Below are 110,915 nucleotides of genomic sequence, written 5' to 3' on the forward strand. Positions count from 1 at the left end.
ACAATACTGAGCTAGATAGACCAATGGTCTGACTCAGTATATGGCAGCTTCCTATGTTCCTATGTTTGAGCTATGTACGTGTAGGCTATTCATGTGTGAAAATACAGTATTCACAACTGTACCTTCATTTCAGAGCAAAGCAGAGATATTCAATTCTGCTTCTGAAGATTTACAGTGAAGAATAAAATGTAGTTCTACTGTCACTATTTCATAGCAGATGTCTAGTATGTTTGACACAATCTCTGTGAGAGTCAAAAGTCAAAAGATTCTTCCTTAATTTCAAAAACAAGACAAGTACAATTTTATTCATGTGGTGGCATATTCATCCCTATCGTACCCATCCCTACGGTAAATATTCCTTCTGGCCTCTGTAAGTGCGCATGGTGGTCATTTTGGCCACCACTGCACATGCGTAAATGGCCTCTGTGGGGCCTGGCATTAAAAAACAACAACAAATGGCCACCACACATGTGCAAATGACCTCTGCGAGGCCCTGGCCATTTACATATGAACAGTGGTGGCCAAAATGGCTGCTGCCCGCACTTACAGAGGCTTGAATGGGCCAGAAAGCAGTGTTATATGGGCCCGCGGTGGTGATTTAAGAGGCCAGAGGGGTAGGAGGAACCCTCACGGACCCCCCCCCCATGGCCTACAAGAAGCCCACCGAAGGGACTAGAGGTATTGGAAAAAAAAATTTTTTAAAGAAAAATGTTTGCGAAACCCCCAGACCAGACTGGACCGGACTGTGGTGTGTGGGGGGTGTTTGATGGGGGCTGGACTGAACTGGTCCGGTCAGGTTCGAGTCCCATCCAGACTCGAACCAAACCGGGCCAGCTGGTTCCATGCACACCTCTATTCAAGGCTGGCCAGAGAAATGGGCCGTTAGAAGACAGCTTTAGACTAGAGAGAACAAAGAGGAAGGGGAGCAAAAGAGTTCGGAGCCGAGGTTGGTTAGTATACCTGTATCCTTCTGATGGTGTGTCAGACACTTGTTGTTCAGCAGGTGCTGAGGGACCTCTGTCTAGGGACAAGCAGGAAAATGGGATGCAAAAGTGGAAACTCATGTGCCACTTGTGAGTCAGGAAGAATCTAAAGGTGGTCTGATCCCAGGAGACCAGTTCTCTGATGTAGCCAAACGTGCTGCACAGATTGGGCCTGGAGACAGGGCCAAACTGGAGGCTGAAAGTGGGACGGGCACGAAGACCAAGGTACAGCCAGATGGGATAGCTGATGTCCCAGACACATATACCCACAGCAGGTGAATCCGGAGAAAAGACACACTGTTTGATGGGGTTTGAGGTTGGTACAAATAGGCAGACTCCTGCCCTGGGGCCAAATGCTGACCATACCTTTCTGCTGAAAAGGGTGGTATCCATGGTGGACAAAAGAATACATTTTGTCCTGTTCAATCCTAGGTGAGTGTGCTCTAAAGCACAATGACGCAAAAAGGTTTAAACAAAGTGTATGTAAAAACATTGAATAGGTGGACTCAGCGCTTATCTCATGTCAGGAAGGCCTTCCGGGTAGAAGTTAGATATTTCTTTAGCATAATGAGCACTTTCCCCGTGCTTCATGCCAACCATTAACACATATGTTAGAGGGATGAGCATGGTGCAATCTTCTCTGTTCTTCCTGTGAAGGTGATTAGCTTAGAAGGCTAATCCTTTGTGCCAACGTTGAGAAGAGTTTTGACTACTCCTTTAGAGAAATAGCTTCTCCTTAACTCAGGTCTACCCAGCATCCTCCTCTGTGCATGAACAGAGTAAATTCAGGGTAAATTCTGATAATATTATCAAATAAGCAAAGTTTTTTTTTAATCCACAAAATAATAATCTTCCACCCATTTCTGGTGAGAACACAGTAACTAATGACACTGCAGAGATGTATATCCCACTTTTCAACAAAAGGTTCTGAAAGCTAGAAATAGAAATCACCACCACCACATTCCTCCTTTGTCCTACCAGGCCCAGGTCTACTTACTGGTTGCCTGTGCTTGGCTTTAAAGAAGAGATTAAATGGGTGGCTGGCAAACTGCTATGTTGCTCTTTCTCTCAGCTCTGTTTGGGAATAGAGGAAGGGAAGGCCCAGAGGCAGAACAGCCACGGGGAGGACCTTTGGCTGGGCTGAAGTCAAAGATGGAAGAGGAAGAATGGAAAGCCTTGGCCCAGGAGCCTAGGGGAGCCAGAAACTGGGCTGTTGTGCCATGATGGAGAAACAAACACTTAACTGTAGAAGAGCATGCTCAAGGAGAGTTATGCAAACTTATTTCTCTCCGTGGGTGTCCAGATCTTGTGGGATTTACTGGAGTCAAATGGAAGCAGTGTTAAAGCACATGGAACAGCATTCTAAAACAGCTGCTGATAGTCCAGGCCCGATCATAGATTTTAGGCCTGGAAACTTGATTTTCAGACTGGAAACCGGCTACAATTCTCTTTGTTAGGATAGTCTTGGAGACTTCTTTCTGGGTTTTTAGTGGGGAGCAAGAACTAAAATGTTCCACTAAATTCAGAGTTGCTGCAATGTCAAGTGTTCTGCCTCACCCTTACTGACATCCATGTACTCAACCCTTGGGCCTATAGAGCATGTGGGATTACCTCTCCCAACAGACTATCCCTGCTAACTAATACCCCTGCTAACTTGGCAAAGAGGGACCTTTTAATGTGGTGATTCTCTTTATTTAGCAGGGGGAGAGTATTATCATCATCATCATCATCATCATCATCATCATCATCTTTACATTTATATCCCGCTCTCCCTCTAAGGAGCCCAGAGCAGTGTACTACATACTTGAGTTTCTCTTTCACAACAACCCTGTGAAGTAGGTTAGGCTGAGAGAGAAGTGACTGGCCCAGAGTCACCCAGCAAGTATCATGGCTGAATGGGGATTTGAACTCAGGTCTCCCCAGTCCTAGACCAGCACTCTAACCACTATACCACGCTGGCTCTCTAGTAACTGGCCCTATCCACCCCCAGCACAGTACTCCCAGTGACTGTTGCTGGTTTCTATCTTATGTTTCTTTGTGAGCCCTTTGGGGACCGGGATCCATTTTGTTTATCTTATTCATTTGTTATTTCTCTTTGTGAACCACCCTGAGCCATTTTTGGAAGGGCAGTATAGAAATCGAATAAATAAATAAATAAATAAATAAATAAATAAATAAATAAATAAATAAATAAATAAATAATCGAAAGAGACTTTTCTTGAAGAAATTTAGTCAGTCTGGGCTTTGCTATTAGTGAGCAAAACTTTCCATTGTTCATATGGGGTGGGTGGGTCTGGGAGGAGAACTGACCATGGTGTTGTGATTTCATGTGGGCTTTTCAACTTCTGCTCTTCATAACTTAGCTATAGTTCCATGGTTTCATTAAAAACGATACACTTGTTTTGCAGACACTAAAGGTAAAGGTAAAGTGTGCTGTTGAGTCAGTGTCAACTCCTGGCGACCACAGAACCCTGTGTCATTGGTAGAATATAGAAGGGGTTTACCATTGCCATCTCCCGTGCAGTATAAGATGATGCCTTTCAGCATCTTCCTATATTATAGGAGTATTATATATTATAGGATATAGGAGTTTCCCATACATTTCCCCATAGTCTGGGAAACATACCAGCAGGGATTTGAACCAGCAACCTCTGGCTTGCTAGTCATCACTTTCCCCACTGCACCATTAAGTGGCATTACTGAGCTTAAAAGTGACTGTTCTAGCACAAATATTGCAAAGGGAAAGCTTTGAGAAACTACAGGAGGACAGAGGGTCAGGTGAAATAACATGGTAGAATGAAATAGAATGATCAGGTGAAATTATATGATAGTCAAGGTAGCTGGTCTTGTGGTAGCAAGCATGACTTGTCCTCTTAGCTAAGCAGGGACTGCCCTGGATGCATATGAAAGGGAAACTATAAGTGTGAGCACTGAAAGATATTCCTTTTAGGGGATGGAGCTGCTCTGGGAAGAGCATCTAGGTTCCAAGTTCTTTACCTGGCATCTCCAAGACAGGGCTGAGAGAGATTCCTGCCTGCAACCTTGGAGAAGCCACTGCCAGTCTGTGTAGACAATAGAGTGAGATGGACCTATGGTCTGACTCAGTATATGGCAGCTTCCTATGTTCCTATGAATGCTATTTTACCTCTTCATCCATAATACACAGGCACTCTTGTGCTTATGTGATAGGCTAGTTAGTCATGATTAAGCACCACTAAAATAAATAAGAACATAAGAACAGCCCTGCTGGATCAGGCCCAAGGTCCATCAAGACTAGCATCCTTTTCCCCACAGTGACCTACCAGATGCCTCTGAGAAGTCCACAGACAAGAGGTGAGGGCATGCCCTCGCTCCTGCTGTTGCTCCCCTGCAACTGGTTTTGAGAGGCATCATGCCTCTGAGGCTGGAGACAATTTAATCATTACCAAGTACCATTAATTTCAATGACTGATATTGACAAAACTATTCCTGAGTAAATCTGAAATTTAAAAATTTAAATTAAGCCAAAATCGCACTAACATCTGAGAACTGCAGCAAAAAATGATGCCACATCCAAGAATCACTGAATATATTTTTAAAAATCATTAAAAATCAATGACTGGACTGATTTAAAGGTAAAGTTGTGCTGTCGAGTCAGTGTCGACTCCTGCCTACCACACAGCCATGTGGTTTTCTTTGGTAGAATATAGGAGGGGTTTACCATTGCCATCTCCTGCACTTTATGAGATGGTGCCTTTGAGCATCTCCCTATATTACTGCTGCCTGATAAAGGTGTTTCCTATAGTCTGGGAAACATACCAGTGGGGATTCAAACCAGCAATCACTTGCTCCCTAGGCAAGTTACTTGATTTACTTGAAGTTAAATACACTGAATCTTGCCATCCTCCACTACTTGGGTGCCAAATTCCAGAGCTCTCTGCCCAGCCATTACTGTGTTCAGATTTTGATCTCATTTTCCCATAGATGGCTCTAATTTTTTTTGTTTAACAAGGTATCCTTGCACACCCTCACTGCTTCAGAATATTTCTCTCTTGTGTTCTTCATTTTGCAGTAGTGTGGGTGTGCAAGGATATCTTGCCAAACAGAAAGCTCAGAGAACAATAATTGTGGCTGCCATATGAATTCAGAAGAGGGACTTTCCTCTATTTTTTATCAGATTTCTCATCTGAAATTCATTAACAATACCAATAATGATATTTTTAAGGGTCTCCAAATCTGATTATAATATTGGATCTGATCTGATCTGATATTTTTGGGCATACACAGGCCTACCAACTTGCTCATGACATTCTCCTAACTTACATAACCAAGTCAGGCAGATAATGTTGGGAGAAAGTCAAGAGAAGAGCATGGGAATCAGCCTTGTACAGGTCTGGACAACATGCGAACTGGGAGCACATGCTCTCAGTTCCTAACATAACCCCAGCATTTCCCCCACTTACAGTCGTGTTAGTGGTCATGCAAAATCTCCCACAGGCTTCTGTACAGACAATAGCTAAATGTGTTTCTTTAATGGTTTTTGGTGGTGGTGGTGGACACACCTGACTTACCTGTGTAAGAACTGAGGGGGGCAGTCTGGAAAGTTGGAACTTGGGGAAGAATGTAAAAGTCTGAATATAACTACTGGCTTGCAAGAAGCAGTCTGAAGATTCCAAAGGCTACCTAAAGTAAGTTGTGCTGTCAAGTCAGTGTTGTGCTGTCAAGTCAGTGTTGACTCCTGGTGACCACAGAGCAATGTGGGGTTTTTTTTGGTAGAATACAGGAGGGGTTTACCATTGCCATCTCCAGTGCAGTGTGAGATGATGCCTTTCAGCATCTTCCTATATCACTGCTGCCCGATATAGGGGTTTCCCATAGTCTGGGGAACATACCAGCAGGGATTCAAACCAGCAACATCTTGCTCTCTATGCAAGTTACTTCCCCGCTGTGCCATTGGGTGGCTTCTAAGGACTACCTACATGTTGTTTATTTTCAAAGGACCTGGTGCGGCTTTTAAAAAACCAGCTGTTTATGTGGGCATCTGCTCCTCCATGCTCGACTTGTAGATCTGTAAATAAACACAGGTGACTGCCCCGGGGCTTTGGAATGTACTCCCTGCTGAAATAGGAGTATCTCCTTCTCTGTTTGCTTTTAGGAGGACCCTGAAGATGTACCTGTTTCCCCAGGCTCTTAATTGAAATATAAATTGTAATGTGTTTTTATTCATTGAGATTTTTACCTGTTTCATAAATTTTAACTCTTTGATTTTTTGACTACAAATATACCAATTAAAAATGGTCTCCTGTTCTTGCCACTTGCAATGAAGCATATTTTGTAGCAGCTGCCCTTGGAATTTCCTGATTCTCAGAAAACCTTCAATCTGTGTTTTGTTGAGACAGCAATATTTAATTTGCAGTACTTTCTGGAAACATCAATGGATTTGAAACAAGAAGAAGAATTAGAAGAAGCAGCACAAGAATTAGAAAAGATGAGCTGGTGAGAACATATTGCTCTTTGATTTTCCAGAACACATTCTGCAAGGTTAGCTTGGGTGGATCCTTTTGAAACCTCAAAACTGTTGTTGGGTATATAAATAACTATGAACGATTACCACTATAGTGTGTGTGTGTGTGTGTGTGTGTGTGTGTGTGTGTGTAAGCTGTGTCAGAAGTTGCATCCTGATTTTTAGATTTCTGTTTCAGTTTTGAACTTTTAAAAGACTCTCATATCTCAGTTTTTCTGTTTTTATCAATTGATTTAAAAGTTTCATTTAGTAATTTAAAAACTGAATTAAAATGTTTACAAAATTATCCCAGTAATAAACACTTATGACTCTGAAATAACACCAAAGCTTCAGCAATATAAAGTGAACCTGCTCTTTTCCTATTAGACTGAATAAACGATTGAATGAGTGGGGAGTGGGGGTGGGGGTTCCCTAGCTGCTGGATCATAGGAACATAGGAAGCTGCCATATACTGAGTCAGACCATTGGTCTATCTAGCTCAGTATTGTCTTCACAGACTGGCAGCAGCTTCTCCAAGGTTGCAGGCAGGAATCTCTCTCAGCCCTATCTTGGAGAAGCCAGGGAGGGAACTTGAAACCTTCTGCTCTTCCCAGAGAGGCTTCATCCCCTGAGGTGAATATCTTTCAGTGCTCACACATCAAGTCTCCCATTCATATGCAACCAGGGCAGACCCTGCTTAGCTATAGGGACAAGTCATGCTTGCTACCACAAGACCAGCTCTCCTCTCCAGGCTGGTGCCTAGTTGCCGCCTAGAGGGCCCCTTGACCACCCCCTCAACTCCTCAGGGCACCCAATCAGTGAACAAGGTGCTCTCCAGCTGGGAGAGGCAGGTGGCACATTATGTCCCAATGCTGGTCATGCCCCTTGACGCCAGTGAACCAGCCTGCTTCTGCTGCCAGCAAAAGTGGTGTGGCCAACACTGGAATGCGAACATGCCAACCATTGGCCTTTCCCAGCTGGTGAACGAAGTGCTCGTTAGTTGGTTGCTTCCTTTCTCTCCCTTGCAAACAGAGGTGCACCTAGGTAAATTTGAAGCCTGGACCTAAAGGCCTTTGGAGGCCTCTCTTCCCCTGCAAATTAAGCATCATCATGCTCCGCTGGGTGACCACACCACCCAGGATAGACTAAAGAGGATTTGGGGTCCCCCAGGGGCTGTGGTATGTGTGACCCAGGCCACTCAGAGGCCAATTGCCTCCAACAATTCCCCCAAAGGGGGTAAGTCAATTTTTAATTTTTTTTTAAAATGAAAAAATTATCCGTGAACGCCCCCACCCCCCGAACAGTCGGGTGGTGTTCGGTCTGGAGTAGGACCCAACAGGGGATGTTACAGTTATACCCCAAACTGTCGAACTGAACAGGTTCAACGTCAAACACGTTTGTCGAACCTGTTTGCACAACCCTACAAACTTGTCATTTGCTCTTGAAATGGAGCAAAGCAGACAAACTTGCTGAAGGGTGGAGAGTGACTGAGTATGTTTCTGTGTGTGAGAGTTTCAAGGCATCCTTGGAACATTTTATTTATATTTATTTATGTTTCTATTTCTATACCTTTTTTTAATTAAAACAATCCCAAAGCAGATTACAATATCATTAAAACAATGTACAAATAAAATAAAAATTAAAAGTAGAAATAATATATCTCCATTTAAAAGCTTAAAAAGCTGCATGAGCTGCCCAGCAGTCTGGGGGCTGCCTCACTCATCTGGAGACTTTACAGACAGGGCTTCTACCCCAAATTTCCTTCGGGAGAGAGTGTGTGCATTCATACACCAGCCAAACTTACCCCCAAGTCCCTTTGAGATCCTTGGACCCACTCCACACACAAATTGGATTTTGTCTTGCAAATTCTAGCTTATCTTTGTGTATCTCCGGGTTATTAAAATGCTGGTTTTAAGCCACTTTTCCTGAAAATGCCGGAGGCACTGATGTAGAATCATTAGCATGCTAAGAAAGCTACTCTCTTTACAAATGCAGATGTAGCTCTTTAGTAATCTCTCCCCATAAAATTGGCTAGAAGGAAAACATGGACGCCTGCCATGTGAACTTGCACCAAAACAAAACCAAAGAGCAGAGGGGAGGGGCTGCTTCCCTCAATGCCCGGAGTGTAATCTGAAGTGGCTTTGCTCAACATTTACCCCACAGCATGAAGCCATGCGTGAATAACTCCCTGCCTCCCTCCTCTTCCTCTCCCTGCCATATGGCACACTTGCTGCCCTGTCAACCAGCCACTCCTGCCACCACTGCTTACAAGGGGTTCCTGCTTCTGAACCCTGACAAGCAGCAAGTGGGTGGCAGATGGCAGGAGCAGTGGCAAGGTGCCACTGCGGGCAAGCGGGGGGGGGGCACACCCTGGGGGGACTGCCCAAATAGAAGCCGCCTCTGCCCTCACTATAAGGAAGACAATGCTGTGGAGCTAGCATTATGAGGAGAAACTGCTGCTGCATGCAAGCTCTGGCTTTACTGCTTCAAGCACTGATTGCTTCATGGCTGGAAGGTGAAGCCAGCCCTGCGAGAAGGGAGAGGGGTAGTACTGGCAGTGGCAAGGGCGGTGGTGCTTATGCCAGCATTCCTTCTTGCTGAGAGGTTTTCGCTCATTTGTGCTGGTTATATGGTAACTACTGGCTATAATAAACACATTGTGGCCGGAGTTTCCATAAGTGCCTGCTTCATCCCTTTTCTATCATACTCTTAGATTTATAGTGTGGTATAGTGGTTAGAGTGCTGGACTAGGACCGGGGAGACCCGAGTTCAAATCCCCATTCAGCCATGAAACCAGCTGGGTGACTCTGGGCCAGTCACTTCTCTCTCAGCCTAACCTACTTCACAGGGTTGTTGTGAAAGAAGAAACTCAAGTATGTAGTACACCGCTCTGGGCTCCTTGGTGGAAGAGCACGATATAAATGTAAAATAAATTTTGTTTTAAAAAAATATAGCCCTCTGTTTATCAGCAAAAGTGCTTTCTGTGGCAACTCGTGAAGAATTTTGCTAAATATCCCGTGTATCATACCAACACCCCTGTGAACATTTCTCTGCCACTTATTTCAAATGAAGATATTTGGCCAAGTTGAGGCCTTTGATTTAGCTTGTCATTTTGCATCCTATGCTTAGATGCATGTATGTTAACATGATATAACTAGTTATCGCAGTGAAATATGGCATATATGCTCTGGACATATAGCCTGTATTGGAAGGTGGGAATTCAGTGCTCTCTCTTTCTCCTTACCTCTCCCATTTTCCAGGAAGAGCAAGGATGCTAACTTTATTGAAGTGAGACCTCTACTTTGAGTGTTGAGACGTCAGAATGAAACTGGATATATGCATATATAATGCAATTATATTACACCAGCTTGTTGGCAAGCCAAAAACAACAACAAAAGCTAGAAAGATGCAACCAACAGGCTATCTCAAGCAAAGCTGCTCTAGCATTTTGCTTCACGAGTTTCCTAAGAAACAGTCTTTATCAGCAACTTTTTGAAAAATGAGCACCACTGAGCCTGAGGGGAAAAACAGAAGTGGTGAACACAGTCTCGTCTGTCCTCTTTGCTGAGGTCTCACCACACCTCCATGCATGCACCCAGTGCAATTTTGTTTCCCATTTTACAAACTTAGTCCTTTTCTGTTATTGTATGGATGCAACTTCTGCCTTCACCACAAAATGACTCTTCCTCTTTCACATCAAATAACATTTTAGAAAAGCAACTGTAAGGATAACTTTTCCCCTCCCTTCCCTCTTCCTCTTTCAAATAATAGCAAAACACCATGTCCTTTATTTATGGTCCACAACAGAGCTAGTGTCAATCACGAACAGCTTCATATCACTTGAGATGTATCAGCAGAGCACCTGCTATTGACTCATTTCTCACAGAGCATTGGCTGACATGACGCACAGCCTCTACAGGGATGGGCGTGCCTTACAATACCATTGCTGCAGAGCTGGAAGCAGCGGCATTTGCTACAGAGAATTGTGGTTGTGCTAGAAGTGTACTGTGTTTCTTCCCATTGTGGCAAATGGGGGAAGATGCATTTATGCCCATAGCACAACTGCGTCTCTCTATTTTATTTATTTATTTATTCGATTTCTATTCTGCCTTTCCAAAAATGGCTCAGAGCGGTTTACACAGAGAAATAAATAAATAAATAAATAAATAAATAAGAAAGATGAAACCCTGACTCCAAAGAGCTCACATTCTAAAAAGAAACATAAGACAGACACCAGCAACAGTCACTGGAAGTACTGTGCTGGGGGTAGATAGGGCCAGTTGCTCTCCCCCTGCTAAATAAAGAGAATCACCATGTTAAAAGGTGCCTCTTTGCCAAGTTAGCAGGGGTTCTAACTGCAGCTTCCAGTTCCACAGCTGCACTCACAAGCCATCCTGTCCCCATAAAGGTTGTGCATTATGTCAGCTATTGTGTCCTTTCCTTTGTGATAGCATAGCTTTTACTAAGTTTGTGATCAGGAAAACTATTCACTTCAGAAGCCACTTTGGAAATCTGTGGTGTGTGAATGTGTTTTGATTTGTCTTGCTGCTTCAGCTGCATATTACACTTTGTTTCAACCTGCTTTGGAGGTTTTCAACCTCACTTTTGAGGCAAAGTTTTGGCAATTGACAATAGACACACAAGGGAGAAAATCTTCCTTGCTAGGCTCCAAGGGTGCTTTTGAAGGGCTGCATCCTGAAAATGTGGAGGGCAATTCCCATGGGGAACCCTGAGGGTCCTTCATGTTAATTTCCCTTCCTTGCCCCCTGCCCAAATTTCTATGATGCAGATCTTCAAACTTGGAGCCAGAGAGTGGAGATCTTCCCTGCTGCTCATTTCCCATGCTTGTTTAGGCTGTCATCTGAAGCAGGATCTAAGCTTTACATGGCTTGGCTTCAGACAACTTCACTTTGCTTCAGCAGCAGCTGTCTGAAGTGTCCTGCTTTGCTTTTAGAAACACAGATCCTCTTCTCCTGACAAAAGGACTCAATGGGAGAATTTGGGGGAAGAAGTGGAGCGGGGGTGGGAGGAGGACGTATACCTACTCCATCAGCTGTCCAGGGAATTTATAGCTGTGCCAAGAACTGGTAGACAGGGAGTTACTGTAGCTCTACTCATTGTAGGAACTCAAGCTTCCTGCAATGCTGTTGCGAGTTCTTCAAGCCGCCAGAGATGACCCCTTTCACCCACCACCACAAGACACTAATAGTAGTGGGGTACAAATTAAGAACAAAACAGCTTCAAACAATATGACTTCTATTAGTGATTCATATTAGCTATTGTTATTAATCATAATTGTGTAGCCACACACTAATAAGTAATCTACAAAAAGCTAGGATATTTACATCATTTCAGGTTGTGCCAAACACATTTTGCCTCTGAACAGCATAAAAAGTATGGACATGTACATGCTGTGCATAAATGTTGCTGCTTTGTCAGTGTGAAAAACAATAGATATGCTCACATTTAAGACACTTTATAGCTGCACACTCAGTCTATTGAATATTCATCTGTACTAATCCATCAGAGAAGGACAGAGCCATCTTGTTCACTGGTATTCTGGGTCCGGATGCTGCTCATGGGAGGCTCTGGAATGGTAATGGAGGATGTACCACGATACTGGCTGCAAGGCCCACAGAAACAAATGAATGAGAGGCATTTGAGAACCAGGTGAGAAATGTACTTTCTGAATTTTTCTCCAGCAAAAGCATAGATGATTGGGTTAAGACAACAGTGACTGAAAGCTAGTGCTTCAGTCACCTGCATGGTATAATCTAAAAACCTTAATGTGCTGCAGTCCTCAAAGAACTCACAGAGCCTTAATATATGTAGAAAAATTGATACATGGTATGGGGTCCAGAATATAAAAAAAATAATCACTACCAGTAAAATCAGTCTTATGGCTCTCTTTTTCCGGTTATTTTTGCAGGAGAGTAGGGTTTTGATGATTCTGAGGTAGCAGATGCTCATGATGCACATTGGCAGGAGAAATCCTATGACATTGGTTTCTATGTTGCTGAAATATGGCCAGATTTTTTCCAGAGCTTCTGGGTATTGAGGTGCACATGTGCCCTCTAACTTTCGCACAAACACAAACTGGGGTGCTGCAAACAATATGGCTAGTGACCATACTAAAAGACTGGTTAAAAAGCCATGGCTGACTGTTCTAGCTTTCATAAAAAATGTTGCACGGACAATCGCCAGGTACCTATCGATGCTTATGACAGTGATAAAAAACAGGCCTCCAAAAAAGCCCACAGAATAAAAAGAGGCAACTATTTTACATGGAAGGTTCCCAAGAGTCCATCCAGATACAATATATGAACCCCAAAAAGGAAGAGAAATCACAAAGAGAAGATCAGAGATGGCCAAATTCAAGAGAAATATGTCTGTGATGTTCTTTTTGCGTCCACCTTTCATAATGGTCAAAATCACCAGGAGATTCCCCACTAGCCCAACAATGAACACAAGGGCATAGAGTGCAGGCAGAAAGACTTTCCCAAATAGCTGGATGTCCATTTTATCACATACAACAAATTCTTCATAGGCAAACGCGGTGGTTGTCTCCATCACTTCTTCAGTCAAGATGAATACTGGTGTGAAACAGAAAATTTAAGAGAAGCAGTTAGTCAGGGAGGGGGACACAAGTTTTTCAGCTGTAGAGCAATTAGGTGTGCTGTGTTAAAAAGCTTTTTGGTAGCATCTTCAAGCCCCTCATACTGAAGGTGTTCAATATTTCAGATACTGAACACCTTCAGCTTTGGGCCTGGGTATGATCCAGCAAAGATAATGAATGGAACTAAAGTGCATTGTTAAAATCCTAATGTTCCACTGATTTCACAAATGTTACATGCATGCTCCATGTTTGGAATTCCCCATATCTTATTCCTTTTCAAAAAGTAGTCATGGGGAGCCCAGTTTGGGGCAGGGCTATGGTATGGTGGAGTGAGACTCTTAACCCTGAACTTCATAACTACCTGGAGAAAGATCTCGGATAATAATCTGAGTGCCCAGACAAGTACCTGTGTGAGAACTCATAGGTGCCTTTTCATAGGAGCTTATTCTTGGTTCAGCACTCCTGTTCTAGAGCAGGGGCACAAGAAACAGCCCTTTTAGAACACCAGTATAATAACTCTGACTTTCCTTGCTCACAGGGTTATGTAGGCCCCATTTATTTCATTGGTGTTGTGGTCATTCTCATCAGCCATGCAGACAGGTGAGGGACCATCAGACCAGCATGGGCCTTTCTGCATGATCACTCAGAGCATATCCCCACCAAATTTTATTTATCCTGCTGTAATCATATCAGTGAGATCCAGCAACATTACCTGTTATATATTATATACTTTACATACTGTTAGCTGTATTTATATACATAGCTGCGTTTCTGTTGTTTGCCATTCGCTTTAGAAAACAGTGTTGGGAAGATGCACACCCCTGTGCATGAGTTTTTCAGCAAAGAAGCAGACAGCTTCCAAGCAACTAAAACAGACACTTAACACTAAACAGCAGCAGCTGAAATGCAAATCACACCCATCTGTAGGAGTTTGCCAGTTTCGTTCCTCTAAAGCAGATCTGCAGAACTTGGGCACTTCTACTGTTGTTGGACTACAACTCCCATCATCCCTGACTACTGGCTACCCGTGGCTGGAGATGATCAGAGTTGTAGTCTACCAACAGGGCCCAAATTGTGCAGCCCTGCTCTAAAGTGAGTCTGGCAGAATGTATGCAAGAGAAGCAGCAGCTTGGGACTTGCATGTTGGCTAAATAGATGTGAAGAATCAAGTGCTGGCTGCATGCTTTTTTTCTGCACCCTGTAATCGCTGCCCAACCTGTATATTTGCAACAGTGCTGTAGATTATTACATAGATACCATGGCATTTTCCAGATTACACGCTTGTCCATATTTAGGGAGGAGGACTCCCCCGATTAACCTTCATGCCTTCTCACACTAAATTACAGGCACGGGCATTGCCTCAGAGTTGGGGAGGAGGGAAGTATATTCACTCCATTCCTTCACCTATCAGTGGGAAGGAATAAAGCTCCATGCTCCTCTCCAGGAGTCCACCAGACCAACAACCTCTATCTCTGCTTATCGTCTCATCTTTGGCAGCCCCTGCCTTAAATAAAACCCTACATTTAGGACACTCCCTCCCCCTTCCAGCTTGCTCCTTCTTCTTTGGCTAGGCCAATGGATTGGCCACCCAATCTCTGGCCTCCCAAGGGACCATTTCCTCCAACTCCACCCCCATTGCTAGCATTTCGACACAGGGCTGCAGTTGTGGGGCAAACACTCTCCAAGCCCTTCCGATCTTCTGGGAGGGAATTGCTGGGGTTGTTGCCGTTTGACCAGGTAAACAACCCTCTTTTGTGGAGGAGGGTGGGGAAGCCCGACAACACTACTGTCCACAAAGTGTGCTTCCATACTGCCTGTTTTTCGACATCACAGTCCCTGCATTGTCGGCAAGGTGCTGTTCACATTTCCGATGCCTTCTTTCAGATTTTATCCTTGCATTTTAGTCCTACAACGTTGCATGTGCGTCGCAAATAAATAGCTGTATATTCCTGTTGTAGGAGGGTTGCGTGAGCTATTTACATTTTCAAAATGATCCTGCCAAGCCAAAGCATTTTACTGCTGAACAGCATGTAGTCTGGAAAGCGCCCATAAGTCTCCAGTCTTCTGTTCCAAAGCAAAGTTACCCTGTCAAGAGTTTCCTACTGCTTCTGTGGGGAGCAATGTGAAACAATATGTACTTGGAATTAAGCTCTTTTGGTTTCAGTAGAATGTCTAAGACAACGACTGATATTCAAACTAAGTTACTCAGTAGTACTACTCAGGAATTACACTTAAAAGACTGCTGAATTTCAATAGGACTACTCAGGAGTAATTTGGTCTGGCTGTCAGCCAGTGTGTTTAGGACAGCTTAATTCCAAAGGGCTGATGTAAATGTAGTGGTGTAAAAGAGACAACCACGACCATTGCAGGTAAACTACACTGGACATAACATTTTGCTGCTGAAAATCCCTTCAACTGCCTCAATGGTCAGAAGATATAGTATGTTTTGTATTAGTACAATTAACTGGGGATACTCCACTCTGAATATGTTCCTTGTGTACAAGAAGGGACATTTGAGGATTGTTACACTCAGATACCTTAACTTCTTAGGCCTTTGTTAAAACAAAACCCACTTGTTTTCATAATATGTAGGCAGCTGAATCAGCTTGTGCATCTCGGTAATTATAGCACGCCATTCTTCTGAGTGGTTGTTGTGTGGTGGTGGTTTTTTGAAGCTTTTATGATGTCATTTACAATCTACTTCCTCTAATTCTGTGCTATTTCCATACCCACAAAATCCAAGCCAAACATGTTAACTGTAGAAACACTTTCCTGCCATATACCATTAGTGATGAGGAAATCAAATTTCCCCCTTTACAGGTCGAGTATCCCTTATCCGGACATCCAAAATCCGGACAGCTCCAAAATCCAGACACCACACCATAACAAAACAAAATGCCTCAGCTCACTTGGCTTGGTAACTTTCCAGCAGCTCCCAGCAGTGCGCTGCTGCTCCGAGCCGTGCGCCACATGTTTTGGCGCATTCTTCACTTTTAAGCTTGTTTGCCGGCACTGCGTTCACCCCAGTTGCGAGGGTGTCGGTATGCATCTTATCATGGCTGTGAGGCTGCCTGCCTTGCTCCCCTTCCAACAGAGAGCCCAGAAGAGCCTCTGCGGTGTGAGCACACTCCATGTTAGGCAATGGGAGAAGAGGAAGAGACAGCTGGAGGCCAAGCGTGGAAAGACCAAAGGCGGAAGTAAGGTGGAAAATAAATGGCTAGAGCCAAGGGGTAAGGAGAGGGGGAAAGATCTGGACTGAGGGACCATGAGGGAAAATATTCCAAAATCCAGAAAAGTCCAAAATCCGGAACACTTCCAGTCCCAAGCAGTCTGGATACTTGACCATACAAAACAAGGTCCAAAGTGCTTATGATTGGGGGTGTAGATAAAATTGAACAAGGGGGAACAAATATCCCTGGGTCACTGAGAGAGAAAGAGCCCACCAGTTGAGCAACATCTTGCTCTTTGCTCGCTCTCTCCCCCACCGCCCTGACACAGGTGTGGGGAGGCAGAAGTTCATCTTCACTTCTTGTTCTAGGGCACAGTCCAACTTTGCTATGCTCCTGCTTAGATAAGGGCCAAACTAGATGAGTTGAAAGAGTTTCATAATTGGCTAACTCATCTCTTTAAATTTGTATCATAAGTAGTCACTGAGACGTAATGAATAAGTAGTCACGAAGACCTAATGGAGAAAATTGCGTGGCGTGTTGGTGGGGAGGAACCTGTGTCCTCATTTCTGCTGTCTCCTTGTCAAGATCATGGTTTGAACAATATTTCTAGTACCAAGAAGTCTACTGACAGGTCTGGGTTTTTCTGACAACACATAATACTAAGAAATTAAATTATGATAACAAACTCGTTGCCCTTTGAGATGATGACAATCCTTACTTTGCAAGACCTATAAGATAAAAGCCACTGAAATTACCCATTCACCAACCAACTTGCAAAATATCTACAGCTGTCAGAGAAAATAGGGCCACTTGTGCCCCATTGTAGTCCTTGGCATGGAGCTTAGGCAGTTAAGTATTATTAAGTCCTATTTATTTCAATGGAAGAAATTTAAGTATGTGCCTAACACCCCCATTGAAATCAACACAATGCAAAAGTGCCTGACTTTGGTTTCTGTCCTAAGTTTTTAAATCATTCTTCTCTGGTGGCTTTCATGGAGGAAGTATATTTTGGCAAAATACTATTTAGAAATTAATTATATCATGTAAACAAACAAACAAACAAACAAACAAGGTATTCTAATACTTGACCCAGCAACTTCTAAACTGTGTGCCAAAGGCACATTAGTATGGTGTGAGAAACACATTAATTAAACAACTAAAAGTTCCTATGAGCCCAAAGTACTCATCCACAGAAGAGGCTGCCTGTCATTTGGGGATTACTGGCTGTCTTTGGCAGCAGCCATGTGTTTAATTGCAGTAATGCAGGCTTCAGGTTTCAGAGGACCCTTAGCAAACTGCTCTCTATGGACCTTTCCCTACCTGAGTGGACCCTGAGAGGATCACTCCACCACTGCCACATGAAGGCCAGAGACACAGCATTGGGCCCTTGGCAGCTGCCCAACAATGCCAACCCATGGCACTGGCCCTGAATCATAGCCTCAGCTGTCAGAAGTTTGAGGAAACCCTGGCTTGACTTGTTCTGGGAGGTTCATTCATATTCACCAAAGAAAACCTGCCCCTGTCTAAAATGTTGAAACTCAGCAGTCTAACGTTGATATTTCCCACAGACCTGAAACCACACAACAGGCTGTTCAGAGACATTTAACACGAAGAGTATTATTTTCCCACCTCAGCTACGCCCTTTTGCTAGAGATGGTCTGCTGTATCTATTGCATCGGCTTGGCCAAAGCAAGTGTGCCTTCAGCACAGTAAGAACAGGATGTGGCTTTCAACACAGCCTCATGTGTGGCAACAAGTGGGCAAATGTAGGTGACATGAATGTGCTGGCTCCGTGGGAACCTTTGTGGGAACACACATGAAAGCTAGCTTTCATCTCGATCGCTTCCACCATTGACCTTCCTCATACGGCAAATGACACTTCTGCCCCTCTGTGAGATTCCCTCCAAAGGGTGTGGCACCTCTCTTCTCACTCCTATCTCAGCGTAAATGAGGGGGAAGGGGACATGGCGACTAGTGAGGTTGGATGGAGATCACATTGCAGGGTGAGAACACTCATACATCCCAACTGGGGCTGATCTGGGGCAAGACTCATACATCCCAACTGGGGCAAGCGGGGTTGCTGCCCAGCATGCCTACCTGAAGGGGACACTGAGCTGAGCTTGGCAGCTCATTGTTTGTTGAATGTAGAGTCTGCCATGAGCTGGGGGCAAGGGAAGAACCAGGGAAGAGTTTTCTCTGCCTGGTTTCACTCTCACAGTAAGAGAGAGAGAGAGAGAGAGAGAGAGGTTAGCGAAAGGATGGAGGGGAACATGACTGAAAAAGAAGCAGCAGCTGCAGAAGGCCTGTGAGTCTTCAGTGTGAGTAGGAGAGCACTGGCAGGAAAGCAGCAAATTACTGAGAGGTGACTCTGGACCCTTTTCATGGGCATTGCTGGGAAAGTTGGGAGTAAGGCCTGTTACACTACTAGGTTTTGCAGACCTGCACTAGCAGCACAACTTGGTTAGACTGATAGACTAACCAGGGGGTAGGGTGCCAAAGGTACTCCTCACCCTGGCACTATTTATCACCTAGGGCACTATCTATGGCCAGCCATGACCCCAGCCCTAGAATTAAGTTCCTAGTGGGCGTACATAGGATGGCAGCCTCAAATCAATAGGCCCAGCAGAGGATTTTGTTGTTGCATTCACCCCACTGTTCTTTTCATTCATTCATTCATTCATTCATTTGATTTCTATACTGCCCTTCCAACAAATGGCTCAGGGTGGTGTATTTCCCAAGCCTACCGATCAAATGCTTGGCTAAGCTGAAGATCAGACCGTAGACGAAACTCCAGAGCCCAGTGGGTCACCCTGGCTTCCATTTGCAGTTCCGTCAAGCCTATGCTCCTTGCCCCATCAGTCATGCATGCACTGTTGCCACTGTTTTCAAAATGTTACCCTGTAGGAATCTGCAAGAGGAGGGCTCTGAGCTTAGCTATAGCCAGCCAGCCAGCAGGAGAAGCATGCTGCTTGACCTCTGTCCCCATTGCCAAAGGCAAAAAAGAGATGTGGACTGAAAGTGGTGAGTGTTGTTACCAGCTGAGCTTATTCTGCCTGCTTCCAGAAGCCTCCCTGGTTGCAACTGCATCTTCAGGCTTGGAGACTGCACTTTTGCTATGCTCAGGAGCTGCACCACAATGTGAGCTCCCACTCTATGTTATACATGAGGTCAAGTCTCTTAGTTGGCAGTGGACTGGTTGCCCCTAGATTTGGCTGCAAGCCCCACAAACTGGAAAGGGGATTAGATCCACACTCCCTCTTTCTGTGAGGGGGTCCTGGCTAAGCAGACTCCAGAACTAGCAACTGCAAGTGTCTGGCATTCAAGTTCATTTTGGACTTGGAATGAAATCTAAACTCCTCTCTTCCTCTCAGATAACACCTGTTGTTAATGAAGCACTCAGGCCAGGAAAGGAAGGCAGATAAGACAGCAGACTCCATTACAATAGGGATGAGTCAGTAATGTAACTTTGAAGAGGTGCCCATCAAAACTCTTGATTAAACTATTGGGAAGCCCTTCCCAGCACAGGATAGTCTTTTACCGCACCTGCACAGTCCAATTGTCCTCACAATCAGCCTTGAATACAATAGGCGATTCACACACCTTCCTACTCAGGAAGAACAATTAGACACAATGCATTCTGAAGAAGCCTGTATGGGCTATCCTGTTCAGCAAAGTATGACAAAAGAAAAGTGCCCTCAAGGCATGTTTTGGGATAAAAGTATCCCTAACTGCATGACCCAGTGTGCTTCACTGCGAAACATCTCAGTGCCTCTCATGCGGGACCCCATCAGACTGCAACAAGAAACTCCAGCAGACCACCTTGGTGTTCCCCTCTTCAGGACAGGTGATATAGCCTCTTGCCCAGCTTCTTCAGGGCTGAACCTATCCCTTTCTCTTATTTCTGAAATCTTGCCCTCTATTTTAAAGTACCTCTCTAGCCCGCCTGGGAATTTTTACACATAATTTGAAACTTTAAGCTAAATGTGCCTTATTTTAAAACATATTTGTACTGCTTTTATGTTAGGACCACCTAGTAAATTATATTTCTTTCATAAACTCCTTTTTGTTAATTAAAACTTCTCTCTCTAGTCGATTCTCTTGAGTTCATACGCTTGCACAAATTAAGGCTGATTGGAACTATGGAACTCTTGAGCTAAATTCCCCACATTCGCCTGAACTGGGGGTGCCAACCAAACACCTTCGAGGCAGTTTCACCAACAGTGTGACAGCAGAACTTTTAGGCAAGATACTATGGAGAGTGGGGGTTAATATTCCCCCCGCCTTCCTTTTCAGATAATTAGTTGCTGACAGAATTAATTAATTAGCTGCTTGCAAGGAGCATGGCTGTTATCAGAGGCTGTCTCCTCCCCTAGAGCAGATGTGGCAGTGACCGTGCTTCCTTGGTAATGGCCGGGGAAGATGATTGTTCCATCTCTGCCTCTTTGCAGGATGCACTGGAAAGTGTCTTTTTATATGGAGGAGGCAGGCAAGTGGGTGAACAGACAGAGGTGGATAACAGCAATGAAATTCATGATTCTCTGGGACTGCCATTTATCTGAGACAGTCACCTGATGTCCGGGACAATTCCATGTAAATGAGGACACGTGGAGAATATCATCTCACTGAGAATATGTCTGTCTCACTCTCTCCAGCTTTCCATTCTCCCTTCTCCCTTGCCCACCTCTCTTCCCTGACACATTAGCATCCAGACTTCATCACCACAAGTGCAATACAAGCTATGTATGTGTGTGTGACTGTAGTATATAAAAGTTAAAATAAAATCATTAAGCAGAAGATCTGAAGCCCTTTGGCTGCTTGACAGACTGCAGGTGATAGATTGCTGTTTAGAATAGACACCATTAAAGAATTAACAACATTTAAGAGATCTGAAAGTGGAAGAGGCTTCACTTCCCATGCTATGCAAAACCCTATGGCCAGAGGCAAAGGCGGGAAACAATACAATATCTTCTCTCTCTCAAAAAGCTAATAGCTGTCTTACAATGCCAGAAGACTCTGCTATGAAATAATACTTCTGAATCAGCTGTTTCATCAGCATTCCTTACTCTAAATTCAATGAAGAATTGAATTGGAAACCAGGTCTTGGGCAAGGGAGGGTTTCTGGAGATAGAAAGTAAGGTTACTTTGCAAAAGACAAATAAAACAATTACATCTTGAACTTTGAAAACCTCTTAAACGGAATGTTTGGCTTAAAGGCTATTTTCAGTTTTAATGAAAAGACACTAAATAAGTGACTAACTTCACTTGTCTCATTAATGTCAATGGGACTACTCATGAGTAATTTAGTCTAGTTGTGTCAGCCATGGGATGCTAAGTATCTACATTATTATTATTATTACATTTCTATCCCACTCTTCCTCCAAGGAGGCCAGAGCGGTGTATTACATACTTGAGTTTCTCTTTCACAACAACCCTGTGAAGTAGGTTAAGCTGAGAGAGAAGTGACTGGCCCAGAGTCACCCAGCAAGTCCCATGGCTGAATAGGGATTTGAACTCGGGTCTCCCCGGTCCTCGTCCAGCACTCTAACCACTACACCACGCTGGCTAAATTAGAGGAAACAACAAGATGGCAAGCAGGGTCAACTTTCAGAACGGTGGCAGATAAGGCTGCTCCTTGGTTTGAGGTGAGCCATACCTTGTACAGCCTGATTTTTTTCTGTTTTATTTGGGAATCGTTTCCTGCTCACCTAGACTCATTTGCAGGATCATAACAATGGTTCCAGTAAACATGTTGGAGGGGGTTTGTTTTTCTCTCTCTACATGGGGAATCAATATGATTGTAGCCTGATTTATCCTGTGATGTCAGCTAACCTTATATTTTTATTGGTTTGAGAAAGTTGCCCAGTACACCTCAACTATTTCTTTAATGTAATGTAACAATTCTTTACATTACATTATTTTTTTAATGTAATGTAAATGAACAAATGTAATCCAGATGAACCAAGTTTATTTGCAATATCAAATATAAATATCAGTCATAACACTTACTCCCAAATATTATCTTTTCATCAGCTTCATGGTTTCTTTTTCTTTTGTGGTATATTCCCTGTGGTTTAGACTTCAGACAACAATCATGAGTTTTAAAGGTCTGGTTACCGTATTTTACGGACTATAAGACGCTACGGACTAGAAGACGCATCTTAATTTTAATCCACTTTTTCAGAGTTTTAACATATTAAACTGTTAAAACATATAAGACGCTCCTGAATTTTGGCGGATATTTTTCGAGGAAAAAAGTGAGTCTTGTAGTCCATAAAATACGGTATTAATCTCAGCTCTAGATCTATTGTCCTAATGCTTTTGCTTTCTGTATTATTTTTCATTCTGGATTCAGGGGAGATGTGGGAGGTAAGGGGGCTTCTTCTAGAAAGGCAAGAAGTTATTTAAAAAGAACAAAGATGAAAAATATTCCTTTTTCTATAACGGCAGTACACTTGAGCATACAGGGTTTTATCAGTACCCTTTTATAGCATTTCCAGCTCTTGTGGCTTTATCAGGGACAGGGTCCTAGTAGACTTAAGGCTTTCAAATGGCTGGGGGTTCTTAATGCTCTTGCAACCAAAACCTCAGTTTTGATTAATTAAAGAGAGCACCCTCTTTGTCATAAACCCTGCTATTTACTGAAATCACGTAGGGAAGTTCAGTTACAGCTGCCACCAGCTTGTTTGGTGGCGATGTGGGACTGGGCCTTATTTGGTGGTGTAGCTAGTGTAGTGTAGTGTAGTGTAGTGTAGTGGCTAGAGTATTGGACTGAGACTGGGGAGAACCAAGTTCAAATCCCCATTCAGTCATGAAACTCACTGGGTGACTCTGAACCAGCCATTTATCTTTCAGTCTAACCTACCTCACAAGGTTGTTGTGAAGATAAACATAAACTCATGTACAGTACACCACTCTGGGCTTCTTTGAAGAACAGTGGGATATACATGTAAATAAATACTTAAATACAAATTTGTGGCTGCCCCGAGACTTTGGAATGTGGTATCTTATATCTGTCGGTATAAGAGCTTTTCCGTCTGTCTGCCTTTTAAAAAATCACTTAAGACACACCCATTTTCTAAGGCCTTTTGCTAAAACTATTTAAAAATGTTTTTTAATTAAAACCTCTAAAAATTATGCTTTTAAAATTGTTTAAATTGTTTTTATTTAGTTTAATTTATTGCTTTAAGTTGTGTACATTGCCTTAAGATCTAGATGTTAGGCGATTTATAAATGTAATAAATAAAAAATTACAAATGTAGATCCACCTGCAAGGGACCTTCCTACATGCTAAACTAGGATAATAAGATAAGATTCCCCTCTTGATTCCAAACCAAGGCAACATGGCATGGGACAAACAAACTTATATCAAGCCTACCAAACAGCTGCTGCAGCTGCACCTTTAATAGCAGCTTGATATGTGCAAACAATGAGTGGCTAGTGATGCAGGATCTCCATGCTGTAAAAAAAAAAAACTTCACCTGCTGATTTCTGCAGTTAATGTGTTGTTAAAATCATGTGAGCAGATTTTCTAGTCCAGGGTTTCTTAACCTTGGGCCTCCAGATGTTGTTGGACTACAACTCCCATCATCCTCCACCACAAAGGCCATGTCTGGGGATGATGGGAGTTGTAGTCCAACAACATCTGGAGGCCCAAGGTTAAGAAACCCTGTTCTAGTCTGTTGGCAACCCTACCCTACCAGTGTTCCCTCTAACAGGGATTCCCAGACGTTGTTGACTACAACTCCCATCATCCCCAAGCAAAAGCCATTGAAGCTGGGGATTCTGGGAGTTGTAGTCAACAACATCTGAGAATCCCTCTTAGAGGGAACAGTGTACCCTACCACACTCAAATGCAAATGGCTGGTTGAGTACAACATTAGTGCCACCTGTCTTGCTGGTATTAGATGCACCGAAAAAGTGCATCCAGTCATAGAAAAATTATCCATGGCTTCTTTTTCAGTCCATTCAAGATTCCAGGACAAACTAGGTGTTATGTTAATAAGCCTGTCATTGGTCCTGTGTGTTTGAGTTTTGATTATTGAATAGCAGACGTAGGAGGGAAGGGGTCAGGATAGGGACCATGAAGGAATGCTTTAACTCTTTCCCTCCACATGATCCCAATCCAGGGTGGCCCTAACAACTATTACTTGCCCAAACAGAGGATTCAGTTGCCATGCAAAATATATTGTGGCTTAACAGAGGAAAGAGAAGCAAGTTGTTACAGGATACATCTATATATATAATTCTCGAAGGCGTACCCGTGGCTAATCCCATGCGAGGCAGCTCTTACAAGAGTTCGCAAGCAAAATGCCGGAAGGGGGAGAGGAAAGTGACAGTGGTGGCAGGGAAGAAAAGGAGAATGGGCAGGCAGCTGGAGGTGGAGAGAAAGTAGCAGCTGGGGGCGGGGGAGAAAGCGGTGGCCAAGGAGGCAAGAGACGGGTGGCCGGGAAGGGGAAGTGGTGGGCATCGGGGGGGGGGAGAGGAAATGGCTGGCCAGGCAGACAGCCAGAGAGAGAAAATGGCAGGCAGGGGGGAGAGTAAGCAGTGACCGGGGGGGAGGGAGGTCCAGTGGAAGTGTTGCCACCTCCAACCTGTGACCTCCACTGTGAGCCAGCGGGAGAGTGCATGTGGTCTCCAACCAGCCTACTCACGAGGACGGCACCCGCCTGCCACCCAAATTACTGGTCATACTCGGCCCATTTTGGGTCTCCCTGCACCTGAGCAGAGAGCCCCCAAATGGGCTGAGTACGGGTGGGAGAGAGCTCAGAATCATCAATCATTTTAAACTCTCCATTTCAGGTGCTTGTCTTCTTCAGGCTATCATATAGTCTATTCAATTTTAAGATACATTTCTTGTAGAATAAGATCAAACTAGTTGTTGTTGTTTATTGTTATTTTATTTGTTATTTATTTGTTGTTATTTATGAAATGTTTATACTGCCTCACCCAGATCCTTTACTTTCCATATTACTCTGTAAAATAAATACAATGATAGCAACTTAAGTTGAGAAAAATATTGTTGGTTTAAAATTATTTTATTGTTTAGATGTGTTTTACAGAAAACAGTACATTTACAACAATAAAACACTAAGAATGCACCCACAAGTAGGGATGTGCACGAAGTTTCTTCGGCACCGGCGGGGGTAGTCCTTTAAGGGTGGGGGAGGGTGCACTCACCCCTCCCGCCGCATATCCCCCGCCGGCACTCCGTCACTTTTAAGCCCCTCGGGGCGGCAGCGTTCCTCCCTGCCGCCCCATTTTTGTCATCGGCCGGAAGTGGCCAGAAGAAGTAACCGTGCATGCACCCGTCGTGCACGTGCACCCGCATGGCAGACGGGCGCGTGCACGCCCGCAACGGGCGCACATGCGGTTACTTCTTCCGGCCGATGACAAAAACGGGGCGGCAGGGAGGAACGCTGCTGCCCCGAGGGGCTTAAAAGTGACGGAGCGCCGGTGGGGGATATGCGGCGGGAGGGGTGAGTGCACCCTCCCCCACCCTTAAAGGACTACCCCCGCCGGTGCCGAAGCACCGAAATGGCCCCCGGAGCCGAAACGTTTCGGAGGCTTTCATAATGGCCTCCAAAACGTTTCGGGCACAAGCCTACCCACAAGTCTGATTATTTTGAACTGGTTACCACTTCTATGTTCAGATATATATTTTCTTTTTCTGGTTCAGGTTCAAGGCAACCAAAAGATTTTAGGTTTGAGTTCAGTTCTAATTTTCCTAAAATATTCCCTCTGAACCAGTTTTTGGTTGATGAACTTTGGCTCAATTCCTTAGGGACAAGTACAGAAGACTATTAAATGCAAAAATAATAATAATAAAAAAATCCCCTTTAACATCTGTGCTGCATAGTATTAAGTTTTATCCTCATCAATATCTAGAAAATTACCAAACATGAAAACGTTAGGGGCCTGTGAGAGTGCAGCCCTTTACTTAAGGTGTAAGCCTTTATCAGTGTTCTGTCTTTGATCTGGTGAAGACGGGAACTGTTTTCTTGCAGGAGGAAGTTGTTTAAAAATTTGCAAGAGCTGCATATCTCTTTCTCTCACAAATTTACAAATTGGTAATGAGTTGGTTTCAACAACAGAATGGGTTAAGAGAACTCTCTGAAATGGAAAAACAATTACTGCTAGTAAACAAACAAACAAAGTGATTGTCTCAGATGTGTGGACTTTTTATTGGCAATAAGCCTTAGTTAGTTAGTTAGTTAGTTAATTGATTAATTAATGTATATACTGCCAGACTCCAAAGGCTCTAGGCAGTTCATAATCCTATCACATTTACCTGTGAGTAAGCTCCACTGAACACAAGGAGACTTTTGAGTAAATATGTATAGGATTATTCTGCAGGACTGTTTTCAGCAGATACTTCTTACTGTTGGAAATGTGCTATGATGAGTGCCAACATTTTACATTTATGGTAACAATGCTCTAAAGTTTCTAAATATAAGTATTGAAACAATGGATGAAATTAAAGCTTGTAGACTTAAAAGAGATTTAGAAGTAATTACTCAGGCTGAAATCCAGACTAACACAACACTGGCACTACCGGGAGGAGAGATTTTTTTACCAGTCTTCTTCCCTCTGAAGCCCTCTGTGCCAGAAAATGCCCTCGAGGGTCATGTGGCACAACATTTTGGCATGCACAACATTACTCTGGATGTTGACCAATGTATTGTCTAAACAGTACATAAGAAGGTGTGTTGAGTCACATGTAGAGAGATTTATTGAAAAGTGGGTCCTATCTGTGGAACACTAAGTATCCGAAATATGTTTGATAAGGATGTTCACGAACCGAGGATTGAGCACAGGTTTGGCGCTGTGGGGAGGGGAGCTGTGAGGGGGAGCTTTAAGAAAGATGAGAGCCTTCCCTGCTCTCTGCCTCCCCATGCAGCTTCCTGCTGGGGAATGAGCCTATGCGATGTCCTAGCAGGAAACTGCATGGGGTGGTGGAGAGCAGGTAAGGGCCTGCTCTCATCTATCTATCTATCTATCTGTTCTGCCTGATATAAGCCTCTTTGGGTGGTATGCAAATTAAAAACAATATATTACAATAGTATAACAATTAAAATTCAGAAAACTAATAAAACAAGTTCCCAGATAAAACATATTAAATGTAAATATCTTCAGTTTAAAGCCTGATAAAACAGGTATGTTTTAAGGGCTATAAAACCTAAACTAGATGGGATATTATGGATATTAGAAAAATAAAATATTTTAGTATTTATAAATAGAAGTGGAAAGCCTTGTTAGACATTATGTTGTATCCACAATCAGATGTCTGTAAATATGTACATGTTTTTGTGTGAATTATTCTACCTGCGTTTGTTTTAAAAGTGAACTTTGGTACAGGCTTCTTGAAATGCAGGATACAGATAAGAAGTGTACTGTTGCACCTGTGTTCAACAGAATATGTGACTAATTATACCTGCACACAGATCTGTACCCATGTACACTGTACACGGGTAAACTAGTATTGAACATAATGTCAACAGGACTTACATTACAAATATATTGTGTCTTTGTATAAATGATTTACCTGCACTCTATTTTAAAATCATTTTTGTACAGCAGTTTTTAGCTATCAAATATATACCTATTAATTTCTGCACATCTATATGACCATGCAGGAACAATGCATGATTTAATAACATGACAGAGAAAGCAGTTCAAATAACTATCATACCTTTAATTTTCCCCCTTATGAACAGAGACTTATCCCCCACCCCCAGCATTATAGCCACATTACACCCAAATGTATTCCTCAATCAATAATACTTATTAATACTTTGAATGTTCAAAGTACTTCACAGATTTTATTTCATTAATTGTTATTAAAAACCCTCCAAGGTAGGCATTATTATCCCGAAACTGAAGATAGGGAGGCTGAGACTGAAAGAATATAGTGGCTTCCTTAAAGTAACCTAGCAAGTTCATGAGAAACGGCTATTGGAAAAACGTATCTCAGATGCTTTTAAATTGCCATAGGTATGATTAAGCCCAAGTTAAGTATGGTGAGTTGCAGTTATTTCAGTGGGAGAGTTAAATATACTTTTAGCTGTGACTAGGCTATATAGTGCTTTATGTTTTTCTGTAACTGAATTCACTGGATTTCTTCCTACCAATTTCCAGTGTTTTCCATAGGTACTTCAGGCACATCTCACTACTATCTACACATTCCTCAGATACCAACAGGGCTTTCAACACTATCCTAGTTTTCATATTTTAGACACTTAGGTATGAAGAAATTTAAAAAATTGTCCACTGAGATCCGGAATATTGCAATAGAAGTATTTTTATAGAAATATCCCTGCAACCTCTGTAAAATCATTCCATTTTCTAATTGTATGTACAACGAGCTGACATCTTCCCCTATGCAATGTAACTCTTTTCCATATTTATTAGGGCTGCCTGGGATAATTTATGTTCTATTGATCCTTTTTTTTAAAAAAGGCTTTTGATCAACTAGGTAGTTCCATTAATCTCTAAGTTTTAAATATAAAATTATATTATTAATATATTTTTTGCATGATTGCCCTTAAAATATACAGAACTGCTCAGGCTTACCTTAACCAATCCTGCCTTGCTATGAATGAGAATATGTTTGAATTAAGTCTGGGTGATTGTTTCCTCATCGGCTGTAGCCAGAACACTGACTGTAGATGCTGCAACCATTTCCACATCACAACCTCAGCAAGGGAAGTGAACTGTTTCCTTTAAGATAATATTGCTAGCCAGTGCAATATGGAGATGCTGTTCCACATTGCATGTTTAATATTGCACTTCCCCCACAGGTCTGAGAAAATGAAGCAGGAAGACAGTTAAAAAGGCCAGAGAGGAGCCGGGTTCAATAACTGAACATTGCCTCCCTTCCAATAAAATTCATGGTGCCAGAGGCATCACAACATTCATAACGCTTTATTTCTGGAGCAAAGCCCCCCGACTGCAGCGCCTTACCACTGCTGCTGCTGCCGCCGCTCCTCCTCCTGCCACTTGCTTGCTCGCTCACCCACTTGCGTGCCCGCCCATCTGCCTCCTGACAGTTTTGCTCTTGGCACCACTTGCCATCCGGCTGACACATCAGTTGTTCGAAACACCAGGAAGAAGCAGATTGGTGTATTTCCTCACTCGACCACCGCCATTGGTCCATCTAGCTCAGAACCGCCTACACTGATTGGTGGTGATCTACACTCGACCACCGCCATTGGTCTATCTAGCTCAGTACCGTCTACACTGATTGGTGGTGGTCTACACTCGACCACTGCCATTGGTCCATCTAGCTCAGTACCGTCTACACTGATTGGTGGTGGTCTACACTCGACCACCGCCATTGGTCCATCTAGCTCAGTACCATCTACACTGATTGGCAGCAGCTCTTCAAGGTTTCAGGCAGGAGACTTCCCCAACCTTACTTGAGTGTTTTTGCACAGCAGTCTTTACCTTGAGTAGACGATGCAAGAAGTGGATTTTTTCTTTCTTAACCTGGATATAAATCTAACAGGCAATAATTTGAATCATGTGAGAAGTGCTCCCCGATGCCACGCAGGGACTTTGGGGTAAATCTAGCCAATATGTGAATGTACACCCAGGAGGAGATGCAAGTTAAAAGCCCTGTGTGAAAAAACGGCCTGGAGATATCAGGTATTGAACCTGGGTCCTTCTGCATGCTAAGCCAGATGCTCTACCACTGAGCTACGGCCCCATACACAAAGTTATGGAGGAAAGTATTTGTTTGCTGTAAAACAAGTCTACTAAGGAGAAATGTATTTATTTGATCCTGTTTATTTCAGTGATTTGTATCCTACTTAATATCAAGAGAGCTCTTAGAGAACAGCTCTTTAATTTGAATGGAGCATCACTAAAAGGGTTTTCAAATGAATCACCTTGGAGTTTTTCACACAGGGCTTTTAAAGCCCTTTAGTTCGCATCTCCTCCAGAATGGAGGGTGTGCGTTCACCTATTGGGCAGATTTACCCAGAAGTCCTTACAAGCTATTGGGGAGCACTTCACACACAATTTGGGTTTTTCACTGTGCGCTAGAGTGCAGCCCAATTTATATCTGGGGTTAAAACATCCACTTTTTGCTTCGGGTTTTTGGGATAACTTTGAGTTTGCAGTAAAGCCTCCCAGAAAACTCGTGGTAAAGCCTGCTGTGTGGAGAACTCCCTACATTCATACACTATACATTTGGAGGGGGAAACAGAATAGTGCCTGTCAGCATCACCCCAACCATTGGTCATACCCCCGACACCTCCAACAACAGAGTTGGAGAGCTGGTCTTGTGGTAGCAAGCATGACTTGTCCCCTTAGCTAAGCAAGGTCCACCCTGGTTGCATATGAATGGGAGACTTGATGTGTGAGCACTGTAAGCTATTCCCCGTAGGGCAGGGTGTCTTAACCTTGGGCCCCCAGATGTTGCTGGACTACAACTCCCATCATCCCCAGACATGGCTTTTGTGGCTGAGGATGATGGGAGTTGCAGTCCAACAACATCTGGTGGCCCAAGGTTAAGAAACCCTGCCTTAGGGGATGGAGCCACTCTGGGAAGAGCAGAAGGTCCCATGTTCCCTCCCTGGCTTCTCCAAGATAGGGCTGAGAGAGATTCCTGCCTGTAACCTTGGAGAAGCCACTGCCAGTCTGTGAAATCAATACTGAGCTAGATAGACCAAGGGTCTGACTCAGTATATGGCAGTTTCCTATGTTCCTATGTACCTGCACATTTGGCATGATGTCCAAAGAGGGAACTTGTGTGTGTAAGCTCATGAAACATGCAAAATTATTTTTCATCCAACCATCCTTTGCAAATTGAAACAGAGCCACAAATGATGCTCACACAGAACAACACATTCTTACATTCCTATAACTATAGATGTGTATTAATTCTATCTATCTATCTATCTATCATTTAAAATATTTCTATACTGCCCAAAACTTGCGTCTCTGGGCGGTTTACAATTAAAATCATTTAAAACATTAAATCAATTAACAATTAAAATCATTTAAAAGATTAAAAACATTTAAAACCCAGTATTGAAATTATTTAAAACTATACATCTAATTAAAAGCCTGGGTGAATAAATGTGTCTTCAGTGGCTTTTTAAAAGTTGCCAGAGATAATTTTATATGCTATTAGTCCCCTGCTAACTGATCACGGAGGCACCTATTTAAAGTGCTTATTCTCTTTATTGAGCATGGGGAGAGCAACTGGCCCTATCTATCCCCAGCACAGCATCCCTCCAGTAGGAATGTGCACGAACCTGTTTGGAGGCCCTTTTATGGGCCTCCAAACAGGTTTGAACATTGGCCAGTTTGAATAGTTCGATGGCGGGGGTGGGATAATTTTAAGGGTGGGGGAGGGTGCCCTTACTCCTCCCTCCACTCCCCCCTCAGCGCTGGCTGGAAAACCAGTCCGGCAGGGTGGCAGCGTACCTCCCTGCCACCCCATCCGCTCCTCAGACAAAAAGTAGGCGGAAGTAGTGAGTGCGCATGTATACATCACATGTGTGCCCAATGTGTGCGAGCACGATGTCCATGCACGCGCACTTGGTGTGACCATGCGCGCTTGCTACTTCCGGTCTGAAGAGTGGATGGGGCAGCAGGGAGGAACACTGCTGCCACACTGGTCCAGTTTTCCAGCCAGCGTGGGAAAAGCAGAGGAAGGGGTCAGTGCACCCTCCCCCGCCCTTAAAGTAATCCCACCCCGGCCATCAAACTGGCTCCTGCTGGTTCCATGCACATCCCTACCCTCCAGTGGCTGTTGCGGATGTCTATCTTATGTTTCTTTTTTAGATTGTGAGCCCTTTGGGGACAGGGAGCCATATTATTTATTTATATCTATGTAAATCACTTTGGAAACTTTGTTGAAAAGTGGTATATAAATATTTGTTGTATTCATATTGAACATTTATATTGATAGGTGGGATAATAATGTTTTAAATAAATGATGTTTTAAATCAGTTACAAACAAATAATACCTGATGTCATATATAATGCAGAAGGAAGACCATGCCTGTTTTTAGGTCAGCCTGTCTATCCGCCATGATTTTCTTCCACACACTGCCCTCTATGGGAGGCAGTGTGTGCCCAAGGCAAGCTGAGAAAATGTTGAGGACTTCATTGTTACAAAGAAGTGTGAAAATGATTAAACAGGGGTTCAGCGTGGGCCTACAGGGGAAATTTGGATGAACACCATTCTCATGTGATTTGTGGATGTCCCAACCATGCATCGGGATGTCCTGCACTGACATCTGGGTAGGTGTGTTCTCTGCTCATCTCTCACCTTGACCGCATGATGAGGCCAGTGGTTGTGTGAACTGGCCTAATATTTCAATAAATGGCATTTCCTGTCAACTTCTACTTCTACAGAAATTACTCTGAGGAAACTGTTGTTACTAAGACTTTTAACCATTAATATTTTTCTACAGATTGATAATCTGGCTCTTAACTTGTTGTTTGTTTAATCAGTTAGATTGAAATAATTTGTACATTCTCAGATCTGCTGGGGGATTATTGAAGGAATGAAATTCCATCTCTTGAATGAAATGGACCTTAGAATACAATAAACAAAACCTCCCACTTACTGTTAGCAGGATAGGCAATTGTCCTGATGATTTTCTTTTACAGGAACACGATAATCTGCAACCGAATAGAATATTTTGTGCAACACACACACCAGAGGCAAAGTGGATTTTTAAAAGATTCCTTTCAAACTTCTGCAGTATCTTATAATATCTATATTTAAATGGCATACATGGTATTGTGCTTTCAGCTTCAGTTCCTTGTCTTTGGGACTCTGGGAGGGAGGAGTGAGCTGTAACTTGCAATGCAAAGTATCAGCAGTCTTGGCATACAGAAGGAGAAGCTAGTTTTGAGCTTTTTTTTACACTCGGGTTAGTACATGGAAGGGACTGTAGGTCTGAGCAGACTGGTGATTAATTTTGCAATCTTCTCTCCCATTGTGGGGGAAATGTCAATATATGATCAAAGCTATAATAATTAGAGCACAAATGTTTAATTGATGAATTGGTTAAAAATGTTATTAAATGAATGAGAGGTTTTTAAAAAGACATTATTTTTAATACAAAAACTGGATATTGTCCTTATTTACCAGGAACAATCCCTGTTTTCTGGTACATGTCCCTGGTAAAATTGCTGCCATTTTGTTTGGTATTTTTTGGGGGAAAATTATTTTGGAAATTTTTTTATTTTTTATTTTGGAAAATACCTTATTTTTGTAATTTGGAAAATAGTTTGTTATAATGTTGTTAGTGTGAATTACTCATGGAAGTAAACATATGCGCATGAGCACTAAGGCACCAAACTATGCATAGCCTGTTATTTCACACAGTGTAAATATTGAGGCTGTGCACATCAGCAGTCCTACCCAGCTTAGAGCAGCCCTACCTGGATAGAGCTGCGTATGTGCAGTGCTGGGATCAAGGTTGATCCTGGTGCGGCCTCCCTCAGTAGCCCAAATTTTTTACCCAGGCTTTTACCTGGGTCAAAGGGTTCAAGTGTGCCCTTTACCCTAGGTCCAGGGTCATGTGTATGCTTGGGCTGCACACAGCCCCGTCATACACAGAGTTGGGTGCCTAGAGTTCCTGACTCCTCGGGTAATCCCCCAATGCACCGCACTTGTGTGATGCATTGTGGATTTCCTGGAGGCTGGGAAAACAAGTCATGACATCAGATGTAAGGAGCATTTCACCGCGTCCCCACATCTGATGTCAGATGCGGGGGTATGGTTTTGCTCCAAAATAGGTGGCCCCGTTTGGGAGTGAAATTGGCCAGCGCTGAGTTCACTGTGTGGCCAGTGTGGCTCTCCCTGCTTTTAAAAGGCAGGGAAAATCACTCCGGCCATGCTACGAACACAGCGCTGGCCAATTTCACCCCTAAACGGGGCCGTGTGGCCCGTGGCCCCATTTGGGAGGGAAATCACGCTCCCCGTGTCTGTCTGGGGTGCAAGGCATGCCCCCTGATTGGTGGCGGCCCAGGTTCTTTGAACCCATTTGCCCAACGGTGGCTCTGCCCTGACTGATTGGCTGAGATTGAATGTCCAAGGGTCTGTGAATTGTACTAAGTCTCAAGATATTAATGTCAGTCACATGACCATTTTTGGTGGGGCTGGGAGGAAGGCAGGACACAACCTACCTTCCCTCACACAATCTTCGCCTCTCAGGGATCACTCGTGCCATGTGCCCACACGTCTGGTGTGCAAGCAATCCCAGAGTGGCAAGGAGGTGGGGGGGAAGGAAGGCTGCAGCCTCAACCATCCCACAATGCACTGCATTGGGGGATTTCCCCAGGAACTCCTTCCACCTGGCTCTATGGGAGCTCAAGATGCCAGCAGCCTCAGCTGCCACATGACCAGGAGGTAGGGAGGAGGAGGGCACATGTGCAAAACCTGGGCTACCTGGCAGAGGAGCACTGGGATTCGTCCTGATCCCAGTGGTTCTCACAACCAGCCCTAGCCAGGCTAGTGCTGCCCTGAGTAGGCCTGGTCATGAGAACGACCTCATTCTGCATTAAATGAGATAGAACAGTATGTGAATTACGACATTTTGCGGATTATCTTTTTATTTTCTTCAAGTTCCTGTACTGGCATTCTTTGGACAGGACTTCTGGTCCAAAGTCCGGTTCCCCGCAGATCTAGGGGGCCTCCAAATGCTCGAAATATTTACAGGGTGGAAGCTATTGTCTGCTCAGGAGCTTCTCTCACCCTGCCCAGCCTCACCATCCACCACCATGGCTGGGCCTGCTCCGCCTGTCCTCCCGATCTCCTAGTATGGGAGGTGCTGAGGGCTGGAGGCAGCTGAGATAGTCCACCCGCCCATATCTCCTGTTGGAGGGGCCCTGAGAGCCGGCTGTGGACAGTCTAGATGTGACTGGATTTGCTCTGCCCACCCACCTGCCCATCTCCTGTTGTGGAGATGGAGTGCTGAGGGCCTGCTTTGCTTGCCTAATTTCCAGGGGGGGGGCACTGAGGGACGGGCGCAGCTGGTCTGGGTGGGGCTGGGCCTGCTCCAACTGCCCAATCTCCTTTTGTGAGGGAGGCGGGGCTCTGAAAGACCTTTAGATCCAGGCTCCAAAATTACTTAGGTTTTACCTCTGAGTTCCTGTATCAGCTGCATCTTTTTGACAGCTGTTTGTTACAAGCACAGTTTCTAGTAGGAATTATAGAAGTCTCACTTTCTGCTTTAAACTGACCTGCCTGTAATTACTTCAATGATTAAGGTACAACCACATTTCCACCCTTTGTGTCCTCTGCAGGGCTTTGGATCTCAAGTTTCAATTCTCTCCTTCTTTTAAATTCGTTTTAAAGCTGGTTGGAATGACTCATCGCTAAGGCTTAGATAGGTAGAAGTTTGATTGCTGCTGCCCTGCTTTGCAGTTTTTAATTTCTGGCTTCTGCAGAGTGCAGGGATTAAAAGTTATTGTTACTATTATTTAAGCCTAACATTCTATTACATAAATCTTAGCTGATTAATCTATTAATCTACTTTATTTGACTATTAATCTAGACAATGCACTTGTGCATCACAGCAAGCGAAATACACAAGAAGAGGCAGTAGCGTCTTTGTGGGGCAGAAGGGGAAATGCCTATTTTGAGATCGTGCTTGTCATGTGCACGTTTCCTCAACATTTCAGCAATGGAAATAGGGACATGCTTGTAACATCTCTATTAGTATACTAAGGATCACTTCGTGAGCAAAGTCTCTTCATTATTATACACTGGGAAGCACCCTGACTAGTAGTTCTGTGAATGGAAGATGTTCTACTCGTGCAAGGGAAAAGGAGCAGTTTTCATGCATCTCCTCTTCCCTCTACTGCCTTTTGGACCCTCCAAAAAGTCTGGCTTTGACTTCTCCCTCACCCTTAAAGACATATTTGCAGGGGGCACAGTGAGATGCAGGAATCAGTGAAAATGTCCCCTTGTTCAAGTAGAACATCTTTCATTAACTCAACTACCAGTCAGGATGCTGACCATTGCTGAAGATTCTTTACATGATTGCTAAGTTTTTTCAAGAGTATTTGAAGACTCTGAGTTATATGAGCTGATCATAAACCACACATTTAACCCACTACCCAGCCTTAAAGCAACTTGGGAAAATGACTTCCAACTGGAGTGGTTGAACATATGGAAATGCAAGCCAGTTACTTCCTCCTCAGCCCAAATTAAAGAGAACTTCATAGTTTTCCATCGATGGTACCTGAGCCCAGTAAAATTAGCACACTTCCATAAAGACTGTTCTCTGCTTTGCTGGAATGGCTGTGGGATGAAGGGAACCTATTTTCATCTTTGGTGGACCTGCCCCAGGGTCTTATACTTCTGGACGGAGGTATTCAGAGAGATGAGTAAAATAACAAATCAGAAAATAGAATTATGCCCCCAGCTGGCATTAGTAAATATATTTTCTGGGGTCAATTCAGATGTGTTATCAAAAAAATTAGTAGTGTTTATGGTAACTGCTGCCAGGTTAGCTATAGCCAAGCACTGGAAAAATCAAAACATGTTGATGGATATCTGGTAAAAGAACTTATGGCATAGCATGATTTCAGAAAGGTTAATCCATATTATTTGGTCCCATGCAAACCAGACCACAAATAACTCTTTTTATGTAATCTGGTCAGATTTCATTATTTACACCAATTGGAAGAATTATGGTTGTTTCCTTACCCCAGACACCATTAAACTGTTGATGGACTGATGAATCAGGGTTTGTTGTATGATGTTTTGCTGTTTGTGTTTGGATCAATTTTGTTCTGCACTGTAAATTTTTGTTCTAATAAAGGTTTGTTTGTTTTTAAAGAGTCTTTGAAGATGGGGTTGGCACCCTCTTTGCACTAGACCACCACTCACTCTGGGCCACCCCAGCACCCCACAAGTAGCTTTAAGGTTTTTCTCCATAGGGAAGAATGGAGGTTTCAGCAGCCCCATAACTGCACTTGGGGTGGTGGTGCTGGGGTGGCCCAGAGCGAGGGTGCCAACCTCCTCCATGGGTTGCTAACCCCTGGGGTACTGGGTTTTGTTGTTTCTGAAGTGGTCTGAGTGTAGATTCTTTGGTAGCATATAAGATTTTCAATGACAAACCATGAATCCACTCTTATCTGCTAACCTTAAAGACACATAAACTTCAAAAATCACTTAAAAATCAGCTCTTTGCCCAATTCCTTTCAAATAATTCTGATAGCTTCCTGGCCCCCCCTTGGGCACTACCACCCACCACACTCTGCTCTTGGACACCCCTTCCCCCCCGACGTGAAGCTATACACTTGCTGACACCTCCATGCTTCTTTATGGAGAAAAACCTTAAAGTCACATAAACTTCAAAAATCACTTAAAAATCAGCCTTTTGCCCAATTCCTTTCAAATAATTCTGATAGTTTCCTTGCCCACCTTGGGAACTACCGTCCACCACACTCCACTCTAGGACACCCCTTTCTCCCCGACGTGAAGCTATACATTTGCTGCAATCCTCATTATTCTCTATGAGGAATTACAAAATAATTTTAAAATTCACCAATAATCAGAGGAGTGTCCAATTGCCTTGGAACTTTGTGGATAGTAGGCACCCCTGGTTGTCTACCACCCACCCCACCTTTGTGCCCCTAGATGCTCCACAATAGGGGATATGGGCTGGTTAGTGTCCCATTATACCCTATGAGGAAAATAATTAAAAATATTTCAAATATTCATAAAAAATCATAGGGGTGTCCAATTGCTTTGGGTTTGCATGGTTGTTGGCAACCATGGGTGCTCCACAATAGGGAATAATGGGCTGGTTCAAGTCCCATTATACCCTATGACAAAAAAATAAAATTAATTTTCAAAAATTCATTAAAAATCGTACGAGTGTCCGGTTGCTTTGGGGTTTGGGTGGCAGGTACCCCTGGGTGCCAGCTACCATCCTACCAATTTTTGGATGTCTGAACCAGTTCAAACTGGTTCGAAATGGTTCAAATTCGAACCGAATCAGGGGGAGGTTCGAGCAAAAGCAAAACCGAACCACCCCCTCCTGGTTCTAACCTGGTTCGAATTCGAACCGAACTGGGTAAACTGGTTTTGTGCACATCCCTATTTCTTCCCCTTCATAGCTTCTTTGACCTTTCCTGTTAGCCATGCTGGCATCCTGCCGGTCTTGGTAGTTCCTTACCTCCTTTTTTGTATACATTCTAACTGGGCTTCTAGTATTGTGGTTTTAAGTCAACTCCATGCATTCTGGAGCAAAGTGACTCTCCTGGTTTTCCCTTTCAGTTTTCTTTTCACCTAACTCCTCATTTTAGAGAAGTTTCCTTTTCTGAAATTCAAAGTGTCTTTGTTAGAATTCCTTGCTGATTCTCTCTCTTTGCATGTATGCTGAATTTCATCACACTATAGTGACTGTTTCCTAAAGGGTCCATGACACTGACATCTTGCACCAGGTCCTGGGTGCCAATCAGAATTAAGTCCAAGGTCACCTTCTCTCTGGTTGGTTCCATGACCAACTGTTCTAGGCAGACGCGAAACTAGGGCAGGGCAGGCAGGGCACATGCCCTAGGCACTACTTGATAGGGGCGCCAAACTGCTATGCCCCCCCCAATTAAATGTAGTCAGAAGCCTCAAGCCACCAGTGGGCGCTGCTGAGCGGGCCCACTGCTCACCCCTGGCACTGCCGCGCCCCCCATAGGCACAGCGCTGAATGCACTCCACTTGCGTCCAGGGTCTGGCCGGGTGGCGGGGGATGGCGGCCCCGAGCTGATTGGGCCGCCATGCTGGCCGGGAGCATGAGCCGGTTCAGTTTCAGTGAGCATGTGCCCTGCAGGACCGTCGACCGACCACATGGGTTGAGAGGTAGCAGCAACAGCATTCACATGCTGTTCATCATCGTGTGCTGCCGCCGTCTGTTTTGCCCACCACAAATGACCACTCTCCTCTGCCAGCAGGCTGCATTCTCTCTGCTGCACACACACACACTCCAGACCAATCCAATCCAAAGTAAGTAAACTCTCTTCTCAAAAACTCCTCTCTCTTGTGTGTGTCATCACGCGCCCCTACCCTGTAAATAATGCTTAACCAGAGAACACTGCCTGAGGCTGCAACAACTCTCATTCATCATCAGTCGAAGCGTTCCACAGCTACAGTACACTAGGGATGCTTACTTGAGAGTAAGCCCTCTGAATTCAGTGGGGCTTAATTCAGAGTAAACTTGTATAGGTCAGCTGGTCAGGGACGAGAGAAGGGTTCTGTGATCCACAGGGCACAGTGAAGTTTGGGGGGAAAGCAGGGGGTGATCCAGAAAAGGACAGTGTGGTTAATCCCCTCTCTCTTTGTTTTAAATCAACTTTTTGGACAAAGAGAAAATGTGCGGAGGGGTTTACTCGCGTGCAAGGAGAGGCTGGAACAGGAAGTTCCTGGAGCACCCGGCAGCCAGCGAGAAGACACAGCAGCAGCCTGCCTGCCCCTGAATGCTACTGTTTCCCCCGCCTAAGCCAAGTTGCTGCTGCTTCTGCGCTAAGCTAAGCGGTTCCCTGTCTTGCTTTGGGGGCCGGCTGCTGAGGAGGACGCAGGACTGGGGAGACATGGAGGAGGAGCCCTCAGCCTCGAGTAATCCCATCCTGGTGCCTCTCTCCTTCTGCACCCCCCACCCGCCCTTTGCTGGGAAGCCCCACCACATGCCAGCCAAGCTGGAGAAGTCATTGCCTCCCCCCACATGCCAGCCGCCCCCTCAATGCCTTCCCCATACACTCCCCACTCAGAACAAAAGTCTTCTTCTTGAATTTAGGCAAATCCCCAATGTCCTCTCCTCCCTCCCTCCCTCCCTCCCTCTTGCTTCTGCCTTCCTTCTGCTGCCGCTCCCTTCAGCTGCTCAGGGATACCTAGACCGTGGGTGGGTGGGTGGGTTTTGTGTTTCTTCCGTGGCGAGAGGAGAAGAAGCAGGCAGGCTGTGTGCTTGCTCGCACGGACAATGAGCTGTGGGATTTACAAAGTGGTGACTTGCCTAGGAGCTAAACTGCTGCTGCTGCTGCCTATTGTGCTTCTGGAGGAGAGCTTTGAATAGGGGTGGGGGGACTATAGCAGTTTGCATTAATGAAGCAGAGGGATTCTCAAAGTGGTGACTTGATTAGGAGCTAAACTTTGCTGCTATTTGCTTTTGATTGCTGCCAGTGGTTTGCAAATCCTCCCACTCTGCTTTTTGATACTGTATAGCTGCCACCTTTTTTAATCAGCTCTGCTCCTGCACCTTTAATAGCAGACCAACTGCCAGTAATGAAGCAGGTGATGCTTCCACCTGCCCACCCTACCCCCCATGTTTTCATACCAGGAAAGGCTTCAGTTGCTAACTTTCTGTGTCTCTCAGACTGCTGTTCAAGGCACAGGAACAGGACTAGTAAAAAAAAGGTGGCAACCCTATAGACTGTGTTGTGTGTATTGTTCTCTGTTTCTCTGCTTCTAGAATCCTGAGAGGCAGGATTCTTCAAAGAGAAGGGTAGGATGCTTCTAGGTTGCACTTATTTCTGAAATGGGAAAGAAAATGCCTTGCATTCTGGCCTCTTGCTGCATAAATTAATTACTATGTGGGGTTGCCAACCAGCTAAGAAATAATGGTCTGCTCTGTTCTTCTGCCTTTAAGACCAGCTTGATCTGCAGAAATTAACCGGGGAAGCTTTTCATGGTTTTGAGATAAGTAGGATGGTCGGGGGGGGGGTCGGGGGGAGGGAGAAGGCAGAGGCTGCTGCTGTTGAATGAGCAATGTGTGAGTGAGAGCTGTGCTGAGCTGCTGGAGATGTTAAACAAGAGTAGGGATAGGAAGGTCTTGAAACTGAAGTCGCTCCTGCTTTCTGGAAGGCTGGAGTTATAGTGGAAGAGGAGGAGAGAAAGAGTAGCAGCATATTTCTTGTTCTGATTTCTTGCTCCCTGCTATGTATTTTTGCTGAGAAAATACAAGGATAACGTAATGTGTTGAAACAATTCCTCTTTCTGAAATGGTCTCTTCCCATTCTGCTGTGCTGTGCTTTCAGGCACTTCTCAAACAAACTAGTGAGTGCTACAGATGTAGCATGGACTTTGTCACATCCAATATTGTTCATGATAGTATTTGTTGTATTTGAACTAAGTAGAGAAATTAGAAAAATTGCAGTTGGAGCTCTATCTGTAATATTCTTGGCACATTCGCTCTCACCTGGAGTTTTAATTGGAACAGTAATATAGTTATACAGCTCTGGGGGCATAAGAAGGATCTCTCTTATGCAAGTTAAGTGGAATTTGGCTTATGGCAACTGAAGAAACTGAAAAAACTGACTTTGATCACATCATAGACCAATTTGCATCAGTGAAAGCAAGGAAGGTACGGTTATAATTTTCATGTAGTGCCATAATTTGTTAATTAAATTAACAAATTATTTTAGTGAGCTTGACTTGTATTTTTGAGCTGATTCTATGGTAAAGTTATCTGAAAGATGGATGTCAGATGTTTGGACAGGGGGCGCAATTTCAGTGCTTGCCCTAGGTGCTATTTTCCCTAGATACACCTCTGGGCAGAGTCATTCAGGGTATCTAGAAATCTGACCTCTTTGTCATTACCTGACTGTGAATATACCCAGTCTATGTGTGGGTAATTGAAGTCACCCATTATTACAGCCCTGCCTCTCCTTGATGCCTCCCTGATTTCCTCCTGCAACTCCCAGTCACTGTCAGCGTTTTGATCCGGAGGGCGATAGCATGTCCCCCATAGCATGTTCCCTTTCAGGCCTTGTATTGTCACCCACAGGATTTCTGTGGAGGACTCCAGTCCACCTACGTTTTCTAGCTTGTTAGATTCTATGCCTTTTTTAAAAGTGCTACTCCACCTCCAAGGCGCCCTTCCCTGTCCTTTCTATAGAGTTTATATCCAGGGATAACAGTGTCCTACTGGTTCTCACTGTTCCACCATGTTTCTCTTATGCCCACTATATCTATTTCTTCATTAACAACCAAGCTCTCCAGCTCACCGATCTTGGCTCAGAGGCTTCTGGCATTGGCTTGTAAGCACCTATACGCTGAATATCTTACCTGGTATATGCCTTCTTTTGGCTCTTTGATCTCTTTGACCAGCTAGCACAGCATAGAACGGACTTCTGTCTGCTCTTTATGTGGTTCTGCTCTGTCCCCTTTTGTTTTATCTGAATCTTTTACACCCTCACACCTTACGGGATGGCATTTGCCAAACCAGATACTGATCAGCTCCGGTCAGCTATTCTCCAGGCATCATTTTAAAAGCTGCTCTGCAACCTTTTTGATTTTAAGAGCCAGCAGTCTGGTTCCATCTTGGTTCAAGTGCAGCCTGTCCCTTTTGTACAGGCATTGCTAGCCCCAAGATGTATCCCAGTGCCTAACAAATCTAAACCCCTCCTCCTGGGGTACCAATGTCTCATCCATGCATTGAGGCCCCTCAGCTCTGTCTGTCTGACTGCCCCTACGCATGGAACAGGTAGTGTTTCTGAGAATGCTACCTTGGGGGGGCTGGACTTCAATATGCTACCTATCAGCTTAAATTTTGCTTCCAGGACCTCCCGACTACATTTCCCCACATTGTTGGTGCCGACATGCACCTTGACAGCTGGCTCCTCCCCATTACTGCCTAACAGCCTATCTGACACCGCATGATGTCCGCAAATTTTGCACCAGGCAGGCAATTCAACATGTGTCCTACACACGGGTCACAGACCCATCTCTATACCTCTAATGGTTGAATTGCCCACTACAAGGAGGCCCCCACTCCTCGGAGGAGTATTCCCTGTTGGAGAGGATATGGGATCATCATCTACAGAAGGGGTCATCTCTAAAGGAACGTTTCCCTCTTCCTCAGATTGACGTCCTCCTTCCCCAAGACCTTCATTTTCCCTGACAGCAGAGGAGCTATCAGCCTTAGAGTGGGATGCCTCTACCCTGAAGGTCTTGTCTGCATGCCTCTCTGAGCTTTTCCAGATCTGTCACATTGATCTCAAGGGAAATAACCTGTTCTCTGAGAGCCAGGAGCTTCTTGAACTGAGCATATACCCATGACTTCTGCCCATGGAGCAAATAGTCATACATGCAATACACTGGGAAATGCCCCTTCCCCTGTTGGCTTTATTTATTTTTATTTTATTATTTATTATTAAAACTTGTATACCGCCCTTCCAAAAGGCTCAGGGCAGTTTACATTATACCTTTATACCTTTTAACTTGTTTTGTTGGCTGTTAACAGAATTTAGAGTTTGTTTATTAGAAAGTTAGGTCTTAGCTCTATTGGTCAGTTATTTAACTGTTCAAACTTCCTTTCTCCAGAATAAGAAGGAGGGAGCAGTACTTACTTTCTCTTTCCACTGGGCTCCTTCTGATCAAAGGGACTCATTTCATGCTCCCCTGCACACTTCCCCACTAAACGCCATGCAAAACTCCAATGCCCTGTTTGCTATCCCTGTTTGCTAATCTCTCAGGCCTTCACCTCATATATAGAGAGTAGGCTTCAAACTGATACAGGAATTTGACTTACAAAACGTGGCCCCTCCCACCAGGTGTGGCTCACTGCAACCCTAGCTGACTCCTCCCTCTGTCCCCCTCCAGGCAGAGAGAAACAACAACTAAATGCCACAGAGCCTCCAAAGCAAGCTCTGGGAAATGCTAGCCCTGCAAGAGAAACACACACACATGCAATAAGAAGCTTCCTGGCTGTGGCAAGCCTTGCCTCAGTAGCAAGTTTCCCTTGTTTCTAGTGCATTTGCCTTGCTACTTCTCCTGTCTGCCTGGTGTGACCTCTGGCTTGCTCTTCATTTCTGATTACCTGCTGGACCCCCAGTTTCTGATTGTTGATATGGCTTCATCTTGGTTTGTTCCTGGCTCCTGCTTTGACCCTCTGGCTTCTGATCTAGCCTGATTCCTGGAATGTTCCTGTTTCTCCCAGTCTTGGCATTGGTCCTGTCCTCCGTAGTGACTGTTGCCCATGGCTCATCTGCCTGACACTAACCTACCCCACATAATGAGGATGGGTGGTAGTGGTGGTGGAGAACCATGCACACTGCCCTGAGCTCCTAGGAGGAAGGGCAGGATAAAAACATGTAAAATAAGGATAATATTAAACCAGGGCTGTTTAAAATTTAACACATTGTTACTGAAAACTGAAAGCATGCAAGTTCCAATATCAAATAAACTGTAAAATTGTTGCATAGAAGAATAATGGCTACAAACGTAAAACATTAATTAATGTGGCAAATATACAATCACATAAATCAGGAAAGGTATAATGCATTTTATTTGAAAAATTCCCTTCTTCCAAATCAAAGTGGCTGCTATGATGCACAGCATTATGGCTCCATAACTGCATCCTGAGGCTGCAACTGGTATTGAGAAGCACCGTGCCTCTGAGGCTGGAAGTGGCCCACAGCCACCAGACTAGTAGCCATTGATAGACATGTCCTCCATGAATTTGTCTAAAGCCCTCCAAGCTGGTGGCCATCACCACATCCCATGGCAAAGAATTCCGTAGATTAATTATGCATTGTGTGAAAAAGTACTTCCTCTTGTTAGTCCTAAATTTCCCAACCTTCAGTTTCATAGTGTGACCCCAGGTTCTAGTGTTGTGAGAGAGGGAGAAAAATTTCTCTCTGTCCACACTCTCCACTCCATGAATAATGTTATATACCTTGATCATGGTTCCCCTTAGTCTGAGGTAAAGAGTCCCAGATGCTGTAGCCTAGCCTTATAAGGAAGGTGCTCCAGGCCCCTGCTCATCTTGGTTGCCCTCTTCTGCACCTTTTCTAGTTCTACAATATCTTAAGATTTGGTGACACAGTACACATACTATACAAAACCAAAAATATATATTAAAAATCTTTACAATTATATCTGTAAAAAAGCTACTGTTTTGTTACATTACAAATTTAAATACTTATCGTTGTCTTCCTCCCCTGAATGGCATTATTAATATGATCTGCAACTGCTTTCTACTTTTCTCCTATAGTTGCTGCTATGTCTCTCAGATGCAGTAAATTTTATTAAACTATTTACCCCAAAAGAATGTGGCATTTTAAATTAAAAATGCTCAAGAAAATAATGCTCAAGAAAATAAGGAGATGGAAATAGGTCAAAATCTGATCACACACACACACACACACACACACACACACACACACACACCCCAGGTTTGCATGGTTAATTCATAGCTCAAAACGGCTCAGGAACTCTATGGACAAGATTAAGCCGCATACAAACCACATTCATCTGATGCACTGCTTTGGAAGGGTTGGGTTGCCTAATTTTAATTAGCAATTAAATTAATATGGCAGAGAAAGAAAAACCTGAAAGATTTTGGATTCAGGAGTAAAAGCCAGGCACAATTCTGAAGTAACAATAGTTTTTTTAAAAAATTGGCAGGCAGGATAATTGCTTGCTCTGAGCCAGCAGACTGCATCCTGACGCCCTCCACTGGCTAGGTATGGAAAGTACACCACATTGTTCTTTTCAAGCTCCCTTAGTAGTAAGCTGAAATGCTGAAGTCTTACCTCCCCACAAGGATCTATGCACTCTTCTAGAGGAGTTGTAAACTTGAATTTGGCAAGCCATTTTTTCATTATTCTAATATCTATCCTCTTCTGCACCTTGCCTGCCTTCTTTTACACATACCATGTCATAGCAATCCTAAAAAATTTAAAAATTATGTTAAGATAAACTTCATGCATCCAGATAGCCCATATTCAGATACTTTAGACTTCAACAACTATTTATATAACTCTCTCTTTTGCGGGGGGGGGGATATCTAATAAAGTTATCAGATGTATCCCACATACTAGATAGTGACCTTTCAGTTTTCATGTTTCTATTTCACAAGAAGAGCTGGTTCACACATGACAACGACAAGAAGTGAGGACTAGGGATGTGCATGAAACCAGTTTGGAAGCAGAACCGGTGGTTTCACCAGTTCGAAGGTGGCGGGGGGGGGGTCTATCTTTAAGAGTGGGGGAGGGTGCACTTACCCCTCCCACCGCTTTCCTCCCCACCAGCATCCGTTTGTTTCAAAGCCCATCGGAGCGGCAGTGTACCTCCCTGCCGCCCAATTGCCTTTGTCTTCTAGATATGACCAGAAGTCACCAACGTGCCTGTGTTCGAACGACACGTCGACGTTCCCTGCTGTGGTTCTGTGCACATCCCTAGTGAGGACTGGCATGAGTGAAGGGGTTTGACATCAAATAGTTGCAACACCAAATGTAATCCACTGCATGCTCTGTTGCACATATGCAAGTTCCATCTTCAAAATGTTTTCAGTGGAGCATGTCTACACATTTATTTATTAGAAATATTTAATATACCGCCCACTCTGAAGACTCCGGGCATGCACAGAGTCAAAAACATGCAAACAAAGCAACATTAAAAATTACATTCGAAATTAAAAACTAAAGTAACTAACAAAAAATAAAATAAAATAAAGTAAACTACAGGGCAAAAGCCTGCCCCCCCCCCAAAGTCTTCAATAGAGGTTTGAAGATCAGTAAGGAAGGGGCAGAAGACTTCTATGCTCCAAAATTCCTACTTCCCCATACCTACCAGACACTAAAGGGTTCATTAAATTCCAAACTGGTGGACACTCCATCCCAACTCACAAAATCAGCACCTCAGAAATTTAACTATTTTTAATTACGTTAAATAAGTGTCATTGTTCTCAGTGGAAGAACTTCCTTCTTCGGTATAGCTTTTAGGCAGCTTTGAGTCCTGTGCAGTGTTTTGTCCTAACTACTTCACAAAAGGCAAATCATGGCATCTTCTATGGCATGAGAATGTTATCAGCTAGTAGAACCCTGGTCGCTATAGGCACTTCCAAAAGCTCTTCTTTATAAGCAATCCATAGTTGGTCCTCAGGTGGCCCCATATCCTCTAGAATACAGAACAGATGGCTACTAGAGTATGGCTACTTATCATAAATTATAGATGGCTATATCTATACATCTATACAGAATAGATGGCTAGTTATCAATGGCTACTAGTCTGGTGGCTATAGGTCACCTCCAGCCTCAGAGGCAATGCCTCTAAATGCCAGTTGCAGGGGAGCAACAGCAAGAGAGAGGGCATGTCCTCACCTCTTGCTTGTGGACTTTCCAGAGCAGAGGCGTAACTGAGGTAGGGCAGGCAGGGCACGTGCCCTGGGCGCCACTTGGGAGGGGGCGCAACATTGCCATGTCACGTGGACCCCTGCGCCGCCACCCCAATTTTGTTTTGTTTGAGGCACGAGTGCCAGCACCGCGGCGGCGCCCCGGCGAGCTCAGCTCCAGCCGGGTGCCATGCTGCCTGTCCAAGGACAGACCTCCTCCTCTACCTGCACGTCGCCCAGCCCTGCAGTGGCACGCACCCCCGGGAGCTCAGCTCCAGCCGGGCGCCACGCTGCCTGCCCGATGCACCTCCCGGCTCCTCCTCCACCTGGCGCGCCCGCCCTGCCCCCCGCACATGGTGTCTCTCGCAGTCGCACACTCCACGTGTTGCATTGCACGCTGAGGTGGCGAGAGAGACTAGAGCGTGTGTTTGCTGCTCCAGGAGCCCGAGGAGGAGGACGACGACGAGCCAGGAGTGGGAGCCTTGCTGGTTTCACCAATATCAACTTTTAAAAAGTTTGCAGACAGTGCATCAAGAAGGTGTGTGTGTTTTAATTTTTTAAAATTAATTTACATGGGGACAGGATTCTTGCTTGTTGGAGCTGGCTTCTATCTTGGCTGAGGGTAGCCGGCGGGGGTGTCGTGGCAGCGGGCGGTTACCTGGCTTTGCTCAAGTTGTGTTGCTTGTTGCAACTATGTTTGCTGGGGTGGCACGGTGTTCGGGCAGCAGCGGCGCGGGGGTGTCCTCCCCAACAGTTGGGTGGAGGGCGCGGTGGCACACTTGCTTTTTTCATCCAAGCAGCGTGGCAGGTGGTGCCGGCGCGCTCGCTCTGGCTGCTCGAGAGTGTGTGAGAGAGGTTGGTGTTGGCCTGTTGTTGGGTACTTCTCTAGTCTCCCCCAGCCGCGCCACCTGGTGTTGCAGCGGCGCCTGCCAGGGGGGCTTGCGGGGGACCTGAGCTGAGAGGTTTTCAGCTCAGCAGCTGCCTGAGTGAGCGGGGGAGGGCAGGTTTCCGTGCCAGGTCGGGTGCAGCGGCGACGAGGATAGTTCCCCTGCTCGCTCGTTCGGAGGAGGGAGCTTCCTTCTGGCTGGCTGACGAGACGAGGAGGAGCTACGGGAACAACAGCAACAGGCAAAACTGTGCTTAAGGAGGTGCTTAGTCCCCTTTGCTAAGCCGGGGAGGGCGAGGCGGGCTGGCATTGGCAAGAAGCGGTGGGGGGCTGTCCTCTCCTCTGCCCCGGTCAAACCCATTTGTAGCATGACGAGAAGTGTTTACAGCTGCAAGATAAACTCAGTCTCGAGTCTCACAGTCGCAGCTGCTGACTCAGAGATGGAGTTTATCTTGCAAACTCCTCTCGTGCCTCTTTGTAGCAGCTGGGGCAGTTCATTCTGCCGATCTCCTCTCTCGTGGTGTGAGTGGAGCCAGTTGCTGCAGCTCTTCGGGTGGGTTTTCTGCCGTGGGAGGGAACCAAGCAGCGCCTGGCACGTCCTCCCCTTACCCCTCGGGATCAGGCTCTGAGAAAGTCCCCAGTTCTTGCAGAGCTGGGGCTTGCGGCTGAACTCTCGTCCCTCCTCCTGGGACTGCTGGGCTGGCAATTATTTTTCGCCTCTGTACTCTGAATGAAAACCGGAGGCGGGAAGGACTGGAGGGCTGAGAGTTGCCTCCAGGGAAATGACGACAGCAGTGGGGAAGGGGGAAGGGGTATATTGCAGAGGCGTAGCTAGGGAAAATAGCGCCTAGGGCAAGCACTGAAATTGCGCCCCTGTCCAAACTGGAATGATGAGACTTGTAGTCAACAATATCTGGAAATCCCTGTTAAGAGGAACACTGTACTAGGGGTGTGCACGGATCGGTTCGGAGGCCATTCTACTGGCCTCCGAACCAGTCTGGAGAAGGGGTGGTTTTGGTTCGGGAGGGTTAGGGTGGGGGGTTCCATTAAGGGCGGGGGGGGCTTTACTTACCCCTCCCGCCCTTTGCTGCTTTGGCGCCGTAAATATTGCAAGAAATCCGGGCGGCAGGATCCCTCGCCGCCCGCTTCTATTACTAATTATGGCTCTGCTCCTCCTCATTTTAAAAATCGGGGGGCGGCAGGGTGCTTCCCTGCCGCCCCCTCGAAGCCCCCTGCTGCCGCTGAAGCCCACTTAAATCTCGCCCGGACCGGAGGAGAAACCGCGCTCGGGCAGGCGGCAGCGAGACGTCCGTCTGCCCGCCCGCTCCCTGCCTTGCCGAGTGCGAAGTGCAGGGAGCCTTCTGCGCACGCGCGAAGAAGGAACTAGGAAGCCGGACCGGTTCGGATCTGGCTGGTTCGGGTCTGGGTGGGGGGTATTTCTTTAAGGGTGGGAGGGCTTGCTTATCCCTCCCGCCTCTTTGCCCCCGCCAGAGGCCGTATTTCATGGAGTAATGGGGGTGCTGGAAACCAGCCGCCCCCGCCGCCAGCAAATTAAGGCACAAATTACCGCTACCACTACTACTGCCGCCGCCGCCACCCGCCCGCTTCCCTCCCTCCCTCCCAGCCGCCCGCCCGCCCGAGTCCTCACCGGATGATGTTGTAAACAGAGGAGCTACTGAACAGAGCTCCTCTCCCTTTGAAGTCCTGCAGGGTAAGCAAGCCCTCCCCGCCCTAAAAGGAAGCCCCCCCTTCGGTGCCGGTCCGGACTGCTCCGGACCATGCACATCCCTAATGCAGGGTGAGCCTATGTTTGTTTTCTCAGAATTCTTGAACAAATTCAGTAAAGTTTGATTCCAGGAGGTGTTTCACACGAGGCTTTTAAAGCCTTTTAACACACATCCAGGGGCGTAACTATAGGGGGGGCAGGGGGGGCACGTGCCCTGGGCGCCACTCTGTTTGATCACGTGGGGGGCGCCAAAAAGTGCCCCCGCCAAGCCCCTGCCTTTCTGGAAATTGCTTTTTTTGTTCGGATTTTTTTTTTTTTTTGGCGCAGCAGGCAGTGTGGGATGCATTGAGCAGTCCCCCTCCCCGGGTCCCGGTGCCCCCCCCCATTGCTCCTGGGCAGAGGCGTAACTATAGGGGGGGCGGGGGGGCATGTGCCCCAGGCGCCATCTTTTCTGGTCACGTGGGGGGCGCCGCCATGACCAATTTTTTTTTTAATTTTTTTTAAAAAAATGTTAATACAAATGTTTCCTGCTCAGTGCAGCAGTGCTGCAGCAGTCAAGGGAGCGCATCAGTGCCCCCTTCCCCACGAGCGGTCCCTTCCGCACTGCCTGCGCCCCCCCCCCCATTGCTTTGCTGGCACCTGGCAGCCAGTCAGTGGCCTGGCTTGGCGGCGGGCGCTTGTGAGGAAAAACCTAAGTATAATGTGGTATGTTGGGGGGGCGGGGGGGCACGTGGGGGGCGCCATTTCAGTGCTTGCCCCGGGCGCCGTTTTCCCTAGTTACGCCTCTGCTCCTGGGCGCCGCAGTGCGGGCGCCTAAAGTTGCACTGCAGTGCCTGCCTGCTTGCTGCTTGCTTCGGCGAATCGGCGTCACCGTCATTTCATTAATCATATATCACTCCGCTCGTTAACGCTCTCACTTCCCGCCCCGCGGCGCCGCCTTCCCCACCAGTCGCACATGCCTGTCTGGCCCTCCCCTCCCTTACAAAAAGGGCGCTTGGCGCTTGCCTTCGTTCGTTCTAACCTTGTGGAGTGGAGTTTATGATCAGGCCCTCTAGTGGCTTGCCGCTTGCCAGGGTCTCTCTCCCACTCGCACACGCACGCACGCAACTTTCTGAGCATGCGTGAGTCCTCCCAGCTCGCCTTCTGCACGTGGCATTGGCGACGAGGCAGGGTGGGACTGGGAGAGCGTTGCTGCTGCTGGCTGGGCGCAGGCACAGGAGGACAACAACATTAAGAGGGATTCGAACAAGAAAAGGTTTGTGTGCCTTAAATTAATCTTTATTTGGTGCGGTTGCCTTGGCTGGGGCGGCGGTTGTTCTCCTTGCTGGGGCTCGAAGATGGTCTTAAAGCGGCAGGGACAGTGCAGCCCCTGCCGTCATCGGTTGAGCAGCTCCAGGCAGGCAGCAGTTCCAGGGTCTCCATCCTTTCCCTCAGGCGGAGGTGCAAACACTTGGGAGCCTAAGCCCTGTGTGTGTGTGTGTTGGTTCCTCCCCCCCCCGCCCCTTCCTCCACGCTGCTTCCCATTGCGTTCCTCCTCTAATCAATTTTAAATTAGCTGTAGGATGAGGGGTGCGCTCCTTCCTAAGCCCTCTGTGTGTGTGTGTGTTGGTTCCTCCCCCCCGCCCCTTCCTCCACGCTGCTTCCCATTGCATTCCTCCTCTAATCAATTTTAAATTAGCTGTAGGATGAGGGGTGTGCTCCTTCCTAAGCCCTCTGTGTGTGTGTGTGTTGGTTCCCCCCCGCCCCTTCCTCCACGCTGCTTCCCGTTGCGTTCCTCCTTTAATCCATTTTAAATTAGCTGTAGGATGAGGGGTGCGCTCCTTCCTAAACCCTGTGTGTGTGTGTGTTGGTTCCCCCCCCGCCCCTTCCTCCACGCTGCTTCCCGTTGCGTTCCTCCTTTAATCCATTTTAAATTAGCTGTAGGATGAGGGGTGCGCTCCTTCCTAAGCCCTCTGTGTGTGTGTGTGTGTGTGTGTTGGTCCCCCCCCCCAGTTATGCCGTTTCCCCTAGTTACGCCTCTGGGTGTGTGTGTGTGTAGGATCTTGATTATGGAAGTTGGCTGAGTGTCAGGATGGGACAGGTGTCTTGTGTGCACGCTGCAGTAGTATTTAGGAACATAGGAAGCTGCCATATACTGAGTCAGACCATTGGTCTATCTAGCTCAGTATTGTCTACCCAGTCTGGCAGCGGCTTCTCCAAGGTTGCAGGCAGGAGTCTCTTGCAACCCTATCTTGGAGATGCTGCCATGGAGGGAACTTGGGACCTAGATGCTCTTCCCAGAGTGGCTCCATCTCCTGAGGGGAATATCTTCCAGTGCTCACACTTCTAGTCTCCCATTCAAATGCAAACCAGGGTGGACCCTGCTTAGCTAAGGGGGCGGCGGGGGTGGGGTGGGCGCAATTTCAGTGCTTGCCCCGGGCGCCGTTTTCCCTAGTTACACCTCTGCACACATCTCCTCGGGAATGGAGGTGCTGCATTCACATGTTGGCCAGATTTACCCTGAAGTCCCTGCAAGTTATTGGAGAGCAGTTCACACACAAGAAAAATAAAATAAAATAAAAGCACACACATGCTTCACAGTTCTCACTCAGACCTTCTGGGTTGCAAAACAACTTGAACATAAGTGCATTTATACATGAATGAATGAATATAATATTGTTTGTTCCAGAAGTTTTTGTAATTTTCTGCCATGAAACAAGCAAAAGGTCTTTTTAGATCGTAAAAAGCCAGAAATTTAAAGCCAGAAATTTTTCAATCTGTTTTAAATTAAATATTCAGACACTTCTCAGTCTCCCCCCCATATCAAAGCCCTATGGCAAGCAGATCCCTATATACCGGGGGGGGGGTAACCACAAAAAGGAATTCACAGTCTACCTTGCAAAAGCTGTGTTGGATGGTCTGGGCAGAGAGTCTGCTGCAGAGAACTCTTCCATCCTGCCTCCTTCCTGGCTTGCTGGGGAATGCCAAGTTCAGGCTTCAGGGAGGCCTACTCAGAGGCCTCTCTGGAAGCCCCGCCCACCTGCCAATCAGCTGAGAGGCGGGGAGAGAAGAAAAGCTTTCTGCAGTTTGCAGACCACTTGGATCCTAGGCCAGAGCCGGAGGACAAGGCAAGCAGGGTGGCAAGTGGCTGAGGGGCCCTGGGGCCGGGCCGGTGGGCAATGGGGTGGGGGTGGCAGGAACTGGTGTGGTGGTCCCTCCTCAGTGGTGCCTAGGGCATGTGCCCTGGCTGCCCCCCCAAGTTCCACCCTTGAATGCAGGTGGTGTGCCTTTCTCTTGACAAGATGCATCCTTTCTTGCCTCGTTGCAGGCACTGTCATGGTTAGGTGTGCAGTGGCTTGTGATATCCATGTTGAGATCTGATTTGGCAATTTTGCTGAGCCAAGGCAAAGGGATGTGTATTAGTTGCTAGGCAACAGCAAGGGACTTTCAGCTGCTGTTTTGTTGGCTCCCTGACACCTGGGCCAAATATCCCATTTACTTTTGGAGTTGGCCCTGGGCTGGGATATATTGATACAGATATGAACTATTCTCTATCAGAAGAAAAGAGAAAGAGAGAGAGAGAGAGAAACTATTTGCTAAATGTGCTTTCAAAATTCACCCATCTGGTCTTGGCAAAATAAGGAAATTCTATAAAAGTAGTTCCATTTTTATTAAGGGGCATCCAAAACAGTCATATCTCCTGGAGCTGTTTATTTCTCTTAAGTTAAAACAATTAGTAGACTAAATGTTGGTCACTCTGGCCAGGAAATTGAATCCTTTTAAGAAAATCAATGTATGACCATCCAGTTAGCATAATGTTAATAAAATGTAATAATGGTGTCAGGATTACAGAAACTCTCTCTTCACTTTTAAAAGGAAACTGACATTGAAGATTGGATGATATTCCTGAATCATTGCCAGAGTATCAAGCTTTTTGCCTAGAGCTGTCTGAATCAGGCGCACCATTTGTCTGAAACATCACCTCTTTGCATTACTGCATTCATGGGCACAGCACTCCCATGGTGATGTGTTGTTCTAGGTGCAAACACTCAGCCCAATGTATCCCATTAAGAAGGCATCTTCTGTTGATTCTAATGATTCTTCTCAGTGCATGCACAATGAGCCTCAAGAGCAAACATATTCTTCTCCTTACACTTGACCATCTTTAAGGGCTGTTAGAGATGGTCAAGGACAGGCATTCGACCACTGAGTTGTGTAGCTAATGCAGTGGTCCCTGCATTGGTGTCTTATTTCATTGTCATATCAAATCTAACATCTGCAGTGACAAGTGCTGTCTTTCAGGCTTTCCTTCTTCTCTCTTCTCTGGCAGAAAAATAAATAAATAAATAAATAAAAATATGCAAGTTTTATTGCAGTTCTATCTCTACATCCTATTAAAACAAATATTTAATATTTTAAAAATATATACACAGCATTTTATTGCTACTTATGTAAATAATAGCACAGTTGTCTCTTTTAATTTGCCTTCCCCTTCTTCCTTAGCAACGTCCAGCTCCCTTGGAGGAACCACGATCCCCATAGTGGCTTCCACCCTGGCCAGTCTGCTCCTTAGCAGCCTCAATTGTCCCCTCAGTGCCTTGAAGCTTTGTAAGCATTCCTGGCAGCTGCTGAGGTCTCTTTGGCCTTGAAGGAGAGAAAACAAACAGGGTGAAGGGGCCTGTCCTCCACCATGTCAGTCCCTGCACGGACTTCTAGTCCCCTTCCATGCCCAGCACAGACTCCTCCTCTCTGTCTTGAAAACCCTCCATGGCTATGTACCCCCCCCCCCCGCCCCGTGAACTTGCACCTCGTCAGGTTGATTTTTGCTCTTCCAGCTTCTCTGTCTTCAGGAGCCAGCTGAAGGTCTCCTGCTCTCTAAAACAACTCTTTCTCTTCCCTCTCGCTGACCCTTGGGTCTGGAACAGCCACTCAGATGCGGCCCCTCGTCTCTCTCCTATCCCTCCAATGATACCTGAAAACCCACCTCCACAGCGCAGCCTTTGGCGTAATGCCTCAGTAGAGGCAGCTCCATCGGCTTGAATTGAATGCCCCTTATGCTTTCCTCTCCCATTCCTTCTCTTCCTCACTTCTCTCTCCAAAGCCAAACTTTAGACTGTATGCTCCTGGTGGCAGGGAACTTTTGCCCATGTACATTGATGACACTATAAGGAGGATTTGCAATATGCACAATTGTATATCATCCTCCTTGGTTTCCTGTTTCATCTCAGCTTAAACTCAAAAGGGCTGATATTTGTTTTCCTTTTAGCATTCATATTCTGCTCTTCCTCAAGCAGCTCAGGGAGGTTTATACATGGTTATTTTTTCCTCACAATAACTCTAAGAGGTAAGTTAGGCTGTGGGACAAGTGACTGGCCCAAAGTCACCCAGAGAGTTTCATGACTGGATGAGAATTCAAACCTGGGTCTCCCTGGTCCTAAGCAGGTGCAGCTGAAATACATACACATCTTTCCCCCACTTCCCCCCACCTCAGCTTCCCTCTACTTCTTCTATTGTATCCCTGCCTCTGTTTTTAGACTATAAGTTTTTTAGATTGTAAAATCACAATGAGGATGGAAAAGGTAGAGGTTATGGAGTGCTGCCTCTGTGAGACTTACGGTCACGCAGCTGATGGATCTGCATCTCTACCAAACTCTGCAGAGTTTCTTTCACATTGCTGAGGTCCGGCTCCAGAGGAGGTGGGGAAGGAGGAGGAGGTAGAGAGGGATGCAGGTGGAGGGTGGGATGGAGGCAACCTCAAGGGAGGCAGAGGACAATGATGAATCAGACCCAGAGGGCTGGAGAAGTGCAGCAGGGCCTGCAGGAACATCTGCAAGAGAGAAGAAGAAGCAGGAGGTCAGCTGCAAAGGCTGACATCCTACCACACCCACCATCACTTGCCCTCACTGCTCACTCTGAGAAGCTGCTTGGATTACAGGCACTGGAGCTTGGACACATGAAAGACAGAAAACGAAGGAACACTTCAGCAAGCACTGACAACCCACTCACAGGCCTCCCCCCTGAAACCTTAGATGCAGACTCAAATCAAGCATTTCAACATGAAATAAACAAAAGAGCCATTCTTAGCCCAGCAGCAATTTCAGGGGCATGCTGTGAACATATCTTCCCTTTCCCACCGCTGCAGCTGAACTTCACTGCAGATGAGCCTTGTCCGTGTGTGTCCAATTTGCAGGTTGATGGCCTGGAGAGAATGAGGGAACTGTTGGGAAATGCGGCGAACCCTCAGTTCTGCAACAAAGAGAACAAAAAGGAACAAATGTTGTATGTGTTGACCAGGCTGAGTACTGGTGACTTGCAAAAAAGGCAGTGTTAGGGCTTAGTCCATCATCTGGGCTGGGTATCACAACTGCAGCTTATCTTTGTGCTGGGTGTATATGCAAAAGGTTTCTGAGGTGTCGCAATACTTACGCTGCTGGACATAGTCATGCTGTAACCCTTTGAGGAGTTCTTGCTGAAGATAGTTATCAGCAATGGAAGGCTCTAGTAAGGGCTCTGACACAGAAACTGCTTCCTTTGGAGTGTCTGTGAGGATGGAAGGACCTGGCACTGAGGTATCCTCAATGAGCACTTTCCCCAGTATGTCATTGGTGTTGGAAGGGGTTCATATGCAAGGTGTTGGAAGGGGTTCTGGCATTGAGGTTTCCTCAATGAGCTCTTCCTCCAGGATGTCGTTGGTGATGCGAGGTGCTGGAAGAGGTTCTGGCACGGAGGGTTCCTCAGTGAGCTCTTCCTCCAGGATGTTGTTGGTGATGCGAGGTGCTGGAAGAGGTTCTGGCATGGAAGGTTCCTCAATGAGCACTTCGCCCAGGATGTTGTTGGTGATGTGAGGTGCTGGAAGAAGTTCTGGCATGGAGGGTTCCTCAATGAGCTCTTTCCCCAGAGTGTCCCCCAAAACATTGGGGGGTCCCCCAGAAAATGGTGCAACATGGGTTGGGTTTCTGGGATGACCTGAAAGAGAGGAAAGAAAGCAGGAATCAGGAAATGATCGTGGCTTGTAGGCCTGATAGAAATGGCCTCCCTTTTCTGCCTAGGTTAGCCAGCTGGGAAGTAGCCTGGGATTGTGGGTGAGGTGGGCCACCCAAGGAAACAAGCAAGGAATGAAGAGAAGTACATTGCATAGCACTAACTGGCAAGACAGCCCTCACCAAGTACACTTCAGAAGGGAGTGCAATGGCTAGGCTCTGCCTGCTGTACATACAAGTGCAGCTGCCTTCTACCAAGTCATACTCTTGGCTCTCTTTGCCCTACTGTGGCTGGTAGCCACTCTTGGGCAGAGGCCTTTTCCTAGCTAGCTAAGATCCTTTAACAGAAGATGATGAAGTCTCAACAGGAGACCTTGTGCATGCAAAGCAATTGTTCCACTACTTGGCTATGGGCTCTCCCTTCTGTGTGAGGAAGGAAGCTTCTCCTTTGAGCAGAATGGGAGCTGATGGTTGACATGGACTATCTCTGGTTCACGAACCAACCCACAGTTACAGCCTCTTGGCCTAGTGGGGTGGGGGGTCTTGAAAATCTGCCTGGATGCCATAAGCAGGAAGCATAGCTGTGATCTCAGGAATGCGGGCCTGGCTCCTAGAGGTAGAAAACTGTGGTCGGAGAAAGAAAGAGTCTCTTTGGACCAAGCTCAGAGCACATTGGCCAGGAAATGTTGCCCTTGTTTTCAAGTGATCCTCCAATTCCATCTTGACCCATGTAATTGTCAAAAAATGAGATACTTTGGAAATAATTAGCTTCCTCTTCTTGAAGGCAGGGAGAAAAAGACCCAGAGGATGTTTTGGGGCTGGGTGTGGGCAAAGGGTTCTCACAGGACTTTTTCAAAAGTGCACAACCTCTAAAGGAGAATGACCAAACCTACCTGCCTGCTGCCACAGCCCTTTCCCCATCTCCTCCTCGAATGGAGGATAGCTAGATGTGACTCACAGAGCACACACCCCACCCCAGTCTCCTCTAACACTTTCGGCTGCATCAACAGCAAAGGATAGAGGTGGCTGAACCTGCCATCCTGCTATCCATCCATCAGATGGATGTCTGCCCATCTCTCTCCATTGTCTAAGAGAAACAGTTCTCCAAGGAGGCTTTCCCTGGGGGGCTGGGGAGCCCTGAGGAAAAGCAGGCACTCTCATCATCCACTGACCTGTCAGTGCCCCCTCTTCATCTTCATCCCTGCAGAGATAAGGAGAAATATTCTTAGTAGCAAATCACAGGAAAGAGAGGGTCTCCTCCCCCAGTAATACTAGGGGTATTACTAGTATTACTAGGGGTATTACTAGTATGTGCCCTCCCTCTAATTTTAATTCACATGCAGCCAAGTATGTCCTCTCCCCTAATCCTTCTAGCTGGCCCTGCTAATTTTGGATGATTCCATAGTTGGGAGCAGTGAATGTAATTGCCATTGAATGTCACTCACTGCATTTTGCTCAGAGTATTTTTCATTGAGGATTGACTGGTTGTGGTGGGGCGGGGGGTGGGCCTGCTCTCATAGTTCACAGTCATGAGGCCAGCTTTCCCATCCCTCTCCAGTGTAGTTTCCCCACTTTTTAAAAAGTCCCTCCCCAAAGGGACACATACATGCTGTTTTGTGTTTTAAATAAGGAGGGAGGCAGCCTGCCAAAGGTATCAAGGGGACAGTTGATGAAATTGGCATTTGATTCAGCAGCCAATTACTGGCATTCTGAACATGGAAAGGAGATGGGCTCACCTTGATGAGGCAATATATGCCACACCTGGGTTTGGGCTATGTCTGAACACCTCCCCCTCATCACTCCCCACCCCCCATCCCTTCAGCTGGCCACACCAGAGCCAAAAGCATTAAGAGGAGTCAAGGGTAGAGAAGAGAGCAACTCACTTTGGTTCTGCCTCTGGGTGAGACCTATGGGAACATGAAAGAAGAAAAGGTTAGGCATGTTCTTGGAAATAACATGGGGGTGCCGGGGGGCAGCTCTTGAAGTCAGCTTCAACTGGTGGGCAGGATTTCCCCACAACCCCCCAAGTGGGCCCACAGGAGCCAGCCAGTAGCTCCTGAGTGATACAGCTTCACCAGTCTAGGACCTCCAAGCTTAAGAAACACAGTGGAAATCAGCCAAGCAGGTGAACTTCGAGGGCCGCCTGCATTTCAGGGAGAAGCTGTGTGGTGTGAATAGTGGTGGTGAACTTGTGACCACTGAAGTTCCCACAGGGAGCACAAACACGTGTGAACACAGCAGGCTGGGCTTCAGTTCTCTGCCCAGACAGGCTAAATCAACGGAAGGGCATCTTTATAAACCAAGTCCACACCGCCATTAGATTTTGCTTCACCCACCATGCCAGAGACTTACCTGCAGGCCACACATGACCAGCAGCCACCCATCTTGACAACTAAGCTGATAAGCTGCTAATAAACTGACAGCCGAAGACAGCCAATTTATCGAAGATGCTTCAGCTAATCTAAAACACTGCCAAGTGAGCCTGCTGCAGAATCTTCGCAGGTTTCCAAGGGGAACCCTGATGGCAGAATTCTGTGGCTGACTGTGAAGTCACACGTTACTGTTACTGGTCATGCTGGCTCTGGTTTGAATCCAAACACTGTCTTGGGGGTGCAGCTCAAAGTGTCAGAGCACCAGGGGCGAGTCATCCCAGTCCTGCCCTCCCTGCTCCCCACATGTCACTTTCTATTCATTTGACTTTCCCCTTCTGTTAACAAATTCTGAAGGAAGGGGATGCTTGTGGATAGTGGTGGACTGCAGCTGCTGCTTGTACAGTTGGAAACAAAGTTTATAATAAGCCTTGCATGAGTCCTCTGTAACATGTAAGAGGGCAAAGGCAACAGCCACATCCATTGCATGTCCCCAGCTAATTTCCCACCTAATCACTTAGATTAGATTTCCACCTAATCACTTGCTGAAGTCCTTTAGCTAGGAAATTCCTCTAAATCACATTCAGCACTGAGGCCCTTCTCTGTTCAGAATAAACAAAAAGAAAGCCAATTAACTTGTGGAACTCACCACCTCTAGATGCGGTGATGACCACTGACTTAGATGGGCTTGAAAGGGGGTTAGAAACATTCATGGAGGAGGAGAGATCCCTCTGTGGCTATTAGTCATGATGGCTACAGAGAACCTCCAGGTGCACAGGCAGAATCCCAGATGCTGGGAACATGCAGTGGGTGCGGCTGTTGCCTTTGCATTCTTACATGTTACAGAGGAAGCATACAGGTTTATTTTAAACTTTGTGTCCAACTGCACAAGCAGTGGCTGCAGTGCACCCCTACCCACAAGCATCCCATTCCCTCAGAATTTGCTTACAGAAGGAAAAAGGCGAATGAATTGAAAGCGACCGAGGGGGGGGGGAATAAGAAGGACAAAGAAAGAGGGGGAGCACAAAAAATGAAGATGACCCACAAAGAATGAGAGGGCGCAACAGAAGGCTGTAATGTACTTTTAGTATAAGGTTATGACAATGGAAAGCAAACAATTATCCCCGCCCCCTCTGTTTCTTCTTAGGAAACAACCCACATCCTTATTAAACTCAATAGGCCCAACTGTACAAAATCTTAGTTTCTGCTGCATATAGTTTGATGTACTGCACATTAAAATGAACATTGGACAAAGGGACCTCCTCTCTGTCCTCTCAAAAGACCCACCATGGTAGCTCATGGCCCCACAGGGGATGGATGAATCCTGCTAAAGATGCTACTCTTACATTTTTAGGCATTCTAGTGATTGCCTCCTTACAGCTATTATTTCTGCCACTATAGTTAAACCATATGTTGTTGTTGGAAGTGCTTTTGCTTAATGTTTTGTTGACATTGTGTCAGCTGGTATGTATCCCTCACTTCCTGCCCCTCTGGCTGCTGCCGCCACCAACAGCACTGCAATTACTCTCCAGTATATTATTTTATCAGGAAGCAAAAAGGTGTCACATAGAAATACGGAAGCACTCAGTTGCTGTTGAAAGTCACTTTGCTCAGAGTGTTTTTTGCTCAGAGTGTTTTTCCTTGAGGATTGACTGGTTGGTAGGGTGGGGGGGGCAGAGGCGCTCTTACCCCCGGACATTGGGGCCCTGGTCCATGGCCTCCAGGGGCAGACTCCAAATGGTCAGGGGGGGCTCCCTCCTGCAACCACCTGTACCCGCCTCGCCACACCGTACGCCCGGTGTTTTTGTTTTGTATAATTTAAGCGAGGAGTGGCAGCTGGGGAGTGAGCTTAGCAAGACTTGCCTACCTGCTCCCCCAGTGTTGTCCGAAGTGACCGCTGGGCTTGTCTGTTCAGCCCAGTGGCTCTTGATAACTGCGAGGCGCTCCAGCGCATGGCATCATGGGCTTGTGGCAATCTATTTTAACTGCACCGGTGCGCTGTAGCACCTTGCAGTAAACAAGAGCCTCTGGGCCGAATGGACAGGCCGAGTGGTCACTCCGGTCACCACCACCGGGGGAGTGGGAGGCAAGTCCTGCTCAGCTCACCCCCCGGCCCACCCCTCAGCCACACACATGCCATGGTGGCTTGAATTATGCAAAACCAAAAAAACCAAAAACAGAGGCATGGCGTGGCGGGCGCAGGGTGGCTGCTGGAGGCACCCCAATTGCCTAGGTGCATCCCTGGCACGGGGAAGGGCGGACCTGCTCTCATAGTTTACAGTCATGAGGCCAACTTTCCCACCCCTCTCCACAGAAGTTTTTCAACTTTTTAAAGAGTCCCCCCACAAAAAATAAATAAAAATAAAGGACATGTTTCACATGAAAGAATGGCAACAAAAAGAAGAGGACCTAGGTGAGTCCAATAGAAACTCTATATTGCACCACAAGAACCCACCCACACAAAAGCTTTGCTGTATGCAATATTAAAATAAATCTGTAAAAAGACATTAAGGGGACACATTCAACTGCAACCTAATATTGTAAGGATTTTTCTCAAAACATACCAAAGGATGAAAGTTGCTGGATATTTAATATATACTGTTTTAGAATTACCCACATATATACTCAAATCAATACATAAATCCTTAAAATCATCAAAATTCACATATACATACACATTAAAATAACCAATAATACCCATTATGTTAATATTTCATATGGGCTAATACATAAAATCTAAAAGCACCCAACTATTCTTTCAATAATCCCTTTGTTTTATAGCTTCATGAGTTCCAAACTTCCAAAAGGTGCACAAATGCAAAGAAGGGGTCACAAAACTCTATATGGACTTCTTGTACCACATGTGCTGATGTTTTAAAATCCACATCCATAAGTAGCTTCCTCTGTCTCAAAAAGGTGATAAAACCAGCTCCATATTCTACAATGCATGTGTAAGCACTCCTTTCTGTACTGAGCTGAAAATGCCATCAGATAAATTCTGATTTTCTTTATATCTATCGCCCTGTTCAGATGTTAGATTATGTTCATATGTTAGATTATGTTCATATGTTAAAGATGCTACACATGTACACATTTTTCTGTGAATGCTTGTACATGGATTCATTTAAAAGCTGGACCTGGGTACAGGCCCCTCAAACACAGGCTACAGATATGAAGTGTACCATTGTTTGTGCATTGAACGTAACTTGTGAATAGGGCTTATTTGTACACATAATATGCTTTCAAGGACACTGATTCCAAGTATGCTTACATGGCAGTCCAAGGAGCACACTTCAATTTCCTTAAAAGGAAACAGCACTAGCATTTTATGCTGTTTTTGTAATATCTTTTATTGACCGACCAATCAATCAAACTATATCAGGGGCTATCAGTGGCCAGTTATGGAGAAGATGGCATGATTCTGTCATGAATACAATGTAGCAACACATGTATTTTACCATAGGAATGTTTACAAAATATATAATGCATAAAGGTGGCATAAAGACACTGGTTGATACCAATGCTGACAAGGCACATGTGAATCCATGTCAGCATCCAGACTGCTGCTGCTCCATTGCACTCGTGGGAGACTGTCCAATGACAGTCAAAATGAACATTTTGACTTCCCCTTCCCTCTGAAGCCCACTGTGTGTCCCCAAAAGATGTCCCTGAGGGTTTCACAGCCCTTTGGAACATATTTTTCTGATGCACAATGGCCCCCTGTCCAAACATCTGACACCCATCTTTCAGATAACTTTACCATAATATCAGCTGAAAAATACAAGTCAAGCTTGTTAATCTTTTAATATTTCAAAAACTATATGGCAGTGGACATAGCCAGACCAAAAAATGCATGAAATATCCAAATACTATGTGGAGGTATACTTGGAAAACTAAACAGAAGTGCCTATCTAATTCTCTACTATGCACTGTAGCATCACTATTACATAAGTTAATGGAGAATTTGACTTTTGGAGAATTTGACTTTTCCCAGATACTCTGAAAATAATTAAAGGATATGCAGAGTAAACTGCGTCACTGCTTGGAATATATTCTAGTATTTCAGACAGTTAAAATGAGAGAAAGAGAGCAAGAAACTCCCAGTGGGCCTTAAAACTAAGGATTTCACACTGATTCAAAGACAAACTCACCATTAATAGCCATATTATTAAGACATCATATTTAACTCACTTATCACAAGAAGCAAAGTAAGAGCAAATGAATACAATCCTAGTTCATAAGCTTCAGCTAAGTATTCACAAGCCCTGATTCTCTGTAGATAGTGCCAATCTGAATATGTGTACAGTGACTTATATTATATTAATTTTTTAAAAAATGATTCACCTGTAGCCCCTTCGAGGGGCTTCCTAAAGGCCATGAGGGGGGCTGCAAAGGTTCCCCTCCCCCCTCTGGCCTCTAGGGCCTTGCAGGGACCATTTGAGCATGTGCGGTGGCCATTTTAAAATATATATTTTTTAAAAATGGCTGAAAACAAAATGGCCACCACGCATGCTCAAATGGCCTCTGCGAGGCCTGGCATGGCCTAGGGACTCACAGAGGCCATTTGAGCATGCACGGTGGCCATTTTGTTTTTGGTGGCCATTATTTATTTATTTATTTATTTATTTATTTTTTAAAAAGGCGCCCCCTTCAAGTGGCACCCAGGGCACGTGCCCTGCCTGCCCCACCCTAGATACTCCCCTGGTATATTGTGAGAGAGAAACTTTGTGGAACTATGAGGCGAGGTGCTTGTAAAACACCACATTGAAATGCATTCCCAGCCCGACTGTTACTGCTCTGGCTGTTGTGTTGTGCTGCCGCCTGCACAGCCTGGGGCTGCAGTTTCCCCTTCACTTTGCATTGCAATGGCCAGTGGGGTCCTGGGGAGCCGGAGTGAGTGTTGTGGCTTCCTCTGTACGTTTCTCTCGCTGGCTCAGGCTCACCTCTCCCTCTGTTATTTGGAACAGCAGGGGTGAGAGATGCTGCTGCTCTGGCAGCACGGAGGTAGCTTGCAGTTTTCCTTACACAGACTGCATACTGTGGGACTCACTGAACTGAAGTCCAAGGTTGCCACTAAAAATCCAGACTGCATCTTTCTATTCAGTCATAATGTCAGGGGCTGAACTGAGGATTCCCTCACTCCGCCCGCCCCTTGTATCTCCCTGTTCCTTCCCAGCGTCACTCTCATTCAGCTGGCTATAATGAGCGCCTTTTGACTCCTGCTGCCAAGAGGATAATCTGCCTTGCATGCTTGCATGCTTTCCCCTTCCCATCTCCTGCCCTTTTTACAGCCAGGTGGGTTGAATCGCTGTAGGGAACCCTGATCATGGAAAGATCGCAGAGTGCTCCCTGATGTCACGCCCTCGATCTCCGACAGCGAGGAGGAAGGGGAAGCTGTAAACTTTCCAGCCGAGTCAGGAGTGTCTGAGGGGCAGAGCCCGGCTGTCAGCGTTCATGAAACGGCTGTGGTAGATCCAACTAATGATTTAGAGCAGGCACAACAACCTGAGTCAGCAGAAAGCATGAGAGACCAATCGGAAGAAGAACTAGGCAATGAAACACTGACACCACAACAACGCAGGCGCAATAAACGCAGAACGCAATTAGAATCTATTAGAAGGAGCAAACGCCTCTTGCTGAAGGCTGATAAGCCGTGAATGATTGCCAGCTGGGAGCTATCGGCTTCCGCTATAAATCCTGTCACCAGCCGTCTACTCCTTGCTGAAAAACAACGTACGTCATTCAGTCGACAGCATTCAGCCAAGCCGTGAACTTCCCTGGCATTTGGCCAGACCTTGACACCTGACTGACTTCTCAAGCAGAATAGCAAGTGCGGGGGGAGAAAGCAAAGGGAGGCATGGAGGAGGAGGAAGGGCTCAAATCCACCGCACTCAGTGACTGAACTGGGCTTTTCCATTCCTTTGCTTAGTTGGAGCACAAACCTAGGCAGGGCTTACTCAGAAGCAAACCCCACTGCCTTCACTGCGATCGACTCTCCGCTCATGTAAACTTGTAATAGGATTGCAGCCTTCAAGACCTCCCTTCTTTCCTTTCAATGTTTCTCAGTCTTCCCTTTCCTGCAATTTCCCCTTCCTTCCTTTCTCTCCTTTCCTTCCCCATCAAGATCCTGCTCTTCTCTATCCTTCTTTTATTTCTATCACTCCCCACCACCTCTTCCTTTCTTTCCTATTTCCATCCATCCATTTCTCTTTCTTCCTCTCCCTCCTTCTTCCTCCCTCTCTCCAGTTCCTTCCTTCCGCACCCATTAAGTCAACTGTACTCAGATCTGAGAATTCAGCTGTTGGATTGGGCTCTCTCTGGGTTTGCCCTCGAAAAATCTTTGTCCAGGGAAGCTTGCTTGCTTGCTTGCTTGCTTGCTTGCTTGCTTGCTTGCTTGCTTTCTTTCTTTCTTTCTTTCTTTCTTTCTTTCTTTCTTTCTTTCTCCTTGTTTTAAAGAACTGCGTAGCTTTTCAGTCTCAATAATCAGCTTTAAGAAAAACAACACTCTTTCTCTCTATCTCTTATTCCTGTCTATACCTTGTAGCCCAAATGCACGGCAGGCTGAACTCCAGGCTTACTCTGGAGGAGTCCTGCTGAAAGCAATTGCACTTGAGTAAGCTCACTGTTTGTTACAGTTCATATTTTCATCGAATTTAAAATAAAAATTAAATCCCTCCCGCTCATTGGCAGCAGTGCTTTCCCTCCTTAAATTGGGTCTTTCAAAAAAATACCAGATCTCCCCATGGAAATGTGCAAATCCTTTTTCTTGACACCTTTAGGTAGTTGCCTTTCCCCAGGAATCTTGTTTTGTTTTGCTTTAAAATAAGTAGATTATGAAAAGGGCCTTAAAAATAGAAATAAAGATGGGGGCTCTTTTTTAAAAAGCAAATGCTCCCCTCCTCTCAATTAGTTTTTAGTAATTAATCTATTAGACAGTGCAATAAATTTAATGTATTGTTTTAGTGGAGGGCAATATTTTTACTGGGTTTCAGAAGATACTCTCTCAAGCTGCCTTTGAAGTAGATGGGGTATCATCAATCAGATAAGGAAACTATGGCAGAGGGCAGCTTCTGGCTTTACACAGCAGTAAGCACAGTGGGGGAGCAGGGTCCAATCTAGATTTCCTGGCAAACATACCTGAATGATTGTATATATCCCATGTAATGTGAATCAGTGCTGGACTAGGACTGGGAAGACCTGAGTTTGAATGCCTGTTCAGCCATGAGACTTGCTGGATGACTCTGGACCAGTCACTTCTCTCTCAGCCTAACCTACATCACAGGGTTGTTGTGAGGAGAAACTTAAGTATGTAGTACACTGCCCTGGGCTCCTTGGAGGAGGAGGAAGAGCGGGATATTAAAAATGTTAAATAAATAAATAAATAAAAGTGTGAATGTTGCTGCTTACTGGCAGATAGCAGCGGGGGGGGGGGCAGGGGTGTTGCTAATACGCACTGCTGGATTTGGAATGGAAGCAGGGCTTATGCTGCTTGAAAGACCATCACTGACTGCTTGAGTGTTCGGCTGCTACTCCATGCTCCATGTTTATATATGTGAATATAGCAGATATCACAAAAATGCCATAGGACTCCATGCCTTTGGAGCTGCCAAGGAGACTTGGGTAGAGAATGCTGTCCTGAAGGCCCAGTTGAGGACCTTCTGCATAGCCTAAACAGGAGATGAGACCCAAGACACTTCCCCCCACTTACCCTACCCCGTTGCGGTGGGATTATTTGAAGGCAAGGCATTTTCCGCACCACTACTAGCCATAGCATCTGTGGTGCGGGTTTGTTTTTGGTTTTTTGGGGTTTAAAGTATATCTTTCCTTTTGCTAGATGAGATCGCATCATAGACCAGTTTGCGTCAGTGAAAGCAAGGAAGATGCAGTTATAATTTTCATGTAGTGCCATAATTTGTAAATTAAAAGATTTGTTAATTAACGAGCTTGACTTGTATTTTTGAGCTGATATTATGGTAAATAGGTTATCTGAAAGATGGGTGTCAGATGTTTGGGGGGGGGCGCAATTTCAGTGCTTGCCCTAGGCGCTATTTTGTCTAGATACACCTCTGTTCCAGAGGCATATGGTGAGCCACTGTGTGAAACAGGGTGCTGGACCTGATAGGCCTTGGGCCTAATCCAGCAGGGCTGTTCTTATGTTAATTACTGGGGAAAATTTTGCAGCTCAGACCAAAAGAACACCTTAGAGATGGCTAGATCTACTATACCTCTCTGTATAATTCTTCTGGGCACTGAAGAGTGTCAAGCTAGACCTTTTAAACTCTATTGTGAAATCCCCTGTTTGTAGTTCATAAAAACTGAAGAGCAGGAAACCTTTATCATGTTACCTTGTTAGTGCCCAATACTGCAGAAAGTCTGCTTCATATTTCTGTGGTGAACTCTTATTTGCTTCCCTCCTAGACATTTGACATTTTATAGATCTACTGCATGGTTTCCTTTCTTTTCTTGTGTGGTATATTCCTTGTGGTTTAGAGTGTGGTAACCTTGTGGCTTAGACTTCAGGCAACAATAGCAAAGGTCTGGTTATTAATTTCAGCTCTAGATCATGTCTTAATACCTTTGTTCTCTATTATTTACCATTCTGGATTTCAGGGGAGGTGTGGGAGGTAAGGAGGCTAATTCTAGAAAGGCCAGTTGATATTTTTAAAAAGAGCAAAGATTAAAGACATTCCTTTCCTATAGTGGCAGTACACTTGAGCATACAGAGTTTTATCAATACCCTTCTCTAGCATTTCCAGCTCTTGTGACTTTATCTGGGACAGGGTCCTTGTAGCCTTGAGAGTTTCAAATGGCTGGGGGTTCTTAATGCTCTTGCAACCAAAATATCAATTATAATTATAAATGTAGATGCATCTGCTGGGGACTTGCCTACTACTTTTTGTAGTAGTACATTGGGATAAAAAGAGGCTATTCCCTTTCCACTCCAAAGCAAGGCAATGTGGCATGGGACAAACTTATATAAGGGTTATCAGCTTTTCAAATAGCTATTGCAAATGTGCCTTTAGTAGCAGCATATAAGGTGCAGACAATGAGTGGGTAGTGACACAGTATATCCATGCTGTGGAAAACTTCACCTGCTGATTTCTGCACATCCAATTGCTGTTAAAGGCACACGAGCAGGTTTTATAGTCCTTCCCAACACTGTTGAAATGTAGATAGCTGGCAGAGTAGAACATCAGTTCCATGTCTCTTGCAGGTATTAGACACTGAAAAGGTGCACCTAGCCATAAAAGAATTATCCATTGCTCCTGTATTATCTTTAGTATCTTTCAAGATTCAAGGCCAAATTAGGTGTTATATTAATCCCATCACTGATCCTATGTGTTTGAGTTCCGTTTGTGAAACAGCAGCTGTTTGGAGGGCCAGGTGGCAGGGAGGTTCTTGACTGGAAACAAGACAAGAGTGAAGTAATGCTTTCAATCTTTTCCTCCACATGGTAACAATACAAGTTGCCCCCAGCTGTTATTTGCCAGTGTAAGATCAGGGCTTGGCAACCTTTTCAAACCAAAAAGCCGAACTACATCAAAATTCAGAACAAGTGGTCAACAAAGAGTCAGTATGTAAGAATGCCCATTTGCATGATTGAAAGCATGCAACTTTATTATTGATAATTGATGCAATGATGATGATGATGATTATTTAATAATAATAATAATAATAATAATAATAATAATAATAATACAAATTCACAGACTTGATTTAATAGGACTTCTGCTGCTGCATCTTCTTGCACAGTTCTTTGTAGTTTACATCATAGGTGGTCAAATTCAGCTTCATGCATGCAGTCAGGCTTCCTTCTGTCACTCTTGAGCACAAATTGCCTTTGATGTGATTTAAATGAGAGAAAGCCTGCTCACACATATAGGTGGCACCAACTCTGAAACCAAGGCCAAGCTGACATTCTGCATGCTATTGTGTCATGTTATACGTCACATCACAGGAAGTTCTTTCCACGTTTGCAGAATCAGATTATCATCGTATTCCGATTTTATCCTGTTAGTCCATTTATGGAGTTTTTCCAAGTCTGCAGGTGGTTGAGCAAGAATTCTTAAGTCAGAATTCAGCTTGACATTTCCCCCCCCATCCAGATAATTCCTACCAGCAGCAGCCTGGAGCCTGGCTCCCGCCGGTTGTAGCAGCTGCCCTCCAACTTGGCTGGGCCCCATGGCGTGCTCTGCTCAGCCAAGCAGAATGCACTGCAGGGCTGGCTGAGTCGGGGTTGGTTGGGTGGGTGGGTGGCTGCAGCTGCAGGTGGGATCTGTGCTCTGCCAGTGTAGATATTCCCCATGCAGCTGGCCTGCAGTGCAGCTGCTGCCTGTAGCAGCAGCAGCTCTCTAACTCAGCTGTGCCCCACCGTGCACTCTTGTTGGCAAACCAGAGCACACTGCAGGGCTGGCTGAGTCAGAGGGCAGTTGCTGAGGTATGCAAGACCTGTGCCCTCCTAGCAGCTGCAGCATGGAACTTTTGAAGCCTACTCTGGGAAGATGAGCAGACCTGAGAAGGTTGCAAGCTTTTCTAAACAACGTTCTTTTCTTCAAACAAACAGGAGGAAGGGGAGATTTTGAAGGGCTATCTCTTTAGGGGAGAAGTCCAAGTGTGTGTGTCTGTCCCCCCCCCCCTTGTTTTGTGGCTGTGTGGCTTTCAGTTATTGTTTCTCTTTTTCCTGGAGAAAGACAGTGGGAGGAGCTAGATTGTGCTGAGGTGAGTCACACCTGGTAGAAGGGGCCACATTCCTGTTGAGTCAGTTTGCCTCCACTTGAAGTCTTCACTCTACATAGGAGCTGGCCAGGGAACTTAGTGACCAGGAATGAGGAAACAGGTATCATAGGGGTTTTGCTTGGAGTTTAGCAGGAAAGTGTGCCAGACAGCTTGAAGAAGCCCCTCTTGGTCACAAGGAGCCCAACTTTAAACTGTTGAATTAGCTGACAACTTCAGGTAAGACCTAACTTCCAAATAAACAATCTCCAAAAACTCTAAACAGCCAACAAAAACAATCATGAAGGAAGAAAGCCAGCAGGGGAGGGGACGATTCCCAGTGTATTTCACAGAGTGTTGCATGGATGACTATCTGCTCAATGGGCAGAAGTCGTGGGTGTGTGCTCAGTGCAAGGAACTCCTGGCTCTCAGGGAACACGTTTGTTACCTCGAAGCCAAGGTGGCTAACCTGGAGAAGCTCAGAGGGTCGGAGACAGGGGCGTAACTAGGTTGGAGTGGGCCCTGAGACAAGATTTTTAAATGGGCCCCCCTGCCGGGAAATTTTTTAATATTAATAATAATAATAATAATAATTCGATTTCTATACCGCCCTTCCAAAAATGGCTCAGGGTGGTTTACAAAGAGAAAAAGGTGCCTCTTTGCCCAGTTAGCAGGGGACTTTTATTCTCACATTTCTGTCCTCATTCAAAACATACAAAAAACAGATGTACAAAATTGAGCAAATGAGAAGACACTAGAAACACTAATTATTAAAATGGGCCCCTTGCTGCAGATTAGCAAAGGAGACTTTCAACCATGCAGGGTGAGCCTATGTTTGTTTTCTCAGAATTCTGAACCAATTCAGTAAAGTTTGATTCCAGGAGGTTTTTCACAAGAGGCTTTTAAAGCCCTTTAACACACATCTCCTCTGGAATAGAGGTGCTGCATTCACATGTTGGCCAGATTTACCCTAAGGGGAAAAAATATAAAAGCACAACACATGCATCACAGTTCTCACTCATGTCTCAGTTCTCACTCAGACCTGGGTTGCAAAACAACTTGAACATAAGTGTATTTATGAATTAATTAATTAATTAATTAATACATAAATAAATTTGTTCCAGAAGTTTTTGTAATTTCCTGCCATGAAACAAGCCACTTATAGGACTTTTTAGAGGGGTTTTTTTAAGCCAGCAAATTTTCCAATCAGTTTTAAATTAAATATTCAGAGACTTCTCAGTCTCCCCACCCCCCATCAAAGCCCTATGGCAAGCAGATCCCTATATAGGGGGTGGGGGGAGTGTAACCACAAAAAGGAATTCATATTCTACCTGGCAAAGGCTGAGCTGTCTGGCCTGGGAAGAGGGTCTGCTGCAGAGAGCTGTAGTGGCCACTCTGACTGCCAGCCTTCTTCCTGGGGCTTGCCAGCCTACTCAAATTCAGGCTTCACTGAGGCCTACACGGAGTCCTCCCTGGAAGCCCCGCCCACCCGCCGATCAGCTGAGAGGCGGGGAGAAAAGCAGCTTGCCTGCTGCTTTGATTTCCGACCAGGACGACAAGCAGGAGAGAGGGCAAACAGCGCAAGTGGCTGAAGGGTCTTGGGGCTGGGCAGGGGGCAATGGGGAGTCATGTGAGGTGTCTCTGGGGGGCCCCTCAGACGACTGCCTCCCCCTGCCTAATGGTAGTTACGCCCCTGGTCGGAGAGGTATGTGAATGAGACTTTCAGGAACATGATAGAGGCAGCCCACTCCCAGGCTGATGGCCTCTCTGCTGTCATGGAGAATGAAGGTCTTGGGGGAAGGATGACATCATTATGAGAGAAACACTCCATTAGAAGGGACCCCTTCCATAGATGAACGCATATCCTCGTGCACAGGGGATACTTTGTGGGGTGGGGGCCTCCTAGTAGTGGGTGATTCAATTGTTAGGAGTATAGAGAAATGGATCTGTGACCTGTGTGTTAACTACATGGTGACTTGCCTGCTTGGTGCAAAGGTTGAGAAAATCACACGTTGTCTAGATAGGCTGTTAGGAGGAGGAGTCAGCTGTTGTGGTGCATGTCCGCACCAACTAAGTTGGGAAATGTAGTCAGGAGGTCCTGGGAGCAAAATGGAGCAGCCTCCCGGCGAATGCTGCGTTGATCCTCAAAATGCACTTGTGCATTATGGGATTTCCCACAGTCAGGAGGGTGCATCCTGGCCTCGCCCCCATCCACGCTGCAAGGGGAAGCTGGTGTCCATCTGGGCATGTGATACACCCACCCACCAGAGTCCCAATGATTGTTTGCAGGGGAGGTAAGCTTCAGCAGCCTTCCTCCTCGTGCACCTGGTAGACTTTTGTGAGAAAGGGCTCAATATGTTTTGCCACTTCTTTCAGCCCTTTTGTTTGGGGATGTAAGTGGAAGACCCAGAGACTGTGTTTCTAGCTCTGTGAATCTGAGGGATGTCATCTCCTATAGGTTGTAAGGATAAATTATTGGTCCTCTCCTATTCCAAATCTAAAGCCACATCTCTCTCTCCACCCTGCCCCATTGTTCCCTTTCCTGGTAAACTGCAGCCAGCCCTGTTTGTGCCTCTTGGTTAAGTGGGCCTAGAAAGACTGTATCAGTGTTCCTGCAAACCAGGCCTGCAAGGCTAAAAGCTAATTTGCAAGTTTTAACTATTTAAATGCCTGGTCTTTTCCTCTACTCCTGTGCCTTGTTCCTAAACTTGCAATAAAACCTCTTGTATTTTGACTGTGTCTTATTAGTAGTGTGGTGTTTAAACACTCTGAAGTATTTATCATCCCACATGCCTGTTTAGTTCCAGTTTCCCCTGAAGCCTGAAATACAAAGCGCCCATGTCTTTTCATCTGTGTAAATGAGGAGGCAGGAGGCTGCCAATTTGTAATTAAACTCTGAGAAACCAAGGTTCTCTTTACTGGGGTCTAACTAGGATTGCTATTAAGGAGGTGGTGGCAACAAGGACCCAAATAGAAAAATCTGAAGAGGCAGGAAATAGATAATTCCCAACTGGCCCTCTTCCTACCAAGATCCTCAACACACCATTTATTAGGTTAGTGGCATTTTGTTGTTTTGCTAGGAAACAGTTTAAGAATGCAGAAATTATCTTGAAACTCAATATGGATTATAAATGTTTCATTCATTAAAGCAATCTTCCTGCTCAAACTCCTGGACATTTCCTAATCCAGGGCCACTTTTCCTACACATCGTGGACTGTCCAGGATGGTCCTGGACGTGTGGCAACCCCTGCTGTGACCTTAGGTGTTTTTTCTAAATCTTACCTTTACATTCCTAAAATAGTTAAGCTCAGTAACATCATCTTCAGCACCTTCTTCCTCTCTATGGAAGAGGAGGAGGAGAAAAAGCCTGCCAAGAGAATGCCCTTCCCTGCAGCAAGATGCCAACAAGCAATTAACTCTTTAATGTCTGTCTGGCAGTCAGCACAGTAATAACTTAACTTTCCTGGAAAGATCCTCTCGCTGGTATGCTCTTTACTCGGTGCTGAATGAGACGAGGGGCAGCACAGCGGTGTAGCTTAGGACACAGTTGCACTAAAGAGTTGAATTTCTGTCCGTATCCCTCCACGATTCCCCCTCATTTCCCCCCCCCCACTCCCTGCATAAGAAAGAGCGAGCTAAAGAGCTTCAGTCCATTCCCCTGTCCGGTAGCTGAGGACGAACTCCCCCTACTCCCTGCTCGCCCTCAGTAACCTGACATATTAAGGGGCAGACTGAACCCACTCCCACGTAGGTGTTACGCAGGTGGGAATTGTGAAAGCGCCGCAACCACTCAGGAGTAGGACAGAGGACAGCACCCCCTTCCTAACTGGCGTATGAGATGTGAAGGTCCCCCCTTGTTATGTTATATAGCCACTATGCCCTGGTACATAAATATTCGTAGTGGTTGTGGTGGCACCTGTCTTAGTGTCTACATCAGGGGTGGGCAAATTTGGCCCTCCAGCTGCTGTTGAACTACAACTCCCCAGGGCTGAGAATGATGGAAGTTGTAGTACAACAGCAGCTGGAGGGCCAAGTTTGCCCACCTATAGGCTACATCCATCGCAGCATATGGCATTGATCTAACAGCGAAGAAAGAGTTACAGTATTTCTTCCTGCATGTGACATGAGCACGCCCGCCTTCTGATTGGCCTGGGGTGGAGATGAGCACATGACATCATGCTTATGGTGGCTGGATTGCACAGGCGTGGAATGCTTGCCCCAGCGAGGTCCCAAGTGGAGCTAAGAAGTTGGGTTGGAGCGGAGGTGGCGGCAAAGGACCAGGTCGCGCCTCGAAGAGGCAGTGAAGCTGAACTGGTCGGTGTAGCCTCCGTATCTTTCCTTTCATATGCGATTTAAGTAGGGGCGTTTCTGGGTTCAGGAGAAGGGGGTGAGAATGACTTGCTTACGGCCCAAGCTTATGTGAGTTTATGCAGAAGTAAATCCCCTGAACTCAGGGCCGGCTCTGGGGGGATCTGGCACCCCGATGCAACATTCTGTTGAGAGCCCTTAGTTATAGTAAAACATAAACATTCAAAATAAATACTATTAGTGTGTATTCAAAATTTAATACACTTAAATTTTACTTAATTATATGTACATAGCTTTGTATATAATATAATTATGTTATATAATCTGCTGTGTACATTGAGAGCAATGCATGTACACAGCCCCAAACTCTTTGAAGGAAAAGCGGGACACAAGTATACTTAATTAAATGTATTCTCTTCCTGTCCTGCCACTTCAGCTTACTTCTTACATTATTTCTGCAATACTGACAGAAAAAACAAAACAAAAATCCCCACCTCAAGGCCCCCCCCCCTTTCACCCTGCCTCCCTGGAGAAGTCCCCACACCCAGGATAGTAGAGAGAAGCGGAACAACCAACCTTGTTCCGCTGGGTCTCCGCAACGACAGGCGTCTGCTCCAGGCCGACTGCCCAGTGCTGGATGCCGCCCCACCACCCACCTCCATTCCTGTAAGGCCCCGAGGGGCGGGTTTGGTGCAGGGCCCACAGAGGGGCTGCAGTGTATGTATGAGTCCCCTTCTTAGAAGGGCCCAGCTTCATGAAAGGAGCACGATTTCCAGCTCTGTCTATGGAAGCAAAGCAACCTTGCAGGCAAGACATTGCTGGAGTCAAAGGACATTGCCTCATACTGAGTCAGACCCTTGGTCCCTCTAGCTCAGTACTGTCTACTCTGACTGGCAGTAGCTCTCCCAGGGCTTAGGCAAGAGTCTCTCCCAGCCTTACCTGGAGATAAATCCGCCAAGGAGCCAACCTGGGACCTCCTGCATGCAAGCATGGGTTACAGATACTTTTCTGCTGAGCTGTGGAATATCTTAAGAGAGCTCACATGTAGTTGCCCATCCAATTGCAAACCATGCAGGCTATGCTTAGGAAAGGAGACAATTCATGCTCCCTACAAGACCAGCTCTCATCCTCTGAACTTCCCGTTGCCCTGTGGACATAGGAAGCGGTGTCAAGTTCATAAACCAGGATTCTCAACCTTAGGCCCCTAGAGTCTGCTCTACTACAACTCCCATCATCCCCTGCCACCATGCTGGCCCAGGATTATGGGAGTTGTAGTCCAACTACACCAAGGTTGAGAATTAACCATCCATTTTACAATACAGTTCTAAGCTGCTGATGCATCAGGCTATCGGTATCTAGATCCTGGCTGGTTTGTCCTGAACCCCGGCCCTTTCAGTTCCCACCCTCCATCGCAAGCTTTCTAGTTACAGGTCTAGACGCCGCCGGGAGTTCCGACGGTCTCGGATATTCCTCCTCCTCAGCTCTCTGCGGGTATAGCCGGACAGACGGCGGGCTAGCTAGGCAAGGTATCGCTGGTTCTCCTTCTTGGACCGGATGGCAGCCTGTCTCCTCTCCCAGCCGGCAGCCTCACTGGGGGAGGGGGCGGTCTGGATAGAGAGGAGGCAGCCTCTAGTCCGCGGCTCTCTGTCGCCGTCGATCGCCCGCTGCGGGTCCTCAGCCCCTCCCGGATTCCCAGACAGAGAGGGAGCTCCGAGGGGACAGGCAACGAGGAACCAGCCTCGAGGAGGCGACGGGTGCCCGGCCACCTCCTACCCCGCAAAGCGAGGAGGCAACAATGGGAGAGCTGCTAGAGCACGTGCCCCACAGGAGCTGCAATCCCGGGAAGGTGCTGGGGCCGCGGCGGGGCTCGCAAGCAGACCCGCAGCCGGCCAGCAGCGCAGTCCCCTCGGCCCCGCCTGCAGGAGGGCGCTCTCACAGCATTGAGGCGCGCTTTTCCTCCCCGGGCAGGAAGCACGCCCAACGAGACCGCAGCAGCCGGAATCTAGCCACCGGGCAGCGCCCCTTCTCAGGCAGACGACCGGTCTGCGGCACCGCCGACGGCGGGATAGGGAAGCGGACAACAATCCCCAGAAGGCCTTGCGCTGCAGAGCGTCACTCCCGTCCCGCGATGGGCTGGGCGCTGGGAGGAGCCGGGTTCTTGGCGCTGCCCCGCCCCCGTGATTGGACGAGCCTCCTCGGCTTCCGCCCGCTTGCGCGCTGTCCCCAGCCACTCACCTCAACAGGCACTGCGCTGACGAGTTTCTATGGGAAGGATCTAACTGGTGGACAGCTCCCAGGGCCCCGCCCCTCCCCTCCCCAGTCCTTCTCGTTCCGCGATATCCCGGTCACTCCTCCAGCCTCTGACTGTGGCCACCGTAGGCTCCACAGCTCTGATAGGAGCCCTGAGAGGCTGCCGTCTGAGTTTTTTCTGTGATTGGCCAAAACCAAAACTCAAGGCAGTCACGTCTTTCCTTTCATACTAGCACGGCGAAGATCATGCAAGCAGTGGCGCTTGGCGCCCTCCAGCAGGCGACGCCCCGATCTGGCGCATCATCTGCTTACCGGGATGAGCAGTCACTGCCTGAATTCAACGGGGCTTGTTTCCAGGTCAGCGTGAGTAGGATTGCAGCCGCACTGGAGGTGGAGGCTGGATAACTTATTGATAGCTGTTGGGCGCTGGTTAACCGTGGGAAGGAAGCCTTTCTCCCAGCGTTTTCTCGGAAATGGTGTAGTGGGAAAGTTGCCATCTCCGTTGGGATGGACACGGGACTATGGTGCTTGTGCTTGTCACGTTTACTCCGAAATTAATCGCACTTGGGTCACTGACTGATTTACTCGCTAGTAGTTTTAGATTTGAGTTTTAGATTGTGGCCTAAATCTCTAGAGTGGAAAGTGCTGACTCAGTCCAGTTGGACTGAGAACTTTTCAAAGTTGTTGTGAGAGCATCGTGAACATTTCTGGTCATGTAAACTGCAGAGGAACACTTGCAGCCATGGACACGTCTAGCCAAGCACATTGCAGTCCCAAGAGAGTACTTGGCTTAAAGAACTCCAGTTGAAGTGAATGCAGCATGAATGTGGCTCAGTGTTCCCTCTAAGGCGGGTGCACATTCATACGCTCACAATTTTTTTTGATGTCCACTCAATTAAGTTTAGATCCCGCTGAGGTTGCATCAGGAAAGCCCCACTCTGAATTCATGTGCGTGCACACTGCCTTGATACTGCCACCAAGAACAAAATTCATTCCGCACACAGGTGAAGAAAAATAGAGAGAACACTGATGTGGCTTACCTTTCATTGCCTTGTATCTTATTGCTGTAATGTGTTTCTATATCAGGCCTGCTCAATTTAGGCCCCCCCAGCTGTTTTTGGACTACAACTCCCATAATCCCCAGAAACAGTGGCCAATAGCCAGGGATGATGGGAGTTGTAGGCCAACATCTGCAAGAGGGCCAAAGTTGAGCAGCCCTGCTCTAGATCAGTGTTTCTCAACCTTTTTGGAGCCAAGGACCGGTAAATCCTTCATGTGCAGTTTCAAGGACCGGTACATTCTTTGTGTGCAGTTTCCCAGAACAACAGTTAGTAAAGGGGTTTCAAGTTTAAGTTTATCTATCTATTTATTTATTTAACAGACTTCTATACCTGCCCAAAACTTGCATCTCTGGGCAGTTTACAATCAAAATAATATCATAAGCATTAAAATCATTAAAATTAGAATCATTTAAAAGCAAACATTAAATATTAAAACTATAAATCTCATAATTTTGGATAAGAAGATTACGCTTTGATCAGAAGGGAGAGGGGGAAAGGATTGAGGCATCATGGCTCCCTGGCACCTGAGATTTGTCAAGTCCAGATTTAACATTACCATCTTTTAAAAATATGTTGCAACCTTATACTTCACTTTATTGCTAAGTGTCAGCCACCCACTCCTTACCATTCGCTCACTCTTACAATTACTCTTACAATTGAAGGCAACTTCTGTGTACGCACAGAGATGGAGCAACAGCTACTATCCAAAAGCCACAGTAGAAAAACTCAACAATACACTGATAATCTTTTCCTAAGCAGAGACATTATTGAATACAGGAGAGAGAAGAGTTATGTTTTGAATGTACATGTTTTATTCTGGCAGTTTTAGATAGTAAAGGTAAAACACTACCCTAAAAGTGTCAGCAGCAATACTACAGCAAAGGAAATAAAAGCTAAGAAACTGGAACTCAGAAATATGGAGCTTTGAGTCGGTATATTAAGAGGCCTTCAACATAAAGAGTCTACCTGAGGGATTCTGAAGCAGGAATCAAAGGGTGCAGTGCTAAGGCTTCTGCCGGTTCACATGGGTTAGCAAATCCAGCTCTATGTTTTAAGTCTCTCTGAACATGCAGATCTGCTAAGATCACTCTTAACACGCATGTTACCCTTTCCAGCACCATGAAACCGCCTCTAACATGGCACAGGTGTTTGCAGGTTTGAGGAAAGGCTGAATACATTACAAACGGGGATTGATAGAGGGATAAGCTGATAACTCCAATAAACGGCAATCCCTCAACTCTGTGTTCTCCCTTACCAGTTTTCTCCCTCTTTACTGCTTTCTGCTTCAATATTACATTTTTTTTAAAAAAAGCCCCGTTTTCTTTCTCTTACTCTTTCCTGCGCTTTACACCAGCTTCCAGCCCAATACTCCTCCTTACCTCTGCCGCCTCCCTTTCGCTCTTCCTCTGCCCGGCCTGTCTTTTCCCCCCAGTGGGATGGCCTACTGGCCCCGAGGGAGTGTGCTGATTACTGCTGGCCCTTCCCGCCAAAATCGCAGGAATTGTGGAAAGGCAAGCAAGATATTCGTGGCCACCACGGGGGGCCTTGCCAGCGCCGAACGGCCACAGCGTCAGCGGCTCACCCTCAGCGCCAAACCCAGCCAAACCCAAGCAGCAGCGCAGGGGGACAGGGCGTGACTTGTGCCGCGACTCCCTCCAGCGCAGGGGCGGCGACGGCAGCAGAGCAGGGACTATGAATGCTCTTTGGCCCTGGTCGATTCCTGCTCGGCCATGTGGCCGATCGCCCTGCTGCTGAGGAGTGCTGGTTTCTGTGACCGCGACCGGCCTGTCCCACGTCCCTTCCTCAAAGCGCTCCCTCGGAAGCGACTGCAACCACCTTCCTCAATGCACTCTTTCAGGAGTGAAGAGTGACTGCGGCCAAGGAGCGCTGTTTCTGAGAGCCCGCGATCAGCCTGCCCATGTGGCTGATCGGGACACCGGCGCTCCATTCTCCTCAAGGCCCTCCCTCCGGAAAGACTGTCCCAAGTGCTGTTGACCCGTATGCTGGGTAAAAATACCCTCAGCGCCAGCTCAGAACCTCGCACATGGCTTTTTCCAGTGAGCGAGCGAAAAGCGCTCTCTCCCCTTGCCTGGCAGCCGATAGAGCCAAGGGGACCTAATAACCCCCGGGAGGGGGTGCGGGTGGAGAGGAGGTGGCCACGGATGCCCGGATTGCCCGGGACTGTTCTACCTATCTACGGACCGCCAGTCGACTCTCCACGGACCGGCACCGGTCCGCGGACCGGCAGTTGAGAAACACTGCTCTAGATCATAAAACACTGAGATTATCTTTGGTCTGTTTAATATACAGCTAAAGTCTTGTGGGTTTTTGTTATTGCCGTTGAGCTTTTGTTAATTTTGCAGTCACATTGTCGTTTCACATCTTTGTCAAGCTGATCTTAGTGTAATAAATGTAAGACAGGACAAGTAAATGTATCCAGAATATTTACTGATTTATTTATTTATTTAATGTACCACATATATTTCATGGAAGACTCTTGAGATGCTTTTGAGTGACGTAGTGATATGGAAGATTTCAGCTATGTAAATGGCTGTACAGTCATCCCTTGCCAACCACGGTTTTCCCAATCACCGTTTTGAGTATTTGCGACTGGGAAATTGTGACTGGTCTCGCCAACTGTGACCTGAGTATCTACAGTCTGGCAAGGTTTGTTTGTAATTTGGGGGGGGGGGTCTGCAATTTGAGGGGGTTCAGAGGTTCAATCTGCTCATTCCTCTTGCTGACTCTGCCAACTTCTCATGATTTAAAGTGACTTTGAGTGTTTTTGTAGGGTTCAAAATTTTCTAGAGGTTCAGCTTGCTCACTCCTCTTGCTTATTCTTAGTGGTTTTAAGGGATTCCTAGTGATTTTTGGCCATTTTGGCAGTATTTTTTTCCTTTGTTTTTTCCAGTCTTTTTGTGACTGCAGTTCCCCATACCTGCTGTTTCCCATTGATTTCAATTGTTTGCTAACCATGAATTTGCTGATGGTGAGGTTTTGCCAGGATGGAACCCTCATGGTTGGTTCTCAAGAAGCTTTCTATAGATTAATCCATTCCACTGAAAGCATACACAACACAATCCTATGCTTATTTACTCAAAGTCCCATTGTGTCCAATGGAACTTTCTACTAGGAAAATGTGTAGGATCGCAGCCACAATTTATTGAAAACTTCCAGTTGTCTTAAATATGTTTTCTGATATGAGGCACTGGAGGACATACAAATTAGTTGTCTTGTTCATTTCACCAGACATAATTTCCCAAAGCAAACTGTGAGTTGTGTTGTGGTGTTCTCTGGAGAGGGAAGAATGTAATGTAGTTATTTAGATAGCTGGGGTATGTTAATTTTCTGGTTTCATTGGTGTCATTTAACTTTTTTCCTTTTCTTTCTTCTAACACCCCACTAACTCTTCTTCTATTGTTTTGCAGATGCACCCTGTGCTGAAAGCCTTTGTTTGTGGTTCCATTAGTGGTACCTGCTCCACTCTTCTATTCCAGCCTCTAGACCTGCTTAAAACTCGGCTGCAGACCCTGCAACCATCTGTCAATGGGTATGTACTGGAGTTTCTGTTGGAGAGTCTAAATGCCCTTGGTGCTGAGAACATGGATTGGAAAGGGAGGAGAGAAGGTGAGAAGTAGTTGGCAATAGGAATACCAAAGGTGCTCAAGAAAGTGTACCAGGATGGTAAATTATATGCATAATCCTTAGTCTTTAATCTAATGAAATGCATCCATGTGGTGGCATCGGGCAGTACATTGTAGTAACTGTAGATCACCAAGAAATTTATATTTCTTCAAAATGTGAATGGGATGTGTCTATGTAAAACAAGATTCATACTGAGTGTTACCAATGGAATTATGTGAATAAAAACAGCCAGTCTGAATATGTGGGTCAGTGCTAAGTATATATTGTTTTATGAACTGTTATGGCTATAGGTGTCCTGAAAACATGTGGATAAAACTTATTTGGAGTCCCCAGGAGTGATGATGCAACAGCTCACAGCAATTGTGGAGACTGTGAATTATAATGTAGTAAATACCAGACTGATGTATTCATCACTACATATAGTGGAGTTATTAATGATGATGTTGTATAATCAGTAGGTAAGAGCAGTCGGGGTTCAAGTCTGATATGGTATACTGTAACTTGTTTAGAAATGATAGTTTTGATTTCCATTGTCTTTGCAACTCTGGAGGTCTTTGGCTATATTTCTCCTGCCCCAACAGATGAGCTGTTGTGATGTGCTCTAATAATTATTTTGGTTTTTCTTTCAGGTTGGGTCGTGTTGGGATGGTAACTTTGCTCTTTAAGGTTTTTCGCACAGAAAGTTTCCTAGGGCTATGGAAGGGTACTTCTCCTGTAAGTATCTATTTACATTGGATCTGAAGAATGAGTTTATTTTTGTTTCTAAATTAATAAAACTAGCATAAACTATAACCAATATTGTGAAATATGCATAAAATGTATTTAAAGCAAATAAGTATATATGTAAATGGTGTATATTTTTGATTGTTTAACTCTTCTGCTAGTTTTGCTTTGAAATTAAGGTAACACCATAAAGAAGAGGTTTGATCACTGTTGCTAAAATAAGTAGTTACTGGTTCAGTGATAACAAGCACGTAGCACATTGACTGAAGACAATGAACTTTGGGTTAAATGTAGTGGGGTATTGAAGGCCTCAGAAGTTTTAAAAGAAATCACACATGCAAAATCTGCAGATGTGTAGGAAGCTTTCCTCTGAACAGGAAGAGAACTTCTGCAGGTGGTAACAGGTGTCTGTTTAATAGCAAAAAGACACTGCCGTTTGCTAATAAGTAGGCACCTGTTACCACCAGATATAATTTTAGGGGGACAGAGAAATGGCTATAGGTAAGTGTCTGGCCTCAGCTTAGACAATTAGCTGAATCTAAGAAGTGTGCTGCTACTGGTCAATAGGACCTATGCCACTTTAAAACACACTGGGCAACAGTATACTATACAGGGTCCTTCTCCAACATGCAGAAGACTAACGCACACATTTTGTGAACTAGAGTCCTCTCATCAGATGCATAAAGTGGGAAATGTTTCTCCCTAATCTTTTTATCACTTTCCAACACGTGTGCCTGTGTGTGTGTATATATATGGGTTGCAAGATAAATAATCTGTCCATCGTGGGTTCCCAACTGCTGCCCCTCCTCAATTCAATGTGTTTATCTTCTCCACCCCTTTACATGCCTTAGGTAAGGAGTGGTGCACATGTCTCCCTTTTCTATGTCCCAGCCCACTCTACTTTGTGCCCAATGGAGTTGATAGGCAAAGTTTCCTATAGCTGTGTTCTTTGCTAGAAGATTGAGACTCAATCTTACTATCAACCCATCCATTGTGGACTGTTCTTGATACATAAATAAAGCATATATAGTTTATCCAACAGAAAGTTTATATAGTTTATCAACCTGTTCTTTGGATTCCTGCCCAACATGGCTGATTTCATCTTGCAGTCTGGTTGTTGGAGCTGGCCTAGTTGATATCATTAATACCTGACTGAGGGAGGGCAGGATGCCACCTTGTTTGAAGGAGGCAGTGGTTAGACCTCTTCTTAAGAAGCCTACTCTGGATCACCTGGTGATGGATAACTATAGCCCAACCTCCGTAGGGTAAGATGATTGAGAGGGTGGTGGCTGACCAGCTCCAAGTGGTCTTGGAGGAAACTGATTTATCTAGACCCATTTCAAACTGGCTTTAGGGCGGGCTATAGGGTTGAGATGGCCTTCACCAGGGAATTGACAGAGGGAGTGTGACTCTGCTGGTTCTTCTCAGTGGCTTCCAACACCATCAACCATAGTATCCTTCTGGATCGCCTGAGGGATCTGGGGATAGGAGGCACTGTTTTGCAAAGGTTATATTCCTATGTCTTGGGTAGATTTCAGATGATGGTGCTTGGTGACAGTTGCTATTCAGAATGGGAACTACTATATGGAGTCTCCCAGGGCTCCATACTGTCACCAGTGCTTTTTAACATCTACATGAAACTGCTGGGTGAGGTCATCGGGGGTTTTGGTGCTGGGTGTTATCAATATGCTCATGGCACACAAATCTATTTCTCCTTGACAGCAATATTGGGAAATGGCATTAGCTCCTTAAATGCCTGCCTACAGGCAGTAATGGGCTGGATAAGGGATAATAAACTGAAGCGGAATCCAAGCAAGACAGAGGTGTTCATTGATGTGGGTCATAATCTGCAAGATGGGACAGAACTTCCTGTTCTGGATGAGGTTGGATGAGGTCCCAGAATGAACAGGTTCATAGCTTGGGAATGCTCTTGGACCTGGATCTCTCCCTGGTGCCTCAGATTGAGGCTGTGGCCAGGAGAGCATTTTACCAGCTATGACTGATTTGACAACTCTGCCTGTTCCTTGAGGAGAATGACCTGAAAGCAGTGGTAAACCAGCTGGAAACCTCCAGTTTGAACTACTGCAATGCCCTATATATAGGGCTGCCTTTGTACATAGTTCGGAAACCTCAGTTAGTTCAAAATGCGGCAGCCAGACTAGTCTCTGAGTATCCCCAAGAGACTACATTATGCCGGTTCTTAAACAGTTGCAATGGCTGCTGATATGTTTCCAGGCAAAGTACAAAGTGCTGGTTATTACCTTTTTAAAGCCCTGAGTGGCTTAGGTCCGAGTTACCTGAGAGAGTGTCTTTCTCTACAAGATCCCCACCACTCATTAAAATCATCAGGAGGGGTCCATCTCCGGGTGCCACCAGTTCATCTGGTGGCGACCTGAGATCAGGACTTATCAATTGTCACCCCTGGGTTGTGCAGTATGCTCCCTGTGGATATAAAAGGATTATCTTTCTTGGAAGCCTTCTAGAGAACCCTAAGGACCCATCTTTACTTTGGCTTTTAATGACATCTAGTTTTAATCTAGTCTAAAAAAACTTTTAAATTATTTTATTATATGTTTGACTTTACTGTAAACTGCCCCGAGCCACTTTAGGAAGGGCGGTATATAAATTGAATAAACAAACACATTCATAGAAGCTGGCGCTTCTATGAGTCCACCCCCAAGTTTAGTTTTTCACTGTACATGACACTTAGAATCTTCAAATAAGGTTTGTTTCTTTGCTTCTGTTGTGTTGTCTACTCCTAATATTTTTCTTTTTCTGCTGGTTATCTTTTCACAGTCATTCATAAGATGCATCCCAGGGGTGGGAATCTACTTCAGCACCTTGTATGTGACCAAACAGAGCTTTCTGCAGGGTCGTTCACCTACAGCCCTGGAGTCTGTTCTCTTGGGTGGAGCCTCACGCACTGTAGCGATTATTTGCATGTTGCCTATCACCGTGGTGAAAACGCGATACGAGGTGAGGGTTTGTCATGGGATCTTTTACAATTGCTCAGTTTTAGCGGCACTATCCTATCCATGGTTCCATAAAAGATTATTTTCTGCCCTTTGGATACATGGGAGGAAGGGTCGGGGGGCTCAGCATAGGTGGTCACTTGTATGAGTTGTAGGCATCTAGTTTCACATCTGGATTTGAATTGCAGAGTGGAAGGTATGGCTATGAAAGTGTGCATGGAGCTTTGAGAAGTATCTATCGGTCGGAAGGTGTCCAAGGCTTGTTTAGTGGCTTGACAGCAACTCTCCTTCGAGATGCACCCTTTTCTGGCATTTATCTGATGTTTTACCTGCAGACCAAAAAGCTCATATCCTATGGTAAGCATTGTTGTAATGTTAATTGCATTGGGATCTCCCAATAGGATCAAGTTGAGGTCTTGTAAGATCTCTGACTGTCCAAAGGATTATCTATATGTTGGAGGGCTGTGTGTCTGTGTCCCCAACCAGAAATACACTACCAAATTTTTGAAATGTATTTTTGTTTTTTGTTTTACTTGGAGAAAAATTGCCAAGGTATTCTCACAGTTGGTGTATCTAAAAGCAAATTTGTGTAGTCCTTGTTTTGAGATTTGCCAAAATCTCTTCTCCCTTTCAGTTTCTGACCTGTGACAGAAACTTCTACAGGTATACCTGGTCGTTCTGTGCCTGAAATTCAGGCTTGGTTGATATGATTATTTTGTTTCAGAGCCATTCTAAATGCCTGGTGTCTATTTCTTCTCTCCTTCCCCCCCCCCGCCCCCCAGCCTACTTGGTGTCCAGCTTTCATATTGATTGGCATACAAATTAGGAACCTTTTAAGCCTGATCTTCAGCACTTTTACTCAGAAATAAACCTTCTCTAGCAATAGTGTGCATGGTGTTGCAGCCTCATGGCAGGAAAAAAACTCTAGGTACAAAGTCAAAATATTGTTCTCTGCTGAGTAATCTGCTCAGCTAGCTGTTTTGCTTAGCCAGATTACAGTTTAATATCAAACATTTCAGGAAGCTTCAGCAGAACACACATCTGAGTCAGCAGTCAGAGTATGTCACTGTGATGCTTTATATCACTCGAAGTTGGTTTTATAAACGCACCTTATCTTATATATGCTGTAATAGTACAGTAGCCACTCAGCACTGATTAGAACTCATTTGAAATGTCAGGGTCGATATGGAACACTGCACCTCAAGGGGCCTGTGCTCAAACGAGAGAAGAAGACAGCAAGACATGGCAAAAGGCTGGAGGAACAGGATATGTTTAGTTTGGGGTACAGTTAAGCTTTTGAATACAATACTTCAAAAACTGGCATTAGGAAAACATTGCTTTGTTCTCCCTTCTTACTAAGAATGGGACAAGGAGCTGTGGAGTTAAGTGGAGGAAAGAGTTAAGTGTAAGACTGGTTGTGAAATTTGAACGGTTGCTGATGAAAATTTGGTGTGTGTGCACATGTGCCTGCTTTTTGAAGCTCTCAGCCCAAGCCATTAGACTTTGACCATTAAGATTTCTTTCCCCCTACCACATGACTTGTAAAACTGTCATGTTGTCTTCCCCCACCTTCTTGTTTCCTCCCAGACCAGTTGGATCCACTGATCACACCTTTAGTGAACTTTGGCTGTGGAGCCATTGCTGGGATTCTGGCATCACTGGCTACTCAGCCTGCTGATGTCATCAAAACTCATATGCAGCTGTCATCTGAGAAATACCTCCGAACGAGCCAAGTGATTGCCTTAATCTTCAGGGTAAGGCTGAGTGGTTGGTATTGTCTGCTTACGAGTGAGATTAGGTGGGACTTCAGGGAGGCAGAAGTTAGACTCCGTACCTTGTCCTTGCCTGTGACCCCAACAACGTGCTCCCATATATATGTATCTTCAGGGGCGAAGCCACCATTGAGCAAACGGGTTCAAAGAACCCTGGCCACCACCCCTTAGAGACCACGCCCCAGCCATGCCCAGACCACGGGGTCTGACATCAGATGCAGGGGGTGTGGCTTAGCATCTGGGGCAGGGGGAGGGAGCCGCAGCATTGGGCTGGACCTGGGCTGCCGCTGGCCTCCCTCCACCCCTGTATTTTTTTGATATTTATGTGTATCTCTTTGATATTTATTAGTCGCTTTTCTGCCATGGTACTCAAAGTGACACATGTAAGAGCACAATGAAATTAAACTACAATAATAATTTTAAAAGGGGATCAATACAAATAATTGTCTGCAATATCATTAAACAACATTAAAATTTAAACTCCTTAAACAAAAAGGGTATTGGAACAAAGGTCTTTGAAATGCCCCCCCAGAGGTGGCTCATCAGCCCATCCTTAACCCTTGATGAGTTTTGAAGATAATTTAAACTCTTCTTTGAGAAGGCTTTAATTGAGTTTCCAGTTCTAATCGGTGTTCGGCTTGTCTGTTATTGCCTGCCACTTTAACTTGCTGCCTTGTTTGTTTTTACCATATTTATATATTGCCCCAATCTCATGCCTCTGGGCGGTTTGCAATAAAATAACATAAATTAAAACATTAAAACAACTTGAAACAATAACAGATTCCATTTATGTTGCATCTATTATCATTTATTGTGGGTTTTTAATTGTATTCCTGTCCTGAGCAGCAGTGTGCTGGGCAGGCAGGATAGAAATATTTTAAATAAATAAATACTACCATAAAACAGAAGCCAGCCAATCTCAAAATACATAATTTTGCAAAAAGCCAGAGTCTGTGTTTTAGATGTTTTAAAATTAACCTGCCTCATGCCAAAGTTTCTGATTTGGCATACTTCATTCTGCCTTTTAAATCTGGAGTAATCTGGACTATTATGAGAATATGACCCAAGTTGTTGGCTGCCATACTATGCAAGGGGACGCAGGCAGCTGGAGCAGCGCCTGTGCACACGTAAGCACTGGCAGTGGGGCTGTGCTGATGGGCAGCAGCACTCTGTTGTAAATGCTCCATACGTTCAGATGTGCAACACGATGTCCATTATTTCCAATGGGCACCGCATTGCAAAACTGGATTAATGGAACACTGATGACCAGCATGGCAGCCCTGCAGCGCAGACCTATCAGCAGTGCTTACACATGTGCAGGGGTGCAGGCACTGCTTCAGCTGTGTTTCCTTGCATGGTGTGCCAGCCATTGTCTCCTGCTCCAATCTGTGGCAGTCATTGACAACCTATTCACACAACCATTAGGTTATGTTAGCTGCAGGAAAAAAACATTTCCAGCATTGTGGTCTCCAAAAATATGGTGAACTGACAGGCTTTGCCCCTCTGCCTTGGATTTGATTTCAGCATGTCAGAAAGTACTGTGAAAGGCTTTCCCCCCATGCCAATTGCAAGCCAAGTCCTGCACATAGCAGTGGGTGCAAATGATCAGTTCCATCATTGCTTAGGAGCCATCGTATACACAGGCTTTGACACATCTAGACAGTCATAAGAATAACTTCTAAGAGCTTGATGATTCTCATTTCTTCCTCATGTTCTCTCAACTTGGAATCTTATGAGTTCATATTTATTGTGTTCTAAAAACAAGATGCACATTTATTCTTGGGACCAGCTGTAAGGCTGAGCAAAAATGCCTGGGGAAGGGAATACTTATTTATTTAATACTTATACTCACTCTCCTCTCCATCTTCTGGCAATTGCTGTTAAATGGGACAAATATATTCAACAAGCATTACCTTCATTCTGAAGTAGGCTTTGTTTGCCCTCAGTGCCCCTCACTGGCTAGGATCTATTATGTGACTAGTTCAGGAAATATTGCCTTCAGTTATGTCAGCAAATAGAATTGGATATCTGGGTAGCATCACAGTGCCATCACATCCACAATGTGATCCCAATTGGCTCGCTGATCCCTAACTCTTGGGTAGGTAAGAGAGAGAATCTCTAACCGGGGGGAAATGGTGTTGCAGCAGCATATGAAAAAATTGTGATAGTGGACAGCTCCGGGGGTGCGATGCTAGCAAATTGAGAAGTTTTTCAGAGAATATGTCTGCCTGCTCCAAGAATATGTCTGCCTGCTACTTTAAAATCCTGCAGTCCTACTATGTGAAAAAATTGTACAAGAGTAAATGCTTAAAGTAATGATGGTTCTTGCTTCTCCCACAGGATTATGGGTTGGTCGGCTTCTTCTGTGGTGCCGTCCCAAGGACCTTAAGACGCACACTGATGGCAGCAATGGCTTGGACTGTATACGAACAAATGATGGCTAAAATGGGTTTGAAATCTTGAGCCACTTGAATAGAAAGACACTCAATCAAACTCTGTCTTCTCCCACTCACTGTGAAAGACTGGTGTTCAGAACAATTCCATCTGGGAGGTGACTTGTATCCACTTCTGGGGATGCATGACCTGACTTGTAAGGCAGTCAGTGGACTAGGCTGATAAATCTTCCTCTTAGAGATGGGAGAGAGTGGAATGAAATATTGCTTTGGTTGTGATGGCAAAAGCATTCCAGGAAGACCCTGAGATATGAGGAGTGTGTAAGCTGTGCTGCTGAGGCTCGGCTTCTTCAGAAGGAGCCTTTTCGGAGAGCACACAAGAAAGACTATTGGAGAGGAAAAGTTGGCATTTGGGACTTCTGAATCATAAAAACCTCATCACCCACTGTGGCGACTTCAGTCTCCTAGACTGCATGCTCCCTCTCCTGTCTGTTGTCCTCTTCTCTTGCTTGTACACCAAACCAAAAAATAGGGTACAGAGGGCAATCTTACAAAGATTGCACCAAGCCCCTCCCTTCCATAGCTTACCTAGCATAATCGTTAGTGTGTTTAAGTTTTAGAATTGGTGAACGTTGTGACTGAAAGCAACGCCAGGAAACACTCTATCTTGCCATTCCTTATTGAAAACTAGTGTACTGCAGGGAGATCCCAAACCTGGGTGCCTAGATGTTGTAGAAATACAACTCCCATCATCCCCAACCACACTGGTGATGATCACTGTGGATGGGAATGGAGCTGTGGTCCAACAACACCTGGGGGCCCAAGGCTGAGAAACCTGAAGCTGTAGGTTTCATTTATATGTCATTTGTTTCTTTTTAATGGCTCATGTGATCCCCTTAAACGCCTTGATTTTCTTCCTCCAAATGTGCATGAAGTGGAGGGGGAAACAAAACTATTGAAGAAACTTCAGAATCAAATACTGACACTAATCCCTTGAAACTAAGACGTTCTTGGTCTACCTGTTATTGGGCAGCTGTCTTCAACAAAGCTGGTTCTGATATCTTGTATTCCCCGCCCCACCCCCCCAGCAGAGTCTTACCTGGCCTTGCTTACTCTGCACTCCTTACTTGAAGAACCAGCTTTTGCAGCTATGTTGCAATGCTAGAGTTAGCTTTAGGAGAATCGTTTATGATGGTTGGCAAAAATAAGGGGAGGCAGAGGCCCGGTCTGAAATACTGGAATGTAATATCCAGCATGGCTCCTGCTAATCTCCTAGGGCAGTGCTTTCCACATTAAGGGGGAAATCTCCATGTCCTCTTCTCTAATGTTTGAGACTTAGAAGCCTCTTTGGAAAACCACCCTTATTTATTTAGATTCTGAAGGAACTCCACTTAACTTCTGAGTGCTCGAACAACCTAGTCCTGCTCTGTTTCTTCATAGTGTGTTTCTTTTAAAACACTGATTTTTTAAAAATGTTCCATTTTAAAGAATTAAAAAATAAAAACATCTGCTTTCCCTGTTTGCCCCTGTTCTCTCACTGTAGTGTTTACTTGTAAATAAAAAGCTTGGCAGTATTTTTTTTAATTCCCTAGTATTGGGAATACTTTTTAAAAACACCAGCTCAGCTATGTTGTGCCCAAAGGGGTAGTTTGGACTCTGAAGACCTTGTTCTTTGTACTGTTTTGGTGTGTGAATAGGCACATTGACACCTAGTGGCATAAGCACATCACTTTAAAAACTTTCACTGAAATTCTTGTCCATTTGATCTCTAATATAACAGGATGAATTTGAAATATCTAACCCCAAAAACTAGATACTCGATCAATATTCCAAGGATTGATTTGAGATCTCTGTCAGAGCAGAGACAGACCAGCCCAGTTTCAGTGTCACAAATTAACATCCTTATTCCAAGGACCTGTTCAATTCCAATGAATATAGTCCAAAGTCTTCAGCTTTGAGTCCATACACTGTTCTGAGATAAAGTACCTCTCAGATGCTGTGTTCCCAGCCACTTTGCATTCTGCATATGCTCTCTAGAACACCTCATAGCCAAAGGAACTGAACACTATCTGTTGGGAACTCTTTAGTGAGATATAGCAATTTCTTGGCAGAGATATGAGAAAAACACAGACACTAAACTGTCTTTTAAATATTTACTTAACTAATCGAAGCTTTTACAGAGATATTTATTAATAAATAATAATAGCTGGCAGGTGGTGTGTATGCATGTTGCCTTAATGGTGAGCAATAAATAATACAAAAATTACTAAGAACATTTTAACATAAGAAAAGGAGAAGGTGTGTTTGTGAGGGGGAGAGAGATTTGGGTTAGGGGAGGGAGTGGAATGAGTTTTTCATATTACCAGGCTTCAGTCAGCAGCTGGGGCAGGCTTGAGGTTGGTCTTGCTAGAAGCTGGCCACAGATATTGAGAGTCTTGGAGTTTTTGAGAACGTAAGCTGCAGAAAAACACAGGATCAGACACCAGGTAAAATCTCTACTCTGAACCCTGCCCTTCAGCAAAGCTCACAGACAGACTCCATGCTGTGGATAGGGCTCAGCTCACAGCCATCTCTTTTGAATCGCGCTCCACAGCACCCATCCAAAAGAGTCACAGTCAAAGCCAAACAGACCCTCTTTTCTAAAAAATACCTGTGTGTCTCCTTTTAGCCATCTCGCTCATGCCGTTTCAGTGAAACGCTGCTTCTGTCCCTCCCTTCGGAAAAGCCTTTCACATAGAACTTTGCAATGCCTGGACCAATATGAACCAAATCGGGAACGGTTGTAGGGACACGTCAACGAATTAAAAACAACAACACTGCTGTCAGGGTTTAAAGAAAGTGAGACTGCGCATGTGGTGGTAATCTATCTAATTTCCCTTCTCATTCACCTCAAAGGGATCTTCAGTAGTCTGGTCAGAAACAAGAGGTAACTCTTATGTTCCAGCTGGGTGTATGCTGTGATCCTGTGGAAGATTTAGATGTGCCATTGAGGCCGGAATAGCCTCCATTTTAAAAAATGTAAAACTGCTTTGAGAGCTTTTGTTGAAAAACGATGCATAAATATTTGCTGTAATAGTAGTAAACTCCTTTTCACAGTGATCCATAAGCATTGCATGAACAGGCTAGTATTAGCCACCTTATCTGAAGGAACCAGGTGGAGTTGCTTTTTTGTTATCGGCCCCCAAACAGTAGCAGACTGCAGATGCAAAAACTTAAGGGTATAGAAGCAGACTGACTCCAGTTGGCAGCGTGCTGGAGCTAATCTTGTGCATATTTAAGCCCAGCTCCACTACTCTTGAGGTTTAAAAAAAAAAAAAAAGGAACTAGTAGAGTATCCTAGTGATGGTCCCTCTTCAACATGCTGGCTGGCCCTCAATGGCATGTTTCCAATCTTGCAAAGTCCTTGCAAAGCGTAAGCAGCATTTGGGAAGTCTACTTTCTTTTGCCCCACAGTGTGCATGCAGGGCCAGAGTGGAAGTTGGGTGAGGGTCCTGTCATGCCCCTGCACTCCCTTGAAGCTTCACTAGTCAGAATGTCTGCCACTGTGTGCCTTAGGAATAGCAAGTTGTCCTGCAGACACACAGTGAAACTCAAAATAAGCAGTGCAGACCCTGAATGCCTCAAAGGTTTTATGTACTAGTAGGAGATGAGGTCCATCATTGACTGGGCAAAGTCATTTTGCATAGATTAGACTTAGAGGACAGTTCAAGAAATATGTCATAGGATTTTTTTTTATTAATGTGCTTGGGAAAGGGAAGTAAAAGGACCGTTTTAAATGTGTAGGATTTTAAAAATGTGTAGGATTATTCAAACACTACTTGTTTTATTGAATAATTTCCATATTATTCAATAATATATTATTTATACATAGCAAAAGCATGACTTTATTTTGCACAAACTCTTCAAAATATATATGATGCTTGGTAAATTTGACTGTAACGAAAAATGTATCTCCTTGACAAGACTGTGGTGGTGGACACAAGTGCCAAACACTCCTCTAGGATCTCAAAGACCGCCTAGCAGCCATGGGAAAAGTTGTAAAATGCAAATCTCACCACTTCTTATTTGATGTTAATGAACAGATGAACATCAGCCTTGTGCTTAATTTCTACACTAAGGCTTCAACTCTATGCACCCTTACTAGGACGTAAGCCCCACCGAACATGGAGTATAAACATGCATAGGATTATGTTGCCAAAGTCACTAAGGTGGATCTACTTCATTCATAATGATTGTGTTAACGAAGGATTGAGATAATCCACCTTTGTAACAATCCTAATTGTGAGAACATAAGAACAGCCCTGCTGGGTCAGGCCCAAGACCTAGCTAGTCCAGCATCCTGTTTCATATTGTGAAACAATATGTGCCTACCAGATGCCCTGGAGAAGCCCACAGGCAAGAGGTGAGGGCATGCCCTCTCTCTTGCTGTTACTTCCCTGCAACTGGTATTAAGAGGCATCTTGCCTCTGAGGTTGGAGGTGGTCTTTAGCCACCAGACTAGGAGCCATTGATAGACTTGTCCTCCATGAATTTGTCTAAGCCCCTTTTAAAGCCACCCAACAGCAGACAAAATAAATCAATTGTATTTTTCCTTGAACGTTGAGGTTATTTTATATTAAATATATATATGAAAAATATTTCTATCCACTCCCCCTACTCCATGTATCATTTTATACATACTTATCATGACTCCCCATAGTCACCTCTTTTTCCAAACTAAAAAGCCCCAGATGTTATAGCCTTGCTTCATAAGGAAGGTGTTCCAGACCCCTGATCATCTTGGTTGCCCTGTTCTGCACATTTTTCAGTTTTACAATGTCCTCCTTAAGATATGGTGAACAGAACTGTACGCAGTACTCCAAATGTGGCTGCACCATAGATTTGAATAAGGGCATTATAATATTAGCATTTTTATTTTCAACCCCCTTCCTAATGATCCCTAGCATGGAATTTGCCTTTTTTACAGCTGCCGCACACTGAGTTGATACTTTCAATGAGCTGTTCACCTTGACTCCAAGATCTATCTCCTAGCCAGTCACTGACAGCTCAGACCCCAGCAGTGTTGAACCTTGTTATTCGTGGAACTGCTATTTGTGGTTCCACTTATCCGTGGGGTGTCTAATAGACCCATTTTTAGTATCCTATCTCTGGATATGATAAGGTTAAAACTCATGTATCCACGATTCCTAGAGGGCTGGAAGTGACCCCGGAGGTCACTCCTGCCCTCACTTTTTGCCTAAATGAGCCATTTTGTGGTTCGATTTTCTTTTTTAAACTACTTTTCCTTGTGCCATTTCATTCCTTGGGAGACATTCCTGGGCACACGGGAGGACCCGCGGAGTACACCACAGTAAGTTATTTTGCTGTTCAGGACCATGTTGGGCTGTTATGGGGGCTTTTCCTCTTCATCCTGGAACCTAACCCCACCTTTCCCCATAGCCATAATGCCTTGTTACTCATTCTGTTACTCACAGTAGTAGCTGAATGGAACCTCCGCGAGTAACAAGGTTCTCCTGTATATGTGTTGGTTTTTTTTTGCCCCAATATGTATCACTGTATACTTGCTTACATTGAACCACATTTGCCATTCTGTCACCCAGTTTGAAGCATAACTAATGCTCATCACTTATTTATTTGTCATATTATATTAATATGTAGAGTATTAATTGTGGGGACCTCAGATTGTAGTTGAAGTCAGTGGAATTTACTTCAGAGAACACGTTTTAGGATCAGGCTTCTATGCAGTAGGGAAGTTTACTTGGATTAACGACCAGATCTTATGCAGCAGTAGCATACCTAATAATGCACAAGAGATGGCTATCCATGAAACTTACTTTTGAGTAGGCATGCGGAGGCTGAGGTCACATAGGTCTAATTTAGGATCTGAAGATGGACTGATTTACTTGAAATTCAGTACATACAGTCCTCAGTTACCTGTGTGCCATTTTTCAGAGCTCTGTCTATCACATTCTGAATTTTTGTGTGTGTCCCATAGATGGCTGTGTTTGTTTGTTTGAAAAGGTGCTCTTGCACAACTGTGCTACTGCAAAAGAATTTCTGACTTGTTTTCTTCCTTTTGCAATAGTGGAGGTCTGTGCAAGAGCACTTTGCCTGATAAACAAAAAGTCTGCGATGGAAGAAAAAAATTGCTAGAACTGCAGAAAGCGGCTGTGGACACCATTTTGTATTTCAGCTGCCATTTTATATTCTAATATTTTTACCAATATTTTAATTGTACTACAGAGCATGAAAGCTGTTATGGGTTTTCGATTTGCCTGTGCTGTATGCATTGTTTTAGCACACAACTAGCAGTAGAGGAGAGCAGCAGGGAGAAATAAACAAAAAAAATATTGCGCTGTAGACCAGAAGTTCAGAAGTGTAGTTATATTTGAGCAGATGGGTTCAAAGAACCCAGAACCCAGCTCCTGAGGGCCCCCCAGCTTCACCCCTTCCTATTTTCTTCATTATCTCCCTCACTCCAAGAAGCCACTGAAGAGAGGGACGAACACGGCCCCCCTCTCTCATAGCTATGACCCTGCAGCTGTTTACCGATCCTTGTTTACCGGGCTCAGGAAACAAGTCTGCTGGTTAGGAATTGAGAAGGATGGCAGGCAGAATTGGCACTCCCCGAAATCATTCTCAGACAGGTAGTCACACTTCTCACTTTATCCATGGGGTATCTCCACATGGTTCCGCAAAAATGCTGGAGTATACCACACAACTGTTTTCAACACTCCAGCAAAGTGCAACTGTTTAAAGATGCTGATGTTACTCATTAAGGGCCAGTCATGAAAAAAGCCAAATAATGCCACCGAACTAAAGGTGCTGTAAAAGCCTTCATTTTATGAACTCAGCCCTATGTAGTAGATCCCCGTTTGGAAAACATTCAGGCGAGCTACAATGAAAGGTTAGGTCCTCGTATTCTATAGCATTAGAATCCCGAGTGTAAAACTGAGGAAAACTGGTGATTTGCTGCCACCTATAGGTAAGAGTATAAATTCCATCTGTCCTCACAGCGGTTGCCACAGTGCAGCTGGAAAGTAATGTTTCCCACCCCACCACCAGGTAGTTGTAGAGGCAGGGATTCCTACTCCAACTCAAGGCTGCTCAGCTTCGGTCATCTAGCTGCTGTTGGACTACAACTCACATCATTCCTAATCACAGTGGCCAGTAGTCAAACAATAACCAGCTGTGAACTTACCAACCAAAGAACCTGGCCACCATATCAACTGGATGGCAAAAGCTCTCCAGGGAAACCACTGAAGAGTGTCTCCCTCTCTCTTTTCGCCCTCCACTCTCCAACTTGGCTGCCAGCTTGACAACTAAGTGGTAGCCTGACAATGCTCCTGCCCATCGCATGGAGCCCCTCACAACCCTTCAAGGCATCTGGCGCCCAGCACTCACTAAGCAACGGGCTTGCCTGGGAAGTGGCTGTGGCCCCTATTTTATTTATTTATTTATTTATTTATTTATTTTTGCATTTATATACCGCCTTTCATTAAAAAGATAACCCCAAGGCGGTTTACAAAAGTTAAAAACATACAATAAAAACACAATAAAAACATCATGTTAAAAGAACAAAAACATATAAAAACAGGCATAAAAACAACACAACAAATACAACAAATAGAAACACAGAGAAGCCGCAGTAGAAAACAATCATGTAAAAGCCTGGGTAAAAAGCCAAGTCTTTAAAAGCTTTCTAAAAGCCGTGATGGAGTCCGAGGAATGAATGGCCACTGGGAGAGCATTCCAGAGTCTGGGGGCAGGAACAGAGAAGGCCCTGTCCCGAGTGCACGACAACCGGGCCTCCCTCATTGTCAGCACCCGGAGCAGGGCCCCCTCAACCCCTAGGGTTTGAGGTGAGGCAAGGCAGGCAGGAAGGATGCCTACAGCCATACTACCCTGCACACCTGATCTTGGAAGCTAAGCAGGGTTGGGTCTGGTTAGTACTTGGATGGAAGACTGCCTGGGAATACTGGGTGCTGTAGGCTTTTTGCCCTCGCACTTTGCCACCTGGTTTGGCCTCTTCTCCTCTTTTAGGTGCCTGGCAGCCGCTCCGGTACTGGCACATCTTTTTCTCTGCCCCTGCCCCTGCCCCTGCCCCTGCCCCTGAAACTGCAGCACAGGAAGAGGCTGTTTGTGTGGGGGAAGAAGCTCTCTTCATCCTTCCTCTTCAGATGAATGGTGGGGCAGACGCACCACTTTCCAAAGCGTGACTGAAAAATAAAACAAGAATCAGCTGTGATCTCATCAGCCAATGTCCCCCATATCAAGCGGACAGCAAAAGCTCGCCAGGACAACTCCTGAAGAGTCTTCCTCCCGCTCCTTCGCTCTGCCAGCAAGCTGTTCTCTCTTACGTGCCTTGGAATGCTCCTGTCCATCACATGGCGCTCCTCGAAACCCTTCGAGGCGGGCGTGCTAAGTGCAGCTTAGTTGCAGAAAGACCAGAGCCAGCGAGGCGTTCAGTCACGCGCAGAGGAGGACCTGCACACCTCTCCTCAAAGCTTGAGCAACTCCTCCGCTCTTTCCCAAGCATTTTTGCCGCTGCAGACCAGAAGGGTGTGTGGCCATCCTACCCTTCCTGACAGTGGTGAAGAAATCAGTGTCTGGGCACACGCTGTGAAAATGGTGCTTAGCGCCCGGAGAGCGTGAGGTGGCCTTGCTCGAGAGGCTCTGCTTCTGGCGGTTGCTAAGTAGCTGGCTTGCCTGAGAAACGGCAGTGGCCCCTAGGGCTTGAAGTAAGGAAAAACAAGCACCAGAAGTGCCTACGGCCATACCCCCCTGAATACGCCCGATCTTGTCTGATCTCGGAAGCTAAGCAGGGTCGGGCCTGGTTAGTACTTGGATGGGAGACTGCCTGGGAATACTGGGTGCTGAAGGCTTTTTACCCTTGCACTTTGCCACCTGCTTTGACCTCTTCTCCTCTTTTAGGTGCCTGGCAGCCGCTCCGGTGCCGGCACATCTTTTTCTTTGCCCTCCCCTCCCCTCCCCTGCCCCTGCCCCTGCAACTGCAGCACAGGAAGAGGCTGCTTGTGCGGGAAGGCTCTCTTCATCCTTCCACTTCAGACAAGTGGTGAGGCAGACGCACCTCTTTCTAAAGTAACTGAAAAATAAAACGAGTTGTAGGCGAACATCTGAAAGTTGCGAAGCTTTTCAACATTTTAAAGAATCGTGCTGTTAAAACAGTCTATGATCACTATATTGCAGGTGAAAAGGAACTCAGGCTGAAAAAGACACCTCTGCAGTGTATTATTCGTCTCAGAGGGTAGGAAGGGAGAGGGAGTGGAAGATCAAGGGGGGGGGGGGAGTTGGGAAGATGATTGCAGCATGGGCACTAAAGGACCAGGTGATTAACTCTTTGAGAGCTGTTTGTGAGATCAGAGCTCACCCTTTATTCACCTGTGCGAATTTTTGATATTGATCCTCTAGGACAGGTGGACAAACTTGGACCTCCAGCTGTCCAACTCCTGTCATACCCAGCCACAAAATAATGTGACTAGGGATGATGGAAGTTGTAGTTCAACAACAGCTGCAGGGCCAAGCAAAGTTTTCCCACCCCTGTTCTAGGACAGGGGTTGCCAAGCTGCGGTATATATTCCATACGTTGATGAACTACAGCTCCCATCACCTCCAGCTACAACGCAGACGGAGTTGTAGTTCAGCAACATCTAGAGTACCACAGCTCCAGCTCCAGACCAGGAGGATGGGAAAGCAGCTGAAGAGATTAAATTAGATCGCAAAAACAGCGCCCTAGGGAAAAGCTGGATCATCTCCAACTCCTCAGCCTGCCTGCTCCACCCGCTTTAGTTTAGCACAGTGTGCGTAACTCTAGCTGATCTCTATAATTTTTTAATCTCCCCAAAGAGAACTCTATCTCTTTGGTCTGCAATTTCCTTTGCCCCGCCTTCTTCATTCAGGAGGCAGGACAGGTTCGAAGGAAGAATATCTCCGGTTCCCAATCGAAAGTCGAGGCAAAGAGGTAGAACAGAGCACCATGGAGTGGTAGAACTAGAGCGGCTCCTTCCACCCTATTTGGCACTATGCTGCACCCCATAGGCCGTATTCAAATACGAGCCGGAAGTAATTATTTGGTAAGCTCATTTCGGCTTCGATGGCGCGGTCATGACGTTTTCGCCTTTCCGGGGAGGATGGCTGCGATTGGTAGGCGGGGAGGGTATATATAGCCGTCATAGGGCGCTGCGGCCTTCTTTCTCTCCAACATCGAGAGGCCTCCATACGGCGTTGTCACCGCGTGAGTCGAGAAATGTGTGCGCGCGGGCGCGTGTATGCCGGCCAGGCGGAATGCCGAAAGCTGGGGAGGGCAGGAGGGCAAGCGCGCTGCTGGTGCCGCCGCCTCGATCTTCGGTTTTGTGAAGCACGGTGTTAGCAGCAGGAAAATAGGGAGGTCAGATCACCACGGGGTTTCCGGTTATGGAACGTTTAGAAGGCGGTATTGCTGTTCCCGCCTCGCAAGACGTCGGTCGAGTCGAAGTTGCATAGAAGGTGTCCCATGCGGTCCAGGCAGCAGAGGTGGTACTATTGAACCCCTTTCTGGCCCATGTCCTTACGCACGTTAACACGATATAGACTTAGGTGTATTTTGTGTGTGTGTGTTCAGTTAAACTTCCCACTGAATCAATCCTGCATGCTGTGGTTAGATAAGGCTGTTTAGCTACGATACTTAACAAATAAAGCTGCATTAAAACATAAATATAGGAACTAAAACCTCAATTCCTGTTTCGCCCCTGCTGTTGAAAACCATTCCAAATACGAGAAATCTCTTGGGGATTTTTGGTTGCTATTTAATGAACTTTGCAAAGAGCCCCGTTCCTCTCATTGCAGAAGTCGAATGGTTTTCTCTCATTTTGTGCGGGCTGCATTGCTATAAAGTATAATGCATGCTATAAGCGTGGTAGCAGAATCATTCTGTAGGTGTTTGTTGCTTAATAGCTGTTAGAAAACTTGAAACTTATAAAAGAAATAAAATGAAGTATTTTCATAGTATTTTTCTCCAAGATCTTGAATCACTTCTTACCTGATTTTTGTAAACTAGTGTGACTCCCATATTATAAATGTATAGCTGAGAGGTAATATCTAGGGATGTGCACCAGCCAGTTCGGCACCACCTCTGAGAAACATTGAACCAGGTTTGGTTAAAACCGGCTCAGTGGGGCAGGGACTGGTTCCCTTAAAAAGCACGTAAGGAGTTCCCTACCTGCTCATCCACACCCTGCTGCTTCGTGCATGCTGGCCGTGTTTGTGCCAGTGCTCTGTGGAGGCTGCAGGGTACAGCACCACAGCCTTTTGAAGAGCGGAAGCTGCTGCTGGAAAAGTGGCGAGGCGGGCACAAGCAGGTAAGGAGCTCCTTTCCTGTTTTTTTAAGGGAACTGCTCCCTTCCCCGCCAGCATGTGCATGAACAGCTTGTGCACATCCCTAGTAATATCTCACTGAAGCCCATCTGGTTTGAGCTTGAGATGAAATTTGAAGCTTGTACTGTTTACTATTGCACCAACTTTCAGAAGACTTGTCCTTTTGATGCACTGGTGAATATATAACAACTTGAGGATGTATATTCGATTTTCTGAGAATAGGGGTTAAGAATGGTAACAGTATAGTTTAGTCAAAAAATTCAGGCATTATACCAGTTATCCAGGCATTGATAGAAATTTGTCTTTTTGTTATTTGTTCCTTTATTGAATGAGAGTTCTACACAGTGAGATTATACAGAGCCTGCAGAATACCAAAGCCTTTTGCTATGACTGGCAGTTGGAAAGCACTGGAATTGCAGAATATTTAACAATGTTGAATTTGCTCCTATGAAGACCAGTTGTAACAGCTGCTATTTTTAATGTATAAATGGGAAACTTGAGACAGTAGTAATGTGCCCATGGTTTTGTGGTGGATGGTATTAGTGCTCCTAACTTTGTGATTCTGTTTTAGGTTTCCTGTCGTTGCTTTAAAAGGAAACTTTCACAATGTCCGGAGGTCTTGATGTCCTACAGATGAAGGAGGAGGATGTCCTCAAATTCCTTGCTGCAGGAACCCACTTGGGAGGCACCAATCTAGATTTTCAGATGGAACAGTATATCTATAAAAGAAAGAGTGATGGTAAGAATCAGACTCTGTGGTGGTGTAATCAAAGGCAAACCAAAATATGTCAAATATAAGTTCTTAAAATATGAGCAAAATCCAGTCAAAATAAGTCTTGCTGATTTTAGTGGCAGTGTTTAAATACATGCACAACTGTTCCTTGAAATCAGTGAGACTTTGACTAGATTGCATTTCATATGTTTAAGTCCATTTTTTGATACTGTGGACTGAGGTGATGTTTAATAGAATTTTACAGTTTTAGAATTAAGAGTCTGTGTTGGGGGGGTATTTAATGGTATTTTCTGCAATGGCAGATTCTCTAAGATTATTCTTTTGTTTATCATGGAAATGTGTGGAATAGAAATAATGAAAAAGAGTTTGAATAAGAATTGATATATTGCAGTCAGGCTGGTATATATGTTTTTGTCTTAAGTGCACACTATTAAAGCTCAGAGCTGAGGCCAGTTTCTGGCCAATGAATTCTTGAGTGTCGGAAGTGTGCTACAGTAAACACTGGCAGGATTTTCGCTAACGCCAGGAGAGTTCACTCTATGACTGGAGTTTGATAGTAGTCTCTGCCACAATTCAAGCTTAATAAAATGAAAGGATGGAGTTAATACTTGGACACCTAGTGACTGTAGAGACCCTTTTCTCCCTGATGGGCTGCTTAAATGGGACAGTAACTTCATCCTCCCTTTCCCTGTCCTTGGCAGTACATGAAATTGCTATGGGGTAGGACAGCTCAGTAACCAAGGAAATGGAGGAACTCTTGTGCTGTTCGCACGTTCCTTTGGCTCCCCATTTCCCAGGTGAAATGAACCAACATAAGTGTGCACAAGGAAGAGAGTCTTCGTGTTTGCTGCTTTGCCTCTTGTGCTGCTTTGCCTCTTGTCCTGTGGAGCCTCAAATCTGTTGTGTACCCTTTCACCATTTCTCTTTATGATTTTTAACAGGCTCAAGGGGCATTTCAACAGTCTTCAGAAGGCCAGATTCACATGTTCACCTAGTTTCTCATTCTTAATGAAAAATTCTGTTGTGTTGTATTTAGGTATTTACATCATGAATCTGAAAAGAACATGGGAAAAGCTACTCTTGGCAGCTCGGGCTATTGTTGCCATTGAGAACCCGGCTGATGTCAGTGTCATCTCTTCCAGGAATACTGGACAGGTATGAGTGTACTTGTAAGTAGTGAAAATGATGTCCTGCCTCTTAGAACATACTGGGAAATATCCACTATTAAGTGTTGCCGAGTTTGGCTATGGATTTGATGTGTGTGCTGTGCACGCACATGTGTACAAATCTGTAAACTGAACTACAGACAACAGTGGAGCCCAGTGTCTCAAATTGGCACTCCCACATGGAACCCTGACTTAAAATACAATATACAATTCTTTTTCAAGGCTAGCTATAGTTAACTTAATTAATTAAGTTAACTTTTGTTTTTTTTCTTGTAGCGTGCCGTTCTGAAGTTTGCTGCTGCTACTGGTGCTACACCTATCGCAGGCCGTTTCACTCCTGGCACCTTCACCAATCAAATCCAGGCTGCCTTCCGTGAGCCCCGCCTTTTGGTGGTCACTGATCCAAGAGCTGATCATCAGCCACTGACAGAGGCATCTTATGTAAACATCCCCACCATTGCCTTGTGTAACACAGATTCTCCTTTGCGCTATGTGGATATTGCTATCCCATGCAACAACAAGGTAACATCTGCTTTGCTATATTTATCTCTTTCTCCTTTAAAGGCATCTTCTCTTGCATTTTAAAAAAGTCTTTACTGAAGTAATAGAATGGCTTGTTTCGATAAGCAGGCGGTGAGACCTTTGGAAAGGAAAAGGTCTCTTGCACACAGTTAGAGCTCAGGGTTGAGGTCAGTTCCTGGCCTATGAACTTCTGAGTGTAGGAAGTGTGCTACATTAACATGGGCAGGATTTTTCGCTAACGCCATAAGGACCCTTGTGGTCTGATGAGTGGAGTTTGATAGTAATTCTTGCCACATCTCTGGGAAACAGAAATGAAGAACCAGCAGACAAGTTGGTAAGTAAGTGAAAGCTGAGTGGGGGAATACTTGCTTACCTGATCTCAGAAATGAGGCTTGAAGAGCATTTTACTTCTTTGGCCTGCTGTTCTGGAATTAGCTGAACAGAACCAGTTCTTTACCAAAACCTGAAAGCATGGATCTTTTAAATCAGAAAACAGATGTTGCGTTTTGACAAACCATTCCCTTATAAAGTGTTGGATATGGTTTTTTAAAGTGTATATCAATGTGTGTTTCAGGGGGCGCATTCAGTTGGTCTGATGTGGTGGATGTTGGCTCGTGAGGTCCTCCGTATGCGTGGCACTATTTCCCGTGAACATCCGTGGGAGGTCATGCCTGATCTCTACTTCTACAGGGACCCTGAAGAGGTAAACAACTCAAGATTAAAAACGATTGTATCAGATTTTAGAATAAGGGGTACAGAGCACTTAGCAAAATCATATTGAAAAATAGGTGCTTTTAAGTAAGTGGTGCCTTGTATCTTAAATGCCTACTTTGGTGACAAACTACTGGAAATTGGTGTGTTATTACTGGAAATAGTGCTTCAAGCCAACATTTTGGACATCATTTGAGGCTATACCACCAATATTCACAATACATGCATGTGCGGGGCCCAAAAAGTGGATTTCTGTGCTCTTTAGCCAACCTGCAAAAGGACAAAGCGTAGACTTTTTATTTCGACGGGTCTGTCTTATCTTTCAGATTGAAAAGGAGGAGCAGGCTGCCGCTGAGAAGGCAGTTACAAAAGAAGAATTCCAAGGGGAATGGACTGCACCTGCACCTGAGTTCACTGCTCCTCCACAGCCTGAGGTGGCCGATTGGTCTGAGGGAGTACAAGTGCCCTCTGTGCCAATACAGCCATTCCCAGCTGGTAAGTATCTGAAAAACAGGAGTGGAAAGGGAAGTTTCTGGATTGGCTGAAATGTGTGAGATGGGAAAGGCTAATGTGTGTTGGTCTTGTCACCTAGTTTTGTGGAGAGGGTTCCATAATCTCAAAATGTAGTGGCTGTTCTATATCTTTCTCCAATTCATGCTTACTATGATTCAAATTTACCATGTAGTAATTTTTCAATAAATGAATTATATTTGAAGCTGAAATCCTACAGATTTCACACTGTTCTTTTGCTTCCAATTAGCAAGTACATTAATTAAAAACTGTATGACCCATACAGGTGGCCTTCAAATAACTATCATGCCTATTCATGGGCCACCCTCCTGTATCTCAGTTTAGTGTATAGTGTGTGTGTGTGGGGGGGGGCAGTTTTGGTTACTCACGGTTTTCTACTCCCGCCCCCCGCAACTAAATAACTGAATTGGTATACAGTTTAAATAGTCACTCTCCCTGCTTCTCAGTTGGTCTGTGAAAATATTTAAAGAAAATTTAACAAATAAATAGTGGCATGAGAAGTAGGCTGCTCCATCCATTCTTGCCTGTTGTGCCACTTCTTTAAGCCTCCTGGCACATCAGCTGAGAAACGGGGAGAGTGGCTGTTTAAACTTTACACATTCCCACACTTCTAAGCTGATGTGTGGGGAGGTTTAAAGTTTAAATGGCCACTCTTCCCACGAGAGTGGATTGTTTAGCTGAGGAATCTACCCCCATGCACTCCAATCTCAAGGTTTCTACAGATGTTGAATATGATAGCGCCTCCTGGAGTTAATTTTTTGAAGTTTCCTAGTAGTGCAATCTATGCAAGATGACTGCCTGGCCAGTTATGGCCTCACCTACTAGTAGTCTAAAATATGATGGTTGCCTGGGGACTGGAGAAGTGAAAGGAAGCATTCAGTGGCCACTGCCATTGGCCAGGAGACTGCTGCATTATTTTGAATGACTTGTACACTGCTTTGGTGATCATGTTAATGAAAAGGAATACAAATCTTCAAAATAAACAAGCTTTCGGAATGTTTGCTGATATCAAAATTCATGACCGTTGTGTTTGCTTTTCAGAGGACTGGAGTGCACAGCCTGCTACTGAAGACTGGTCTGCAGCTCCCACTGCTCAGGCAACTGAGTGGGTAGGGACTGCTACAGAATGGTCCTAATAACTTCAGCAAGAGGAGTTCATGAGTACAGTGAAGAAGAAAAATAAAGATCTTTCTTATGATTAGGCTTTCTGGTATTCTTATATTGTTCTGAGGTACACTACCTTTTTGAACAGTGTATACAAAATAAGCAGTTTGCCACAATTGTTACTCAAAATTTTAATGCAGGCTATTTATGTTATGGGGCATGTTTGAATAATTTTGTCACATCCATGTCGTGATGCCTTGCTACACAGGCAGAGGTGACTGTGTTTATTGTTGTTAACAACCCTAGTGGCCAGTTGTTCGTTCTTAATGTGGCCAATGTTGTGAATTAAGCAAGGGCTGGTTCTCCCCACTCTGTCAGTCCTGAGATAAGCAAAATGCTGCTTTGATCTATTTGTTTTCAGTGAATTGAAATTGAGCTTTTGGCAGAGCCAGAGTGGATTAGGAACTCTTAGAATACACAGAGAGGTAGTAACACTGTACCTCTTAATTTTTGAATTTTGCATACCTGAGGGACATTTTGCATAATACTCTGGTTCCATTATATCCTAGGTAAGAGTGGGTTAAAAGTTATGTAGTAGTTCACTTGAATGTTTGGGCAGAAGTGGAGTCCTAAGGTGATGCTGACAAGATAATAAATATAGGAAGAAATGCTATACTTGTGCCTGCTGGTCCTATTATCTATAATATAATAACCCTATATTAACCCTTATATAGGGTTAGATTAAAGTGTGCTGTCTGTGTCAACTCTTGGTGACCACAGAGCCCTGTGGCTGTCTTTGGTAGAATACAGGAGATGTTTTACCATTGCTATCTCCCGTGCAGTAGAAAATGATGCCTTTCAGCATCTTCCTGTATCGCTGCTGCCCAATATAAGTGTTTACCATAGTCTGGGAAACATACCAGCGGGGATTCAAACTGGCAACCTCTGGCTTGTGGGTCAAGACATTTCCTGCTGTGCCATTAGGTGGCCTTCAGATAGGGCTAGATTAATTCAGGGTTAATTCTGCAATTACATGTTATCAGGTGGTGAGTTTTGGGGTGACTGTAGCCAATCATGCACTGCCATATTTGAAGTCATGCTGCATGTTTACTGCTTAAGTTGGGACTAATTCCAGCAAGGGCATAAAGAGATGTGCTTTTTATACATACATACACATGCGCACACATGTCTTTTTGAATAAAATGTGATTAAAGGATATTCCATAGATTTAGTTAAACAAAGGAATCGTGCAAAAAAACCCCACCAACACTCATATTTATACTATATCTGGAACAGCTTATTAAGAAATGTACATGCCCATTCTTCTGCCCAAATATGCTTCTAAATCAATGAAGACTTGACTAATTGGAGTTAAAATCCAAGTGACAGTTAAGCCATAGCAGTAGTCTGGAAGTAATGCTAAGCAAGGCAGAGAATAATAGGGGTATACTCCAATGTATGTCTCTCATCAAGTATAGAATGGCCTATGTTGAAACAAGTATCTGTCTCCCTAATTACTGAGGGTTTGGGGAAATATTTGGTGTGTGTGTGTGTGTGGGGGGGGGGGAAATGGTACAGAAGACCATTTCTCCTAGTAGAACATAAACATAAGAAGAGCCCTGCTGGATCAGGCCCAAGGCCCATTTAGTCCAACATAGGAACATAGGAAACTGCCATATACTGAGTCAGACCAGAGGCGTAACTAGGGAAAACGGCGCCCGGGGCAAGCACTGAAATTGCACCTCCCCTACCGCCCCCCCCCCAGCATACATCTGACTGACACATGTTTCAGAAAACTTTTATTTTAAAAATTTAAAAAATTACAAAAATTACCAAAAATTTCAAAATGCGATAAATAACCAGAAATGCGATAAATAACCAGAAATGCGATAAATAACCAGAAATGCGATAAATAACTTTATTATGAATTATGATGCAATGATGATACTACATTATACTTAGGTTTTTCCTCACAACAACCCTGTGGAGTTGGCTTGTATCCCAAACATCAGAATTATGATGCAATGATGATACATGCTACATAATACTTAGGTTTTTCCTCACAACAACCCTGTGAAGTTGGCTTGTATCACAAGCCAACTTCACAGGGTTGTTGTGAGGAAAAACCTAAGTATTACGTAGCATGTATCATCATTGCATCATAAGTCTTATAAGGATAAGACTCATACTTAAAAAGCGCTCAGAAATAGGTGTAGTTGGCAAAGAAAATCCGCATGCACAAGCATTCGTGTTGCATGGCCACATTCCTTTTAAATTTTTATATTAAGAAAATATATAGACCCACACTCTCTTGCCCAAAATATGACATTTTGAAAACCAACATTCTCATTTATGACAGGTACCAAAACCAATACAAATGATAATGGTTTCATTCTTAACCTATTGCACAACAGCTTTAAACAGACATTCTCAATTGAACAGAACTAGAGAATGAATGGAAAGCTACTCTAACAAAGAGACTTCTGCAACCAGTGACTTGGAAAAACTACACAGCTCATGGTTGTGATTACTTTCCTAAAGAGGACAAAGCCACACAAAAGTATTGAAACTATGGCTCAAACTCAGCCAGGAAGGAAGGAAGGAAGAACCCACAAAACTATGAAGCATGTTTTTGTTTAAAACATGGAAGATCCTGCAACCAGACGCATAATGAATTACACTAAAGTAAGTATTTGGAACGGAACTCAATTGAATTAACAGAGCAAACGACAACCCAGTTAAAGATATATATGTATTGGGATATAAATCTCTCCCCCGCCCCCCACCCCCATTCCCTGGGGCTTAAATTCTACTACTTCATTTTAACTGGGCTGTATGTGAGATGAGGATCCATCAAAGCCGTCCAGCTTAACTAATTTGTGGATTGCAGCCAAATGCCTGCAGACAACACATACATTACCTACAGACATATACAAGTTGATGATGAAGCTAACAAAAGAATCTCTACAGCGGAGCGAACAACTAGGAGGAAGAGCAGGGGATCCACCCAGACCCCAATCGGATACAGACAAAGGAGTGAGACGGCAACTTCAGCGCCGCTCTGCAAAGTGCCCTCGTCCTCTCGCCATTGCCAGGTGCAGAAGCAGAGGCAGCTGCTCGGGCACCACAGGCTCCCCCGCTGCGGCGGCGGCTGCTGGGCAGAAGCCAAGCACAAGAGGCTCCCGGCCCAGAGGAGGACCCCGAAGTAGATACTGGGGAAGGCAGAGCATGCCTTGAGCCGGGCCATGCCTCCGAAAGCTCGAACAGGGGGAGGAAGGTGGGGGGGATTACTATTATTGTTATTTTTAAAAGGGAGGGAGGGGAGGCAGAAGGGCGAGAAGAAGCAGCAGCAGCAAACCTCGGCTCCTCAGCTGCTGCTCTTGGTCTGGTGGTCGAGCCGGCGGAGGGGCGGGGGCTGCAGAAGCCAGCCCGCCGTCTCCAGCGCAGCCTGCAGGGGGAGTGGAGGAGAAAGAGAGGATGGCGGGTGGAAGAGAGGGGACGGCGGGTGGAAGAGACCCCCCGCCCCAGCCGGCAGCAGCTTCCCGCCCCAGCCGGCAGCAGCTTCCCGCCCCAGCCGGCAGCAGCTTCCCTTCACTTGTCTCTCCCAAGCAGAGACTGTTTTGGTTTCATCCCCCTGGAAAGGGCACAGCGCGAGCGGGATGGACAAAGAAACCCAGCTGGTGGGGCAATTGTTGCTGCTGTTTTCCCGGCGTTGTGAGGAAGTAGCAGTTGAAGGCGCGGGGCGGTATATCTCTGGTTCACATGGGAACACAAAAGACGAACGAAAAACGAAGGTAAAAACATAAGGCAGACTACCCCCTCCACCAAACAAACAAACTCACAGGAAGAGAATCCTGAATCCTTCCTCAATGCTCCGTCATCCTTGGTGCTTGTCCTCCTCCTTGGCTTGGCTGGCCGCCGTGCCGAATTCTTCCTCCCTCCCTCCCCAGCAAGTGCACGTGGCAGCGAGCTCTCACAGCCAGACACGCATGCGCGGCGTGTCCTCCCAACACGCATGCGCTCAGCGCGGACTCTCGGAGTGTCTGAGCTGAGACAGAGACAGAGTCTCAGCTGTTGCCTTGCCGACGCTGCACTTTGCAAAGCAGGCAGGCAGGCACCGCACTACAAAAAACAAATGCGGCGGCGGCGGCAGCGCCCAGTGCCGGAGCTGGCGCCGGGACCAGGGGAGGGGGAGGGGGGACCGCTGCAGTGCACGCACACACAAAAAATTTTTTCTCAAAAAAAATTTTTTTTCCCGAAAACGGCAGGGGGTCTTCGGGGGTACTTTTTGGCGCCCCCTAGCGGGTGGCGCCCGGGGCACATGCCCCCCCTGCCCCCCTATCGTTACGCCTATGAGTCAGACCATTGGTCTTTCTAGCTCAGTATTGTCTTCACAGACTGGCAGCGGCTTCTCCAAGGTTGTAAGCAGGAATCTCTCTCAGCCCTCTCTTGGAGAAGCCAGGGAGGGAACTTCAAACCTTCTGCTCTTCCCAGAGCGGCTTCATCCCCTGAGGGGAATATCTTGCCGTGCTCACACATCAAGTCTCCCATTCAGATGCAACCAGGGCAGACCCTGCTTAGCTATGGGGACAAGTCATGCTTGCTACCACAAGACCAGGTCTCCTCTCCACCAGCATCCTGTTCCAGATGCCACTGGAAGCCTACAGGCAGGTGTTGAGGGTATGCCCTCTCTCCTGCTGTTCTCCCCTGCAACTGGTACTCAGAGGCATCCTGCCTTTGAGGCTGGAGGTGGCCTATAGCCCTCCGACTAGTAGCCATTGATAGACCTCTCCATGAAGTTATCCAAACCTCTCTTAAAGCCATCCAGGTTGTTGGCTGTCACCACATCTTGAGGCAGAGAATTCCACAAGTTGATTATGTGTTGTGTGAAAAAGTACCTCTGTTGGTCCTAAATTTCCTGGCATTCAATTTTATGGGATGACTCCTGGTTCTAGTGTTATGTGAGAATATCTAGCCATTTTCTCCACACCCAATGCTCAATTCCCCTAAGAATTCTATCTATCAAGGTAGCCTTTCTGATAGCCATTACATCAGCAAGAAGGGGATCAGAGCTTCAGGCACTTTCCATACACTGATTATACTGTGTAATATCACAGGACTCTGTTTGCCTCATACCGGATCCCTTTTTCTGACCCAAAGTGCCCTCTTTCTTCTGTCAGTCACAAGACATCTGCACTTTCTACCATCTTTTTGTCCTCATCCAAAACATCCATCAGAAAAAGCATGACATGGAAAAACATGGAGTTAGATGTTTGCCGATGCCTCAAGAGATACATCAAGCTGCCTGCATCCTTCTGTTCCAAAGATGCACTATTCATCTTCCTACCTGGATCCAAGGGCAGAGTAGTTACATCATCCACCATTGGTAGATGGATCAAGGCATGCAGTGTTAGCCTAAGAGAGACAACACCTATGTCCACCTAATCACATACTTGCCCACTCCACGAGAGCGGCGGCTACCTCTGCTGCCTTCTCCACAATGCACCAGTGCACAAAATCTGTAGGGCAGCCACATGGAAAAATCCATCGACCTTCACGTAGCACTACAAGATGGACGCCTATGCATCGACCCAGGCAGCATTCCACAGACGGGTGCTGCAGCAGGTGCTTCCCCAGGAGTAGCCAAGGGCGTTCCCTCCAATGG

At 45.4% G+C, this 110,915-nt stretch overlaps 3 protein-coding genes and 3 non-coding genes across 28 annotated transcripts; 5 read left to right on the plus strand and 1 right to left on the minus strand.

Moving 5' to 3' along the window:
* Positions 1-11,704: 11,704 nt before the first annotated feature.
* LOC128331449 (CX3C chemokine receptor 1-like) lies at positions 11,705-75,906 on the minus strand. 21 transcript variants are annotated; one of them, XM_053264876.1, is made up of 7 exons: positions 75,581-75,906; positions 74,871-75,519; positions 58,788-58,811; positions 58,077-58,105; positions 56,351-56,890; positions 55,540-56,170; positions 11,705-13,058 (listed from the first exon to the last, which is right to left on the minus strand). In XM_053264876.1, exons 6-7 carry the CDS (start codon positions 55,562-55,564, stop codon positions 11,989-11,991), a joined length of 1,095 nt encoding a protein of 364 aa, XP_053120851.1. In that variant the 5' UTR covers positions 55,565-56,170; positions 56,351-56,890; positions 58,077-58,105; positions 58,788-58,811; positions 74,871-75,519; positions 75,581-75,906; the 3' UTR covers positions 11,705-11,988. The 21 variants fall into 21 exon arrangements, with proteins under 21 accessions (XP_053120851.1, XP_053120855.1, XP_053120853.1 ...); XM_053264880.1 differs by having other exon boundaries at positions 55,540-55,751; positions 55,836-56,170; positions 74,871-75,906; XM_053264878.1 differs by lacking the exons at positions 74,871-75,519; positions 75,581-75,906 and adding an exon at positions 71,318-71,587.
* SLC25A38 (solute carrier family 25 member 38) lies at positions 74,172-90,631 on the plus strand. Of its 3 annotated transcripts, none has more exons than XM_053264896.1 (8): positions 74,182-74,300; positions 76,778-76,901; positions 81,034-81,155; positions 81,880-81,964; positions 84,770-84,949; positions 85,134-85,302; positions 86,533-86,699; positions 89,058-90,631. In XM_053264896.1, exons 2-8 carry the CDS (start codon positions 76,791-76,793, stop codon positions 89,178-89,180), a joined length of 957 nt encoding a protein of 318 aa, XP_053120871.1. In that variant the 5' UTR covers positions 74,182-74,300; positions 76,778-76,790; the 3' UTR covers positions 89,181-90,631. The 3 variants fall into 3 exon arrangements, with proteins under 3 accessions (XP_053120874.1, XP_053120871.1, XP_053120873.1); XM_053264898.1 differs by lacking the exon at positions 74,182-74,300 and adding an exon at positions 75,802-75,820; XM_053264899.1 differs by lacking the exon at positions 76,778-76,901 and having other exon boundaries at positions 74,172-74,300.
* A 7,245-nt stretch (positions 90,632-97,876) lies between these two features.
* LOC128332240 (5S ribosomal RNA) lies at positions 97,877-97,995 on the plus strand. Its single transcript, XR_008310642.1, has one exon. It is a non-coding gene; the product is annotated as a 5S ribosomal RNA (ribosomal RNA).
* Positions 97,996-99,209: 1,214 nt separating this feature from the next.
* RPSA (ribosomal protein SA) lies at positions 99,210-105,347 on the plus strand. The gene is made up of 7 exons (XM_053261739.1): positions 99,210-99,365; positions 101,055-101,222; positions 102,253-102,371; positions 102,659-102,904; positions 103,479-103,607; positions 103,942-104,110; positions 105,188-105,347. The coding sequence occupies exons 2-7, from the start codon at positions 101,090-101,092 to the stop codon at positions 105,280-105,282; spliced, it is 891 nt and encodes a 296-aa protein (XP_053117714.1). The 5' UTR covers positions 99,210-99,365; positions 101,055-101,089; the 3' UTR covers positions 105,283-105,347.
* Positions 101,636-101,790, plus strand: LOC128332245 (small nucleolar RNA SNORA62/SNORA6 family). Its single transcript, XR_008310645.1, has one exon. It is a non-coding gene; the product is annotated as a small nucleolar RNA SNORA62/SNORA6 family (small nucleolar RNA).
* On the plus strand, positions 103,043-103,202 carry LOC128332180 (small nucleolar RNA SNORA62/SNORA6 family). Its single transcript, XR_008310600.1, has one exon. It is a non-coding gene; the product is annotated as a small nucleolar RNA SNORA62/SNORA6 family (small nucleolar RNA).
* Positions 105,348-110,915: the final 5,568 nt, after the last annotated feature.

This window comes from Hemicordylus capensis, chromosome 6, assembly GCF_027244095.1.
Source record: "Hemicordylus capensis ecotype Gifberg chromosome 6, rHemCap1.1.pri, whole genome shotgun sequence".
NCBI classification, from domain to species: domain Eukaryota; kingdom Metazoa; phylum Chordata; class Lepidosauria; order Squamata; family Cordylidae; genus Hemicordylus; species Hemicordylus capensis.

Coding starts and splice junctions, on each gene's coding strand:
- SLC25A38 (XM_053264896.1), top strand. CDS start 76,791: ATGCAAGCAGTGGCGCTTGGCGCCCTCCAGCAGGCGACGCCCCGATCT. Junction 81,965..84,769: donor TATGGAAGGGTACTTCTCCT/GTAAGTATCTAT, acceptor ATCTTTTCACAG/TCATTCATAAGATGCATCCC. Junction 85,303..86,532: donor CAAAAAGCTCATATCCTATG/GTAAGCATTGTT, acceptor GTTTCCTCCCAG/ACCAGTTGGATCCACTGATC.
- RPSA (XM_053261739.1), top strand. CDS start 101,090: ATGTCCGGAGGTCTTGATGTCCTACAGATGAAGGAGGAGGATGTCCTC. Junction 102,372..102,658: donor CTTCCAGGAATACTGGACAG/GTATGAGTGTAC, acceptor TTTTTCTTGTAG/CGTGCCGTTCTGAAGTTTGC. Junction 103,608..103,941: donor TCTACAGGGACCCTGAAGAG/GTAAACAACTCA, acceptor CTTATCTTTCAG/ATTGAAAAGGAGGAGCAGGC.
- LOC128331449 (XM_053264874.1), bottom strand. CDS start 45,814: ATGGCTTGCCAAATTCAAGTTTACAACTCCTCTAGAAGAGTGCATAGA. Junction 13,059..45,753: donor GCATAGATCCTTGTGGGGAG/GTAAGACTTCAG, acceptor GTTTCACACCAG/TATTCATCTTGACTGAAGAA.